Source organism: Electrophorus electricus, chromosome 8, assembly GCF_013358815.1.
Source record: "Electrophorus electricus isolate fEleEle1 chromosome 8, fEleEle1.pri, whole genome shotgun sequence".
In the NCBI taxonomy this organism is placed as follows: domain Eukaryota; kingdom Metazoa; phylum Chordata; class Actinopteri; order Gymnotiformes; family Gymnotidae; genus Electrophorus; species Electrophorus electricus.
Genome location: NC_049542.1, coordinates 9,124,349 through 9,268,527, shown reverse-complemented (window position 1 = coordinate 9,268,527; position 144,179 = coordinate 9,124,349). Strand labels below are relative to the sequence as shown.

At 37.6% G+C, this 144,179-nt stretch overlaps 7 protein-coding genes across 9 annotated transcripts; 3 read left to right on the top strand and 4 right to left on the bottom strand.

The window, feature by feature from the left end:
- The first annotated feature begins 37,535 nt into the window (after positions 1 to 37,535).
- thbd (thrombomodulin) lies at positions 37,536 to 40,627 on the top strand. Its single transcript, XM_027001430.2, has one exon. The coding sequence runs from the start codon at positions 37,869 to 37,871 to the stop codon at positions 39,438 to 39,440; it is 1,572 nt and encodes a 523-aa protein (XP_026857231.2). The 5' UTR covers positions 37,536 to 37,868; the 3' UTR covers positions 39,441 to 40,627.
- A 6,789-nt stretch (positions 40,628 to 47,416) lies between these two features.
- LOC113571833 (toll-like receptor 5) lies at positions 47,417 to 50,969 on the top strand. Its single transcript, XM_027001001.2, has 2 exons — positions 47,417 to 47,585; positions 48,005 to 50,969. The coding sequence occupies exon 2, from the start codon at positions 48,015 to 48,017 to the stop codon at positions 50,652 to 50,654; it is 2,640 nt and encodes an 879-aa protein (XP_026856802.2). The 5' UTR covers positions 47,417 to 47,585; positions 48,005 to 48,014; the 3' UTR covers positions 50,655 to 50,969.
- Positions 50,970 to 56,654: 5,685 nt separating this feature from the next.
- On the bottom strand, positions 56,655 to 98,673 carry disp1 (dispatched homolog 1 (Drosophila)). The gene is made up of 9 exons (XM_027000668.2): positions 98,579 to 98,673; positions 74,530 to 74,891; positions 71,676 to 72,241; positions 63,692 to 63,721; positions 62,871 to 62,994; positions 62,035 to 62,162; positions 61,220 to 61,317; positions 61,030 to 61,127; positions 56,655 to 60,363 (listed from the first exon to the last, which is right to left on the bottom strand). The coding sequence occupies exons 3-9, from the start codon at positions 72,224 to 72,226 to the stop codon at positions 56,767 to 56,769; spliced, it is 4,626 nt and encodes a 1,541-aa protein (XP_026856469.1). The 5' UTR covers positions 72,227 to 72,241; positions 74,530 to 74,891; positions 98,579 to 98,673; the 3' UTR covers positions 56,655 to 56,766.
- A 1,763-nt stretch (positions 98,674 to 100,436) lies between these two features.
- Positions 100,437 to 102,724, bottom strand: LOC113571183 (transcription factor Adf-1). Its single transcript, XM_026999990.2, has 2 exons — positions 102,548 to 102,724; positions 100,437 to 101,984 (listed from the first exon to the last, which is right to left on the bottom strand). Exons 1-2 carry the CDS (start codon positions 102,675 to 102,677, stop codon positions 101,500 to 101,502), a joined length of 615 nt encoding a protein of 204 aa, XP_026855791.1. The 5' UTR covers positions 102,678 to 102,724; the 3' UTR covers positions 100,437 to 101,499.
- An 8,132-nt stretch (positions 102,725 to 110,856) lies between these two features.
- Positions 110,857 to 118,611, bottom strand: brox (BRO1 domain and CAAX motif containing). The gene is given in 14 exon segments (XM_027000895.2): positions 110,857 to 112,859; positions 112,999 to 113,158; positions 113,858 to 113,898; positions 113,900 to 114,009; positions 114,466 to 114,547; positions 115,251 to 115,336; positions 115,530 to 115,619; positions 115,725 to 115,830; positions 115,987 to 116,059; positions 116,179 to 116,274; positions 116,510 to 116,606; positions 117,029 to 117,135; positions 117,309 to 117,432; positions 118,526 to 118,611. Coding segments are annotated over 13 exon segments (1,242 nt in total). The 5' UTR covers positions 117,410 to 117,432; positions 118,526 to 118,611; the 3' UTR covers positions 110,857 to 112,766.
- A 1,209-nt stretch (positions 118,612 to 119,820) lies between these two features.
- aida (axin interactor, dorsalization associated) lies at positions 119,821 to 125,505 on the top strand. Of its 2 annotated transcripts, none has more exons than XM_027001473.2 (10): positions 119,821 to 119,995; positions 120,940 to 121,006; positions 121,211 to 121,264; positions 122,036 to 122,090; positions 122,675 to 122,738; positions 122,866 to 122,969; positions 123,307 to 123,429; positions 123,572 to 123,694; positions 123,933 to 124,050; positions 124,245 to 125,505. In XM_027001473.2, exons 1-10 carry the CDS (start codon positions 119,991 to 119,993, stop codon positions 124,339 to 124,341), a joined length of 810 nt encoding a protein of 269 aa, XP_026857274.1. In that variant the 5' UTR covers positions 119,821 to 119,990; the 3' UTR covers positions 124,342 to 125,505. The 2 variants fall into 2 exon arrangements, with proteins under 2 accessions (XP_026857274.1, XP_026857266.1); XM_027001465.2 differs by lacking the exon at positions 119,821 to 119,995 and adding an exon at positions 120,005 to 120,269.
- A 378-nt stretch (positions 125,506 to 125,883) lies between these two features.
- Positions 125,884 to 143,761, bottom strand: mia3 (MIA SH3 domain ER export factor 3). 2 transcript variants are annotated; one of them, XM_027001443.2, is made up of 28 exons: positions 143,586 to 143,761; positions 142,621 to 142,754; positions 142,135 to 142,221; positions 136,681 to 139,789; positions 135,694 to 135,987; positions 135,485 to 135,621; positions 134,042 to 134,173; positions 133,933 to 133,954; positions 133,730 to 133,818; positions 133,543 to 133,620; positions 132,620 to 132,730; positions 132,445 to 132,516; positions 132,175 to 132,279; positions 131,970 to 132,092; positions 131,767 to 131,866; positions 131,615 to 131,670; positions 131,428 to 131,518; positions 131,210 to 131,348; positions 130,742 to 130,904; positions 130,565 to 130,600; positions 130,400 to 130,467; positions 130,232 to 130,323; positions 129,876 to 129,989; positions 128,571 to 128,636; positions 128,419 to 128,465; positions 128,191 to 128,256; positions 127,436 to 127,721; positions 125,884 to 127,357 (listed from the first exon to the last, which is right to left on the bottom strand). In XM_027001443.2, exons 1-28 carry the CDS (start codon positions 143,704 to 143,706, stop codon positions 127,035 to 127,037), a joined length of 6,261 nt encoding a protein of 2,086 aa, XP_026857244.2. In that variant the 5' UTR covers positions 143,707 to 143,761; the 3' UTR covers positions 125,884 to 127,034. The 2 variants fall into 2 exon arrangements, with proteins under 2 accessions (XP_026857244.2, XP_026857253.2); XM_027001452.2 differs by lacking the exon at positions 128,191 to 128,256.
- Between the last annotated feature and the right edge of the window lie 418 nt (positions 143,762 to 144,179).

The window sequence follows — 144,179 nt, the reverse complement described above, 5'->3', positions numbered from 1 at the left end:
GACTCTTAAGAGTCAGAAAATGAAAAAAAAAATAAATTAAATTTTAAAAAATAAAATAAAATAAAATAAAAAAACCTAAATTGAAAGTCATTTTCACTGGGTTTCGGGAGGATATGTCAAATATTAACTTCCTGGTTCCTTCCCTCTCTTATGGCTGCTCCAGTACAGGCAACTACTGACTGATGCTGACACAAGATACGCACAAAGCAACATAAATTTAGCCAATCAGCGTCATCTGATGCTTAAAGGGTCTTTTATTTAAGTTAAGAGAACCTGGGTAAACAAACAACATGTTGCCGAGGAGCTTGCTAACGTTAACTTAATTCGCTAGCTAGCTAACAGGTTGTTTGTTAATTTGTGCTAAATTCGTGGTTTTTTCTAGCGAATTGAGCTACCTGTTAGCTCGCTTTACAACTACGACGTTTAAGCGCTTGTAATGTGACAAGGAGATTTTCATATTATTCTGTTGATTTTTAATGGCAATTAAATAATGACTGGCTATTTCACAGAGAGTGTTTGTGAGTTTTATTGGGATAGCTGCCGAAACTGATGCCAACAACCTCACGTAGAATATTTTTCACCAGCTGCCACTGTAATTGAAGCTAAGATATTGGGGGTTTTGTATGTGACTTGATGTATTACTTTATAATCACCACACTGTAGGAGCAATGTTTTGACATCCCTGAGGGCAAGGAGTTCACATACCATGCTGATTAAGGAAAAGCATTGAAAAGGTTCTACATTGTTTCCCCACAGAGGCACCAACATCCCATTTTCATAAACAACCATAAATTAATTGCCCCAGGCAACATTCCACTTATGACCTTGCTTGACCCAGTGGACTGGTGCATACAATAGAGAAAATTACTTCCATAAGGACTACAATTTCTTTAACACTGAAATGGACATGTTGCTATATTTTCATGACTTTTGACATGTTATATGTTGCCTGTGTTGTATGAAAATATAATGCATTCCTTTTCCTGAACTTTTCCTGAATTCATTTATCTCGAATTAACTGTGATAACCTGCCTGAAACAGTGAAATGTTTTCAATGATGTGTGATACACTTGCTACATAATGAAACAACAACAACAACAAACAAAAAAGCCTGTCAAATTAACATAGAAAAGGCCTATGAAAAGGTGAGATGGGAGGTGGCTCATAGACCACTGTTACTGAAATTAGAACCAATCAACAAGGAGAAACATGTGACAAGTATATGGACACTGTTCATCCATATACCCCTATAAATCACAACAAATCACATTTTAAAGGTGGAATTAAGAATTATAGGTCTGTTGGACTCTGATCAACAATTCCAGAGTTGACGCTTTGGTTTAAATTCCTTAGCTGATTCCATTTAAACTTAGCTGAATGAATACTCATCACAAGAGTTTGTTTTTGTGATTCCCAGAACATGGACTGGGAACCTGTTACTTCCAGCTGGGTCTCTCAGCCTAACTCAAGGACAATACTGAACATAAATAGATCGTTTTTTCCTGCCCCAGTTTTGGCATGGTGTTCTAGTCTTGATACTGTGACCTTACAGAACAAGAGAAAGTTATTATCATTGCCTGTTAAACTAGTCCTACTCTTTGTATTTTTTTTCCCCCCAAGTAATCTTTTAATTTTCTCAGAAATGCTCTATTTCCGCTTGGTGATTTTATTGGTGTACACTGATGTTTTCTTTTCTTTATAAATCTTATTTTATTCTTGTCTTATATTTTTATTTGTTTTATTATTAAACATCATTATTATTTTACCTGTGCGTGTATCTCTAGTCACAGAAATTCGAACAGCCAAACCCCCCCCAAACCCCCCCCCCCCCAAAAAAAAACAAACCATTAAATTTGATTTCTGAACGTTTCCTTTGGATATTGAGAAAATGTATACTATTGCTTCATTATAAGTGGTGTCCTGTTGGACTGGTGAACCATTTATTAGAATTACTATCAATAATAATTTCTACCATTTGGATTAATAGTAATAGTTCACTCAGAACCTACAAAACATATTCAAATGTATAAAAATCCACATTAAAATCAATTAACTTTATTTTCTTTACCAAGATCTTTACCAAACTGAACCCAAAATCATTGTCTCCTTGCCATGTAAATACCAGACACACTCCTAAACTTCTCAACATATACTAACAGCAGTGTGATAGTTTTTATCTTCTCAAACATGCCTCTTGATTCCCTTCTCAACATTGCTAGAAAATAAATTAATACATTACTGTGTATGCATGTACTGTGGTTATACTTTAAATGTTCAGATGTACATAGATATGTTGATGTTTTGTAAATGTTTTAATAGGTATATACTTGTTAAAATATTATATATGCACTTGTTTAGTGATAGCACTCAAATTGTATCGTATTGCATCTCTCAATCTAGATTTTACTGACACTCGTTTGTAGCAGTATCTTGATATATTTGGACTCTAATCTATTTACACCAGCTTAGGATACTTTTCTGAGTACACTAAAGCAATATTGAAAATTGCTATGGATAACAAGAGCGGGAAGGACACAGGCAGACAAAGGAACTGAAGACAGAGGAGCAGAAGAGACAGAAGACACATAAACTGGAGCCTTAACAGGAGCAGACAAGGGAATAGATGCGAGAACACAGAAACTGGAGGAACAGGAGCAGATAAAGACAAGGGAGTAGGAACAGAACACCGAACAGTAGACTGAGGACAGCGAAAGGGCCAGGAGGGAGGACGAGGAGACACAACAGAAGATGACAAAAAAACAAGAGATGACTGGAGACACAAAAGGATGAGGAAAACAAAAACGCAACACAGACTAGGCCAGGGGCAGTTTTTCAGTAAACCCAAGGTATTAAAAAAGGTGGATGTGTAATTTCATAGAACTTACATTGAAGAAATTTGTCTACAGCAGCCGCCTGTTTAAATGTTTCAGAAATTTATTTTGGGCATCCTCAAGAGCAGGTTTTATGTAGTGTGAACGGCAGAGGGCTTTGTTGAGAAATATAAGGCTAATGCAAATTCACAGCTTATTCGGTTTCTTTACAGTGGTCATTTTTTAAAATTCTCTTTCTTTAAGATGATCAATGAGTAGGGGAGTTTAACATGTGTCACTTCCTAAAGCCCAGTAAAAAATCAAAGACCATTTAAAAGTCCTTAAAAACTAAGAAAACTATATTGAATATAAATTAGAAAATTTCCTGAGTTTGTACTCATTTCTAAAGTTGTTGTTGTTGTTTTTTTAGAAAATATAGGCAGAAATCAAGAGAAAGAGAATGACTGTTTCATTCATGGTAGTTATTTTATTGTGCAATGACGAATATCAGTAATTAAATGAAGTTTTAAAAGTTGTGTGCATATAAGATTCCTTGAAAGAAAAAGGCTCTTATAAAATGAGCTGATGTCACTGAAAAAGATAATGTTATAAAGGACGTGCTCCATGATCATACAGCCAATTCTATAATTATTATAGACAAAATATCAATAATATCACAAGGAAAATATTAACATAAGAATCAATTTAATGCTCTTTTTTGTTTTCTATTGGAATAGCATACTTGCCTGCATACCTGAAGGACTTTCAATTATGAAGGTCTAATTCTAAGATAAATATGTAAAGTATTTCTTTGAGGAAAGGCTACAAAAAGGTGTTGTGACTTAAGACATTTAAAAAAAATAAATCAAAATATTCTGGAATGATCATTTCAAAATTGCGTTGCTAATTACCAAGTATGGTGTAATGACATACTGGCAGTAGAATGCAAATTTGGTAAAAGATTTTATGGATTATCAGTTTAATCAAATCCCATACAGTTGCCACCACATGTAAAGTGAAACCTAAGAGTTGTGTTTGTACAGTGCAATTTCTCAGTGGCCTCCTGCTCTCTCCCGACAAGGCTAATAGCGTAATTGCTCATTTTTATTCAAGCATTATATCTGGATGGCCCACAGCCTATTCAATGAAATTAAAATTATACCAAAATCCAAAGTGTTTTTTTCTTTTCCACTGTCCTGCCCACAGTCAATATTGCTCTGACCATCGATGTTGGCATTCAAACCTACAAACCTCCAAGGACGAACTGAGAGAGTACATTTAATTAAATGAATTTCCAGTTTCAGTTTCCATATGAATTTCCTCATAAAAAGGCCTAAACCTTATTAATAAGTCTATCGATTAAATGGCAAAAAATGATGGTACATACATGATACAAGAGATACAAAAGAACATCTCTGAACTGTAACATGCTATAAGTCTAACATGCTCCATTATATGTCTAAAAGAGTTTAGGAAACTTTAATCATAGGAAGGTTCACATCTAATTTCCTGTTTAGAATATTTCTCATTCAAACTTATGATAATTAGCTATTTGTCAATGTATACTTGGACAAAACATATAGCTGTATATTGGTATGTGAGCCCTCACACTGGAGAGAAAACAGCAGGATCAAAGAGAGGAAAAGCAACAGCTTCAGAGAAAGAAAAAAACAGAGAGATGGAGCTGATAAAAAGAGGAATGAAATGAGAGTATATGGAGCTATACAAGAGAGTTGAGGTCAATAGAAAACATACAAGAGAGCTGAGGTCAAAGGGAACGAAAGAGGAAATTGAAAAATAGCAACAATGAATGCAAGCCAACATTTAAATATAGAAACAGATGGCTAAGATGGATGGATGGACAAGGACAGATTGCCATGGAGATATAGAGACAAATACAGAAGTCAGAGAGCCAAAGAGCTATATGTCAGGAGATAGAGAAACAGAGAAAGGGGGAATGAGAGTAACCAAAGGAAGAAAGATAGTTAGAGCTGGAGAGAATAAAGGAGTCAAGGCAAACACAAGAAAGAAAAGCAATGTAAGAGAGGATATGCAAATGTTCCAACACCATGTTTAGCAAATGGGTGTTCGGAAAATGAACAGTGAGTGCTTAAACATTGGACACCAAATGGGAAGCAGTCCTACTCACCAGATCTTTGCTTACTACTGCAGAATCCCTCAAACCAAGTCCAAGAGCAGTACAAAACAACCACATCTATTTCCAACTGCCCTCAACACACATCCAAACCCAGAGGACTGCAAACAGGATAAAAGGACTGTTCCTGATGAGGCAGGTTTCAGTAGGCCAGAAGCATACAAGAAACAAAACAATGTATTTTAAAAAATCAATATTTATTTATATAACACTTTTTACAACAGATGTTGTCACAAAGCAGCTTTACAAATGTCCGAGTCCAAGCCCCCGGTGAGCAAGCCAAGGGAGACAGTGGCAAGGAAAACTCCCTAGGATGTGGTGCCTTAATTTTTCCCACATTCCAAAAATATTTATTAAGTACACTCAAATAGAAAAACAAAGATGCAGACTCAAGAATTAATTGAAGAGAATAGCAGGTACCATGTTTATTTGCAGTTCAATATAACTTACAAATGAGGCATTGTCTAGAGAATGTATAACAGTCATACAAACAACCCACATTTTTATACAGTTTTCAGAAGTGATTATATATTTGCCCCACCTTCTTTATGTACTAGTGTTTGAAATCTCCACCATTATATCCAAGCATACATTATTCAATATATGTAATCCATCATTGAGATCCATCATTATGCAAGTGTAGATCCATCATTATGCAAGTGTAGATGATGTCAACTCACACCACAAAACACCTGCACGATAAAGTCTTTCTTCTGCGCCACTCTGTCCTTGGTAAGATAACGAACCTTGGTTAGCCACAGAACTCTCAAAGAGGGCTCCAGGTCTTTTATAAAAAATGAGCTTCCCCAACACTAATGAACTTATTTCTCAAGGGAATAGAGTGATCTGCCTTAGACTTGCACAGAGGCCTTAAAACCACTGGCATCAAAGCCTTTGCTCTGCACTTACAGACCCAAAAGGGCCTCTGACCTTAAGATATCCCAGAAACATAATTCATCTTTATGCTTTCAAGCACAGTCCTGCAACACTCCTGTTACTCCTGCACCTGTTACAAAAAGATTCAAAACTTATTATAATTAGATCACAGATGCCTCATGAAAATATAGAGTAATGTTTGGCCTTTCCTTTATCCAAAAACATATGATTACTTTAAAAGCATGAGGAAGAAACCTTGAGAGAACCAAGACTCAAAGGGGTGCCATCCTATTCTTGCCAACAATGGTCACCACAATAATAAAAAAATTAGAGAAAAATAAATAAAAAATTTAAAAATAAGCAATTACTGTCTAGTCTAGTTTAGAGGTCCTAGTCTTGTCCCAATGGTGTGCATGTGTCCAAAACCCATCCCGCAAGAGAACATCCATTAAGGGCAATGAAGAAGTAGTTGGCTGGGGTAGAGGTGTGGTGGGCAACAGCAGGGGAGATCAAGGGTGGGAGTAGCCATGGCAGCTGAGAAGGCTGTAGAGGCTCAGACCTAGACTGAGAAGTGAATATAAGAATCATTGGATGGATCAATAAGCATCTTAAATCAGAAAGCAATAGACATGTGTACTAAGTAAGAAGAGTAAACCTTTCTAGATTGGTAAGTTGTTTTTATATACAAACTGCAGAAGAACAAGCCATTTTAGCTGATTTGGATTTGAGGCAGGTAGCTTTAATTTTAGGCATGCAGAGGAGTTGCAGGTTGCAGCCTTGAGGTCTTTATATACAGTTGGATACAAAGGACATTCTATCAACAGTTGATTGAACAATAGGACAGTTGTCACTCAATTCTTGGCCCCTTTTTTATCTGTTTAAATTATGCAAAAGACAGCAAAACTCCCTGGGCCACTCCTTTCTTAGCAATTACAATAGACAGTAGAATGTAGTTTAATGGCTTGTAACCTTGTACTTGTTAAATGCATTAAAAATATTTCCTAAACTAGTCAATAATATGCTACACAGAGAGGCCTCCTAAACCTTGATACTATCACCAGAACTCTGACTGAAGAAGACATGGGAGTGTGAGGTAGAGTGGGTAAAGGGTGATGAGGCAGTTTTGGAGGGAGAGGAAACTGAAACTTGATGTGTTTATTGAGTTCCCAGAAAACCTTACTTCAGAATCCGCTCCACTTACATAGTCAGGATTAATTTGATTTAAATTATCAGTGATTTTCAAAACAGTGTAAAACTGGAATCTCTATGCACTGCGAGTAAGTGTGACAGTAACATATGAATGTCTATCTTAGAAGGAGAGATCATTTTATTATTATCAGCTTTAAACTTTTTTTCTGTTTAAACAGAAACCACCAGTTTGTGGCTTTCCATGGCAAAGTACAAGCAAGATAAAAGAAACAGACTACAGGGACATGAAAAAACAGGAAGGCCATAGACAGGTGATAAGAAGATGATGAAAGCCTGCAAGGGAGACTAAAAGGCCAAGAAGAAAGCACAATAGAATGCAAGGAAGCAAGAAAAGAGAAAGGCCAGAGGTTGAACTGAACCTCTGGTTTTTACAACGGGAAGCTCAAGCAGACACAGCTGAATTAAACTATATCAGTAAGGCACTATTTGAAGTCAAAATTGAGCTGTAAGAGAAGGTCTTAAACTCTATGCCATCATAAATAAAGGCACATGGTAGTGTTGTATCAGCTACTGACACTAACTTTTCACACTTCAGAAATCTACCACCTCCCCATTTCCTTCCTGGTTCTCTAAACAATGATGTGAACATGAATTCCACTCATCCAAGGTAACCATATCCACAACACTATCTATGGCTTTCTATACCAAAATTTTTAGTATTGATTATATTGCAAGGATGTTATTCTCTGAAGAAAAAAAAAACTCCAATTCCAATCCAATTGCCATGTTTGTACTATCTAGATTACCACAGCTGAAGTTACATGAGAAGCCAGAAGTGTATACATTTAAGTAAAACTTAAAGTTAATTGCTTTTATATACACTTGTCTTATTTCTGCTTAGACAGTTTATTCTAAGAGAGAGATATAAATATTCCTCCTCAGACTAAATTGTGCCCATTTTAGCCATTTATGGTTTTGTTGCTAATCCTTAAGGCACTAGCGTGTCCCTGATCTGATATGTGACCTGGGGGTGGAAGAGAGCCCAACTTTTGACCAGGTCAGAATTTCATAAGAGGAATAATTTTTAATCTATCTTCACTACAGACACACTGATAAGAGTGAATCCCTTGCCACAGTGGTATTGAAGGCTAAAGACTTTTGGAAGGGCTCCCAATTAGAAGGGAACCCAGTCCTGGTCCTGTCTCCAGTCTCTGGTGTTGAATATGCTGGTCAATCTCTCATCTCCAGCATTGCAGATGTTGCCAAGTCTCTCACCTTTGTGTGAAAGATGCTACACCATCTTTGCTCTGTAGTGTTGCAGATGTTACCCGGTGTCTGGTCCCTGGCATTGATGACACCACCCTGTGTCCTGTTTCAACCCTAGTGCAACTGCACTCTGCCCCCTAGAAGGTTCTTAAGACTATGCTGCTACACCCAGCTTCTCTGAGGGTGTCGCTCCTGTGCCCAGCTCCCATGAGTGCACTGCCTCCACTGTGCTTCACTCCCAAGAGGTTACTGTTCCCACACCCTCCTTCCATGAAGGCGCCACTGATTCCAGGAGAACTGTGAGCCTTTAGACTCACCAGTTACCGCTGCTGCACCTCCTTAATTCAAACTAAATGCTTTTTGAGGTTTAACTCTGGAATATTCCTTTAATGCCAGTTTGACTCACCTGGGGATAAGTGTCTTTAAGGATGGTAATGCTTGTTCATGCAGGGTTGGTAGTGTAGCATCACTAGGAAACATGTCAGGCTCTGACAGGTTGCTAGCTGACCACTCACTATCACTCACTATGCCACTTCCTGTCACCATCTTGCCTTTGTCACAATCTCAGCAACACATTGTGTCTTTCCTCTGTCCTCTCTGCTGTTAACTTTACAACATGCTCAAAAGACTAATTGTTTACTTCAAAGAATCATTAACTTGATTTGACCCTTTCTGTGATACCTGATACACTCCAATGCACATAACATTTCTATGTTCTTTCTATGAATACTATACAGCGCAAAACATGATTTCAGTAATGACAATACAGATTACAATGAATCCATTTCAATATTTATGCTGACTAAACTTTTAAGACTTTGAAAATAATTTGTTTTGGGTTTTTTTTTTTTTTTTGGAAAGTGGGAGGAAACAGGAGACTCCAGAGGAAACCCACATTAACAGGGAAAACATGGAAACTCCACCCAAATAGGGACACAAGGACATGAACTCGAGTCTTGAGATGCCAACTTGCTTACCACCACGCCACCATACTACCCAGGAATAATAAAAATTAATTATACATATTTGCCTAATATTGAACAGCTGGGCTGTATTTGAAAAATAAGTAAGTGCTGCAATCATAAAGAATAAAGAAATCTGGCAAAAAGAAACTGACAAATTGGTTCAGATGTACCAAATAAAGCAATGTCAAAAGAATAAAACATAAACATAATAAGCCAAATAAAATCAAATAGAAAAACACAAATATAGTCTCAAAAAAAGAAAAATACTGCTACTGCTGAGGCTCAATGCTTCAGAGGCTCTGATGGAGGTGAAGGTGAGGTAGATTCACAATGCAGGTTCACTGTAGCTTTTTGTCTGACAATTGTGCCACTGAGAACTTCTCATTTTAAAGATACATGAAAGGTACATGAAAAAATCGAAATCTACAGATTTTGGCACACAGTAAACTTTAAATGAGTAAAAACAAATTTGACAGCCAAATGTTATCCACAAATAAGGAATAAATATTTTAGGACTGTCAGAATAAAGGCTATGGCAATAAATGCTTAAAGAATTTTATTCTGATCTGACCCACTTATTTCTTCAATTTTGGGGGTTAGGGTAGAAATATAAATCAACTATCCATAAAATCAGTTTGTCAAGTCCTCATTATTCCCTGAACTATTTAAAAGTATGAACTATGGAATCATATGCACATGGAGCTGACATACTGAAAGGTAGGGTAATTTATGTGTAAATGGAATACAGTAAGCTTTGAATAAACAAACATGAATTTGTCAGCCAAGCGATAACTAGAAAGTTTGAATTGTGGACTTGCTGAGTGGGAGAAGAAAAGCTGTGGCCACGAATGCTTAAAAAACTGCAGTCTAACCCAAACCACGTGGCTCTTTTTCAAGTCTGATTTCTTCAATTCTAGGGTCAGGATTATGGTTGGTTTAAGAAATACTATCAAAGTTTAAAATTAGTTTGCAAATCATGCATTTGATTCCATCTGTGGCATTGTATGCAAGTCTAACAGACATACTTACTGAACTATTTGAAAGTCAAGCATTTTACTTTATTTTTGGGACCATATGAACAAACTGCTTATGTACTCAATATATATGGCACACAGTAAAATCTGAAGGAGCAAAAATATATTGCTCAGCCAAGACATTACATGCAAGTTTAAATTTAAAATAAAACATTTTAGGATTGTTTGAATAAAAGATATGACAATAAATTCTCAAATATTTTTAGTCCGACCTTTACCACACAGCTCTCTTTAAATTCTGATTTCTTCAATTCTAGGATTAGGGTAATGGTTGGTTGAGAGATAATCCTCAACCAATCCTTAAAATAAGGTCTGTCATGTCCTCACATACCCTGAACCATTTGTTGCTTTGTGTGGATTTGAATGCCATATGTAATGAAGTACTTCATTGTAATTGCTTTACACAGTACAGCTGAACACTGTTGCACTGTGAATTTTGTTCAGACCAGTCTTGTGTTAATAATGCTCTGGTTATGCAGAGGAATTCTTTAAAGGTTTTGAATTCTTTAAAGACTAGTCTCATTTATGCGCCAGAATGTCTGAGTAATGGTGATATATCTTCTACTGGATTATAAGAGATTTTCGCAGCATCTAATGCATCTTTCTTAAAAAAAACAAACAAACAAACAAACAAACAAAAAAACCCACCAATTTGTAAAGTATGCATAAAAATCAGTGTGTTGAAACAAAATATGCATATGTTTGTTTTATGCTTAACTTGGAGACAATTTCATCATAAACAAGCATGCTTGTTTTTTTTTGGGGGGGGGGGGGGCAACAATTTCCTTTACATATTCATAAATTATTTTCTTGTGTAGGTACCATGCAGACCAGCAGGTGGCAGCACCAACAGCAATGCACAATGCAAGTTTACATCAAAGAAGAAAAAGGTCAAGCGTTCAATAATAAGTGGCACCCAGGTGTTTAAGTAGTCTTGATCAATAGAACCTCGTTCTCTTTGTTTTTCCCTTCAGTTAAAATTAGATCTCAAAGAGAGTCATCTCTCTGTTCTCGCCTTCAACTAAGTTTAGACCTCAAAGGGAGGTTTCTAATTCTACATCATATGGACATTTGAACAACAAACAGCTGAAAGGCATAGGCCTATATTTCCTAAATGAATTAATCTAATTAATGATAGAATCTGAGTTAGCTGATCAACGCTGCTACGGCAATATATTCACCCAGTTACATAGAACGCTTTAAGAAGTACACAATTCCCTCTTGTTAAACTGAACAAACTCAAGGTTTGTGTACACCGTAAATGTGGATAGCCTATAGCTTTCATATTTACAATGTGATCTCTTTTAATAACACACGTGACATCATAATTATTTCACCTTTACAAAACTAAGTAGGCTACACCGCTAACTTTATCCTTTGTTCTGCTATCGGCTAGAAGAAGCGTAGGTGATGATGATACGTTCAAATGAGGCGCCATTATATTCTCCATAGGAGAGCTATAGGACAGAAAATCTCCGCCTCTTACATCAGGCAGGGACATTTCACTCGAGCGTGCAAACGCTTGCCCTCTTACAACACACATATTCGCGCGCACAAGTAGCTTCCTTCAACTGTAAATATACAGATTGTTTTAGTTTTGTGTTAATTAATGTACGTTATTTTCACCAGGTTGCCTGTCTTGCTGCCATTCAAATTCTGTTTGTTGCTAGTAAGAACACGCTTATTAAGTCCTTCAGAAATCAAATGATTAATGTTACTTTCTTTAGTAAGAAAATAAGGATTATGATCATGTTGATTTGAATAAATTAGACCAGCAAATTAATGACACTGAAATAATTGTGACATGATATTCTTATGTAGTGTAAAGGGATTTTTTTTTACACTTGTTAAGCAAATGATAAAGCACTTCAAAACCTTTATAATGTTTACTATGTATAACTCTAAAATAATATGAGGAGGCTACTCAGGAATAAACAGAAGCATTATCTACTCTACATTTTTTAAGATGAACTATAGAGTCAAATATGTTGATGACACTTAATCTGTAAATGATTCAGGGTAAGTGCCCAGCCTAAATTGCAATTTGATGCATTGTACAACAGTTTAGTATTCATTTACATGATGCTTTTATCCAAAGTGACTAACAATCATAACTGAGTACAACTTGAGCAATTGAGGGTTAAGGGTCTTGCTGAGGAAGTCAACTGTGACAACTTGGCAGTAGTTGGGCTTAAACCAGCAACCTTCCAGTTACAAGTTAAGTACCTTAACCACTGAGCTACCACTGCCCCTAAGTCACAATGCTGTGTGGGAAGTTCACCTTTGGTGATGGGTATATACATTAGCTAATTAATGTCTACATATTATTACAGAAATGCACAAATATCTTCTGGTAATTAAAATGATTAGAAACAACATTTTGATATGTTTGTATAAGGTTTTATTGTAAAAATGCACAGCTGATAGGAATTGCAATAGAAGGTGTTGCAATTACAAATGGCTTTCAAATTTAGGTTTTGTGCATATTTGTATTTCTAATGGTAAATATATATATATGTATATAATGTATAATTAGATGATATATTTCTATTGCACTTGAGAAGCTCGATACAAATATTCTTGAACTCTGAAAAACCTGTTTTCACTTCCACTGTGAATTGCTTTTTACTTTCTGTGGTTTAGCCTTTTCACAATCTGCCTTATTTGTGTAGTGTGCAGTTTACAATTAATTATTTATTTACTTATTTATTTTGCGTATGTGATGAGTGATTCATTAATGTTCTATTTTTAAGAAAATACATTTGTCACCATCTTGCCTATAATCTATTTCTTTGACTGCAACCCAGAAACCATATGCTAAATCTTGTTTCTTCAGAGTACATTGTGATGTCTATTCTTTCTCTACTCAAATAAATGGTATTATGCAACCATGTTAAAGAGTTAGTGGAGAAAGTCCATCTGAAAATAAATGAGGCAATTTTACCCTTTGACTCTTTGACCCCTTCTAGCCTCACAGTTAACACAAAGTTGAAAGGCTGATGGTTGCAGGAAACACACACAAAGAGCCAATCCCAAGTATGACACAATGCTCGGAAAATACAGCCAGCATGGCACAGTGGGTTTCAAAACACAGGAAAACAGACCCCAAAAAGTTTCTAAGTAAATATTTGTTTGCTACGTTTAAAAGAAGCTCTGTCAAGTTTGAGGAACAGGCCATTCAGGAAAACAGGCTCTACTGTTGACAAAGAGGTACTGTGGCCAGTTCTGAGCATGGTTAGTAGACAGCCCAGATGGGGTCACTTATGGTTTACATTTGGAGTTTTTGGAGGATGGAAAATGTCAGATACAATCAAATGGTCCACATTTTATGATCTATATTATCTTTAGTGTTAATTCACTAGTCATGGAAGTCAGACATGCATGCCTGTTGTTTGGATAGCAAAGGAATGTCTGATATTGGCTATCCTTATTGAAGGAGAGTACACAAACTCCCAGGTAGAGCACCTTGGTGAGTGTTGCTTCTTTCATATGTTGTCAAGAGTTGATTTTATAGCTGGTGAAGATGGAATACTTTATAAGTAAAGAATAAATGATAAGGTTTTTTTTGTATACCTGAGTACTCTTCAGAAATTTATTTTACTTTTTGATTTACTTAAAATATTGAATATACCTAGTATGAGCTCGAACACCAGTTTCTTAAAACTTTCAAACCTTTCAATATCTTCAGCAATATGTAAAACACACTGAATAACTATTTAAAATTGTTTCAATACCAATTGAAAATTGATGATAATACACACTTATGAATTCTATATTCGAATTCAAATAAGTATTTGCAGTACAAAAGTAGGATTCCACTTTGTACTGCAGGTGCTTTAGGCTTGTATTGTCACATGAAGGTCAGTATTTAATTTTGATCAGTGTACTGACCTTCATGTCCCATTCACATTACCATCAGGTCACTATAAACCATCCTATTTCTTTGCAATTAAGCCCCTTCTCAGATTCACATTTCCAGCACAGATACAAAATATTTTATTTACTTGTGTTACAAGTGTTATGGACACAGTTTTTGAGAGTATTCTATATATTTTCAGTCTTTTGACTGCCCCATCTACATCTCTACATGGATTCAAACTATTGCAGTTTGCAAGGAATTGGTGAGGAGAAAAAAGGAACAACAGTAAATTGCAGAAATTGCATTCTGTTCTGCTTGGATTGCTAATTTACAAAAATTTGCCAACAAAGTACAACTGTTCACATTAAAAGAAGTTTGTTACTAAAGGACATGGCTCTCAAGATGGCAGATATTTATGAAGATAATTCAAATATTGAGGCAGGAATCTCTCTTTTGAGGCAGGAATCTCTCTTTTTCAAGGTAGTACACTACTGCCCCATACTATGTCACTGCTCAGCAAGCGATTACAGAAGATCAACATGTTCATCAGACCTATGAAATAAGCAAATCATAAAACACTGCTCATGCACACAAGGGAAATATGGTGTGGTATTGAAATTAAAAAGGATATTTCTGAATGACTGTTAAAGGGCATTCAAAGACAAAGTGAATTAACAGCATTTATTTACCACATCTGATTACCACAAAGATATCCAAGCTTCAAACTAGTTTTCAGTATGTGCAGGAGCTGAACATACCACTTACATGAGCACAGTTTTCTGACATTATCTGACATTAGCTTTTCAATTCAGATAATGATGGAAAACAATAGCTTATGGGATAAAGAGGAGGACCTTTTAAAAATTCTTTAAAAATTCTCAGACATAGAGTGTACTGAGTGGCAGATTAGTTTCAAATAGGGAGTTTCACATAGAAAAGGGCAAAGGATTCAAAAACAGCTCCTATTGTTCTGCTGAGGTGAACATGCAATAGAGAAATTCAGTTGGACAGGAAATGCCAGTATGACAAGATAAACAGAATTTACTGTCTCAGTAATGTTTTGGTAAATGTTTCCAGCTATTTTTTTTCATGGAAGATATAGCCTAAAATAAAATATCCTAGATTAGGGGGATAGCTAGGTCAGCTAGCCAGACAATATTAATGCTAATCAATATTAATGTCTGTCTTGACAGTTCACATTTATATTTGCAAATGACCTGTATCTGTGATATAAATAAATAAACAAGTAAATAAATATTACTATTATAATATACAATTATACTAATGGAAGTCAGCAGCAGTCCAAATCTTTCTTCTTGCTACCTGTTGCACACACACAAATGCCACTATAAACAATGAAACAATGGAAACTTATGTCCATTATATAAGTTAACATGGAGCTGTTAGCTGGAAGGTAATCTACAACTATGGTAATGGCCCTGTTTGAGTGGATTAAAGGAGACATTATAGCAAGAACAGCTACTTATTTGCCATAGCAGGATTTCTGTTGGTACACTGGATGAATTACTTATCAAGCAGTATAGTCATGATTTAATTTAAATAACCACTGATGATAAAGACCTCAGGTTCACAGGAAATGCACAGACCGATATTAAGAGTTCTCATGAAGTTCAGACCAGAAATAACATTAATGGTAGAAAAAAATTCCATCAGGTCAAAATATAAAAATATAAAACTGAATTTCTTTTCTTCTTTGTTATGGGTCCTTGTGGTAAAGAAAAAAGAAGCCATAAAGTACAGAATGAACATGTGTGTTTATGTCCTCATTAAACTGTGCTTTATGCAATGAAGGAGATTGAGTAAATGATCGCAAAAAAGACAGAATTATTTCTGATCTACTTCCACTTAATAATGTTAGAGTAGATAACTTGGCCCATTGAGTTAAAAAAAAATGCAGCCTGGTAGTGTTATGGAGTATCATTTGTTTTGAGCAAAGAAGCTCATGGGGAAATAGCTTATTGATTAATTTATTAATGCTTTACATAGATTTCTCTGACAGATTCATCTATCACAGAGGTATCGTCATAAACTACCCCTCCCCCTCCCAAAAAATGCAAGTTTAGTGAAATTCACCTGCTATTTGGTTTTCATTTCATCGATTCAATGAAATAGACAAACTTAAGAAAAAAGTCATGTTAAGGCTCTGATCCACTTATCAAGAATGCATCTCTTTTCTTATGCTCATAGATCTTAGTGCAGCGTTTGCCATAGACCTTACTGGATAGGCTGGAAGCACACATTAGCATTATAGGACAAGCACTCTACTGGTTTAAGTCTTATTTGACAGATCACTATCAATTTGTTCTTGTGCATAATTAATGCTCTGATCTTAGAAATTTTAAAAAAGTGCTATTCCACAAGGACCAGTATTTGGCCCCATATTATTCTCATTATGTATGCTATGGTTAGGCACAATTATTTATAAGCATGGCTTTAGCTTCCATTGTTATGTGGATGATGTTCAGTTATATATGCCTTCGCCAGTCAGAGATTACTAAAAATAATATTGAAGAGGTGTGTCAATTAGGTGATGGTGATGTCTGATGCTGTGGTATGCCCTGGGCCCATCCCAATGCAGTGCGATGATATAACATACAGCCAATCTTCGCTGAACTGCTGGATGTCCAAGTGGTGCTCACAAAACAATCTGGGGTTTATAGATAATTGCAACATATTCTAGGGCAAGCCCGGCCTTTTATGGCAGAATGGTATCCATCCTATCAGGGAGGGCATGGCTCTACTTTCCTGTAACATAAGCCATAATCTTAGGACAGACCTAGTTAACCTATGACAATCCAGAGTAGATGGCAGGCAGCAGACAAAGATGCTAAACCAATAATAAATGCTGGTTGCTACATGATGTCACCCAAGGTTCATCATATTGACACTGTGTCTGTTCCCTGAGCTAAGCAGAAATACAGAAAGCAAACCAAAAAAAGTATTAATAACCTAAATAGTATTAAAGTAAAAGATTCAAAGAACACTGCCTGCACCTTTTATCTAAAGCTGGGTTTACTAAATGTTAGCTCCCTAATAACTAAAGTGCTCATGAAAAATGGAATCCTAACGGATCATAGATTTAATGTACTTTGTCTAACAGACAGTCCTGTATCAAGCCAAATGAGTAAATAGCTTTAAATGAAGCGTGTCCTTTGGACTAGAGCTATGTACACCACCCTTGTCTAACTGGCCATGGAGGTGGCATTGCAATTATTAATACTGACACATTAGGCATAAACCAGAAAGCTGGTTATATTGAGTCCTTTGAAATTATTTTTACTAGCGTAAATGATGTAGCCAGTGATAAGAAGCCCACCCAGCCTCTTTCACTAATTGGCATATAGAGGCCACCAGGACCCTACTCAGAATTTATTAATGAATTTACAGATTTCCTCTCTAATCTATTCACTGTAGTAGAAAGAGCCATTATTGTTGGTGATTTCAATATTCACTTTGATAGTGCCCAAGAACCTCTGAGATCGGCTTTTAATTCTATTTTAGAATCAGTTGGTTTCACCCAATGTATAAGAGAACCCACTCTGGTAGACATACGCTTGACTTTGTACTGACATATGGTGTAGACATAGAGAACGTAGTTATACTGCCCCAGTCGGATGTCATCTCAGACTATTCCTTAATTTGATTTGAACTACATATGAGCCACAATATAGTAACCTTGCCTTGCTATCATACCAGACACACGATCACGTCAACCGCTGCACCTTGGTTTATTGCGAATCTCCTGGATTTATCATTTGCGAATAGGATACCCTCAAACCCCACGGAACTTTATCAAATAACTGAATGCTTAGAATCAGTATTCTGCTGCCTACTCAGTGATGTTGCTCCACATAAGAATAAAAATTTAGGGACAAAAAAATTATCACATTCACAATTTAAAACAAAACACCCAAAAATAGAATGTAATGGCATCACACTATGCTTGTAGTCTTCCAGCTTGCATGGAAGGAGAGCCTTCTCAAGTATAGAAAAGCATTTATTACTGCTTGAACATCTTATCTTTCAACCCCAACCGAAAATAACAAAAATAATCCTAGATTTATTTTTAGTACAATTTCACATTTAACTAGGAATAAATCTGACACCAATGCTCAGATTACATCACATAGTAATAATGAGTCCATGAATTTATGTAATGAGAAAATTAAGCACATTAGCGATAATATTAAGAGTATTAACATGACAATGGGCAGCTACTTAGAGATTAGAAAAACCAAGCTAAAAAGGACTCTAGAATCCTTTACACCTATCCAAGACCAGAATTTACATCTCTGATCTCACACTCAAAATCCTCCACTTGCTTACTAGATTTACTGCCCACACACTTTCTTAAGGAAATCTTACCTAAAGTACTTGAACCTTTATTAAATTTGGTAAACTCCTCCTTGAACCTTGACTACATTGCTAAATCATTCAAATTAGCAGTAATCATACCACTTATAATAAAATCTAACCTCGACCCATGTCATCTGTCAAACTACAGGCTGATCTCAAACCTTCCATTTATTTCCAAGAGCTTAAAAAAAGCTTTAGCTCATACCTGAATCAAAACTAGGTACATGAAGTCTTTCAGTCAGGGTTTAGGCCTAATCATAGTATGGAAACAACACTAATTAAAGTCATTAATGATCTGTTGTTGGCTTCTGTCCAGGGTTATGTTTTTTGCTTATATTGCTTGATCTGCGCACAGCATTTGACACCATAGATCACAACATTTTACTAGATAGACTCAAAAATGCCATTGGCATTAATGGAATAGCCCTTTCCTGGTTTTAATATTATCTAGCTGGTAACTACCATTTTGTTAAATTGGAGACTTCTCAGCTTACAATAACATAAGCTATGGTGTCGCACAAGGATCTGTTCTAGGGTCTTTGCTTTTTTCTTTATATATACTACCTCTAGGTGACATTATATGTAAACACTGTGTCCACTGCTACACTGATGATACTCAGCCATATGTCTTAGACATATGAGGACATAGATAGGACCAGAGGACATATCATCTTAGTATTATTGACAAATGCATAAAGGACGTCAGACACTGAATGTTGAGGAACTTTCTCTCACTTAATCCTGACAAAACAGAGGTGCTTCTATTAGGCCCAGAGACAGCTATGTCCTCACTCTCTAATTACTCAGTGGTCTCCCAATCACATCTTCTCTAACAGTTAAAGATCTCAGAGTTATTACAGATCCCAGTCTCTCATTCAAAGCTCATGCAAATAATATTTCTAAGACTGCCTTTCTCCAAGTTAGGAACATTTCAAAGATTTGGGACATGCTCTCCTCACATGATGCAGAAAAGCTAGTCCATGCATTTATTACTTCAATACTGGACTTGTGAAAGACTCCTCATCGGAGGATGATATAATCCACAGGAATCCCAGGATTTATGTATGGTTTTTGCATCAAGAGCAGAGTACAGAACACCTTCATATAAATTCAGTGTGCTCAATTTATTAGTAAAAAATGTGAAAAAAAAGAAAATAAATGATTTTAAAAGTAAGCTATTCAGCCAGACTCTAATGTTCCTCAAACATCTATTGACAGTCCTATTAATTAACACCGAACTAGGCTTCAGTATCAGGCCAAAATAGAATTTGCTGCTGCTGTTGCTGCAACTGCTGCTGCTGCAAACAATCATTAAATAACCTGACCTCCCATCTCACCAGCAACTACCTTCAGTTCTACACCCCCTTAGCAGAAGTCCTGCCCTTAGCCCCGTATCTTAGAGAACTCCTAGTGTATTATGACACACCATGTCTGCTGGGATCAAAAGGTGCAGGTTCTTTACTAGCACCAAGAATAAGATCTATGGAATAACCTTCCTGTAAATGTTTGAGATTAAGACACAGTTTCAATATTTAAGGATACACTATACAGGCTATCTGTACAGTCAGGCATTTTATTAACAACTTCCCATCTTAGGTAAAGGTGTAGATCTGGGGATCCATGGGCATCTCTTTTGTCACTCAAGTTGGTTGTCTGAGAGTGGTGGAGTGCTGATATTCCAGGGTGCCCTCATACCTATAGTTCCTTCTGAGCGCTATTCTTTTAGCTGTGCTGCCATAGATAGAGTCCATCTTTGCACATTATAATTCCCAAATTTACACACCCTCATACCTGGACATGTCTAATTTTTTCTCTCTTTCTGATGGGGTACGCCTACCCCTGATGTCATGATGTTACTGAGCTTCAACCTGCCTCAGCTGCCATAGCTACTCCCACCACCCTGTGATGTCCCCTGCTGTAGCCCACCAGCACTCCACCCCAGCCAACTACTTCTCTGTTGCTCTTAATGGACGTTCTCTTGCAGGATGGGTTTGCTCAATGGGGGCTTGGATCTGGACATTTGTAAAGCTGCTTTATGACCACATCCATTGTAAAAACCGCTATATAAATACATTAAATAGATTTTGATTTTATATATATATATATATATATATATATATATATATATATATATATATATATATGTGTGTGTGTGTGCTTATACCAGTGATGGATGGCAGCTAACATTCTCCTTCTGAATTTTGATAGGTTTGATGTGCTACTGCTTGGACCCAAGGCTACAAGGGGCAAATTATCTAATATTCTACTAAATCTTGATGGCTTTTCAGTAACACCTAAAACTGTTCTATTAAATAATTAATGATCATGTATTGTTCAACTTTACAGATCTAACAACAGCTTTGTTTTATTTGTGTGTTACTGTGGAAATGATGCCAGCACTGGACTATATCTGTTCATCAGTTGTAGCATCTAAGATGATTCCAGAAACTGTCCCAGTGTTGCCAATAGATTAACTAATGCTGCCTTATCTATCCAGCCACCCAACCTACTCCAATGGATGTAGATATGCCTCTCACCCTAGACCCACCAGAGTAGCTGAAGCTCTCATATATACACTGCAGTGGATATTCAGTGTAAACGTACTAAAGCATGGATCCAAAGCATTTCTTCCTCAATTCTGCCCAGGGAAATTTTGCTCGCCACTGTCACCTCTGGTTTGCTCAGTAAGGTTCTGGACCCATACATGGATAAGCAGCTTTGTGACAATTTGCATTGTGAAATGCAATATAAATAAATTTGACTTGACATTTACCACCTGGAAGATATAGGTTTGAGACTCGGTATAGTTGATTCATTTAGCCTTTCCTACAAATGATATCAGAGGTGGGATGATGTCATGAGGCCACCAGTTAGATGAACTTCCTTTGCTCCGGGAAGATCCAATGTGAACTGTGGGCGAGGGGCATTGCTATGACCTTTGATGGTCATTGTAATGGAGGTCAGTGTAATTGAGACAGCTATCCTGTGAAGGAAAGAACTGTATCTTGGAGACTGTCACTCAGAAGGGAGAAGATGTGTTTTGGCTGCTATGACATAGAGCTGGCACTTTGGACTGATGGACAAAGCACATGTTTGACACCTGGATGATTTGGGTTTGAGTCCGGGAACCCTCTGCCTTTATTACATATTCTAGTTTTGCTTTGATAGTGTGCTTTTTGTCATTGGCCTCTTGAAATATTAGTTTTCTCCCAATTTTGAGCTTTCTGACAAAGTGATTTTTTTAAAAATTTTAAACAGTAATAATGTTTTACTTTTGTTAAAGTTCAGAAATCAATATTAGGCTGAATAACCCAGATTTTCAATCACAGCTTTCCTGCTTCTTGACATGGTCTCCAGCAGTCTTTCACATTGCATGTTAAATAAGATTTTGTTTAGGTGATCACTTTAAGTAGAATGTGTTGGCATTCTTTTTTCTTTTTTTCATAGCGGTATATCTGTGGTTCTATGTTTGTGCTTGGTATGCTGTAACTAGTGATCCAGTCTGCAAGTCGTGGCTTCCTCAGTCTCTTGATTTGCTGAAATTGTAGCACAATGTAACATTAGGTACGGAGCTCGCAGAATGATGGTGGACAGATCAAGTAAGATGCGTACGTAGATGCGGATATTAGCCGTCTTTCAAGTAATCTTTTGATGATTATTAAATCTGGTGTAAAGTAATAAACCTAAATTTAGAAGTATTTGCGAGACAAATTAAAAAATATATGCGTGGGGGAAAAATGTGTTTCATGTTGCCTCGATATTTTAAGTTCTCTCATATTTCAGTTTTACAGTGATACCGTCACAATGCAAACCACGAGAAACGCGCTTGACGTCAGATCATTAATTGCAGGGATACTATTATCCAAAAGCATATCGCACGGTAATACTTGCAATTGACATGCAATAGCGAAGGGCAAAGAGGTTAGAATGTTCCTCCTTCTTATGTAATTAAAATTGTTTGGCCGCAAGGGTGAAGTTTGGATCTCAGTCCTTACCAATTATTGTAATTAAGTTAACCCATAATCGTGGTTATATCTGGGCCCATATTGTAACCGACATTTTTCTGGACACTTTTGTGGCTGCGCCATTAGTCATGAAAATGAGGCAAAGCATAATGTTGAACTTTGAGCTTTAGAGTTCTGAATCCGAACTTTTATTTGTTAAGATTTACAATATATGTGTTTTTCGTCATGATCACCCTTACCACTTCTGGTGTACTGAGAGGTAGGAAAGTGTATGTAAGCTACCTTACAGGTTTTCTTTAAAAGGTTTTATATTTGGTGCATAGATGTGAAATACTTGGGTTTTTCTTTTTTAAAAAACAGCCTATGTAATTTGTTATATCAGATTTAATTAAACATGACACCTTGTTTAACAATTTGTATTACTTGTCATTATTCCCAACTCTGTTCGATCTTTAGTCCTACTTAATATTTTAACCGTGAAGCGAACTACTGAAACCTCTCTACAGCTGTTATGTGCGAATCCTCGGTCAATCCTGGGAACTGGCTACGCGACTCGCTAAAGCCGCACAACTTGCGGCTGGTAGTCAAAATTTACTGATCCCAGTGGGCTTACATGGCAGTACCTCAGTGAGACTTTTATGTGTGAAGTTAACTGAGATTAATATGCCAAATACCTATGCCAAAAATACGAAGGTTAGTGTGAGGATTACCATCTACACATTAGGTAGCTAAAATCGGTGAGAAAATGTCTTATATACACGTATGAGCTATACCTTTTAAGCTCCGTATATGTATCTATAAGCTTTAATCATTGTTAACGTGTTTGAGTAGTACTCAATAACTTACACTGAAAATCGTTGGCGCAAGAAACTAAATAAATTTGAAATTCAGGGTTTGATCATTTTAGATTCCTTCATTGGCTTATGTCAGAAGCCCAGGAATTATATGTAAACATGGTTTTCCTAATAATGCATGCCATAAGTTATAGGTTCATTTTGCTACACTTGTTTATACACTCCTATATTGCTTTCGATAGTAATTCGGTTCCAACCCTTCCTCTATAAGGCGACCATAATCGGTAATTATTTAGAAATAAAGATAACATTTGACGTTAAATACACCTGGATTAAAAACAATGTTTAACAACTTTCCTCCGACACAAGTGTATGCTGATTTAATTTAAACTTATTATTCAGTAAACCTAGTATTCCGAGAGGGCGCGAGCGTTGCTTCTTGCATCATTAGCGCTTCCACTGACAGCAATTGTAATTTACGCACGTTGGCTGCAGCACTGCAAAAAGTCGCTTGTGTGTAAAGAGGTAGACAACATACCTTTCGTTAATACAAGTTCCAAAGTAACCTAGTGTAGCGTTTGGAGTAAAGGTAACTGTAACATGTTTAATACCTTATGAATACTCTGGCCATGATGAAGACTAGGCTATTTATATCATATTAGAAGGATAGCTAACGTTTCACACAATGCCACTGATAAAACGGGTGGAAAAACGTTACGTATCAATAATAGTAGGTCTAAAAATAATTTCAAAGCCAGATATGGAAATGATGATAAATGTATAATGACAAGCTGTTTAAAAATAGCTAGCTAAGGTTACACCTAACCTTAGCTTAATTGTAATCCTTCATTCCATAGACCCATGTATTTTAATACTCTAGGTATTGTTCTTGCGATTTATTATTTATTCAGCAATGCATATTAATATGAAAGCTCCACACATACGTTACACTAAACTATCAAAACAATGATATGTCTAACTTAACAATGCCTAATGTCTCTCTCAACAGAGCACACAATGGTTACAAATACTCCTAGTGCTTCTGACACTCACTAATTCATATTGTCAACTAATTAAAAAGAGATGACAAGTGTCTTATAATAAACCATATAATATACTTATAATAATAATATTTCTTTTTATTTTATGTTTGTCTAATACCACTGGATAAGTGACCTGATAGTTTTGACATAAGCTTGTTATAGACAATTTTATCCATGATTTGCTGTGTAGCATTATTCTCTTTATCAAAACAAAACATTATAGTGTATTACACAGATTCTTAACTGAACTAAAAAGGAACAATTTGAGTACATAGTTTTCTAAATAGAGCCCACTCATAATAGTTATGCTTCATTAGACAATGTATAGCCTTGTAAATAAGATGACATTTGATAACTTTTGAGAGCTACATTAATCATCAGCCAGTAAGCTTACACTGTTTTGTTTTTTGGGGGGGTGGGGGTGGAGGTTGTTTTATTTTGTTTTGGTTGGTTCTCTTGGGTTTTGTATTGTTTTTTAGTTAAAGTAAGAAGACATTGTTTGATAAGGATGTTTCAGATTCAAAAGGAAAATGTCTGAAAAGGGAATATTTAAGGAAGCACCTGTATTTGATGATATTTCAGCTCCAATGCACACACCATCAAGTTTTAATGGAACTAAAAAATGCAACAGCTCAGCTTGAAGTATGTACTGTGTCCTCATGTTGCTATTTACAATGTCCTTAATGTTTTGGTGTATATTAATGTTTGAAGAATATTATACATCCTAAAGAGAACGGTTACACTTACCGAAATTAATCTCATAAAAAACATGTAGCACTTCATGAAAGGATACAAGGTGAAAATATATTTTATAAATCATATAATTCCCATAACTAAAAGATGTTTGCAAAAACATCCAGATATACATAAAAGCCATGTTGCAAAGTCAACCAAAATACTTTAACAACCTTTCCAAATAAAAGCATAAACAAAAAGCTGGAATAAACTTTTCAATGTTTTAAAGGTTCATTCTAACTTTTGCTTCCACCAATGTCCAGCATTTTCTGAAGGAACATGTGAGGTATGCATGTATGGGATGCAAGTTCAACATCTGCAGTTGTTTAACACCACTAGATTATGATGACAATATTCACAACATTCACAACATTGCAAGATTCCCAAAACATGTGCTGTTGTTTAACACCAACAGATTATGATGACATCATTCACAACAGTGCAAGATTCCCAAAACATTTGTTATCAATCACCATTTTAGTTTAAAACTTGTTTCAGTAAGCAAGAACCCATAAAATGCAAATTCCTGAACAAATTGCCTGAATATGCACCATGAAATATGTGTATGCAGAACTGAAATGTTTGGATTGAATATGCATAAAAACGACTTAGTTTAGGGAATGTTTTCATAAAATTCTACATAAACCGCAAAAGCACAGAAGTGTCAGGGACTCAGAGCTGGGAAGTAGCTTACACCACCCTTAAACCTCCACCATATCAGAGGGTGGGAAGGGGATGTCATGCTCGGCAGTCAAGGACTTTGGACTCTTTTCATCAGCTTAACAATAGAAATGTTAATGAACTCAATGTACCATTTTGACATTTGATGTCTCTAAAGGGTTTTTGCAATCACGCACAATAGTTTGGCTAAGCAAAGTGTACGGATGCTGTACAATAAACCTACTAAATGGCAAACAATGTCCAAAACAATGGCTATCATTACATGTCTCTGGAGAGGCACAGAATAGGAACCTTTGAATTCAATGGACAAGTCTCTCAGTCTCTCTCTCTCTCTCTCTCTCTCTCTCTCTCTCTCTATATATATATATATATATATATATACACACACACACACACACACACACACACACACACACACACACACACACACACACACACACACACTTGGGAAGGTGAATGAATGAATGATTGAATGAATCAATGAATGAATGAATAACATATGTTTTATAAATCATTTTATTATTAGATCTTAGCTGCTAAGTTAGCCATTATGTTCTCCATATTTTATAGTATATGTGCTTTTGCTATTATAAGGTTTTAGAAATAAGGAGGTCTTTTACTGCAAAATGCCCAATCCCTACACTCCTATCAAATTGGTAAGATCCACCAATGGGAACACAGATAGTTATGGTTAATTCTGGCATGAATGATATCAAATCGTAGGTGTTTCATGAAATGCCTAAAAAAACTTTTGTTGTGATAGGAGATATTGGAGGTTTTGTAAAGTTTAAAAAAGATAGCATTTACTGGTAATTGCTTGGTGATTTGAGAACAGAGAGTATCTTGAAAAGATGATGGTAATACTGTTTGTTTGAAATTCAGTAATCTGATCTTTTCTGTTTCTTCAGTAACCCCATGGTGATTTGAACTGTGAGAAAAAAACTTTCATCTTTGCTTTAACTGGCATCTATTTCCATCTTTGGTAATAGGCAAGCAGTGTAGTAGACTATTCCACCCAGACACACACGCACATACATTAGATAAACAACACCCACTAAAATAATGTTTTCACTCATTGCTTTATTTCGTATGCCCCAAAAATTGTATTTGTAATGGACACAAAAATAGAGAGGTTGCTACTGGAATTCTTTCAAGTAAATTTGCCCCTTGGCACTCTTTAAATGTTCATAATTTGGTCGACTTAAATTGACAACAACACCAAGTGAGTGAGTTAAGAGGTTAAATTAAAGGTAACAGTCAATTACTGCTGATTGACTCTATAATCCTGTAAATTAAATAACTTGAATAAGACATGAAATAAGTGTTTTACAATGGATTATGATGGGTTACTCATAATCCATTTACTTCTGTCTTTAACAGACAGCAGGGAGTACTTGAAACTGTGCAGGCACAAACTGATCATTTGTAGACCCTCTGTACAAATGCCATTCATGTTTGTGCTGCAATGGACACCAAATGGTCCCACCAAAGGCTACCTTCATTTGATTTAAGGGTAAATCTGTTTTTGGAGATTTTGTTCATGTTTTCTCCACCGTCACCTCCTTTTAAAAAAATAATTTAATGGACTACATGTAACATTTAAATAAGATGAATATGTACATGGGTGAATATGAAGCAGGATCATTTCTGAATATTTTGAGGCTCCAAGTGATGTTCTCCTATCATATTAATATGTGGCAAGAATAATTAATGATGATTACAATAAAATGTAATAAGGACTAAGATAAGCACAATAAAAATAATAAATACTACATAGTTAATTGTATAATAAATATAAATAGTAGTATCTTTTCATATATTCTAGCTAATTGACCACTAGTATTTTCTATTTAGCTACAGCAAGCCCTTTTCTGCCTTTGTATACATTTATCATTTCCAGATGTGTAGGTGCATGTCATGTTTTTTTAAGCTGCTATAAGAGATATTTTTAAGAACACTAGTTAAAGTATCATTGCGTAATGACACATTACATAATGATACATTTAATTATAATAGCTACCCTAAGAATCTAATGTCGAAGCTAATGTTAGGATAGCTAGCATAACATTTTTAAACTATATCTTCACGTATTAATGTTAAGATAAATGTACAATTCTCTTTCTGTGTTTCAGTAAAATCACATTGAGAATATTTGTTACTCCACCCGTTTCCTTGGATCACTACAATTCCCAGCATTTTGATGACGAAGTACATCCAGCCAATCACCAACCATATACGCGTTCATCATCACCGGACTATTCAGATCGCCTACTCATTTACACTACCTATTTATACCTGCCATTGACTGACACACTGCGACGTATTGAACTGTCAGTGCATGCCGAGCGTTATTTTCGAATGTCTTACGGTATTTCTGATATTTGTCCGTTTACTCACGTCTGTTTTTGCCTGCCCCATTTGTATTCGTCTGCCATATAATATTGTCTTTAGGATTTCTACCTAGGACTGTTTATACCCTGTTTGTGATGCACTCTGGCTTTGTTACCACTAAGATTCTGGTTCTCACCCTTGCTTATATTTTGATTACCGAGTTGGATTATCCTTTACTGATGAAAACATTTTATCTGCGAGCGTCTTGCTTTATCTGAGTCATTACAAAATTATGAATATTGAGAATAAATTGCATGGTACACTAGTATGTACTTTGCAGTTGGTGTTTTTGTGTTGCCAGTATGTTAATCTGATGGAAACAAAGCATGATAAAATAGGAGCCATAATATATTCTATACTCTGTCTATCAGAGCTCTCACTATATAGTTCAAGCATTCAGGCTTTTCCTTAAATTTGTTACCTATCTGTGGTTGGCATAAGACATGATTTTCTGACTGAACATGTGCAAGTATGGACATATAGTGAAATTTCTCTATTCAGTTTTGCATATTGGGTATGCCTATTTTCCAGTCCATACAATTTACATGAACTTAAAATATGTTTCCAATCGTTTGATGCAGTACTAGAATTCCAGCCAAAGACCTTTAAGATGTGATACAGGTACTGCTGGTCAGATAAATTGTTTTTATGATTATGCAATAGTTGGCATTAAAAAATATCTTCATTTTGTTTCTGTGGGAAAATTACAATAAAATAACTGTGGTTCTTAGCATATGATGCTTACAGGAATAAGAATAGTAACAGGGAAAATTTAATAACCTCAAATTCACACAGATTTTTCCCCAAACATTCATCCAAATTGGCCAGTGTGGTTTAGACACAATATTACTTGAAACACTTTATTTCTTAAATTTGCAAATATAAACTACATTGCCTGGCCAAAAAAAAGGTCACACACTTGAATATTTCGTTGGACTACCTTTAGCTTTGATTATGGCACTCATTCGCTGTGGCATTGTTTCCACAAGCTTCTGCAAGGTCACAAAATGTATTTCTGTCCAGATTTGCATTAATCTTTCCACAAGATATTGTATTGGTGATTTGGACCACTGCGCAAAGTCTTCTCCAGCACATCCCAAATATTCTCAATGGGGTTCAGGTCTGGACTCTGTGGTGGCCAATCCATGTGCGAAAGTGATGTCTCATGCTCCCTGAATCACTCTTTCACAATTTGAGTCCGATGAATCCTGGCATTGTCATCTTGGAATCTGCCCGTGCCATCAGGGAAGAAAAAGTCCATTGATGGAATAACCTGGTCATTCAGGTAGTCAGCTGACCTCATTCTTTGGGCACATAACGTTGCTGAACCTAGACCTGACCAACTGCAACAACCCGAGATCATAGCATGGCTTTTACAGTAGGCACTAGGCATGATGTGTGCATCACTTCAGCTGCCTCTCTTCTTACCCTGATGCACCCATCATGCTGGAACAGGGTAAATCTGGACTCATCAGACCACATGACCTTCTTCCATTGCTCCAGAGTCCAATCTTTATGCTCCCTAGCAAATTCAAACCATTTTTGCCAGTTAGCCTCACTGACAAGTGGTTTCATTAAGGCTACACAGCTGTTTAGTCCCAATCCCTTGAGTTCCCTTCACATTGTGCATGTGAAAATGCTCTTACTTTCACTATTAAACATATCCCTGAGTTCTACAGTTGTTTTTCTACGATTTGATTTCACTACACCTTTAAGTGATCGCTGATCACGATAATTCAAGATTTTTTTTCAACCGCATTCCTTCCTCAAAGATAATGTTTCTCCATTGTCCTTCCAGTTTTTAATAATGCGTTGGACAGTTCTTGACCCGATTTTAGTAGTTTCAGCCATCTCTTTAGATGTTTCCTCTGCTTGATGCATGCCAATAATTTAACCCTTCTGAAACAGATTAACATCTTTTCCACAACCACAGGATGTGTCTTTTGACATAGTTGTTTAACAAATGAGAAGCTACTCACTGCATCAGTTAGGGTTAAATAACTTGTTGCCATCTGAAACATAATCACCAATGCCGTAATTATCCAATGGGAGTTTCTTACTTATTTGCTTCGTTAAATCCAGATGGTGACCTTTTTTTGGCCAGGCAGTGTATCTGTAATAATCTATTTTACATTTACATTTACAGCATTTAGCAGACGCTCTTATCCAGAGCGACTTACAAAAGTGCTTTGTCATTTACTCATAGAATATATCCAAGTACAGTATAGTAGGTTAGAATTAAACATACCAATGAACTAGAATACTATAGAATACAGGGATGAATGCTGATACCTAGAAGTGCAAAATACATAAGGTCTATCTTAAACAATGATAAATGTTATAAACAATTTTAAAAGTAGGATTAATTATGTAATTTTTGGCAAGTGTATGAACTTTTTTGGGGGAGCTGTGATTTACACACCCTTTGTCAGTGAGTCATACTCTGTTTATTTTAGAATGAATGCTTCATAATTAATATATTTTAGAAGTTTGTGGTTTAATGTGGCACAGCATATATAAAGGAACTCACTTGCGACATCACTACTAGCGTACATACAACTTACTCACTATTGCTCAGTCTTAACCAGACAGTGACGAGAGCCAGACAAAAGTCACTGGTCTATGATGTTTCTCTTACTCCCAGGGAAATCCTTCAGTAAAACCAGAATTTCCAGCCTATGCTAATCTAATTAGAAAACCTTTGGGGACTTTCCATGACATTCCTGGCTCTGGGCAGATTCAGTCTCAATCACTTATTTTCCCATATCATAACAATGTTTAAAAATAATTACATCAAATATATCCTATGGAAATATATACATGTGACAGAGGAACATGTTCCTGGTCATCTAAACCTGCGGATTGACTTGCTCATATCTTGTTGCTCAGTCTCGACACTTTCCCTCTTGATGCTGCTCATAAAGGCAACACATTATCATTACAAATCCAGTAAATAGAACAGAGACTTCCTACTTCTGCTTTGTTTTTTCTTCTTCTATATATTTGACTTTTTAGTAGATATTTAGCTAAATAAAGCATAATTTTGTGTGCCTGTAGCTCACATTGTAGAGCTGGTAGAACAGATAGAGTAAGGCCATGGGAGTGATTCACAGTGAGCACACATATTAATATATGTACAGTTATGTGCAAAATAATATCAGTGTGTTTAAAACAACTGAGAAAAAGCTCAATCCTCATAACAGCATTTATTTCCATATACACAAAGGCACTGGGAGCACTGCACATTCAATTCCAAATGAAAACATGAACGAAATATCAATTTTTAAAGTGAAAATGAAGAAAAAAGAATAATGGGCTGTTAAAAAAATAGCAGTGTCTTCATTTTCATTTACAAACTGGAATATTTACAGCATAAACTGAAAGTTGTTTACAGATTTAGCTTTTCTGTTGATCACTCAACTAATATTTAGTTGTATAACCTTTATTTCTGATAACTGCTTTACATCTGTGAACTAAACCTCTGACACCTGCGAACAGATATTTAAACCCAAGCTGACTGTACTACATTCCACAGTTCTTACTCATTCGTAGGTTTTGCATCAAAAACAGCATTTTTGATGTCACTCCACAAATTCTCAGTTGGATTGAAGTCTGGGGATTAGGCTGGCCACTTCATAACATCAATCTTGTTGGTCTGGAACAAGGATGTTGCCTGCTTTCTGGTATGTTTGGGGTAATTGTCCTGCTGAAACATCCATTTCAAGGGCATTTCGTCTTCAGCATATGGCAACATGACCTCTTCCAGTATTTTGATATATTCAAATTTGTCCATGGTGCCTGGTATGCGATAAATGGGGCCAATTCCAAAGTATGAGAAACATCCCCAAACCATTATGCTTGCACCTCCATGTTTTACCTTCTTCACAGTATACTGTGGCTTGAATTCAGTGTTTATGGGTAGCCTCACAAACTGTCTGTGGCCTTTAGACCCAATAAGAACAATCTTGGCTTCATCTGTCCACACAATGCTGCGCCACTTCGCTTTAGGCGCTCTTTAGGCGCAATGTGCTCTTTGGCAAACTGTAACCTTTTCAACATGTCTTTTTTTTTGGGGCAATGGTACTTTACAAGGGTTTCTTGCAAATAGTTTGGCTTCACATAGGTGTCTTCTGATTGCAGTACTCACAGGTTACTGAAGATCTTCTTTGATTTCCCTGGAGCTGATCATTGGATGCTTCTTAGCCATTCTTGTTATTCCATGATCTACGTGGATGCTAGTATTTCTTTTCCTACCACATGTTTTGGGTTTTGTTTGCCATTTTAAAGCATTTGAGATCATTTTAGCTGAGCAGCCAATTATTTTCTGCACTTCCTTATGTTTTCCCCTCTCCAATCAACTTCTTGATCAAAGTTTTTTCTCCTTTGGTACAATGTCTGGATGACCCATTTTACTCAATGAGCAAGGGTTAAAACCAGCAGGTACATGTGCTGCCCTCCTTCTTTAAATGAAGGCCATAATTGACACCTGTTTCTTCATAGACTGAATGACCTCACTAATTGAACTCCACACTGCTATTAATTTGAATGTGCCCCTTTCATTAAATAAGTCAATTACACCCAATTAGCAGCGTGCATGTCATGACTGTTGATTCTGTTGGTAGTTTTAGTAAGGTTTCTAGGTTTGACTTTGTGTATATGGCCATATTGGTGCTGTCAGTTGGTTCTCAATTTGAAATACATTACATAGGCTACAAATCTGAATAAGTATAATGAGAAAATTTCTCAGCTGGTAAACATGTCAAATGACAATAAATATAAACTGAAGGTAACTAAAGCTGTAGATACTGCCAAGGAATTCATTCATTAGTACTGGCAGGGCAGGAAAGAAACTTCTCAAATTTTGTTATTTTGACTATATTGAAACTTTTATACATAAAGTATAATGTATATTTATTTACCAGTTTGCTGTAGTTTATATTAAAATCTCATTCATCCCTTGTGTATTTATTTCTTTACATCAACAAAGAAACACATCATACTTTAATTCAAGGCCCCTTGTGAACTTTAGTGAACTAAATTACAATTGATTTTCAGGGAAAAAAAAATGACCTTAAGTGGGGAGGAATGGGGCACAGAGGAAAAATTATGTCAGAGTCTAACCACTGACTTATAATGAACGGAAACAACACACACTAGACAAATATGCACGATCCAAAAGGAAGGGTCTAACTGGATATATAGTATTTTCCCTGACCCATGACAGACGAGTGAGACAGAGACTCACTGATCTTTAACATGGCACATATGACATTAGATTGGTCTTTATAAAGACTGCAGAACTGGTAGAACCCCAAAAGAACTATCCAGGACAACCTGGCTATATAATATAACATGAGCTAACTCATGTGCTACATATAATGTACACTGGTAAGCTTTCCAAGAAAATGTGTTAATTGCATGAAAAGTACCCTATAGAACCTTATGATCTTGTCAGAATATACAGAGTTGTGTTCTCTTGGCAAGAGTCCTATGTCTTGTGAAGAGAGGATTAGGGTTTTAGGAATAAGACCATCTTTTCATGTACCTGAACCAGATATTTAAGGGCTGTGGATCTCTTTTATTACCTAACCAAAGTATGTTGGGAGCAATTATATAGACTTACTGGGAGTCTCCAAGGGCTGCATTAAGAATCTGGTAGTGTGGAGTAATTTGGATTCTCCACTTATAAGATCATGGGATTGTGTCTGTCTTCCAAAAGAGTTTTTGTTGCCACAGGGGTTATCCTAGTTAACACCAAGCTTACATCAGAAATGTCACGGGACGCCCCCCCCCCCCCCCCCCCCACGAGTCACGTGGTATGGCCTGCCGCGTGCAGGGGGGTTCACCCTTATTTGTAGCCACGCCCTCCGTGGTAGCACGCACCTGCACAGAGCTTAAAGTCTTGATTTTGTATGTCTATTGAAACCTCTGCTAGTGTGTGCATCGTGTTGGTCATTGTTTGTTTGCTGCTGTATATAAAACGTGTGTGTGGCCATTGTTAAATGTTACTGTAGCCTGTGTTTAGTTAAATGTATAAGTCATGTCTGTCGTTAATCTTGTGTGTGAGTGCCACCGTTGTCGTTCGTGTTTTATGTTAATAAATGTTTCCTTTTTGAGGGAGTCTGTGCGTCCTGCTCCACGCCCATTGGCACTTGGGCCAGCGGCAACGTTACAAGAAATAACACTTTCCATTGAGATAAAAGTTTACTATTTTAAAAACCAAGGAATTATGGGGAAAAAATGGGAGAAAATATTCAAACAAAAATCACAAACTCAGATCAACACAGGATGGGAATCATTTAAACAAGATGTTTTTTTTTAAATAGTCCCTGAATTATATGTGCTACATTTTATTACTATGTCTTAATAGGTGGGGAGGGGTAAGCACAGAGGAAAATAAGTCAGAATTCAGAATTCAACCATTAATATAATCATTATGAAGGAGGGAAGTACTGAATCAAACAGTGAAGTATTTTCACTCATAGTCAGGATTCTGAGATTTCCCAGCTCATAAAAAAGATTACATACCAGGGGCTGAAGACAGTGTGTAACACGTTTTGATAATATAATGATGGGTGTTCACCAAGTTCTTTTTACAATATTTTTCTATTAATAGTTTGCTTTCATAGTCATACAGACTCATAACAGAAGGAAGAAGTGTAGCTTGTGGGGCAGCATATGACTTGCCAATAAAACATGTTAAACTTGGGGGATAGATTTATATTACACCTACAAAGAACAATGGGAACTACATCCTTGTGGAGGTTTTGACACTGACACAATACAATTACAAAGTTATTCCATAGTCATTAGGTTATACAAACACAGTTCAGATAATAAGCTTGCAAGTCTGAGTCAAGTGAGGGTTGAGTTTATTTATTTAAAATGCACTGTGTAGCTGCTGGAGAGGAAACTTATTTTTAGTGAGTTTTTATTTTTTAATAAATTTTACAATTTTTAAAAACTTTTTGTTTGTAGTTTTTTTTTTGTTCTAGTCATTCTCTCTGGGATGACAAAATAACTATCTATTAGTATTCAATCCATCTGCATAGAAATGCTTCAATGATTCATTTCTGTATGTCACTAAAATTTGCAAATTTGTTTTTTAAATAAACGAGGTATCTTCTTCAGCTAGATAAAAGATACTCGGTCCATGATGCCAAGCCTAACTCAGTTTAAGAATTAAATAAATGCATTACTGTGTGCCATAAAATGGTTGAGTGTTTTAAAACTGTTGAGAGCTTTCTTTTCATACAGACTGAAACACTTAGTAAAGTTTAAACTTCTGGATGGTCCTGAGTGTTATAATCAATTCCTCTTCATTTTTAAACATTGCTTGTTAGTTCTCATTAGTTCTTCCCCTTCTCTGTCACTTTAAAATTCTGCAGACTGAGCACTGGGAATAATAAGGGTCTGTCAGTAATGTTCCGTTCGAGCAGTAGAACACATTCCTACACTGTTTTTCTCCCTTCCAATATGCTCAGCTAGCCATGCCAAACCTCAAGACAGCAACAGAAATCTATCTTTATTCAGCTGGTTCAGTGCAATAAATCACGGAAATTCCACAATGCAATTCCAGTTTAAAACAACACAGAGAGACATACCTATCTGTTGTAACTAGTTGTACGTTTCTAGTTTGTCTTTGTGAGGTTAATAAATCTTATGCCTAGGAAAACAGTCTACAGAACAGGTAGTGATGGAAGCCAGTTTACAATTTCTCTGCCATCTCTGCCTCTGAAAAGAAAAAGTGATTTTCTTGTCACAAAAAAACCCCCAATACCAGAGACTGCATGAAATGCTGCAAACTTGGATTTCTCTTTCTAAAAGGCATTTTGTAAACTGTCTGTATATAGCACAAAAATTAATTATGAACAACCAGAATACATGAGCCTTGCTTAGAGACTTGTATAAATGTGGCAGTCTACAAGTCCTCTTCATGGGAATAGTCATACCACTTTGTACTCATCTAATTTGAAGTGAGGGATGTTTAATAAGTGTTACTCATATCATGGAGCATTGTTTTAACCCAATCTCTTGCACAAGATATTATTTTAACAACAGTGCTCTAACTGTTTCCAGGCTGCAAAGAACAATATCCTCCCTGTGCTTTTTCTTTGATGTCAGGATGGAGTGAGGGAAGAAAGTTATGACCTAAGCACTAGTATTCATGTGTCTAGGGTTGTTCTAAAACTGATAACATTTGTTAACATTACATTAAAAAAATTAAGCAAGAAAAATAAGCAAGCTACCAGCACTAACAATAAAAATTAGAAGATAACTGGGCACATGTAGGCACAGTTAACTTATCCTCAGACATAGGCATTTCCCAAAAGAAACTGTACCCAGAAAACGTGAGCACAGCATTCTTCCTGCCTTTTTCATCACATCAGTGGCATCACCACATGAATACTTGACCACTTCTCTCACAGCTTCTGGATCAATCAACAATGGAACATATTATTTCTTTTTTTCATTGAGGATACCCGTCACAATGTAATAATAGAAAGTCTAATAAAATGTGGCACCATGCAATGACCAATAACATTCTACAGTGGTCCACCCTGTTTCCTCCCACTGTCTGGTGCCAGTATCTGCTCTTATTTTCCAGAGTTCAAGTGATTCCATGAAACTTTCCTGTTCCTTTCCTCACAATCTAATTCACAAAAAAATTGCATAACTTCCACCCATATGACCACCTTAATTCCAAGTAACCTAAGAACATTCTCCAGTCAGCTAGCCATTTCTGTTTGCTAGAATAAAACTATTGCACTAAAATACAACGTTGTATGTTCTAACCAAAAGGCCTTAGATTTTAATGGAATAGCTTTTGAAATCTGCATTAACTTCAGTACATTCTGTGATGATATTATTATTATTTTTATTTTATTTAAATAAATTGGTTTTGTAACATCTTCTTTTCCAAAACTCTTCCTGGGGTGATAGATTCCAGGATGTAATAAGGTTTTTTTAAATGTATTATTATTTCATTCAATGTCTGTGTAATGCAATTCGAATTGCCATTCGTATGTAAAGTGCTATACAAGTAAACTTGCCTTGCTTTATTACATTCATGGCTGTGGTCGTTTGATAGAAGGCCTTCAATCATTTCCTCTTCGATGGAAAAAATACATTTTAAGCCTGGTAATATGTTTTTTGTGTATACCCAAATGGAATTCAGCCATTGTTTACAGTATTTCTGTGCTTTGTAGTATTCATATGTGAGATTCTTTCTCTAATATCCGTTTCATATTCATGTTTCATGTGCCTATTTCTGGAATTAAGTAGCTCGGCAGATGGTCTGACACATGAACTCGCTATGGCCTGAGGACTTATGCCAAGAATCTGACTCTCAGCCCATGTTTCCTATGTCACTTTTTTTCTTCTTTTCTGTTTATCTATCTTTTCTGCTACTATGTCATGCACTTTCGATGGAAGAAAAACATGCACGACAGCTCTTACGAAATATCTCAAGACAGAGGTTTAAAACAAGCAGTGCCATCTATTTGTGGAAAAAGAAGCAGAATCAATCCTGTAGGCTGTTATGTAGCCTGTGAACTGCCCGACATGGAGAAAGTTGCCTGACGCCCCGGGATCTGTGCCAGTTCAACCGAACTTCCTCTTAGTTTTCCAGACTTGGCAATCGCTATAAAAGCAGCAATAGAAACACAAGAGTCGTGAGTACGAGTAGACAAGACATTGCACGAAAACGTAGCGTTGTAAAACGTAAGCCTATATTATATAACTAGACAACGACATTCCCACACAGATATGAAGAATTTTATAGGAGTAGTCATGGCGCTTGCACTTCTGAGAATTCAGGGGAAAAAGCCAAGTAACGGTTATTGCGTTGGTGCGAAATGCTTTACTGTCTATACAGACAATGTGGACTTTAATTCGGCACGAAAATCTTGTCGGGAGAAGGAGGGACATTTAATGACCGTACGAACGACTGTGGCAGACAATGTAATTTCAGATCTATTGACTGGAGTTCAGGGAAGCTTTTGGATTGGTTTACGATACACGGATGAGAGCTGCTCTGACTCGTCGCTTGATCTGAAAGGATACTCATGGATAACGGGAGATAAAAGAACTAACTTTACAAACTGGAAAAGTACTGAGAAAGTATGCTCCCAGCGCTGCGTGTCACTATCCAAAGATGATCTAAAATGGACGGAAAGACATTGTAATGATGCAATTGAAGGATATTTGTGTGAACACAATAATGCTATTAAGTGCGAACGGCTTACGTCCGCATCAACGGTTCTGTATGAAACCCCTTTAGGATTTTCAAGAGAGGATCTCATTGAAGTTCCCCAAAGAACCAATGCAACGCGAAAGGATTTGGGAACAAAACACACGTGTGTAGAAGGTCAATGGTATGCTGCACCTTGGAACTGTGAAATTTATAAGGGTGGGTGTAATCATAGCTGCATCAAGAAGAATGATGCATACATTTGCACCTGCCCACCTGGCTACAGACTTCAAAGTAATGCAGTCAGTTGTTCCAAAGCACATGATGATCCATGTCTACATGCAAGTTGTTCACATGAATGTTCAGCAATGGGAGATGACTATGAATGTCATTGTAAACCTGGATTTCAACTCAGTGGAGACAGAAAGACTTGTAAGGACATCAACGAGTGTGATGATGATAGACTGTGCCCAGGAGAAAATTCCCACTGTGTCAACACTGACGGAGGCTTTGATTGTCGTTGTAAAGATGGCTTTAAGAAAGGAAAGGACACTTGTGAAGATTATGATGAATGTGTATCTGGACCATGTGAACACATATGCATTAACACTGAAGGCAGTTATTACTGTGAATGTGGTGAGGGATACAAAGTATCATCAGAGGACAAAGATAAATGTGCACTTTACTGTCAAGACTGGGAATGTCCAGCTGTGTCCTGTGACCCTAACAACCCATTTCAGTGTGATTGCCCACGTGGGTTCATTATAGAAGAGAGGTCAACAGAATATTTTTGTATTGACATAGATGAATGTGAAATGTTTTATTGTGATCAGATTTGCAATAACACTGCTGGGGGTTATATTTGCTCTTGCACTCAAGGTTTTAATCTTATTGATAATACTCAATGTGTGCAAAAGGAAATTGTAGATGGATCAAGTACCACAACAACCTTTGACATCTTTTCACCTACAAGCAGGTCTCCAACTGAGATACCAGCCATCTCAGCTGGATGTCTACTTGGAATAACTCTGTGCATCATTGTGGTGATTATAGTGATGGTCTGTCTCATTCTTTGCATTTTGAAGCATCAAGGAAAAATAGATAGGTACAAATTCCACAATGAAGTTTGCATAGTTTGCAACAAGTGACCACAGAAACATACTCCAAAAAATTTGTCTCAAGTAAAACATCTGACACTAAGCATCAGGGGAAAGATTAGGTATGGAGTTTGATATTGACTGCATGAATAGTTCTCTTGAATTAGACACAGTTGGGATTATTGAAAAACAGTGCAACATCTCTGGTACAGAGAATTCTTAAACACTGGAAGGAGATGGGGCCTGTTGTTCTAGAATTCATTAACACCTGGATAAAAAACCTGGTTTAGTCATTGGCTCAAGTAAATTTAAAAGTATTTAATTTTTTCTCCCCAATAGAAATGAAAAGTTTTACTACTTTGATTTGCATCCTGAATGTTTAAATGTTTTTGGCATTTGGTGTAATCTTATATTAAGTAAATGTATTTATTCCAATTGCTGCAAAACATTTCCAATTACGGCTGCTGTGAAGTGTTGTGAAGCATATATATAGTCTATGTACAAGATATATGATTTTACTGAAACTAGAGAGCTACATGACAGACCAAATTGTTGTAAGTATATTATTTTAAAGAAACCAAAAACATTAAATAATGGTTTGTTTAATATGTGCATCATGGGACACCTGTTGGTTTAGTTGTATGTTTTAAGCATTGCCTTTTAGGGTTTTCTACACACCTCAGATTTGTGTCTCATCATTACAGAATAAGCAGTTTTATTGAATGAGACCACTGACCAATCTTAGTAACAAGGTTAGCAAGAAAACGTTTTAAAATGTTTAAATGTTGTTAATGAGGTGAGTTTTTATACACCAGTAATGGCCAACAGGTATGGGGTGCCACACTGCTGCATAACCCATTTTTTCTACTTTAACCCATTTCATCTTATGAAGAGTTTTATTAAATAAGCCAGGTAAAGCAGAGCAGATACAATATTAAACTGCATGGCGCTGTCATGAACAAAGATTTGGCCTGAGTATTATGGCTATACACCATTTCTTTTAAAGTTAACTCAATATCCTTTACCCAACCCACTAAGGTTAGGGTTAGGGTTTAAGTAAGACTCCACTTTACCACTGGAAAACCAAATCCACAAAGTCAGAAAGATGAGTTTCACTGGTATTATCAGCAGACTACATGTTTTACATGTTATTAGACTAATGTAATAATGTATGTAATTGAATAGTGTCATATGTATTAAGTGCTATTAAACATTACAGTTATTACCTTTTATTTTAACAGGTTTTTAGCTTTAATGTAAGGCTATGTATGTCTACATTAGATGAACTGTGTAGTACTTACAGCTGGTTTTTAGGAGACCAAAAGTAATAAGACAGTTGGATATGTAGTCTGTAGTCTAATTGCACAATTAGTTCATGCACAAGAGATCTAAAAAAGATTCAGAGTTAATTCTTGGTTATGATCTTTATATCTGGATTTTCCAGGGTTGTCTCTCAACATGACTACCAAGATGTGTCAATGGCAGTAAATCAGGATATAGAAGGCTGAAAATCAGAATAAATAAATGAGAGGTGTTGTGACAAAATGAACTGTATGTTACACTGTTGAAAAATTGACAGATATTGATGAACCTATCAATAGCAAAGGCCTGGGAAAACCAATGAATATAACAGTAGTGAATGACCAAAGAACACTTTCAATTATGATAAAAAAAAAGGGAGCAGTACACCTCAGGAGGTTCATCACAAAATACAAATCACTGGTAAGCCTCAAATCAAAAAGGACCTGCTAAGAGTTTGGTTAAAGGCCTACAGATGTCTGGCTTGAAAATGATTTATATAAATTTACAGTGATGGAAGGTCTGGAGAAAAAAATGCTCATGAGCCAAACAATTGCTCATGACCCAACCCATACTATTGTACCTATGAATCAAGGCGGCATGGTCATCTAGGCCAGTGGAACTTACTCATTTGTCCTTATTCATGACGTTGCTGCTGACTACAACAGCTGCAGGCATGAAGTCTGAAGTGAACAGACACATATTCTTTTTTACCTCTTAGACCAACTCTAACATATTACTAAAGCAACAGTCTAGCCATTTTATGATGGAAATTTGGAATAACCAGGTCAGTCATTCAATCTAAATCCTACTCAATAAAGAATGAAAAGAGTCTTTCTTATAAAAGGAATGACTGAAAATGCTTACAATACAGGGATGATTTGGGACATTTTGTGATGTCTCTGGGTCTCTTCATGCAGACTTCAGGATGTCATAAACTGTAAAGGAGTTATAGCCACATTCTACACAACAGTTTTATCATATTTAATTTGTACAGTTAATTTTTTTGTTACCTTAAATATTGAACTACTTTACTATATAAGTACTGGGGGTCAAATATGGTTCACCTGATATAAACATAAATGCACTCAGATTAATGTAGACATACTACAGCTTACATAGTCATTATTTATAATCCAATGTGATGAGGTATATCAAAAAGCACACCCTGAATAAGAAACTTATTAGGGATTCTTCTCCTTGCTTCAGATCTTATGGTCTTGTTTTCGTCAAATATTTAATTTGATGTCAAAGGTGATAAAAGTTTAAAAACATCTATTTAATAAGACTTTTGTTAATTTTTCTAATGGTCAAATATCCTCCTCTGGTGGTGTAGAATAGAATCCGCAGTGTGTTTTAGAGAACACTTTATTAACTTGTGTTTATTAAAGTTTATTGTTTCCTTCATACAGTTAGTATGACATGTAATTAATGTAATGAGGGTATTGTTTTGAAAATATAGAATCGGGGTGAGGGGTGGGGGTTGTTCAAAAATAAAATTATAGACATATTAGATGGTAAATATACAAGATTTTACCAAACTGTGTGTTAACAGGGACAATGCACATTAATTAACCTTAACCCAGTGTGCTAGAGTTTACCAAATGGCTAATTTTTCACTCATCTTCACTGGAAATGTGTCTGGTGAAATGTCTTTAGCTAGAAGCAAAGGTTAAAAAACACTTAAAGCAGCACACAGAAAATGAATACAGAGCAGCAGTTTACATGCAGGCAAGATACATAGATACATACTACTTAAATAGACTAACACAGAACAGCTAATATGCAAGCTGTCTCACAAGGAATAAAATGGTGTGTGATTAGTTAAATGGCACTTTGCCAAATACATCAAAACAAAATGAGACTTATTGCACCTTGATTCATGTTCACACACCTGAGCAAAAAACAATAAACAATTCCTGTAGAATTCTGCTTCTGATTTTGACCATTCGACAGATACAACTAATTTAGAATGTTGCTGCAAGAATTTTGACCAGGTCAAAGAAAACAGAGCACATTGCTACAGTTCTAAAATCTCTACACTGGCTTCCAGTTAATTATAGAATTGACCTTTAAAAAATACAATTATTTTACAAATCCCTAAATAGATTAGGACCAGGTTTCATATTTATATATGGCTTTATAAAAGTGGATTCCTTGCATCAAAAACTAAAATGTCCAGGAGATGGTGATGTTGCTACCTGTTCTATAGGAGCACTGACATCACATTTCCATTGGGATATGCCCCATTAGTTGGAGTGAGTGGCAAAATGTTCTACAAAATAGCTTAGTTTATTAGGGGGAACATCACAACAAAGAATGAAAGAAGTGATTATCTGCTTAATTTAAAGATTGGAATTGACAGTGATCCAAATTACCAAAGAAGCTGTGCTTCTTGGACTGATTTGACACCAGGAAAATGCACTATGCAATGCACAGAAAAGCCTTAATTGACACAAGGTTATACTACAAGGAAGGATTTGTTGGTGAAATTAAAGTGATAAGGACACAACTGGATAATCTGGTTGTCTGTGGACAAATTTCTACAAAAGTTTATATTTCATTACTTTTACTTGGAAAACTTTTTGGAAGGCCTACTTTGTTTGAAGCACTGCCACTCAGTAATGTTATATCTTTGTGCAAGTTAAACAACTTATCCTCCTTTGTTACCATTAAATCTGACTTATAAAATATAAATTTTTGCTGTAATCAGAATATTTCATTTTTCCATTCCAAGTATAGCTTCCAAATCTATAAAGATAGTTATCTGGCTAGATGACTAAACTGGGTTTGTCTTGATAGAGATCTCTGTCTTTTCTTTTCTTTAGCTTTCTGCGGTCTGTAAAAATATAGGTCAGAATTCTTGCATAACAATGCTTTCTTATTTTAGTTGTTTTTGTGTTTCTGCACCCTTTTTCTGCCACCCAGTGAGCATAACAGCAGTGACGCTTGTCAATAATGACATCATAATACAGCTGTTTAGATCCATTTTGTGATAATATAGTGCCAGCCTGTTGGGAGTTTGAAACACACACAATAATTATACTCTCCTGGTCACATTTATACTTTACCAGACACAGAAATAGTCACACACTCACCTCTACTCACACCATTTACTCTAGAAATCCTTTCCCTTGCTGACTCGAGCAGAATCTCACTCTGTACCCCACAAACCTACAACGTGGTCAGCCACATGGAAACACGCCACATGTGAAGTGCTCTATACATTTTTCCATCAGTCATATTTTTCATCAATATACCATATATACAAATATACACATACAAGTGCATCTCAATAAATTAGAATATCATTGAAAAGTTCATTTATGTCAGTAATTCAATTCAAAACTCATATATTATATAGATTAATTACACAGAGACTGATCTATTTCAACCATTTATTTCTTTTAATGTTAATAAATATGGCCTACAGCCAATGAAAACCCAAAAGTCAGTATCTCAGAAAATTTGAATATTGTGAAAAAGTTCAATATTGTAGACTCATGGTGTCAGACTCTAATCAGCTAATCAACACAAAACACCTGCAAAGCTTTCCTAAGCCTTTAAATGGTCCTTCAGTCTGGTTCAGTAGGCTACACAATCATGGGGAAGACTGCTGACTTGACAGTTGTCCATAAGAAGGCAGACATTGCAACCCTCCACAAGGAGGGTAAGCCACAAAAGGTCATTGCTAAAGAAGCTGGCTGTTCACAGAGTGCTGTATCCAAGCATATAAATGGAAAGTTGAGTGGAAGGAAAAAATGTGGTAGAAAAAATTGCACAACCAACAGGGATAACCGCAGCCTTGAAAGGATTGTCAAATAAAGGCGATTCAAGAATTTGGGGGAGATTCACAAGGAGTGGACTGCTGCTGGAGTCAGTGCTTCAAGAGCCACCACACACAGACGTATCCAGGACGTGGCCTACAACGCATTCCTTGTGTCAAGCCACTCCTGACCCAGAGACAATGTCAGAAGCATCTTACCTGGGCCAAGGAGAAAAAGGACTGGACTGTAGCTCAGTGGCCTAAAGTCCTGTTTTCAGATGAAAGTAAATTTTGCATTTCATTTGGAAATCAAGGTCCCACAGTCTGGAGGAAAAGTGGAGAGGCACACAATCCAAGCTGCTTGAGGTCTAGTGAGAAGTTTCCACAATCAGTGATGGTTTGGGGAGCCATGTCGTCTGCTGGTGTTGGTCCACTGTGTTATATCAAGTCCAAAGTCACCGCAGCCATCTACCAGGACATTTTAGAGCACTTCATGCTTCCCTCTGCTGACAAGCTATATGGAGATGCGGATTTCATTTTCCAGCAGGACTTTGCACCTGCCCACACTGCCAAAAGTACCAATACCTGGTTTAATAACCACAGTATCACTGTATTTGATTGGCCAGCAAACTCACCTGACCTAAACCCCATAGAGAATCTATGGGGTATTGTCAGGAGGAAGACACCTGACCCAATAATGCAGACGAGCTGAAGGCCGCTATCAAAGCAACCTGGGCTTCCATAACAACTCAACAGTGCCACAAGCTGATCGCCTCCATGCCTCACCAGATTGATGCAGTAATTCATGCAAAAGGAGCCCAGACCAAGTATTGAGTGCATATACTGTACATACGTTTCAGTAGGCCAATATTTATGTATTAAAAATAATTTTTTAAATTGGTATTATATAATATTCTAATTTTCTGAGATACTGACATTTGGGTTTTCATTGGCTGTAGGCCATAATCATACGAGTTTCACTTTTTGAATTGAATTACTGACATAAATTAACTTTTCAATGATATTCTAATTTATTGAGATGCACCTGTATACTGAGGTTCATTACCCATTTAAATACATATAATCCAAATTTTATTACCTCTTTCTATCAACATATAACCAGGATAACTTCTGATAACACTTCTAGTGCAGCCATCACTTCTGTTTGTCCACCTTCTATGAGGCTTCCAATGTCACAAGGAATGACAACTTCACATATTTGCGTTCTCAACATCTATTGCCACACCTATGTTCTGGATCACTCATACTTTGTATTTATCACCTGGTTACAATTGTTTTTCAGTCCCAGTTGTCTGTTCTTGTACGTACCTACATGTATGTTGTCTATGTTTGCTATGTACTCATTGTTAGTCCCCCGTATGTTCAGTTGTGTTTACTGTCAGCAGTTTCTATTTGTTCAGTTTGTGTTCTTGTTATTCTCCTTTTTCAACTACTGGCTCACACTTGCATCCTGCTCTGTAGCTCACCTTCCTGTATTACAAATATTTAGTACAGAGGAAATGAGGAAACATGTTCAATCACAGTCTCAAAACCTTTTCATTTGCAGTGGGTCAAACCTATAACCAGAAATGGACTAACACTGTATTTTCAAGTTAGTTGTTGGGCTGGCTAACTTTATTTAGTATGACAGCAATAACAGTGTTAAATTAATTGTTTAAAAAATACTTGCTTCCCTGAAAGAAATTCCTTGTTCTTTTGATAAATGTGCTCTTAGCCTAATTGCTAGATAGGTATCTTACATTACTACAACATATTTATTGTTTGGCACAGTTCAGGCTCACCTGTTTTCTAAAAGAAATACCTCTAAAGTTTCCTGCCCTCTGTATGCTTTCTCTCCCTTTCTACTAATTTAATTTCTGAAATCCTGATTTTTGTTTCAATTTAACCAGGTCTGAATTGCTTCTGCTCTCTAGACAACAACATGGAAATTACACATAGATCTGTGTTCAGGGGGTTCAAACCACTTTACTTTTGAGGCAGGGAGGTGGAGGTCAGGAAATTAAAGGAAACAACTTGCAGATAAACAGAACTTAATTGACAAATTACTAGTGACCCACAGGACATTTCTACAGTATTTACACTGTAAGAGTCTCAGCAGCAGAACATGTTTACAACTTTATTATAGTGTAGTTGCATACAATGCAAGCATACTGAGTAGGAATGTTATTGATTTGCAACAATTGTGTGTAGAATTGCATGCATTCTACACTTTTTTCTTTTTTTACAATTTAGGATTTGTGAGATCATAGGAATGTGACATTAGTTCCTATTGAGCTGGAAACTGCAGTGTGATAAGACATTTTGTTCAAATTTTGATGAGAGTTTGTAACAACCCATAAGAGTTGTTAAATGGTATGAAACATGTCAAGAATTGCCTTTTTTTTTGCTGGTCCACCGATTTAGCCACTTTAGACCATGCTTATTGCTTTATTCTGACATATTCTGCAGCTCTAACTAATCTCACAGACCATATTTCATAAGTAAATATTTTGTAGTTTGCTTTGTACATTATGTTGCTATTTTCCAGAGACATGCAAGGAGATTTGCATGTAGCCTAGTAGGAAAAAAGGTTTACTTCCCAATGTGAATCATGTTTCTTATGTAACCCAGTGGTTGTCACTAAGTAAAAAATGACAATAGGCTATATGGGTTTTAATATTGACTGATCAGCTCAACAGTTGATCAAATAGACATCATATTAGACACCATAAAGTAGCTTATATTTTGCAGATATCAACCACAAACGCATAAGTTAACAAAGCATTTTAAAAACCCATGAAGGTATTTCATCAGCCCTGACACAAAACTGGTCTACTAGCCCTACTTTGTCCTTCAAAGCAAGCTAGATGTAATTTGGAAAATGTCCTCTTGTGAAACCCCTTGAATGTGGTGAGGAGAAAACATTTCACAATGTTGGGAGCACACAGAAATTTCTCTGACATAAGCACCTGCGTAGGTCCAAAAGGAATTGAAACCTACCTCCGGAAGCCTTGCTTATGTATCTCTTATTGTTGTCAGTTATAATTTTTTAAGAACAACTCGCAGTGTTTTTTATTCACTCAGTAAAAGCAAAGCTTACCAGACTGTTGAAAAGAAGAGTAACGTGCTTGGTAAGAAACGTATTTAGTCTACCTCAACTTCAAAACAGCTATGTAATAAATTAAAATTTGTATGAAGAATTTATTGCAACCTGTTAAAGTATAATGTTGGGACATTACAGAATAAGCACCTAATCCTAATTTGAGGTTGTATCAATGCTGGTTGGTATATACAGGTTTTTAGACAATTAAGGAAAACCTGTATGTCTGGAATTAAGTTGGTCATTTTAGACAAATCAATATCTATACTAACAAATGCAAATAGTGAAATATAAATACAGGCTGCTATTAGCTACTATTTTAGCTGCTATTCAAAGGTTCCAAATGGTTCCAAACCTTTTTTTTTTTTTTGCAATTGTATCTGTATCTGACATTCACAAGTAATTCACAAGGCAATTAGGCTATTCTGTGATTTTTCTGTTTCTTTCCAGGGATCTCAGCATGTCAAACCAATCCAATTTCACCTTGTGCCTTTATCAACTTTGGATCTGTCTGCTGCTGGCAAAATGTTCTTCACTGTGCATTATAAGACGTGATGGAGCCTATTGTAGCATGAGTAAACTTGACCAAGTGCCAGATTTACCACATCATATAACTTATGTGGATCTAAGTCTAAATTATATAAGTGAAATTAGTGAGAAATCCTTCTTTGGTTTAGAAGCTCTCCAAGTCATTATCATGCAGCAACAAGAAATAAGACTTTTGTTAAAGAGCAATGCCTTCAGTGGATTGTACAATCTGACAAAGCTTGATCTAAGCTACAACCACTTCCTACAACTGGATATGGGAACATTCAATGGCTTGTTGAACCTTCAGACACTTATACTCACACAGTGTAATTTAAATGGTTCTATTCTCTCAGGTGACTACCTGAGACCTCTGGTTTCTCTGGAGAAACTTATACTATACGATAATGCTATAAACAAAATCCAGCCTGGTCTTTTCTTTGTCAACATGAGCAAATTTCATTTGCTGGATGTCTCCCGTAATTGGATTAACAGTATATGTGAGGCAGATTTATTTGGTTTTCAAGGCAGACATTTTACTCTTCTTAAATTAACTGACATTAAAATGCATGATATGGATGTGTTTTGGTCTAAATGGGATGAGTGTGGAAACCCATTCAAGAATATGTCTATGACTGTGCTTGATTTGTCTCAGAATACTTTCAGTGTTGACATGGCAGTACTGTTCTTTAGAGCAATCAGCGGAACCAAAATTCACAGTCTCATTCTCAATAAAAGTTCTAGCATGGGCAAATCAGTATGGTACCAAAATCTAAAAGACCCAGAAAAAAATACATTCAAGGGCCTAGCAGACAGTGGCGTTAAGACTTTGGATCTGAGTGGAGCTCGTATTTTTGCTTTAAAATATTCATTGTTTAGTTATATGCGAGATTTGGAACAAATCTCAGTGGCTTCTAATTCAATCAACTATATTGAAACTAACACATTTTTAGGAGTGCCACATTTAAAAATGCTTAACCTATCATACAACCTCCTGGATAAAATTTATTCTACAACATTTGACAATTTACCAAACCTTGAGATCCTTGATTTATCTTACAATAATATAAGATCACTTATGCCAGGTTCATTTAAAGGTCTTCCAAATCTGTTTTGCTTGAACCTAACAGAAAATTCCTTACAGCATGTATATGAAATGGCAATACTCCCAAACCTTAAAGTGCTTCTCTTGGCAAACAACAAAATTATTTCATTGTATCATCTTTCAAGCATTGCAAGAAATGTCACAGAAATTCATCTGGAGTTTAACAGATTACAGAATGCTGAGCATCTGTACATTATTATAGTGAATTTTCCTAGAATTGAAAAGATCTACATTGCATGCAATGTTTTTTTATTGTGTGAACATAATAAGAACTATGTAGTGTCACCCTCAAACAGTTTACAAGTCCTTGATCTGTCTGTGACTGGCTTGCATAACAACTGGTCAAAAAGAAAGTGTCTTGGTGTGTTTGACAACCTTCACCAGTTACACACTCTCTATCTTCAGCATAACTATATGTCTTCACTCCCAATAAATATTTTTAAGGGACTCACTTCTTTAGTTTTATTAGATTTATCTTTCAACTTCTTGACACATTTACCAAATGGAATATTTCCTCAAAGTCTGAGAATACTTAACCTGGCCTACAATCGTCTTGGTTCCGTTGACCCACATGCCTTTAGTACTCTAACCGTAATCAATATGTACGGGAACCATTTCTTTTGCGACTGCGACCTCAGAGGCTTACAAACATGGATAAATCAGACAAATGTAATGTTTTTTACCCCTATTGAGAATTTGACATGTGAGTTTCCTAAGCAGCAGTATGGCATTCCTCTTGTGCAATCTGTACTGTGTGATGATGAGAAGGATGAAGAGATAGCTGAGAATTTAAGGTTCATATTCTTCATCTGCTGCACAGCACTTATTGTGTTTAGCACCACTGGTGCTATCCTTTTTGTGTGTATGCGTGGCTACTGCTTCAAGCTTTACAGAAATGCGATGACATTTGTGGGTGGAAAGAAAACATTACCTGGTAATGATGGCTTCTTGTATGATGCCTATCTGTGCTTCAGTTCAAAAGACATCAGATGGGTGGAGAAGGCACTATTGAGGAACCTAGACACACAGTTCTCAGATCAGAATATTTTCCACTGCTGTGTTGAGGCACGAGACTTCATGCCAGGGGAAGACCATTTATCCAACATGCATAACGCAGTCTGGAAGAGTAGGAAAACATTGTGTGTGGTGTCCAGAGAGTTCCTGACCGATGGCTGGTGCTTAGAGGCCTTCACTCTGGCCCAGACTAAAATGCTACAGGAGGTCAGAGATGTCTTGGTAGTGCTTCTTGTGGAAGACATACCACAATACAAGCTGATGAAGCATGAAGCAATCAGAACCTACATTCAGACCAGGAAATATCTCAAATGGCCAGAGGACAACCAAGACATGGAATGGTTCTTCAGCCATCTCACACAGAGTCTACTAAAAGACACAAAAGTTAAACACAAGAAACAAAATGTTGAAACAACCCACAATGTGCCAGGTCATGAAACAGTTACCACGGTTTAATACAGGGGTACTTGCATCAATGAAAGTGTTTGCTGAAAAATTTTACATCAGCAGAAATCATTTACAAATATATGTGAAACATATTTTCTATGTTAGTAATGTTTTTTAACTATATTGTGCTAGTAATATACATCTTTGGTGAGGTCTTTATTTCTGTTTAAATAATTTGTATTTGTCTTTTGAATGATTAAACTAAAAGTGTTAATTTGCAAAAAGCAGTCAAAACCTAAAACATTTTGTTAAATTTGACATGTATACTGTTTACATTTCCCAAGAACCCCATGGAAATCCTAATGTACAGATACCAACAATAAAACCATGTAAATCACTAAAGTGCATCTGTCTTGGTTTTACCGTTTGAAATCAAAAACATCTTTTCACATGCTTTTGACATGTTATGTATTTTTCCCCTGCATGCGAACCAATCTGATTAACAATATAAAATACTGCTTTTCAGATTGGAGTCTAAATAAATGAGTCATACACTCAGGAACAGCTTAATCAAGGGCTTTAATTCTTCCATCCCTATCAGTGTAAAAGTTTGAAGATATGTGACTACATTTAAGCAAATGTCCTCAGTAGAGATAGAGCATGCAAAAACCAGATACTATTAGCCAGATGAAACTGGCTAAAGAGGTAAAAAGTAGTCTGCAATGTGTTAAGATGATACCAATGAAGTAATTTCCCCTGAAATGCCATGAAGAAAAAGGGAAGCCGTTACACTATATGGCAATACAAAAAAACACACAGACAATCACTATCATTCAAAACACTGCTGCAAGAGTACTGACATACACAAAAAGATGCTCATATTTCTTCTGGTTATCAGCTACACTGGTTAGCTGTCTCATGTATTATATAATATCCTCTTTCTCACATTTAAAGCTCTGCATTGTCTTGCTCCTGATTATCTTTCTGAACTCCTATATCTTTACAAGCCTTCTCACACTCTTAGATCTTCTGGCAGTAATCTCTTCAGTGTACCTCATACTCATCTTTCCTCTATGGGTGCTGGGGCATTTAGTGCTGCAGCATTGAAACTCTTCCAGTCTCTACAGGACTGTTCTTCTGTTTCAGCTTTTAAATCTCAATTAAAGACCTTTTTTATTCAAAATTTATTTTATTTTATTTTATTTTATTCTACTTTCTCCTTTTTTTATTCAACTCTATTCTATTTTGTCTATTTTATACAACACGTCTATTTTCTCCTTGTCTTTTTTCCTTTTTTCACTCATCTCAATGTGTTACTGGTAAACCATACAATCTGTAGCAATTAATGTGCCCTTGGTTCACAAATGATGTAAAGTGCATTTCAAAACCCATTCTTGGTTGGAAACATTTCATTGTCAAGATGTGCAAAGGGTTTTCCGGTTATGAAATTAAAACTGTAGCAACATTTTCCCCAGATAAATGAGAACACAATACATATTACACTATGTGCAATACAACAATGTGCAATATTGAACTTGACTAAAAAAACCTCTCATCTCACTATACGCAAATGAGAACTAAGCAATGACATCCATATGTAATTAGCTATACTCAAGTAGTAAGTTTGAAAACTATTGGTAAATTAGAACAGTTACCTGTTTTTATATATTTGCATATATAATTACAATTAATATGAAAGTCTTAACGGTTATCTTAGATCTTTAATAGGTGGCACTTGTAAGTTGCTTGTTAGCTGTAATTACTCACTACCGGTGTAGTTTCGCCCTGGCCTTAGGTGTGAATTGAGGGGCGGGCTCAGCACTTATTGAACTGAGTTAAATTAGGACAACTCCACATATGTTTGTAGCGATAATCAATATCTGGAGAAGGTTTGGTGGTGCTCTCAATCAGTTCATCTACATTTCACCTACAGGACTTCACAAACTCTAGCTAAGTATCTTCTCATATGATCTCAATGTTTTATCTCATACATCCACAAATCAAGTGTCTGAAATGTGTTTCAAAATTCCTGTCCACATATCCTACAGATCTCCTTGATGCTATCATAGACATTGCAATCTCAGCAACTTCACTTACTCACAACACTCGGCACCATCACATATCGTGGTGGCAGGAGGGCTCTGGAACTGCCAATCTGCTGACCAGAAGGCTGACTTCATCTCAGCATTAGCGTCCCTCCACTTCCTCCACTTCCTGGCTCTAACAGAAACATGGATCACCCCTGAGAACTCGGCGACTCCGGCTGCCCTTTCCTCACTTTATTTCCCCATTCTCTGAGGCGTCTCGGCAGAGGTGGTGGCATAGGTTTACTAACGTCTCGAGAGTGGCATTTCACTCCACTTTGCTTCTCTACTCTTTCCATCTCCTCTTTTGAATTTTTTCCCCACCAAACCTTTTATCATTGACATCCACCATCCTCCAGGTTCCCTAGATCACTTCATTGATGTGCTTGACATCCTCCTGAGTCAATTCCCCATACAAGTCTCTCCTTTCCAAGTTCTCACTGGAAGTAACATCTGCAAAGTCATCCTACTACAGAGAGAAATTTGAATCATCAGCATCTAATGCATGCAAGCTCGTCACTATTTTTCTTCTCTCCTTAATCCTCCCCCTCCCCCTCCTGTGTATTCCCTAACATCCAATTCTCTGACTTCCTTTTCTCCTCTCTCTTCAGATGAAATTCTTCAACTCCTGACTTCCAGCAATCCGACTACATGTCCGCTGGATCCAATTCCTTCCTCTGTTCCAGATTCCTTCCTCTGTTCCAGACAATCGCAAGAGATCTGCTTCCTTTCATCTGTCATCAACAACTCCTTATCTTCTGGATACGTGCCTACTGCATTCAAAACTGCCAGGGTGGTGCCAATCCTCAAGAAAGCCACACTTGACAGCTCTGTGTTACCAACTACAGACCAGTATCACTTTCCTTTCTTTCCTCTCAAAAGCCCTTGAACGAGCAGTTTATAATCAATTGTCTTTTTCTCACCCAGAACCAACTACATGATCCCAATCAGTCTGGCTACAAACAGGCACATTCTACAGAAACGGCTCTCATAGCAGTGACTGAGAAACTTCATGCTGCTAAAGCTGCCAAACTGTCATCTGTTTTGATTCTTCTAGACATTTCAGCAGCTTTTGACACAGTGAACCACATTCTTCTCTCTGTTCTCTCCAGGCTTGGTGTGACTGGCTCTGCTTGGAGATGGTTTCAGTCCTATCTGGAGGGACGATCCTATCAGGTGACATGGAGGATCCACATCCAAACTATGTAGCCTCTCCACTGGTGTTCCACAAGGCTCAGTATTAGCCCCCCCCCCTTCTCTTCTCTTTTGTATACTCGTTCTCTTGGTGATGTAATATCTTCTCATGCAACAGCACGACTGATCTTTCTTCTTCCAAAGTTCACACATTACTCCAATGCGGCGCTCCCTTCATTGGCTCCCTGTAGCTGCATGCATCAGATTTAAAACCTTGATGCTTGCCTATAAATCCAAAAATGGACGAGCCCCTTCATACATGAGGTCAATGGTCAAAGCCCGATCTGTACCTTGAGTACTTCGAACCTCAAGTATGGCTCGACTTGAAATACCTTGCTTCAGGTCTCATGGACGATAAGCATCGAGACTATTTTCTGTCCTGGCTTCAAGATGGTGGAATTAACTCCCACTTGCTGTCCGGTCAACAGAGTCCCTTGCAGTCTTCAAATGCAGACTTAAGATCCATCTATTTGCAGAATATTTAAAGGACAACTGACACTGCTCCCATATTGACTGACTAAATTAGTACTTATTGTAGGGTATTGTTTATGTTGTTTAACAAACTCTAGCACTTATTGTTTATAGCACTTATCATTGTTTAAGATAAACCTTATGTATTTTTACTTCTAGGTATCAGCATTCATCCCTGTATTCTAGTTTGTTGGTATTTTTGATTCTACCCTACTGTACTAGGATATATTCTATGCTGATAAAATGTCCTGTTTTAGAAAACACCAGAAAACATACTGACTCATACTAAACATGTTTCACATAGCTATGGCCTTTGGTCAGGCCCAAGCAGTAGGCCTCCACATCAAAGGCGTTTACTGGCATGTACCCTACATTCTTTGGCTCTGTGCAGTTAGAGCAGCTGGGATAGGCAAACAAGAGCAAGTCGACACATGAGACCCCCCCCAACACACACCCAAGTCAACACAGGAGACCCCCCCAACACACATCCAAGCCCTTCTACAGATCACATTCCTTGTTCATCCATAAGAAACAAAGCATTCTTTGTCTCACGGTCACACAATGTTTACCAGCAATAAACCTTTTCATTGGTCTTGTTTAAGCTTGGAAAGACAACACTTTTTCAATGACACCAACTTGGACACTAAAATCGAACCTAACTGTAGGTCAGAACTGCAGATCTGATTATGAAGTTTCACTTGTCTGGAGTGCCAGGGCTAACATACGAATTTGTAGGTGTGTTTAACTTGTCATCTGACCAACCAAAATTTATTTTCTCCTTAAAATAGTCAGAGCCTGATTGGGAATATAATTTCATGCCATACATCAGAGAATAAAATCAGCACCAATCAGAAATTTCCACCGAAAAGTTCATAACTCTAATATGACTGTCAGGATCAAATCTTATAAGACCTACCATAAAACAAGGTTCCATTACATGAGGCCAAAAATGGAATTTCCCCAGTTAGCAGCTGTATGAGATCATTATCTCCTACCAAGCCATTTTATTTTTATATTATTTTTAAAGGATTAATGGTTTCATGGTTTCTTACAATGCCATGAAAAAATAATTTGATGGTTATTTCTGCAATGCTCAAGTACAGTTAAGATGATAAGGACTATCAATTTTATCAATTTGAAATACATGCATTTTTGGCCAGTCTCTATTCAAAGAACCATAAGAGTTAGGTCAAAGGTTAGTATTAGCTCATCTCTGGCGCAAGCCTTACCCATTACATCAAGCATCTGCATAGGACAGACAAATATATTAAGTCTGGATTGAAAAGCACCTATGGACACCTATGGAGATTGTATTCCTATTCCAGAGTTTAGGAGCTACATGAGACAAATATCATCCATCATCTGAGCAAGGTGGACAAAGTGGCCATGCTTCCAAGACATCAATAAATATGGCGGAGCTTTAACCATCACCAGCCAGGCTTTGTACTCAATGTGGTAATTAAAATGCAAAATTGGAAAAATGCAAAGTGAAAAAGACTCAGGTAATTTGCTCAGACTTTCTTTGTTGCTGTGGATGCTACTGCATTCTAAGACAATTAAAACTTATTTGCAGGGCAGACAGAAAAAAGCTGAAGTCATCTTATCTAGAAGTTAGGTACTAGTTTCTAAGTGTCATGTAAGGTTAGCATGTTTTATTTTGGATATGTCTATTAAACAATCCTATGCCTTTTTGGGGATGTTATTTATGTGGAACTCAAATAATAACCCAATATCAAGGCTCATGCCAAAGTCCTTATTTCTATCTTTTGGTTTCATAGAATAGCCATCAACTATAAAAATCAAAAACTGTATTCCAAGCAACTAACATCTGTACTTTTATCAGAATTAACATGGACGTTCCTGGCCAGCAAGGCCTTTATGCCCACGCCAGTCTTTAATTTTACCTTAATTCTGGCCAAACCAATGCATAATCAGTGTAAAAAGGAAAAGCAATATCAATGCCTAATCTAGTCTCTCTTTCTCCCAAGGTACACCTAGCCCTGAGTCTCATCCCGTTTCAGCTGCCATGGCTACTCGTACACCTACCCTGCTGTAGCTCACTACATCTCCACCATAGGCAACTACTCTCTGTTGCTCTTAATGGATGTTTTTTTGCAGGATGTCATGATGTTGTGATGTTACTGAGCCTCTTACCCATCTCAACAGCCATGGCTACTCCCATCGCTGCTTTATCATAACTAAATTTATACAAAGTCTCTGCCCTTGAGAGCAAAATGTTAACAAATGGTCACAGGGGACCTATAAAACACAGTGACTGGAATACAACACATTTTTACAGAAATGACAAAAGACAACGATAATGTAATTTTGTGGATTTTATTGTAGAGGAACACCACACATGGCTTTATAAAATAATTACTGTATGCTCTCATAAAATCTATTGTTTCTCAAGTTCCCTTTCATTCAGACCTTCAACATAAACTTTCAGATGACTGGTGTGAATTAATAGCAAGGGCTGGCACATTTACTTCAGTTTTTTGCTTATGAAATTCCCCAGAATTGCACTTCACTTTCATTGTCCTATTGAAATATCCGGATTTTTTGGAAGAGTCAGTCTTCTCATTTGTGTCTCTGTGATGTTGTTTGCATTGGATACTTCTTTCCAATGGTACAGGAACAGTCAAAAGCTTCTCATGGTTGCACTGCATTGAAAATGAAGTGTCATTTGTCATGTTTGTTTTTATGTGGTTACATGCCATGTTTTGAAAGAATTGGGGATTGTTTGTTTTTAATTCCCCTGGATTCAGCATTTCATTACTAGTTATGCAGTCTCTGGCTCTTTGAGATATTGTGCAGCACTGAACTGTGGGGAACTGAATGCAAGATGTTTTGCCTTTAGAAGGACTGGGGTTACATAGACTAGGTAAGTGGGACATATCTCCCGCAGCATCAGGTGGTCGTGGCTGTGACTGCAAATGCAAGGTGTGCATATTGTATCCCCCAAGATAGCAGCCATGGGATTTAAGGGGAGCTGGCATTGGGCTTTGAGGCTGAGAACATTGATGGAAATGGGCAGGGGCACACTGGACATAGTTCATGCGACAGTTGTTCATATGTACTGAATCAAGGGTAGATAAGATGCTCTGACCTTTGGCTACATAATTGCCTCTTAAAGCAAATTGTGAAGCAGAGCATGGAGACTCTCTAGCCTGAATACAGGGATGGTGAAGGGTCCACTGTGCGCTCATTATGTGACGTGGTAAAGAATCCCCACAGGTGCAGGTAGCATTAGAAGAGTACTGATTCAAATGTGCAGGATCTGTGCTTAGTGTGCCATTGTCAGTCCCAAAGTCTTCACTTTCAGGTTCACTTTGGTTTTTCAGTGGAACGCAGAGTGCATGATGACCAGCACCACCATTAGGTAGCTGAGCACAAGCTTCTTGGTCCTCTGTCTTTTCAATATTTCTAACATTTGTAGACAAAGGCTCAAGTTCATACTCAATCTCCTGTCCCCTGGTATCTGACTGGTACTTGCTTGACTGACAGTGTTTTCCTTGGCTGTGGCTGGAAGTAGAGTCAGAGGTATCTTCTTCAAAAGCATGACACTGAAGGGATTTAGGCATAGGGATCTGTCCACACGTTCCCTGAGGACCCAGACACCGGCACATGCACTGGAAGAAAAATGTAGCAAAGGCCCAACTGATGCACATGATTAACATCAAAAATGTGCCTAGCTGAGTGTATGCCAATACTGTGGATGGCATCATCATTGCTCCAGCAACAAAGGTGGTAAGTGCAGCCATTGCAATGGCTGAGCCCATCCTGCTCAAGGAGAAAATGACTTTTCCCTCCCTATCAGGTTCTGGAGCAAGGCGATACGCTACACCATAATGCACTGCAAAGTCCACAGAAAGTCCTACAGCCACTGAGATGGTTACAGACTCCAATACGTTCAATTCCCAACCAAGAAGCACCAATGACCCCACAGTGACAAAAATGGTCCCAGCAATTGAGATGATGGCATAAACACTAATGATTATGTTCCAGGTAGTCAGAAGCATAACACTGAAAGCAACCACCACTGATAGTGCCATAGCAATAAGAGTGCCATCTGACAGGCTGTCCTGAAGGTCATAGAACTCCAAGTTGCTTACAAACCAACCATAGCTCAAACCCTCTGGGGCATTTTTCAACTCCTCTTGGATCCAGGCATCCACCTCACGGTAAAACTGGTGCATTTTCTCATATGCTAGAGTGAAGTGATAAGTACTCTGAAATTCAAGCACAATGGCACGAATTGTATCATTAATATCAAATCTTGGCCCTGGTGTCTTGCTGTCTAGATGGTAGATTGTGCTGCGATCCAGCTCCATAATGGCCCTCTTAATGCACAACTCAAATACATCCTGTTTGTAGGGGAATGTTGACTGACTGCAACATGGGTAGACTCGTGCCTCATCACAGTCCTGGTTCTCCATCCATTGCTTAAAAGTCTCCATGAAGCAGCTGGTGAAGTCTTGCTCATCAGATTGGAATACAAAGCTTTGGTTCCGCAGCTTCTGACAGAAGTTGAGAATCCATACTTGGCTTTCAGGGCTGGCAATGTTAAAGCTAGTGTCAAGTGTCAGCTTGCCTTTATTTTTGGGGTTCAGTGGATCCCCATTGTCTACTGGAGTAACACCCCATATAATAGTGATTGGCATGTGGAGATCTTCCCCATGGTGCACACGCTCAAACATGAAGAGTTTTTTGTATTCTGCATCATAACGTTCAAAGGGATGTGTGGAGCGAAACACCTGAAATTCTGATAGCTCCAAGGAAGGCAATTTCATTTTAGGATTCACACAGACAATATATGCCCCACCAACTGTGATGGCCAGGAACCAAAAGAGCCAAAGGTATCGGAGCTTGATTACAATGCATGGCAGTACTTTTTCAAAAAAAATGCGAGAGGTCTCTGAAATGGCAAACAGGCACTTGTTGCCCTTCTGATACAGGACTGAAAGAAAGCCTGCAGAGCTAGAGGTTTGTCGATGTGGTGACCTAAAGCATATGAAGAGATTTAGAAGATATCGTTCGTGAAGTACTACTACAGCAGGCAACCAGGTTACCATTAGTACATAATTGACCAAAATAGCAGTGCCAGCATAGACACCAAAGCAACGGATGGCTGTAATGTTGCTGACATAATTAGCATAAAATGCAGCAGCAGTGGTGAAGCTGGTAACAAACATTGACAAAGCTGCATGCTGAAGTGTGATGTTAACAGTTTCAGAGAGCTCGGAGTTTGGTTTGTCAATTTTTGTGTAGTTCCAGACATCACATAACACAAAGGCATCATCAGCACCAATTCCAACAAGTATAATGAGTGCTGTAAGATTCATGAAAGGGAAGAATTCAAAGTTAAAAACCACCCGATAAAGGACATAGGAGACAATTAGAGAGCTGATGATGGCAAACATGGTCATTATGGTGATAAAAACTGATTTAGTATATATACACATAACCACTAGCACAATCACAATTGCTATTGCAGGATACACAGTATCTGTAAGAAGGTAGTCCTGAAACAAATTATGTTTGATGCCAAACTCTATGCCAGCGACAGTAGTGACACCATCTGAAGAGTTCCAATTTTCAAAGTTGTCCAAGTAAATATTCATCATACTTTCACCTTTCTCCGTGGGAGAAAATAACATGCTGTACTTGAGAACAGGTGGGAGGAAATCCATAATCTTTGGGTTAAGAAAATCCTTGTCTACTAAGAAGTGAAGAATCTGATATACAGCATTGTATTTGGTGCACTTTCTGGGGACATTGCCACACTTGAGCTGGTCCTTCCTGCGTGCTGTCATATCCCAACATTCAGGACCTAAAGTGCCATTGTAATAGTACTTGGCACAGGAACGCAGGACCTTCAAGGTATGAGACACATCTCGTTCTGTGATCTTTTGGCAGGATGACTTGTTGGTGAGCACAGCTATGTAGTTCCCCAGAGTCCAGCTAGGACAACAGGAGGCAGCTGTAGTGCGCTGACACAAACTCCAGTACTGGGGATGGGAGCGAACCTGAGAACATGACGAGGTGATTTTTAAATTTTCATTGAACTAGGCACAATTTTATAAGTCACAAGCACAATTATGCCACAAATTAAACATCCAATTTTTGTTTACACAAGGAGGTAGAGGTGTAAATAAAATGACTCAAAACCTTAAAGTATTTTAGACTGCAAGAAATAAATTAATTATTTTAACATTTATAACTGACCTCAAACAGTTAAATACAGTTTGAATACATAGGATAAAATACCAAACTTCTGAATATACAGTTGCATATGTTTTAGAACCACTGCTCAATTTTGAGCTAGTTTTTGAGAGAATGGAATATGACCAAATATGAGTCTATATCCATTTTATTGTCCTGAGTGTGCATAAAAAAACTAAAGAGAAATATGTTAAAGTCATCAGGGATCTAAGGCAGTAAAGTTCTGTGCAGTTCACTTGGAAATAAACTTGAAAATATACACTTCACCCAAACCAAATCATGATGGCACTGATTCACATTACAATGCTTTAAAAAAAAAGTTTCATAAAAATAGAACAAACATCTAAATCATGGACAATTGAGATTTAGAATTTGAACCAAACCTATTCAGACAATATTTAAATTACATTTCTAACTGAATAAAGCATAAATTACCAAAAATTCATAATTTACCAAAAAATGCTACATACCCTGGTATTGTCAAAATTACACATAGATTTTATAGCTTGTATATTCCACAAGTTCTTCCCATCAGCAGAGGCAAATACAATTCTAGAGTAGCTGTCCCCTGTGAACAAAGTTTGGCATCATTAGAAAAAAGCACATGCATTGTATTTAATATATGTTATTACCATAATAAATGGTTTTAAAAGGTCCAACCTGGCACATCACAGAAGAAACTGTCTTTACTAAAGTCCCATTCTGCTTGTCTTTTATCTCTCTCATAATGATCCTCTGACCACCTATCTTCTTGGTGACTAAAAACGCAATAAGCAAAACACAAAAATAAGTCAAAGTATTTGAGCATCAACATTTAAGCATTAGTGAGAAAAGGCAAACAAACCAGATCTTTCAGATCAATATTTTTTTGGGGGTACAAAGACACTTGCTTCACTGGGCATATCCAAAAAGATCCTGCGATTTTCATTAGTAGCATTTCATTATGCTTAGTAACAATATGTGGGCGTGTAACATGAGGGAGTGGTTAGCAGACTGTTTCAGAGCATTGTGTTGTACTGCCATCTGCAGCAGCACACTATTTCAGCAAGGAATAAAAAAAAAAAAGTTTGGTGCAAGTAGCCAACATTGTAGCTACTTTTTTGCATGGACCTTGTTCGCAATTAACTTTAGCTATTTTACAGAGAGGAAGTCTCTTTAATCAGGGGCTCCACCAGGGAGGTTGTCTCCTGGGAGAGCAAGAGCTGAATCGCAGAGACCCAACATCTTTTTTCCCCTCCAGTCAGATTCTTTCATGATCTAATCCAACTCTGAGTGAGTGGAGTCAGCTGGGAAGATGAGAGGGGTGGGGGTTCACCACACCACTCCTTTTTGAACTCAGATGATGAAAGCCATTCTCCATAAATGACTCGACCCATGTCATTATCTTAATTGGGATTTTGCTTGATTATTTCTCATCAGGCAGTAGGATTAACCAGAGAACAAACATACCATCAGATAAGGAAAGGACTTTGTACCTTTTGGCCTGTTCATCTGCATATTTAAAGGGGTAGTTGGCCAAGGTTGCTTTGTAACCTGTGTTTTTCACCATGTTGTTCCAGGTTACAAGTCGCTGACCTATTGTAGTGCCCCTTGGTTCAAAGCCCTAAGAAAAAAAATAAAATGAAGAAATGCTACAGTTAAAAAAAGTTTTGCCGTTGTCTTTCACTGCATGCTGTCAAAATGTATTTTCAAAAGATGAGGTATAATTTAGAAATTTCCTCCAACTACAAGGCTCAAATACAGCTTTGGTAATAAACTTTAAAGGTTCTAAATAGGCCTCTTTTCATACTGCCATTTGTATGAAACTCATCTCTTTCATGAAAAACCCCCAAGACGTGTATATGTAAGGAAGTAATTTTAGTGCCAAAAGATGGCACCTCTTACATCACGTATTTTATCTTGAAGCAAAAATATTTCCAGTTTCTAAGTTAACAGCAGGGCATAGAAGCTACAGGGCTTGTCAAAAGTCATGGCAAAAACAAGTTTCTATATGTTAACTGTTTACTAATAGGAAATACTTATCTATAGGTTGTATAGACATATATTTCCTGTAAGTGAAAGAAAAAAGAAAAAAATGGAAATGGTGATGCAGTAGATGTGAAATTGTCAAAACGTTCATCCTGGAGCTTTTTAAAATCCATATAAATTAGTGGCTGTTGTATCCGACAGTAGGCCATTACAACAAAAAATAGCTCAGAACTGAGGATAAAAGGTGGATAGAACTACTGGCATCCTCTCAGGTATTTAAAGAAATAAAAGTCTTCACAAATACAGTTGTCTTATTAGGGAAATATTAATGCTCATGTCTTACCAGTAAAGGATCAGAGAAGTCTGGCAGATCTGGCACTAGGATGCCTACTAAAGTACATACCACAATGAGCACTGTACATACACCAAGCACAACCACAGGCCAGTCTGCAATCAGCTCTGCATAACTGCAAATCACAAAAAGAGGTGCACAATCATATCTCTCATATCTCCATGACTTCATACAATGATGAATTTAGGAAATTCAAAGGAAAAATGAATGCATACATTTAATTTATATTTTTAATGGATTTATTATATATATCGATAGATATATCTATCTATCTATCTTATGTCATCTCTCTCTCATATTTTATATATATATATATAAAAACAGTTACATCCCTTGCATCCTTTATTTATTATCTCAAAAACATTTAACTGTAGGCTATATGCAGAAGTCAAATAGCTTCATTACTACTCCCTATTTATATACATATGCTAAGTCAGGTAGAGAGATTATATTTGTAATATTATGCCATTGTCATTTGCACATCTATTTGAAGGAAATGAGAGGAGCAGTATGACATTCTGAGAAAGTACTAATAAAATTCACTACAACCTCCATTTACATTCCACTTCACTAAACGCTTTACTGCATAGTGTGCAATGTATTGCTATTAAATAGGTCATTGTGAATGCCTGATGAAGATGGGGCCCCTAATGACAACAGCCAAGACGATGGCAAAGAACAGCTAAAAGAAGGAGAATTTGACATATTAATCAATCAGCACAAAGAGTGATTGAGTGGATATAGTCTGGTTGTGACAAGGAAGAGTTACACTATGTACAGGGAAAAGAGAAGAAACAATAGAAAGAGATTACCTTTTAGGGAATCGAAACGGTCTCGCAGGGCTGCAGGACAAGAGAGAGAGCTGTTAAGTTTTATTTCACCAACAGCCAATCATCTCTGGCATATAGCTGACGCTTTTATCCAAAGTGACTTACAATTATGACTGAGTACAACTTGAGTAATTGAGGGTTAAGGGCTTTGCTCAGGGGCCCAACAGTAGTGGGGCCTGAACCAGCAACCTTCCAAGTACAAGTCAACTCGCTTAACCACTGAACCACTGCCCCCCGACATTTGAGGGTTTTTTTTTTTTTTTTTTTTACATGTTTTTTCCTGTAAAATATATTTTTACAGTACTGTGCAAAACTTATGTACCTGAGTAAAATGGATTTAAAAAGTCTGTCTGGACAGCAAGCATTTATTTGCTCAGAAAATGCATGAAATTTGAAAAGGGACCTAGCAAGATAAGTTGAAGCATTCACGTTACAAAATGTACCAATATTACACAGCCCCAAACATTGCGCTGGGAGCGGATAGCTTCCACACTTGCTGCAGCCTGCACTAGAGCTTGCTAGAAGTGATCCCTAGACCACAGATATCAGCAGGACCAGACATCAGTACCCTGAAAAACAGCTGGGTCCAGAAAAAAGCACTAGTATGAAAACGCCCTTAATCTCTTCAGTCTGACATTCTCAAGAGACACCAAAGATGCCTCATTGCATTTCTATATAAACTATAATGACTAATAGAGATTGACACACATATGTGCAACACTTTTTTACCATCAGCTTTTTAAAAGCATTTTTGAAGCAAGGTCTTCCATGATCATGCAGTAACTGCACAAGCATACGAGCTAGTAGGAACAGAACCAAAGCAGAAACAACAAATAGCAGTAGGTTATCGCAACATGTTATCGCATTTAAATACCATTAAAGATAGAAATTCCCACATGCGTGTCTGGGCTAGATGGAGTAAAGAAATCATACTCATTTCTCAGTCAGCTGAATGCAGCCATGTTAAGATTGATTTAATAGTAGGGCTGAATATTTCCAGTAATTTCATGATATTGTATTGTGATGCCCATATTGTAAGATGCCTGAACAGTCCATTATACAATTGTTTTAAAGACAGATAATCAACCGATAGAGAGTAAATTTAAAGTATTAATACAGAGAAAATAAAATAAAGGTTTATAAAACAAAACGAACACAAAAACTAAATTCCTGAATAACTTCTGTTAACAGGATAAGCATTTAACTCTGAATATTATTAGAACTCGCAAATGTTGAAATACCTGCAATTATAACATAAATAGACATTTTTTGCACCCATGTTTACCAAAACATAAGCTTTAAACTGAAGGGGCTGACCGCAGCTGCTTTTCTATGGGTTGGCCAGGATGAATTCAATGAGTATTCCTAAAGCCACCAGTTATTTTTCTTTGAGGTGCCATCCGCTGGACGTTCTAAATAACACACTTTAAATACCAAACTTCAGTGCATCACTTTCACGCGGAATAGATGTATATAAATAACAATAACACCAGGACTGTATTGATTCACATATCAGTAAGAGTGTATTCACAATATACAATATCCGTATGGATATTTTGTACACACCCCATTCAATAGCATCACTGTTTACAAAACATGACATTTAATATAAAATCTAAATCTTTACCAACAGGTACACAGCAGGACCTGTGGCATGTACTATTATTATTATTACTGAAACTTTCATTTTCTTCAAGCCAGGGTAAATTTCTAAAAATGCACACACACACACACACACACGAGTAAACTTGTGAAACAGCGATTAGGTTTCATTGTATCATCATATGTATTATGTGTCATGCAAGCATTTTTAAAGCCCTTTAACAAGAACTTAAAATGTTGTCAAAATGGAATTCACAAAGTGCATTAGTTGTAAGTGATGAGACATCCAGAGAGACAGTAGTCCACTCCTGTAAAATGGTTTCCTGTAAAGAGCAGTGAAAGACCAAGCTTTTCGCTACGTCACACAAAACTCTCAGCTGTTGTACGATAGTCTGGACTTTCCATCAGTGTGTCTCTGAGCTACAGAAACCTCAAATTCACCGGGTGTGAGTGTTAGTTTCGGAGAATCAGATATGCCATCCGGGATGCAGACAGATGTAAACAGATGGCGAGAAAGAAGGAGAGTTAATGTTTCCTCATATGCTTTCATTATACTTAGTTAGTGGAATGTTTAACATTTGCTACAAGGACAGCCACTCTTTCAGACACAGACACAGACACCATTTTGACAACTAGGCACATCACTCCTGGTAGAATATTCCAAAGTTATGGGAGCAATATAGGCCAAGGGCCAAAGAGGTGCCTGTAATTTCCATCCTTCTCATCTTTAAAGGGAATCCATGGAATGCCATAATTAGTGGTTGCCATGGTATTGGGAGGCACAGATGAACAAAAGCCATTGGCAGGAATTTTTCACCACAGGGTAACTGCTGGGGAGGCTGTAAATCCCTTTTAAAGTGCAGCGGACACGTTAATACAACGACCAGATGTTGTTACAACATCTGCATATTCTGCACAAGGTAAGTCTTACTAGGAGTGCAAAAGAAAGGAGTACAAGTTCCTTTTGGTGTAATCAGGACAAAAGTACATGCTGCCAGTGATTAACCTTCTAAAAACACAAGCTCCCCTTATTCTAACCAATAACAAATAACGAGAACCAGATTCGCCTTATCGGCTGAATCAGCATTGCTAGAAGGGAAATTTATCAGATGATTTATAGCTTGTCTGTGTTGTCAGTTGCACACCATGTATGGGCTTTGGATTCAGAGCTGGAAAAGAACAAGATACAAAAGAACCATAGGGCTTTCAGGAGAAAGCATGTTCTTGAAAAGCTGTCAAAAGGTGCATCAACTTGACTGAATACTCCAGTTGGACTCTTTTGAACAGTTTTTGCACACACCATTTGCTGTTCAGCATAATAAATCTAAAATGGAGGCTACAATATGACCAAAACATATGCTATGATATTCTGCAAAGGTGCACTTCTCAGAACATGCTGACGCACCAATGTTTTTTTTTCCATTGTTCTCAACCAACATGGAGAGCTAAGAAATGGGAAATGAGAAGTGTTTTCATATTGGACCATCTAATGCATGCAGGATTAAAGAGATGCATCCTTAGCTGCTCTCAAGTTTAAAAGTTGGGTGTGCGTCCACACAAGACAACGCCCTACCCATTAGTCATGTAACCTTTAACTACAGTACAGGACAATACTAAACACTCATCGGCCCTTTTCTCACCTAAGCGACATTTAAATTTTTCCCATCCGTTGGGAAAGACATGTTACTCTTCAAAGGAGATATAAAGGAGATTGGTCAAAGGACCAATTACTGTAAGTGACTTATTACAGACTTAGCTGGTGAAGCTTTCGGGGGAATTCAATATGCTGGGATTTTTCTTCTTGCTTATTTTTTTTCCCCCCAAAGAAAACAGTATTATACTAATATTCAATTCAGCCTAATACTCAATTCAGACTCTTAAACCAACCTTAATTTTTAACAATAACAACAATGTGTCTCTAAGTAATAAACTTCAGGGACTTTATGCTGAAATTAGCTAATGACATGTACAAAAAAAGGCTTAACTTTTAAATCAGACCAGAGAAATAGTTTTCAAATCGTCAGGCACAAATTACCTGGTGCATGAACTACAAGTAGATGGGAAGCGAAGGCTAAATCCACAAGTGCACAGTGGTCTAGAGGCCACCTGACATCTCCAAATTCTTTGGCATGAAATATGGGAGTATATGGATTCCAGGCATGCAGACTAGATTTCAACACTCTTAGCAAATAGTTACAAGCTGTCCAAGAGATGTCTTTATTACCTCCTGGCCCCACCATTTTATGTAGTGACCAAAATTAAGCCAAAGCATTTTTTTTACACCAGGGATTTGAGTTTTCTCCAATTACTTTTCTGTACCAAAAGCAGATACATGCGCCAAAGCCTGAATGCATCATAATGCTTGATGAATTAAATCTGGTCAAGAATGATCCAGTTCACATGTAGTGAAGGGAGTAGGCAGTTGCTACAGTCAAACAGGCTTTTTTTCTTGGATTTATGGCTTACATCATATTGCTAGGCACCCACAGAATGTTGATTGCATCCCAGGTCCACCACTGCTGGAGCCACTACACTATTCTCACTGATCACAAGTGCACAACAGTTATTTTATTAAAAAAAATAATAATAAAATAAAATAAAATAAAAAAATAAAAGAAGATCATTCCTTTTGAGCTTTCACCCCACTCACAGCTGATGAACTGTCACCTGCCTTCCCAGGAAAAACACTCTTTGCAATGAATGATGACAAATATGGGTCATGTATAGAAGGAAAAAAGTCTGATTCGGACAGAAGGAGAAAGAAGGAAGAAAGTAAGAGTGAACCTTAGTTACAGGGAATTGTAGAGTGAACCTTAATTATAGTTAAACCATGCCTGTTTAGACAGGCAAAACACACTTAATACACCCAGGGTGGGTCAGGAACTTTGTTTGCATACATAACTTGATAGCTGCTTCAGAATACTCCACTTAACTTTGGTAGAAATTTCAGGTCGATCCCATCAAGCTTGAATTTGTTCTTGGCCTGATTTAGTAGATATTTGTATATATCATGTGGATGGTTTGCACACATGCATGTGCACTGACACACCCTCACACAAACACTAGCTCACACTTCATCTCTTTCACAACTCTTTGGGTTATGTTAGGTCACAGAATCTCATTTTGGCGTTCTTGACCACAGACACAGACACAAAGCGCTCTGCCAGACAGCATTGTTACATTTCCCAGGTGTCTCTGAGACACGTGGCTTATGAAGTGCTGAAAGCGACTAAGTTCACATCTGCTCCCCAGAGAAGGGGGGTGGGGGATGAGGATTTAAGAGGCTTGACAAGGTGAAACAGGATGTGCATATGAGAGAAAGAACATGGAAAAAAAACAAGAAAGCAAGGAAATGAATGCGCAAGATGGGAAGCAAGAGGCGACAGGTGAGAGCAAGAGGGGGTGACATGGGAAACAAAGGAGTGGCTTCCACAGGGGAAAAAACACCAACTGCTGACATGTTCCACTCAGGAAGAAATCAGGGAAGCCCAAAGCCACAGAAAATGCAGCTACATTAGTACCTAGTGCTGCCATTGCATCACATTTGATCATATCACTCCTATCTTAGCTACATTACATTGGCTCCGAGTAAAATTTCGTATTGATTATAAAATACTTAAAAAAAATTTTTTTTTAATATTTTAAAAATTATTTAAAATTCTTATTTTTTCAATGTATTATTTATTTACTCATTCATTTATTTATTTTTCTCTTTCACTATTTATTCTGCTCCTTATTGTCTATATTGTTGTGACCGTTGTTGGCAAGAGGACGATGGGATTTCTTCCTCGTGCGCTAAGGCAATTTTCTTGCCTCTGTCACCCCTGGCTTGCTCACTGGGGGTTTGGTATCAGATGTTTGTAAAGCTGTTTTGTGACATCTATTGTAAATAAATATGAATTGACATTTAAATCACAAAACTGTTCTATGTGGAAGAACTTGTCTAAAATTTTAAATCGGTTACACTGTAACATAATAGATGCTTGCAAAGCAAGTATACTTATTTACCATATCAGATCATTTAAATTTCAAAAGGGTATACAGTGCACAGACCTTTATACAAATGTGCAAGTGAGTGTGACTGACATGCTTTGACAACTTTAGGTGTACCAAGTAGGCAGACGAATTCAATCCACCTACAGAATGAAAGGACGTTTTATTATGAAAACCATCGCTAAAACAATTTAGATGCAAATGCAAGAATACTGAGGCAATACTGCTATTAAAACAAACAAAACTAAATTTAAGGAGATTGATACAAGATCAATGCAGTCGCTCAGTTTTTCAATGCAGTCCCCCCCCCCCAAAAAAAAACCCCATACAGACACACACACACACACACACACACACACACAGACAGACACAGACAGTGAGAGAGAGAGAGAGAGAGACCCACACCACAAGCTTTGTGAGGTTTGAAGTAATGCCAGAGTGATGTTCAGACTGAGTCTTTGATCCAGCTTTTATAGAATAAGGTTGTCTTTGATCTTCAGTGGGCACCTCCTCGGAATGTGCCCCATCCTCTCAGACCACACTACCTGATAAACTAGGGCAGGTTATCATCAACACACTGTGGTCTACAGTACACTGCTTAAACACACCTTTTGTCATTTATGGCTAATCCCTTAACCACCCAAGGCAAAGAGCTCAAAGCTAACACCACCATGGAGCTTGCTTTCCTCAAAACACAGCTTCACCCTAAAAGCCCATATCTCACTCCAAGAGAGATGGGTTTAAACATGAACAAGGAATGGTGCAACTGAAAATCGCTGATGCATTAATTAACCATTAATGGGGAATTCCACCAGAGTTATGTATCTATTTTAGGGGCAAATGTAGTGTACTATAGTTAAAGATGTAGAGATCATAATTTCAGTAACATATGCAGTATTTCCAGAAAAACGGGACGTTTTGCCACATGCATGCATACGTGTCTAACCACTAAATCTTTTAGTGGTCAAATGGACCATGATGCACATGACAGTGGGAAGCTTTAATAAATAATTGTGATGTGACATATCACACTGAAGGGAGTAATGAAAGCACTCCACAGAGGAAAAGCCTATAGATAATACAAATAATAAGATTAATCAAAATATCTACACAGATTACTAGGACGAACCAAGCATGGGGATTACTCTGCAACTGACCAAGGGTTAGGGCGAAGGAGTCCAGCTCCGAAGCCTGAGAAAGGAACAGCAGTTGCTACTGATAACGCACAAAAACTATCAACCCGACACCCTGAAACCAGCGGCTTGGCGGGTCAAGGCTTGCAGCTGTCACAGAGACATCTCTGAAGGCTTGTTGCATGTTCTCATTACCTTTACTTAACAGAATAAAAATTCGAATTTTTTTCTCCCCTTTTCTACAATGGACTAAATTGTTTGTAAATTTAAAAATGCACCAAAAAGAGAGGTCACAAAAGGGCAAGAAGAAACCACAGGTGGCACATGGAGACCACCTTGCTCAATGAAGCAGGACAGGGAATGTTACAGACCTCTTATCCTTATAGAACATTATCCTAGTCTGGATGGTGTCAATCATGTCCTACTGGGATAATCAGTGTGTGCTAGTAAAGCTCTGAACAAATACGTGTGTGTCACATATCTCCAATTCTTGAAAACATCCATAAATAACAAAAGAATTAAAATAAATGAAAGGACAACCTATCTATTAATTGACATCTAAAACCTAGGCCATAATGGGTGTTCTCTTTCCTCATCCTGCATAATAAGACTAATTTCCAGGCACATGGGCAAGTATACGCATGCCATATCAACTAAAAAGAGTAGTGGATGACTGAGTAAGAGGGAGATGAACATGTGACATGACCATCAGCACAATCCTCCGGTAAAATCAAGCCAAACAGCATCTCCTTGAGACAAAACTGACACAGGCACATTTTTTTCAATTATTAAGATAAAGTGCCCAGAAATGGTCCAAACTCACACCAAAAGGAGTTACAGCAAATCAGATTTGATTCATAAATCTGCCAATAATACATTGTGCCTCTTGAGAGGCCACATGGGGTGACAAGCATCAGCAGCAGCAATAGAACTGCCTACATGGCATGTGCCTGCATGGAAGATACACAAAGAGAAGTCTTATTATAACATGACTTTGCTATGCCTTTGGGCATGTGTTTTTCATATCCCAAAGAGTGAAGGCAAGATTTCTGCCATGTCAGTAGAGAATACTATTTGGCACAACATTTTTTAAACCACTTTTGTTTAGTATTTTCTTATTTAGTAGCTTCTTTCATCATAATCATGCTGAGCATTAAAATGGCATCATTTTGTACTTTCACCATCTTTTTTTATTTAATGACCACCAGGGTGGTTTCTCTGAATCAGAGGTCCATTACCTTAGTGTGGCCATGTTGGGTTGGTTCTGAAAGTGCTCCTGCCAGCGATGTTGCATGCAGAAACTGGTGGTGCCTTGCACACAGCAGGAGCCCATATGGTGGGCCCTCGAGGACAGGGGCCCCTGGAAAAGGCCCCCGTCCTGCTGGTTCCCACTGCAGCACACGGGCTCATGAAAAGGGCAGCGGGCACAGCATGGTGCCTGGACAGAGCTGGCCAGCAGCTTGGCAAGCCTCGGAGAGTCTGAGATGTGTGACGAAGACACCAAGGATGAAGAGGAGGAGGAGGAAGACGGTGGGTGGAGGGAGCCGTTCTGCTTGACACCACCGTTGTTTCCAACCAGCACCTTCGACAGAGGCACTTTGGGATGCAGAGATGCAGTAGTGGGGAGCGTGGTTCCCTGTTCCCCCTCCACATCTGCATCCAAAGCGGCGTCCGCAGCAGAGCTAGCAAAATCATAGGCAGTGGAGAACAGAGGGGCAGCCATGGTGCCTGGTGGGCATCCACCATTGCTGAGTGGCAGAAGGTCGGTAGGAGCTTCACTCAGTGCCATGATGTTTGTGCCACTCTGAACAGAGAGGAGAGGAGAAATCTTAACCATGCATAACTTCTAATAGACAGGAGACAACCTGAAGTTGAAGCAGTTCATAAGTTAATACAAACAAAAAGGGTCTGTGGTGGAAGGGACTGGGAGCAGTTTCAGACTGAGCTAACAGAAAGGTCTCTGTATAGTGCATGACATGGTTGAATTGTAGCCCCTTGCTGGCGTTGAAACTGATACTGACAACTGATCTGACAAGGAAAAATGACATTGCTCATGATAAATGTTTTGGTGGGTATTACATTTTTTTTTTTTTTATCTGAAGAAAAACTAGTTTTGGTAAATTAGTTATTAGGGATGTATGGGTATTTAAAAAACCCACACCAAACTGACATTCATATACATTTAGAACATCTAAAATTGGTCAGAATGTTCATAGCATAGATCAAATCTTATTATATATAGAAGAGCGATAGACAGACAGATATGCATATTACAGTTAATGATTAACAAATGTTATGTTAGGCAGCAATACTTTTGATTTTAAAAATATGTAAATGTAAATCTAAATGTCAAGATATGCTTTACATGTTAGAATGTTTTTGTTTTTAAGGTTGGACATTCGTTCTGTCTACGGAGGTTGAAATATTTAAACATTTCATAGTGTAGCACACACCCAGGAAAATCTTATATTTATTCTTGTCTGACAGATCAATTCCCAGACTAACAGAAATTGCAACAGGCTTGTCAATGTAGTAGTCCCAGTAGAGCTGACTAGATCATTAAAACTCCCAAACTTTTCCACATCTTTGCAAAGCAGCACTCAAGCACTTATGCATGACTCCATCTAAAAGAAGAACCAAGTTTATGAAAGCTTTTATTTGATAAAGAGGTTACCAGACCTCCCCTGCTGACCATCTTGCGTGCATGCGGTATACCTAGCATCCAAAATACCTCCTTATACAAACAAAACTGGATGTGTTCACAGCTGAACTGCCATAAGGAACCTTTGTTTTTTTAAATGTTGGGGGTTACATATGCCATACTGTGAATATGACCATGCTATAATGTGATGCCTCATCCCTCAAAAACTGAAACCTGAGATTGACAGCTGCTGCATTGCTATTGAGACAAATGGGGCTGAAGGATAGCAAGTGCCTCTAAAAAACACTTTAACCCAGCAGTTGTGGCTAAGAAAGTGTCCTTAAAGTGCAAGAAATACTTGGATCAGAACAAAAACAATGTGCCAAGAATGTAACCTGTGAAGTAATATCCCAAACTGATAAGAGCTTGCAAAGCAAAAGCAGTAAGAAAGGTTGTAAATCAAAAAAAAAAAAAAGCACCTTTAAAAAAATAGTTTTTGGGAAAAAGAAGCATTAAGACAACAGAGCAGGAATATATAGAGAACACCTCTCCAAAATGGCAGCTAGGTAAAGAAGGGTGCATAGGAAAAATTTAAATACACTTAATAGATAAAAACAGATTATGACAGAACATAAACAGGCCTGCTGAAACACAAATGCTGGATAAACCAATATTCATTTTAATTTCACTATATTGAAAGGATTAGTGGGGTAGCCATCTCCTTGGCAAAAGTTATAACCACATCCCTTTAATTAAAACTAGACAGTAATTTTGGAAACCCAGGCATACAAAATAAGTACCCCATGGGAGGCCTAGGTTCACGGCAAAACGAACTCAAGTAACGGACGTCAGAACATTCTTGTGTACAGCCCATTTGGTTCTCTTATGAGAGGTCATCACTTTGACACTCCGAATAAAATGCCATGCCAAGAAATATAGCTAACCCGGCTCGCACAACTTGCCACCATATTATGACCAACATGTGGAACTTCATTCATACTACACAGAGCTACTAATTCAACAACGAAAAGTGAGATATAGATAGCTTGTGAAAAGACAAACAGCCCGACGATGGGTTAGTATGCGTTTTAAGAATAATAAAAGTATTTTAACAAAAGAGTGTTTTGCTAGGTTAGGGGGTGCGTTTCTCTCAAACTCTGTTGCCCAGAGCGGGAGCAAGTATTCAAAACAGCGTAAATCTCCAACAGCCCCCTCTTCGAGTTGTACCAGCATATTTACTCTCCAGGAGCAAACTTGCGCCACAAACATCTCCCCTAAAGCAAAGACCCTCCGAATACTCTCCTTCCGCCAGTCTCGTTTCCACAGCGGTTTTCTGAGCGACTATCGCGGTTAAGTGTCTAGCTAGAAAACAAAGATTATATAAAATGTTTGTCCACATTTATTGGAAATAACGAAGACCATGAAGAGTCAAACCGCTTGGTAATCTCTACCTGGATCTGTGCTGCCGAGAAGTTGACAACGTTTTCGTCAGTTGGAATGTTTGTCCTTATTTTCTCCGCCTGTATCTATATCCGCCACTTTCGCGATAAGATCCACATCCGCAATAGTCGAAAAAGGAAAAAACTGCAGCACGAAGCGTAGCCCCGACTTTCATTAGGAAGCCCACTATCCGACTGACGATGGTACGGAGTCTTCCAGCGTCAACGTGAAGAGATCCAGCCAAATACTACTGGAGAGAAATTCGCCGCTGCAGTTTGATTGGATGACAACAGTAGCTATATTTCCATGGTGGTCAGAAACTTCCGTTCATGAATAGAGCGGCACCAGCTGGTCCAGAGCCAAGGAGGATTATCTGTACGACACACACACACAGACAGACAGACAAGACAGTATAGCTGTTGTCATAAAAAGGGACAATACGAAAAACGTTACATGTTCAGAAACTTCATTGGACACGTTTGTCCAAATCTGATTATAACATTTTACTAACTGTTGGTTTCTTGCCTTTATAGTTACTTTTAATAATGGGTTGTACAAAAATGCCACAGAACCAAGTAGTGCCTGTAAAGAGGGTAATAATAAATATGCACTGAAAAAGGCTGCCAGTGATCAATAGCTGCAACATTTTCTTCTCAAAACCTTATGTACTGGGTAAAATAAAAAGTGCATTATTATAGGTTGAGATGATATATTTTAGCAACATTGTGATATGAAATTTATTATCTCTCTGTTTACTTTCTCCACTCTAACAGCCCTGCATACTAAGTAACAACATGTACTGTGGTCAATACTGTGGTCTCATTGGGCTCTCATATTTCAATAATTGCCATCAATGTAAATATGGCTTTCAGGACACATGGATGTTGCACTGTGTAAGTTCCAGTTTGGCATGTTGCACTGCATCTTATGGAAACTACAACAGCTTTATTTAAAAATAAAGAATTTTCAAGCATTAATAAATGGCCTGAGAGTAGGCCATACGTCAACAGCCACAAACTTGAATCCAACATGGCACTGCAAAATGGCCATTAGGGTGGAGGAAGGATGCCCTCTCTAAATTAACAAGCAGCTCCTAGGGCTCATGGGCTGCACTTCAAAGCTTCAGTGGATGAAGGCCCTAATCAAAGCACTCCATGCCAAGCAGTGATCGCCTGCAGTTCATCATCTGACAGGGTCAGCCAGCAGCACCAAAGGAAAGTTTCAAAGGGGTGAGAACTACAGAAGAATGGTGATGTGGTTCTCCTTCAGAGATCTGCAGAGCAGTGATGTGGAATAAGTGTCTGTTAAGGAAAATGATTTCCATATTGCCAAAGGTCTGTAGATGCTGAAAGTCGATTTCTAGAATGTAAACCAATGAACAATGTGAGTAGCAAGCATAAGTTTTGTTACTAAAAGGGGAGAAAGGGGATTTCATAATCTGCTGATTCATATTAGAGCCAAAAAGAAGCAGGTTACTCATGTTCCCAAAGAGTCTTGAAGGAAACCAGCAATATGTAAAAGGGGAGAGAGGGGAAAAATAATCTTTCCATATGATGTTGCTCTGTAGCTTCCATCTGCATTTTCAGAATCTCTGGGTAACCAAATCACTGCAATACCTCTCTGGGCTGAAGTCAGACAGCTCCCGGCTGATTCATGCTATCCATGCTAATTCCACAAATCTCTGTGCAGAGAGATTCAGCAGTGATAGTGGTCCAGTTAACTACAAAGCCTAACACACAGTAATCAAGTGCACTACAGAGGCAATTTAATTGGCAATTAAGTTAAAGAATAAGACATACAAGGAAAGAAAGATGCCAATGGCATTCTGTGTCATTAAAAGAGGTTTCTCTTTTCATTCACTCGGCCTCACAAGTACCTCTGATTACTAGTTTCCTTGCTATAAAGTAGAGCCCCATTTTTAGACAGAACATCAGGCTCAACAGGCTTCAAAACTACTTTATTACAATATTTGCAGGATTAAGAAACAAATGCAGGACATGGTTCCTGTTATACCATATGCTGCTGGTATATGCTTCATAGTTAATAATTAATCATTCTAGTAAGAGAAATCTATAAAAATGCAGAGGTAAAGGTAATATTTCTGGTGCAAAATCATATATGTCAGTTGGTCCAGCACAAGATGTGCAACTATTGTCAGCTTTCCTAATGAAGAAACATTCTTCTTGCAGGTGTTGCCCAACAGCTTGTAGGTCTGGGAGGCGTAAACAATTATGCATCACTCCACTGATAACATGGAGTTAGCACCGTATTTATCATCTGATAACTCTGGTAAAACCTGTAGTGTTGATTCATTCACAAAATGGAAATATCCAATACAGCACAAATACTTTGAGGTGCACCAGTGCATGTTAATAATTCCCACCATGAAAAAAAAGAATCCCTGTTCAGTAATATTCGGAAAAGTTCCTCCAACCAGTGGCAGCCAGCAGACATAAGCACATCCTTTTTGATCTTGGACTCGCCTAAGTGGTAGAAAGAGGGTTCAGACAGAGAGTCAGACAGACGGACCAGTTAGGGAGGGCTGGAAAAGAGGGAGATATGGGCGAGGCTATCTTTCAGCCCAGTTTTAGCGTTTGTTCAACAGTTCAGCTCAGCCTTTGAGGAACTGCCCAAATACTACGCTAGCCATCCAGAGTCAATCTTAGGCCTGGCTGGAGTTCAGCAAACAGCAAGGGGGCCCAGGAATTTCAGCCTCTTCCCGTCTTGTGCGTGGCAGTCGGGGGGGGGGGGGGGGGGGGGGGGTGTGGGGGGGGGGGGGGGGAAAGGGGGTGTGGCTGGGAGCAGACTGGGAATACATGCGACAGAGCAGGATTGAGAAAGGGAACGTGTCCCTCATACACAGACCTATAGACTTTTGTAGAGTGCATGCTACATTTTTCATGGTGCCTCTGGCTCCATGGAGTTTACAAGGCAGGATGGACAGGCAGGGGAAACAAAAATTGTTCCAAATCAAGGCTACAGTGTACAAGATGGCAAGAATAAACATCAGTAGGATAATGTGAAAACATTTCGTTCATCTGCTCACAGTCCATAGGCCTACATAACAGTTTTTAAAACTTAATATTCCCCAAGTAACGATTAGGAAATCTTACAGGATTAAAAATACAAATATTTACCTTCATAAATTCAATTAAATGTTTAAGAAACACTGTTTAATATAATCTGCCAATTATAGCATTTTTGTTAAATTTGGTATTATCAGCATATAACTTCTTAAAATGGATTAACCTACAAACTAACCTTCATGTCAAAAAGAAAACTATACGTCTGAATTGTGGACATACTTCAACAATTTCTTTAACATTTGTTTGTTTTTTTAAAGATGAATCAATACAAACTGCTAAACAGTAAAAAGAAAATAATAACCTTCAAGATATTATATTCTTGTCACGTTAGATCATGAGAGGACCATGAAAACTCCATAAAACAATTAGAATAAGTGAAATTAAATATTAAAAATTTACAGCACCATTTACCCCAAAAGACCCCAAGGGGTGCTGTGTTTTTCCTTGTACTCTTTCTTCATGTCAGCACAAACTAAACCCCATCACCCTGTGCCTTCTCACTCAGCAGCTCCAGGAAACAGACTTTTGTGTGTATGCATGTGCATTTGGCTGAGGGGCAAAAGGGCCAATTTTAATGAACAGACCTTCACTAATAGGACCACGATTGGGGATAGAGGGCCTGGCATCTCGCCCATGTCATGTCCCCTATGGAGCACAGTATGCCAACAGCTGTTCTCCATGCTTAAAACTGAACAAGAATACAGCCGGGGGGGATATCCTACAGACGTAGTCTAATAACGTGCGATTCGCTTGCCACTTTCATTAGCTTAACTCGGTTTGGCTACAGGATCTGTTAGCGTATAAGCAATAATATATAAACATACATCTTAAGTCATGTAGAGCACAATGTATTTGCTTCTCAGACTGAGAAAGACTGACTGCCATAAAAAAAGCAATTTTAGGTCACTTTAAGATACCCTTTTATGTTGGCAGTTAACCAATGCCATATCGTAAAGGGGTACTTTAATGAAACACAATTAATGTCTAAGACTTGTGTAATTAAAGTTTTACAACAACTTTTAAGAACACTTTGCTGATGGCCAGAACCCAGAGGGGTACTTGGCATTCCATCAACAATAACAAGCCACTCAGCACAGGTGAATACGTTAGACACAGCAATCCCAGCACAATTTAAACCCCAAACAAGCAAATGTTTTACACAATCCTATTTAAGGTCTACTAACTATTACCAGCAGTTTACATGCTGGTAATATTATAAATAAGATAATATTATAAATTTCCCTTTACACAGTTGTGAAACAGTTTGTAGAATTATCTAAATTATCTAAATTTCATTATGAATTGTAAAGCAACTTCATGCAAGTTATAATAATGACAAAAAACACACAGTTAATGGACTGCATTACATTGTAAATTGTAAAAGCTGTTTAAACAATGAAAGTCACAGATAGGGAAAAGTATAGCGAACTTCTAGGATAATGACCTTTTGACAAGTGTAAAATTGCAATCTGGTATTCCAAATCATGAATGAAGTTGCCTAGAAAATGTAGATGTTTTTGTTCATTCTTTAAAAAACATGCCATTTTTGTTACCTGCTAAAATGTCATTTTGCTCAAAATATTCCAGTCAGAAGAGACTTCAGAGAATGTCTGAATAAAAGTTGAAGCACACAAGACTGAAAGGGTAACAAAAAAGTATATCTAAGACTTGGACCACCATCAGTCCACAGTTAATTTAAGACATTATTTGCAATGAATACTCTCCCTTTTACTTTTAGAGGGCAAGAGCACCACCACACAATCTTCAAAGAAATGATAAAGTACCCGAACATCTGAATGACCACTGGAAAATATTCTATGGACTGATAAGAAAAGGTTGAACATTGTGAATGTCCAACATGTTACAAAACAGAAGTTACAGAAACATCAACATCAAAACCTAATTCCGTTTGTAAAACAGAGCAAAGGGAGCATTATCATTTCCAAGTTATATTAAGAAATCCTACAACAAAATATCATGTCATCTGACAATGTGTAAGAGGCTGAGAGAATGATCTAAAACACAGGAGTAAATGCATAACAGAGATTTTCCAAACATAAAAATAACAAGTACTTCAGCATGATTTAAAGGCTATTCAAAAATAAATAAATAAATTTTATAAATAGATTTTTGTTAAAAATAAATTATAAATGTGCAATATGAACATAAAGATAACTATAATATTGTTTGCATTTTTTACAGTTCATTGTCATTATTATCATAACTATGCAGATCAGCCATAAATGGCAGATGAGCCATTTATGCAGAAATCTTAACAGTTCCAAAGGATGGAATATAAAACTTTTAAACAAAAATCATAATAGTTTTATTAAGTAGTCAATATGTTCAGATTTGATGGTCACCATCTTTTATGGTTTAAACCCAGTTATAACCTAGTCATAGGTTAGTCATAGGTGTATACAGTACAACTGAAGTTGGAGAAAGCAGGAAGCAAGAGTGCAGTGGGGAGTCACGAATGTTAGCAGGAACTGTCTGAGCAAACGGGGAAAAGCTGGGATGGGAAAGCTGGCATTTCCCATCTAATGCCAAGAGAAACAAGGAGGGTTTGAACTGACAGGGTGGCACTGCAGGGAATGACAGGATCTATGCCCAAGACAATGAACCACAGAAAACACAACCACACACAAGAATGCTGAGTAAAAAAGAAATAATAACCAGTGGGTGTTTGTACATTACTTAAAACACTATACTTGTTCGAATAGAACTGATATAGCTAGTAAGAGTTCAGGCTCTATCCAATAACAGACACATATAGATATATTTACCCATCAAATGACACTGAATTGGTAATCTGTAACAAAACTGTATGAATTCTATATATGAATGTAAATAGTATACACTCCTAATGGGTGTACATTTTGAAATTCTAAAACCTTGTAACACATCTGATGCAATGTACATGTGCCATGTGCATATGCCATATGCAATAGTGTTTAGCCATATTTAGTGTTTAGCCATGTTTAGCCGCAGCTTTTTTTTTTTTTTACAGTTTGTTTGTGACCACAGAACCACTGCTAGCTGAAGGCTTTTGGACAGCAGATCCCTCTGAGCCCGACCATGACACTGAAATATAAACAACACTGCTGCTCCTGATCCACACATACCACAGCAACTCCATGTGTCACTGCTGTGTCAAGAACTGACCACCATCATGTTGACAACTGTCTGCCAGAAATTGACCAGTGAAAATGGGTTAGAGGATGGATGACCCACTATGCAAGGCAACAAATGGGGTACTCTTTACATTTAAAAAAGGATTTAGAATATTGGTGTACCTAATAAAGTGTCCAGGGAGTTTAGAAGCAAAGTAGACATTTCTAATGAAAGCGGTTGGTAATGGTACATATGCAACTTAAACTCTCCTTGCAAAGAGAGGGATGGAATTTTCAACCTTTCCATGTTTTTTTTAGCACGCAAATACAAACCAAAAAGGATGAGTCTGGTCAGGGCGTGTGTTATACCAGTGATGGTACCAGCAGATGGATGAGACATTAGAACGAAAGCACCCTCCTATACTGGGCAGAATGATAAACGTGTGCTTTGACAAATGCGATCTATAAATAAGAGGATGTGTGCATTCCTGTCTGTCACATTAATAAATGTCTCTGAGGCGGTGGGAAGGTTGTGTGTGTGTGTGTGTGTGTGTGTGTGTGTGTGTGTGTGTGTGTGTGTGTGTGTGTGTGTGTGTGTGTGTGTGTGTGTTTAGATGTGAGCATTATATGTTGGGGGATAGAATTTAAAAGTGAAGAGGTTTTCTTTCAAGGGCGCTGACGTCAATATGTCTTACTCAATATTTTAAGAGCTTACAACAATAAATATCAGAAGGAAAGTGATACTGATCCAGGAGCAAATGAGACATAGGTAACAATACAGAGAAGGAAATTCAGATGTCCCAAAACATCCACCTTCATTTGTGTGCTCACCATTTCACTGTTTCTTTCTCAGAAATTATATTAGAGTACAAGACCAGCCAGACTCATAGGACTTGTTTATATGCACTACAAAATTACTGTACATCGTAGCAGCAAGCTATCATATCATAGAGAACCTCACTTTTTTCACACACTCAAGTATATCACAAAAATATACTGGTGCTGTATGTGACACAGTGATAAACACTATTGCCTACACATAAGGACTTGAACATAACCAAGTACAGTAGGAATTACACAACACTAACAAATCTTGACATACAAAATTAACAGGGTGTGTGCAGTTTTTTGGCAATAACTTTTCCAGTATTTAGTACTCAAATCAATAAATCAATATCTAACTTAAATTCTGAGATTGCTGCTTAGACACTCAGCAGACACAGATACTGTATATTAGCTCCATATGAGTCTTAGCATCTCTAAACATTCAAACTTGGCTGTAAAAGTTTCAAATATATGCCTCACCCAGAAACTGAATCGGGACTGACTTATCAATTAATCATTAAAAGGATGAGGCATTATTAATGTCAGCCCTGCTGAATGACAACAGCCTAATTCCAGCAGACTTTATGATGATACATATAAATGTATAATGTTTATACTTATAAACATCAAAAAGAAGTAAATATCTTAAAGGAAATGCAGAAAAATTCACATTTCATTTATATCAATGATATGGTCTAGAATGTGAAAGGACCAACATTAACTGGAGACCAACTCCAGTGTCAGGCAGGGCACACTCAATGTCCCACTCAGCTTTCAGTCAGCTATTCAGCAAAGAGGACTGAAGGGGTCAGTAGTGGACATCCATTCATCCCACCTCAATAAATATTAATGTGGAAACACTTTAGATATTTAAATGAGTAATTATGGTAGTGAATTATGAAGATTTTTATAGAGGTTTAATAAAACCTCTATAAAATTCCTTTGTTTGAGCTGTCTAATTACATTCATTAGTTGATTAGGAATAACATAGCAGACATATGCTCAAGTATCCATGCAGTTTTTAAACAATGCGTGTCTGTCATTTGACCCCATTGCTAAAAAGGACTTCTAGAGAGACATACAAACAAAGCAAGAAAGAAACAATTAAAGAAAACTGATGCATTTCTTGTTACGTCCAGAAAGTACTATTCATAAAGGCACAAACATTGCTCCAGACAACTGAGTGAGAGTTATACCATGTGAAGGGAGCAGGGAAAGTAAATAATCTGTACTATAAAGATATTTAGTTGGTTTTCAAACAGTAATGAAGTCTAAAGAAAATCTGCTTAATGGGTTTGAGTGCAGCCTCCAACACACATCTTATGAAAAATCCTGTCACAACAGACAGGACACAAAGTCCAGCTACAACAGACAAATCTGAACTCAAGACAGGAAATCTCAAATATGCATCTTTGTAAGTATGCAATTTTGAATGTTTGGGATGCTTCTCCTTTTGAAGCATTCATGAATGAAATGCACTTAGTGTTCCATTCAACCCTCAGTCAGTCTTTGTTATGAGGCCTGCTAAATATTTGTTCTTCCCAGCTTTAGACTGGAAGGATGAGGGAACCCTTTTTGTAATGAGAGGTCAGGGACACATTTCTCCTTCCTGGCACCAAACTCTAGGATGTAGAATTCTCCCAATAAGAAATTCACTCATAAAAATACACCCATTTGTTCAGACACCTCTCCTCATAGTAGTAGACCTACACTTTTTTTAAGTGCTTGCGCTAGAATTAGGCTAAAGTGCAACTTACCCTTGGACACCGAACTGCTCCTTCTCTAGTTAGTGCCTGGTCATAAACCTTTTTAAGACAGCAGTGTTTCAAAGAGTAGATGTGGCTATTTCTCTTCACATGAAACTAATTTTGGGGGTTGGCAACCCTCCAATATCACAGGGTGTCTCTGCACATGTGTAAAACCTTTTAAGCATAAGTCTTAAATATATTAACAACACCAGCACCTGTATCATAGAGTAGATAAATGTCTCAGACCTCTCATTAAGCCTATAACTGAGGGCTGTATATTGTTCCTGAGGCGATCATCAAGTTTAACACCTGAAACTGATCAAAGGGTATCCACTCTGGATATGTGGGCCTTCCATAATGTCGCTGTTTATAATCAACTGCTTGTGACTAGATGGTCAACACAGCTGTTTGGTTCCCTTGTAGCAATATTTCGACACCAGGATATTAGACCCACCATTCATTCTGCAGGCTAATTCCTCTAGCCTAGTTCTGGTACATGAATTCAATTAAAAGATAGGAAAAGGAGTGTGACCTTGTAAGAAAGGAGTGTGACCTTCAATCAAACTCAGACCTCTGACATGAACAAAGCATCCAATAACCAAGTTACTTAAGCTTTTTGTTACTGAATGGGAATTTGACTGTGTCAGTAGCTGAGTATGTGTTGAATCTAATATATAAGAGAGAGATAATTAATTTTGTAAAACTTGTCAAAATATGTGAAAATTAAAAGCTCCTTTGGATTAAATTTCAACCTTTGGTTTAAACATTTTTCTTAAAAACACCAAGAACAAAAAATGCTCATGAAAATGCTCCTTTTGAAAAAAAAAAAAAAAAAAAAAAAAGTGTCATGAACTCTAACTGAGAGAGAAGGGAAGGGCTAGTGTGACATGCCCCCTGGGATTTTCAAATGGTGCCCTCAGTCTTATGGTCGCCCCTGTCTGAGCCACCTCAGCTCCTGCAGCATGAGTGTCTCACAGGTCTACCCAGCATTGGTAATGTTGCAAAGGGAAAAATTTGAAGGCTCTTCACTAAAAGTGAAGATTATTACAGTTTCTTCAAATCCAAGAAACTGGAATGTTTCTTCACAAGATTAAATTGTAGTCAGAACTTGATCAAACATGTAATTAATAATGTTAAAGCTTGGTCTCACATTGAAATTTGAGAGAAATCTAACCTAAATCTAACTTTTTTTTGTAAGGTATAGTTATTCAAAGAAAAACAAACCCTCATCTTTTTCTCACCCCCACAGGGTGTTCAGTGGTGTTTAGGTTATGGATGGCCACTGCAAAAGCTTGACTGTGTGTTCAATGAAATATTTTGTGTAAATTCAACTGTAAGATTTGGATTTTTGTCCTCCAGGGAAAATCCAGCCATTTTAGCCTACTAACTCAGAGGTTTTTAGATACAAAAGTTTTGTATCTAAAATGTCCTGGATGTACAACAGAGTCAATGATGCCATGCATCTTAACTAGATTCCTAGTACACCTGGAAGAATCACAGCCTCATAACATTACAGATCCACTTCAACGTATGAGCTAGTATCTGACTAAAGAATAATTTTGATCAAAGTTCGTGATGTTAAGCAAAGTCCAGATGCCTCCCAAATAGTTAGTTGGCATCTAATTGTGGTTTTGGAGACCTGTTGACCCCAAGTGCAACTAACTACTCCACTTCTCCAGCCCTGACCATTAGAATAAGATTACATCTTGAACCATGACCTTCACTTTTTGTGGGGGAAAAAATAAATTTTGGTTGTTTTCCAACAGGCAGGATACAAACACATCTCCTATGGAAACTTCATCACTGATATAATAGTGGAGGTTTTTGTGTAACATTGTATGAAGGTATATTTCTTACAACAATTTATGAAGGATGGCAAATTTTTTAGCTCATTTGTGTACATGTTCTGTACAAAACATGTGCACAAGTGTTTCATCTTCATGTTGCTTCACAGTTACACTTAGCTACAGCAGGAAATGATGGATAACAAGAGTTCATAAACACACAAATGTGCTTACAAAAAGGTAGGATATTAAGGGAAATATATCAATAAGATTTGTTAGAAGTTTCTTTTGGCACAAATAATAATAAAAAACTGAATTTTACCCAAACTAAACAAGTTTTGAAATCTCCGGAATCACTATACTGCTCACACTACACAACATTTATCACCAATGTTGTGACCCGTTTTGTAGACGTATAGGTTTGCACATTACATGAGGGATCACTGCAGATTAAGTTTACAATATACAAGATTTTTCAACTGAGGATATCCCAGATTAAGAACGTCACATCCATAAATTCCCATTTTACGAAAATACTAGATGGTACGTCTGAATGGATGGACGCGCATTGTGAATTTTGGAGGCCACCAATGTGTGCAATATGTAATAATTGGAGTCAGGGCATGCGCAATAGAGACCTTAGGATGGATAGTATCTCTGCCCAAACCCAGAACATATTTCTAAGGGCACACCCTTCGCCATTTATGCCTAGTGAACACAGCTCAGGAAAAGAACATGTTCTCTTAGACATAAATCAATACACGTGCCTTCATTTTCATCAGCTATGTGTTGGAATGTATCTCATTTCTCTATCACAAAAATATCTTAGCAACTTAGCAAAGCAGCTTAACTATAGCTTCTATTTTCAGTCCTTCAAGATGAGATGTTTAATAATAGACTTCTTTCTCTTTTAGCTAAGTACAGGATAATGTTCATATTATATAATTTCATTTGACATTATAAACTTAATACTCAACCTGGATTAAGGTTTGATGTGAAGTACTCCAGCACCATTTCGACAAACAAGCCAACTAATTTGCTAATGTTAGGAAAGTTAACGCTAACAGCTAGCCACTTAGCTTAGCTAGCGTTACCGAAACAACTGCAAAGAATTTTTCCCCGAGGGTCTATTGGAACAAATTATGGCTGAACAAGGCATTGCTTTATTTTAAAAATGTCAACGCAAACAGTCAATTATTAACACAGTCAAAATTACTGGGTCAAATGAATCTTAATACACCTGCTGTCAAGTCAGCTGCACATGAATAGATAGATTAATAGACTTTTGTCTAGTACTAGTTGTCAATCAACACACTCAACTGCTGTCAGTCATCACATTGCCACACCCGTTTATGCATCAACCAAATAACATCTCATCATCACAAAGAAAAATAACATGAGTGGAGCTTATAGAATTGAGAGAATGCCATTGCCAAGAAATATATGTGTACCTTGACGGTCGAGAGCAGAATTGGGGCATACTTCAATTCACAACCCTTCAGCTGTACACATAATTTGCACATGGAGGTTTTCTATGTTTTTTTTTTTCTTGTTTTTTTTTTAGCTATCTTTGGTTGGTTTACGTGAGGAACATCATGGGATCACAACGGAACATGGGAAACTGCCTTCATAAAGTGTGGTATGATGCAAACTTACAAGAGGGGTGCAACAAGTGCTCAAAGGAAGTGCTCGTGAGCACTTTGTTGGGGAAAATTAAAGAAATGGGAAGGCCTACAACCTTGCACACCTAAGCAGGCACGTGCAAACAAGGGCTGCAAGGGTACAAGTGTAAGTGATGGGACAGGGCCAAAGTCTATGGAAAATACACATGAGAACTATACATCATCACGTGGCATACCTATCTCCTCAAGGTGGACTCTGAACAACCAGCTATAATGGTTGTTTCTGCACTAGTTTGAACAAAAACAAGAACAGCTATTTGCTTGTTTGTGCAATTGGTTATCGGTTTTACATTAACTTTTACATTAGAATTACACTAAAACACTAAATATGCTTTATTTATTATTATTTTACTTAATTCATGTTGGCATTTACAAATACAATTTTTATGCTTTATATTGTTGTTTTTATTTGGCAGAAGATGGAAAACCAGAAAATAGACATGTATGGTTTTTCCTTGCAAGGACTCAGTGGAGACATCACCAAAGACTTTCTATTCAAAGACAGCTGGAGGTAAGCATCACAACAAAATGCAATTAAACATCTGAACCATTCAAGTAAAAAAGAATCAATTGCTCCAATCTGATTCCAAGTTTCGAAACCTTTGTATCCTGATTGATGAAGTATATTTATACAGTTTGTGCAAACCGAAAGCTGTTCATTTTCACTCATGGACAAATACAGTGCACAAAACCATTCAAAATTTTAGCAATAGTTTAATAGTTTAATAAAAAATAAAAAATATTCTGTATAATCTTTTCTACTAAAATAAGTCTATTTATTCACATCATTCTGTTGAGAACTGTTGAGAATTAATCTTGAAATCAGAAACCCAGGGAAATTGGTGGGCTGAGGTAAAGAAGTAAATAATATCCCCCCCAAGTTAATGCATAGAAAACAAACACCAACACTGGGTACTTTCTATGTGGTGTTTACGAGGTTGTATCATCTTCGTATTTTTCTAAGTCGTCTTTGGTCTTTCTTTTTTTTTGTATGATGTAAGGTAAGGTTTCATTGGCTTCCCATGCTTCGACCTTCGTTTGCGTGCTTATTTATATACTACAGCCTTCTGTGGAACCTACACTGTAGAGATCAATACTGGGATAACTATTAATAAACCATATACTGTGCAGCCTCATAGGAATTTAGATCTGATGCTTAACACAAAGGCCGCAAAAACTAAAAAGAAAAAGAAATAAAAACATTCAGTCAACCCTTACTCAGTTCAACCCTACACTCATGGGCTTTGTTCGAAATATCCTACTACATGCCACATACAGCACTGAGTATATACTATATACTGCATAATGGTTCCAATAGTAGTAGTATAGTATTCAGTATGCAGCAAACTCAAACCACACTACACGGTCATGTGAACATATGAAGGTTTTAGCCACTTGTGAAAGATTTTCCACCACCATTGCATAATGGGATGCAGTACAGGAAACATTTATTTTGATTGCATACTGTATACTGATTTGGGGCCCAATCAGTAGGCAAGTAATGTATGCTAGACCATTTGGAACACAGCCACATACTGTCAAACTATATGTTCTGTGTGATGATGCATTGCATGCATGTTTACAATTTTCACACTTTAATTGCACACTTAGTTATGATATTAATTAATGAATTAACTAATTGAATTTATTGGGGGGGGGGGGGGGGTTTTACTGGCTTATCCTTAAACACTGAGTATTACATCACACATGCTCCAAAAAAAATCCAAGAAGTATTCCTTGGAAAGTTTGGACAGTAAAAAAAAAAAGCACTGTATATCAAAGGGTTTAATACCATAGTGACAGTGTAATCTGCTCATAGGAGTTCTATCTTGAGGGAGAAGTCAGCATCTGGTTTTTGTAGTCCTCCAGCCTGGCAGTTTGACTTAATTAGTCAGAGAAGCCATTTGGCCAACTCTGCTGGCCTCAAAGAGAGTCCCCCTTTTCCTCATGTCCAACTGCCATCTGAAAAATTAAAATCCAAATTAAAGTTAACTTAACCTAGGGTGCGACAACTACCACGAATGCAGAACACATCCTGATGGTTGGCTAACAAAATCCAAGTCTGAGATAAAATTAATATAAATTTATGTTGACATCTTAGCTGAATGAATAAAGATAGTAGAGGTTTGGGCCAAACTTTTAAAAAAGAGAAACTTCTCTTCACAGTGAGGCCAAAAAGTAGGGGAAAATTAGAATTAATAAAAAGTTCTAAAATAAACATTTTAAAAAAATAAAATAAAAAGGTTTAATACCTAGATGTGTGTTTGTGCTCAACAAATGTTTTTTATCCAAATGCAACCTCTTGCACTTCACAAATCTCTTTGATTAGTTAGTTGCTAAGTGACATTTTAGGGTACCAAGCCAGAAAGTTGCAATGACCTGGAGCAAAATGCAATTTAAAAATGCAATTTAAATTCATTTAAAAATGCAATTTAAATTATCCTTACAAAAACAAAGCAGGTTCTGTTTTTTTGACCAGGAATGAAAATAAATTGAAAACATGCTCACTAAAATAGCACAGCTATTGTTTGTAGCTACACTAAAATGCAAAGTGTATGCAACATGCTTCATTTGTGCAATGAATAAAAAGCCCATTATTTAAATGACTGGCAATCCATCACTAGTCATTCTCAGTTAACTAAAAAATAAACTTGATCACTTCAGAAAAAAAGTCATTTTACACACACACACACACACACACACACACACACACACACACACACACCCCAACTCAATCCTGGGAGACAGGAACTCTAAATGACACTGACAGTAAATTAGCCAGGCCTCCTAGTGTGAGAAGGTCCATATGTTTACAGTGCAGGGACATTGACATAATTTGAGAACTTGACTGACAAAGACCAGGTTCAATATATATCTGAGGCAATGCCGGTTGTCTTACTAAACCAACATTGTAACTGTAACCATGTTATAACATTCATTAATATGTTGAGGTTTTTCTGTAAGACATATGGATTTTGTTTTGATACATCTTTTTATTCAAATCTTTGAACAGCTCTATGCTAAAGTCTACAAAAATGAACTTTTCCTCCTACATGCTTTTTACTTATACTGTGATATATTAATGAATGGAAACCACTTTTAACTTGGTTACTTAAGTTACATTCATTCATATTTATTTACAAAGCATAAGGCTTTTATGTTGTGTTAGTAACAACAGATGAATTTCATTGCTGTTGGCTCTCAGTTTTGAACATGATCATTTTATACCAAAATAATCCTTCAAAATAAGAGAAAAGAACCAAAAAATTCATCTTGTGTGTCAATAGGTGTTGTTTATACAGGCTCTCTACAGTCAATTTACAGTTAACTCTGAACTTGTGACCCCCCACCCCACCCCATGATAATTTGGAATAATTTGGAAGGAAAAAGTATTTTCAATAGACTCATTTTCCTTCACTGAATGAATAGTACTTGTTTAAATGTGCTTTGTGCTCTACACACCACTCTAAATAAATGTTCACATTAAAAAAGAAGATTATGACAGGAATATGGTCAAAATGTCAATTCTTTGGACTACACCCACCCTCTAGAGTATTTTAGGATGTCATGAGGACTCACAAATGCCCTGACACCATTGGATGACAAGAGGTTGCGTCAGAGGGAGTGAGGTACGACTGCTATCTGCCTGCCAAGTATGAGGGAATGCCAAAGTGTGCAGAATCAGTAAGGAGCTGGCTAGAATCACTTTGTTTCAACATAGAGGGAGAAAAACACATGGAAGTTAAAACCATAGTCAGGGGGTTTTAACACAAATGGATCTCAACCACTTCCCCAATCCCATTTTCTATTTTGGATTGTAAATGTATTATAGTTATTGGAGCACTACACATAGCTGGTACTATGTGAGCATAATTTTAAACTATATAAACATTGTTACCAAGAGCTAAATAACATGTCATTTTTGTCAATTCTTGTTTTAGGTCAGGTTTTATATTATTGAACCTTGTTACTTAGTCCTTAAAACCCAAATGGTCTTGGGTGGTGGAAATGTTTACAAAAGTTTCTTTACAAAAAAGCTTTAAAGCTAAAGGCCTGAATTGTATGCAATTACAAAAATAATACATTAAACACACAGCCAGAACTGCCTGCTATTTGAAGACCTGACAGATCTACAAAAAAAACAAACATTAGCATAGAATTGTATGTAAAACCTCTTTTACTTTATAGTATTACTGTAACATAAGCTTATATGCGCAAAGTTTGGCTGATGTTAGAGTCGGTAATTACTGAATTGAGCAATTTCTAGTTTTGATATTTCATCAAGCTGTACAAGTTTTGGGTTGCCACATCTGTAACAGAATTGTAAAACTAAATATCCTTTTTAGATAAAATAACAAACCCTCCAAAATCATCAGTGAACACTGGGCATCAAAAGAAACCCAAATTCAAAGCTCTGCAAAGGAAACTTCATCATGGCACAACTTGAAAATTCCAGAGTCTTACACTGACCTTTCCAAAATGATGGTAACCATTTTTCAATACAGTGACCAAATCAACAGTTCCTTAGATGCTGCATGTTTTGTCTGTATCTAGACTTAGCATACAAGGCTATTTTCCTAGCCATCCCATCTTCCCTGGTTTATGTCAGGCTTATGAAGGCTCTTTTAGCTGTTCTAAAGCCCAACAGCTGGAACCCAGGAAAGATTTACAGCACCACACAAAAGCCCAAAAGGCTCTGGCCAGCAAATATGGCTTACGTTTGCATATTTTCTCAATTTATCTCTTATTGAATTAAGGGTTTAGCCTCTTGGATGATGCAATAACGAAAAATGTATAGACCTTGATTTGAGCTATATTTCTTGGAGCCATTATTTAAAAACATGATAAACTCTAAAAGCTGAAGTGAGGAAAGATAGGTTTCAGATGGTGAAATCAAAGGCTGGGAGAGCACGCTATGAAGCAGTCGAACCATTTTAGGGAGTTCTGCAGAGTTGTAAAAGGAGAATTCACCCAACTAGATTACCAGTCACCAAGTTCTGTTTTTAACACCACTTGTAATACATCTCAACATACTTGGCCAGCATGGTGTTGATTTTTTCACACTGCATGCACATTTGTCCAATGTTAGTTTTGAAAAAGATAAAGTTCTGGGGTTATGCCACCATTTGCCTGGATGTGTTTGCCCATGTCTTCAGAAAAAAAAAAAAAAAAGATCAGTTCTTTTTGGAGAAAAGGTCGTTTTAGTGCTAATTTAAACAAGACATTTATTAATAGGTTAGTTTCCTCAAAACACTGAACAACTGACATTTATAGACAGCACTGAATTTGACTTCTAGAAGAGTCTATGTTGTGTGCCTGCGTATCAGCATGTTAGGTGTGGTTCTCTGGAATCCTTCACTTACCTAAAGAGAAAGCGAGTAATGCTATTTCAAATATGTATCCTTGACCGTGTCACCTGTTCATGGTTGGAAGGGAACTGAATGATATAAATATGAGCCACCATGCTGGCTTTGTAAAACAGCAATGAGCTTCTCAAGGTTTTTTTAAGTGTCCTTGTTTTAAGTCTAATAGCATTAGAAAAAAATCTGCACTCCTATTTCTCTGCGCCAAAGTAGATAAACTGTACATTGTTTCAGGATGTACAGTTGTATTATAACCTAGAATGAAACCACAAATCACTTTTGCTATATCTATTCAGGGATGGCACCAACTGAAATTTACCTGTAAACATTTAGCCATTGATGCCAAAGCTCAGAATAATGAGAATCCATCACAGGTATTTTAAAACTCCAGATGCAAGGATTGTATTGTACTCTTACTCTGCACACACAGAGGACAATGGAGTTAGTGTTTAAAATTTGGAAGGTGGGGCATGAATGGGCAAAATTAACATACAGCAGGAGAACAAAGACTTTTTGAACATTATTTCTACCTGGCTTAGGGATGAAAGGTTGTGAAAAATCATCCCTTAAAACAATTGCAATACACAACAATGTGGTCTGACGACTATCAACTCCAGTCCACTTTTTTTTTTTTTGGGGGGGGGGGGGGGGGGGGATAAAATGGTGGAACTAATACACAACACCTGTTTCTTTTAAGCATCCCCATATATCAAATATACAAACAGTGACAGCTGGACTGCAAGGCTGAGACAGAGAGGAGCAGGGCGAGGCAAAAGACCAAACCTTGTATTGTTCCTCACTGTCTGACAGACCAGGTCAAATAGCTGAGAGCAAAGTGAAATGGTTAGGTCTGTAATATTTCACATATGACTCCTGAAAAGCACCACACGCTATTGATTTCTTTCATCTAAGGCTGCAGTCCCAGGGAAGCTCTATTGGGACACTGCATACAATTACCGGACCAATAAAGGCAGCAACAGGACTGATGTGATATACAGCCCATGACATGAACAGGACTGATGTGATATACAGCCCATGACATGAACAGGACTGATGTGATATATAGCCCATGACATGAACAGGACTGATGTGATATACAGCCCATGACATGAACAGGACTGATGTGATATATAGCCCATGACATGAACAGGACTGATGTGATATACAGCCCATGACATGAACAGGACTGATGTGATATACAGCCCATGACATGAACACGACTGATGTGATATACAGCCCATGACATGAACAGGACTGATGTGATATACAGCCCATGACATGAACACGACTGATGTGATATACAGCCCATGACATGAACAGGAGGCCAAAGATGGCACAGTGGGTCACAAGTAATCAGATCCAGTGAAATCACTTCAAAAACATCAGAAATGTTTTCCATTAGAAAACAGGCTCTCGAATAAGATATTTCATTATAGATGCGAGTGTAGAAGCAATCTGAATGGATATCTGACAGAACATAAATTTAGAGTACATTTACTGTACAGTTGTACAAAGATGTTTTCAAAGCCTTTGGAATTACCTGGATTTCTGCATGAACTACAATAAAAAAGTGATCAGATCTTGTCTTTAATAAATTGTGATTAATTAAACATTACTTAAATTAAGATTAATGCATAACTTTTACCTGCCATAACTTTAAAAGAGCCATTTATTTACAGTCAAGGTCACTGATATAAAAACATGAACTGAATTCTGAAAATATTAATTTTACTAATTAATTTTTACCTCAAGTAACACCAAATCAAATGCTTTCTGTAGCCAAACATTTTTTTGCATTGCAGTTTGCCATATTCTTCCACTTCATTTTAGATATAATTGATTTTACTATATTGCTGACTTGCCGTTGCCAACCTCTTTGGACAGACACTTTGACATGCTGTACACATTTCTCCTACAGCTTGTAGTTCTTTGGCCTCTCAAAGCAATTCAAGCCCTGAGGGCACAACAATCAGACACACACCATTACGTTCCCTACATCGTGCTTCACAGATGGGATGTGGTTTTAATATTCAGTGATTCACAATGTTTCATATGTGGCATCTCCAAATATAATGCTATGCACATTTACAAAAGAGTTCAACTTTTGTCTCATTCTCTCCACAGAATATTTGCTCAAGTAGTGATGTGGAACAGCAGACCTGGAATGAGCAGCAATCATTTCTGGGAAGCAGAGGGTTTGTTTGCAAAGCATCTGCCTGATAGTGGGATGAATATGTTAAGGGCAAAGTCCAGAAATCACTATGTAACTTTTCACCTGAATTGATTGGGAAGTTCCTGACTCCAATTACTGTCTTTTACAGAGATAATTTTCCTAGATGTTGACATATTTTTTCCATTAATGATGCTGACATTTTCAACTGTATTTTTAGCAAAAAAAATTGCATTGTAGAATTCTCTGTATGGGTTATTTAATGGTCTGCATTTTATTTATTTATTATTCATTATTATTATTTTGGTTAGTAAAATCAAAATCATAGTTTAAGGGGTCAGTCACACAAAAATAAAAAAGAGAAGCTCTTTGTCTAGCCTTTATAGAAAAAACATTTTGGGAACTTATTTTGTACTGTTTGACAAAAAAAAAAAAAAGCTACGCTAGAGATGGTGATCTATGTGAGTGGACTTCCACTTTTTTAAAAATTTGGAATGCTTTACTTGATGTCAATACACTAGAGAAGATTTCTCTGTCAACATACTGGGAAGCCACTACATAGCGAATCATTAAAAGTCATTCATGCAGAAATCCAGATAATTCAAAAGGGTTCACAAACGTTTTTTGCAACTGAAAGCCTCTCAAAAAAAGACTGACTAAACAAATAATGTTTTAAAACTAATTTCCTCTAGGCCTTTACCATCTCAGCAATATTTTGGTTGCATCTGTTATGCAGCAAAGCCTTACATGCAGCTATTACAGGCTCAGATCAAAGTATGAGGAAACAACTTGACCCACTGAGCTCTCACAGAATGTGGGATCACAAATTAGTTCCAGTATGGATTCAATGACATGTTAGGTTTTAATTTTTCAATTATTCCAAAATAGACACATTTGACAGAATGCAGTCATCATCTGTTCCATCAATTTATCCCACTTATACAAAGCTATTTGGATTTTATTTCTTAGTCCACAATACACAGATGGCAAGACAGGAATATGCAGATCACATATGGCTAGATATATGCATTATGAATACAATACATTAAGACTAGTTTATAAGATATGCACATAGGTGTTTATGAATGAATTTACATCCCAAAAAACGCTAACCATGCCGTCTAGTTACTTGTAAAATGACTATTAATATTGCTGTTGGTATTCGCTAGCCAACAAAAACAATACATCAACAATGTGCGCTCACAACATTTTCCCTACAAGCACATGCACATAATTTTAGGGAGCCTCCATTCACTCTGTGAAGCTACACTAAATGGTAAACCCAGTGTTTAAAACCCTTTGAAATAATTAGGCACAAATACTCTGTCATATGGGTCTGCTCCTACTTATGGTTACTTTTAGAACACAAAAGGTTCATGGATTGTAAATGTGTGCATGCCATTGGACATCTTCCTTGTTCCATGTTAAATCTGGAAGCAAGAATGACAAGATAATACAAGGGCAAAACAAAAGCCATTACAGACACAAAGAACTGAATCAAACTGAATCGAACAGAAACACTGTTTAAAAGTCCAATTAGAGTTAATTAATCTTTTGACAGAAAATCCACTATTGATGGCCATTTAAAGTCAAGTTCAGTTAATCCTATTTGAAACATTGAAACACTGTAAGATGCGAAAATATTGCTTACTCTAATACAGCAGACAGTAGAACCTTTCCTATGTGTGTCCCTAATACAATAAAACTTGATTGACTAGACTGCACTGAAAGTGAAACATATCAATATTCATGCTTTACATCTCTCTCAAACAAGCTACAACTGTCTCCTCCAGGAACAAAATAAATAACTTTTGACTTATTATGCAGTCTCTTCTCATGAGAAAAGTCTCAGAGCACAAAGCTATGTAGGAAGCATTTTCCTTATCATGTTTATTCTTTACAGTTCCACTAAGAATGGGAATAAAAATATAAATTTCAGACATATTGTGAAACTACATATATGAAAAGGCAGGCAAAAACCAAGAATAAAAATATTTTGTTATGTAGAGACTACGGTTCAGAATTTCAGTGTGAACTGTCCACTTCCTGTCAAAATGAGTAAAGCCCAAGGATCACCATGCTGACATATTTTGTCTGGATGCCACTGCAGCCTAAAACATCTCAAGTTCACGCTCATGCTTTAAGCAAAACATAAACGCAAGTGCATTTTAGCAAGTTGCTACCCTCTTGTGGATGACCAGAAGATAGCAGGAGTTATGGTCACTGGTTTTCATCACTTAAAAGATGTTTTTGTGAAAGACTTTGTGAAACTCTTTTTTTTTATCTTTTAAAATGATCCCCACTAATAAATTTACATAACTAATACTTGTAATTAATACATTAACAGCATAAACTAAAATGATATGTCCATGTTTCATTTCATTTTACCTGGTTGGGCTACCTTTACAAAATTGGGTTAATAAGTGTCTGTGAGAATACAGTCCCCTCCACATTTAATTGAATTTCAGCATCTTTAATACTACTGGGATGTGTGAAGCAGTGTCAAAAAAATTGTTAGCCTGGGGGGAAAAAAAGTCTTAGGAAAGTCAAAGTGTTGTTGCACGGAAATCTGTGAGCATGGAGAACATGCCTAGACATGTTGCTGAAGGCCAACCAAGCTATACTGCTTGATCTCATTCTGTCCTGAAATTGCTGATAAGACACATAACAGATGAAATAAGCTAATTAATCAACAAGGCAGTAAGGCACCAGAGAGCAATGACGAGTTAAACCAGAACAATGGCAAAATTCTTTTCCAGAGCTATAAATCCAACTGATTGGATGGCTGTGAAAATTCAAGAGGATTAACCTTTCACAATTTTCATAATCACACTGCTAAAAGTACTGTACCATGACTCACAAAGAGTACTTCTTCCAAAAATGAAGACAGCAGCCCAAAACAAAATAATGGTCTCTGCCTTAGTCAAAAAGAGAGGCTATCTCTGCCTTTGACAAAAAATAATTATTAATTTCTTAAATGTACTGTATGTGGACATGTTGTCAGAGTAGATACTGTGACGATATGTCATACATTTCCAAGGGGTTCATACCCAACACTATGTGAATGTATTTTTTTAATTATTAATTTTACACACACACACACACACACACACAGACAGACACACACACTAGAATAACAATGCACCATGATGTTTCTTTAATTTGCTTATTGATCAGGTTCACCTGAACACATTTAGGGTTGTTACCTAGACATGGATTAAGTCTGGTTTTGGATTAAACTGCAGTGTCAATAGTACCAACAGCACCACTCTGTATTAGAGTAGTGTGAGAGCAATAGAACAGGGAATCCCTTAGTCAGATTTTTGCTTCAAAATGATGGTGGCCTGAGTTCCCAGATGGGCCATTACTGTACAGTACATACTGCCAAATGCTTGGCATATCAGAACATTTTCACCTTGGAGAGTGGATGCATATGAGAGCACAGAAGGACAAGGAAAGCAAGTCTGTATGCCAACCTTAACTTTCACATTACTTAAAATATATGCTGTGTGTGCATTTGAGGCTGAAAAAAATTCAACTTAACTAAAATGTCTGAAATGAAATTGTATTTGGCATATAGAAGACAGTTGTACACACAATGTACATCAGTGACATAATAATAATAATAATAATAATAATAATAATAATAATATCCTTGAATAATAATAATAATAATAGTAATAATAAATAAATCATATTATTATCCTTGAATTATTACTATCCATGAATTATTATTAGTCAAGGATTGTTCCTTAACACCGTGGTCAGGGAAATGGGCTATAGACTGGCAGGCTGACAACTATCCAACGTATTTGTGGATAACAATGATGGTAAAGTCCCTCTCAACAATAGCAAGCTAACAATCACTCTGGGCTCAAACAAGACATTGCATTCGCGTCTCACTGAAACGGAGATAGCCAGCTAGCTGGCTGAATACGTGTGGAGCCAAATGCAATATAGCTGCGTAACCTGGATGCAAAAAAATGGCTCAGTATTGAATAGGCAGTTAATTGCATGATACACTAAATCACAGACAGCCTAAATCACAGACACCCAATTAACTAGCTAGTGACTGACAAGTTCATAACTAGCTCTGCGCAACAGATTATTGGGAATTCATTATTATTCGTTTTTAGCAGTGTCTGCTGGTAGCTATAGTATTTTGGAACAAGCTGTGAAGGATATATTGCATGGACAGAAATCAATGTTCCGCTTACTGGTTAAAGGAGTTATTTAGTCACATGTGTTTAAATAATCCAAATAACCATGGAAACGCTACAGTACCTTACCTCAGTTAGTCTGCGAAAAGATCCTGCGAATTGGTCTTGTCCAGTTGTGGTCGAGCGTTTGCAGTCCAGCCGACCACCAAGCTGTGCTGCTGCTGCTGTACATTACAGGAAGTGAGAGGCGGTTCATATGACTCACATTCTCGGGATCTGCGCAGATTATTTGAGTGTCATTAACAGCACTTAGCCTGTGATAGTTATACCTAATGATTGAATCACATGTGAAAACTCTCCGTAGCCTGCCCTGAACGTTTTCTAATATTGGACCCGTAAAATAGTCCTACTCGCACACACAGTATAACTGGAAATAACCCCCATACACACAGTGAGAGCTACCGAAAAACGGAAGACAGTAAATTCGACAAATGTATGTAAAATGTATTTATATGTAAAATTATCTGCTCCGTGGTTGTTATAATTCCTATATTTGATGTGTCGATAAGAAAAGTTGCCTGACAGCTTTATCAGTGGATCAGTGGATTCTGATTTACGATGCCTGTTAGGACACTAGGTTGTGCTGGAAAGCGCCGTAAACTGTTCGGATAGCGCAGAAGATTCAACGTTCTCCCCGCAACGAAAAAATCACAGGCATATCTGAGAACGGCGCAAAGGGAGGTCATCGGAGATGACGCATTCACTGGGCACAGGCGCAAAGGGAGGTCATCAGCGATGAGGCATTGACTGGGCGGACGCAGTGTATGGTTTACAAACGAGTTTAATCAGAATCAGTAGGAACTATAGGCCCTGTGATCACTAGAACGGCTTTACAAATCCTTCACTGTTTATTCATTTTAAAGTAAGTCGAACATGCACCTCATTAGCTCCCCTCAGCATCTTCTGTTTAGTCTAGAGGAAACCATATGAATCCACTATACTTTATTTTCAGTTTTCCATTTGATCACTGTCATGGTACAAAATGTGTCCTTTTCTTAAATATTATAGGACAACTATCAGTTTTGAAAAACAACTTCATTATTCACTTTTCACATACAGTAAATGTTTCCAGACATGTTTACATTTACATTTATGGCATTTTAGATAGATATGGAGCAAGTGGTGAGGACCTTACACAAGTGGTTTTTTTTCTAAATGAGATTTTTAATATAATCTTCAAAAAGAAGTTCATTTAACCCTTCAAACTTTTGCCAGAACTATATAGCCGGGAGGTGGGGGGTGGGATTGCAAAGTGTAGTCCAGAAAATTGCTCTGCTTTTACCATAACTCTCTCCATTCAAGTTCCTAAGGGATACATTTGTCTACTCAGTGAGAAAAGTATATCCTAGTATCAAAAAGGCCTCTAGAACAGCACGTCTGAACCTTGTTCAAGTCTCTAAAAAACACCCGGTACAGGTATACTGGGAGCTCAGACTGAACAAAACCATGGGCTGCCTGTTATATCCTGAGGACCAAGTTCACGAAGAGTGCGGTTCTAGATTAATTTATAAAGATTTGGAATGCCAAGCCAGCAATTTCCATACCTGCTGAAACTTCATGATAAGATGCTTATTATATGTTAGGATGTCATCAAAGCTAAAGTAGGATCATTTGATAAATATATAAGCCAAAAGTTAATAACTAGTTACCTGAAACAATTTTGTTTTAATAAATGTCCATTATCTTTTGAAAAAAAAGAGAATTTATGTTTATTTAAACAAAGGAGTTTCCATACTTTTGCCCTGTATATTCTATACAATTTTCTGCTTAGCAAAAAAGTGCCTATGGTGCCCTTTACACACAAATTAAAAACTGTGCCAAACAAAACTGAACATAGATTAGCACCAATATCCAACATTAGCACCGTCTCTTTTTGATCCATAACACAGATTATACAATGATTATTGTTAGAGATAGGGGAAAAGTCTCCATTTTGACATGTTTGTTTTAATAAACCTCTGATGAAACAAACATCGACAAGCATAGATACATGTGAGACTCATTCCGTGTCACTGTGGTTCACTAGCACCCACTGCAGATCATTGAGCCACTACATTAGAAGATACAGTCAAAGACACTGTAAAAGCACTTGTTGAATGCAAAGAAAAGTGTAGCAACATTTGTAACAGTTTTTTGTTCAAAGATGTTCATTACAGAAACAATCCCAGAAACATTTTGTGTTAACAATGTTCTTTGACTATCCCACAGATGTGCTGACTTGGACCACACTTATTTCTAGAAGTGTTAGACAAACGCAGGGCAGCAACTGCAACGGCTTAAAATATATTTAACTGAATAGCACAATATATTTTTTATTCCTGAAATATTTCACTTGTGTAGTCAATTTACAAACATGACAGATGGCTGTTTAAAAACAGAGTTCTTTATTCCCATTAAGATACTTCTGTTTTTAGGCATTACTATTTCTCTACCTTTTTAACTAATTAAAACAATTTGATAACTTGAATCAACATAGTATCACAACTTCAATTAATTCTATGAGAAACTGAATGCAAAATAAAAGGAGCAGATAGATAACCACCTTAGCTATCAACATAAACCATCCATCATGTCTGTATATACCAATTTGAAAAGATAAGGCCTATAAAACATTTACTAGCAAGATTATGTCATGTTATGGATTGCAAAACTACAAAGATTTGGTGGTTGTTTTGGTTTCCTCTGTCCAACAGAACTAAGTCTGGTCACACAAATTACTGAGACAGGATTTCCTAAGGAAAGTAGATATCTAAAAGTCCAAGTAGCCGCTTTTGTCTGCTGCAAGTTTACATTTTTCTTTGCTTCCAATGAATATTTTTCACAAATATCCAAATGATGCCTTTACACATTCCTGTGGCTTTGAGGTTTATGATGGGTGGTGCCAAAAACCTCATCTTCAGGTTTGACATGGAATATCCCCATAATAAAAATGCAGCGAATTCTACTTAAATATCAATAAAAGATATAAAAATACTGAACTATTATAGAAATTATTGAAATTCTGCTTCATACAACAGCTGGTGAATTTTCAATTTGACAGCACTCTTCTTGGCATATGGTAGCCTCCTCAAATAAGGGAGCAAGCTGAAGAGGAACATTTCATCCTCCAAGTCCTCTGGCCCTTCCATCTGCCATTTCCTCTTGCGACCGGGTCCTTGAGAGCCAGATGGAGGATAATGCGTAGACCCATCCAGCATGCTGTGCTCTCCTTCAATCTCATGGACAACAAAGGAAGAGTTTCCATCCACTGTTCGCTCCTCTTCCTTGTCCTCTTCATCCCTCTCATCTTCTTGGTCCTCAACAGACAAACTGGGCTGTGAGGAGCGGGACTGGATGAATGGTGTGAGGAAGGACATCTGCCAACTATACTTCCAGCTCCGGTGAGTGGTCCCCGATGCTCTCCTGCGCTGTTCCGACCGTTTGTCTTTGATGAACATATCCCGCAAACTTTTCCATTTCCGGCGACAGTCCTCTTCTACACATTAAAAAAATCAAATAGAGGAATGGGGGACAAATTAATTGACAATGCTAAAAACTGTCGACTGAGTCTGTTACCAAGCTGTAAGAATTAAACAGAAAAGTAGCGAATGCCAATCAAACAAAGTCAATAACTAATAGAAGATAAGGGTTTCATCATTGATGAGCATAAATCAATATTGCCTCTACCATTAAACGGACTTGTGATTGCAGACTAGCTAGTTTCAAAACCGGTAAAAACTTGTTAGCATAACTAAGACGACTAGCCAGCTAACGCTAAGATAGCTATTTAGCTAACTAATTAATTCTATACAAATAGCCTAAAGTTAGAAAGATTTGCATAATGTGAAGGTTTACCAACGATAACAGTTAAAACTATTCATCCATATTATGACAGCACCTACATATGAACGCTGTTAATTTGAAATATTACTCCTTAATAATTACCTTAATTTGGTAGCTTAGCTAGTTAGCTAACTAGCTACCTTGCAAGCGAACTAACGTTAGCCAGTGTATTAACCTACAAGCTGTAATGGAACTGAACATTGCCTTCACACTTACCAGGTATTTCAACTTGTAAACTCACAGCTCTCCATGCCTTCGCTTTTCTATCAGCGTCCTTGTACGAGTTTAGAGTAGAATTGTACAACTCAGGATAATCAGCTACCGCTGCAATTAATCTTTCCTCCATTGTTATTATTTGTCGACTAGCCTGAAACAACCCAGCCCGCTAGCTTGTTTGCTAGCTAGCTAATATACTACGCATGCGTGCGCTTTATTTTTACGCACATTTGAGACTGGGTAGATACACAATTTATGACAAGGGGTGGATTATGTTTCATAATAATATTTGAACAGGGACTGCAGTTTTAAACGAACTAAAATTAAACGATAATATTAAAAAACGAAATTCGTGCATTTGGAATGTAGTTAATCTTAGTAGTGAATAAATATTCATTTGTGTATTATTTAATATGGAATATTTAAAGGCCTGTTTTTGATCAGCATTTACTAACAGTTAGTGGATAAGTGATTTTAGAAGGAAAATGAAAAACTGATCACTCATCATGCACAGTACTGTTTGCCTCCATGTCACAAGACTAGACTACACTACCAGTGTGTTGTAAAGTGGATCAAACATAGAAGCCCACAGGAGTGTTTGTAAGAACAAGAAGAAAATGGTTGGAAAATGGTTACATTCTCCTTTTTAATTTCTAGAAGAAAATTGCAGAATTGCCCTCATAAAATACAACGTGCAGTGTCTTAGAAAATTTGTCCTTTATTTTATGAGTCAGGTGGTCATGCATTTCTGTCATGCTCCTGTACCTAACAAGTTCAGCATTTTATACCCATATTCCGAGAAGACTTTAAGTGTAAACATCTTCCTGCACTTTAGAAGACTTCTATCTAGCATCATATTCCTCAGAGACAGCCTTTGCCAATTTTTAAATGGCTCTATTTCTCTTTGCAATGTACCTATGCAACAACCTAACTTAATCACAACATGAATTTATCATACACTATTTTTTATTACTGAATACTTATTATTAGTTTGACTAATTTAGTTGTTGCAGCCTAATAGTCATATTTTAAAAATGATAAAATAGCAGGAGATGAAAATGTTGTATCGCAGAACTTTGCAGTGGCTAAAACATAATCAGTGCCTTTAGTTATAAACTACTTTTTTACAAGGTAAAATAGGACTGTTAAAGGAACATTGTTACTAACAACTGTGTTCATTTCAGCAGATCCAGCCAATAGAAAGCAGAGATAGGAGCGGTCATATCATGCTTAAACCTTAAATTGCACACCAGATATGTAACCCTCTTCCCTTCATAGTCTGGGGGTGGTGGAATCCTGAGCCGTCTAGTGGTGATCTGACAACTGCTCTTTAGAGTAATCTCTTCAAGCTGGCTTATGCACAGAGAAGCTGCATGTGCACCAAACACACGTTCATCGGCCATGACAACCCATCTGGCACATCGATATCTGGCACATCGATTGCAAACTGGTTGTCAGAATTTTCTAATAACACCTTCCCAAAGCACTAGGAACCACCCTAACAGGCATACTACACTTTTAGTGAACATGAACAGTCATGCTAACAGGTAGTCAGTGATCAGTCAGTTCTTGAACTAGAGTTGGAACTTTTGGAAACAAGAAAAAAGGTTGTAAATGTAAGCACCTAAGCAACTTTTACAAGGGCCACATTGATGTGAATAGACTAGTGGGACAGAGCATAGACTAATGTTCTTGTGGGGTGTTCCTTGTATGCAGTGGTTAGTACCTACCAGAAGTGAAGAGAAGACATGTCTCCTTAGTATGTCTGTGTTAGACATAATAAGTTTTTACTTAGCTGCTTGTTAACTTTCAGTGAAGAGTTACACTTCTGGACACCATAAATGTACATTATGTAACTTCACTGAGTCCGTTTTTAACACATACCACAATATGATGACAAAATTTGAAACATTATCACAGACTCTAAGAATACTTCTAGAACCTTTCTGAAAGCTTAAATAACTAGAAGAGAACCACCCTCTCCGTACTTTTAATACTCACAAAAAATGTAGCACAAGGGGGTCCTACACAATATTAGGCAGGTGGTTTTCATGTTATGGCTGCTCTAGGGGGTTGGGTGCATCCCATAATTGCAAAACATTTGGGTGACTAAACCTCATTTAAACTGGCATCCCTAAATGCTTTGGTATCTAAGGGTGTGAGTAACTTCCTTGCCCTCACCGTCAATACCTCATGCATCTTAATGTGTGACTGTGGTAGTCTCTGCAAGTCAAGTTTGTCTGATGTAACACAACACACCTATGTATAACTATTTTAAAGAAAAAAAGATAAAATAATAGTGTTCTTGCATTGTATACATATACAGACTTATTGAATAAATATTTATGTCCTTTTTGAACTAATTCTTCTTCGGTGTTTGTATTTTATAAACCAGAGTGACTTGCAAGACCCAGGTTCCAGGTCACTAAGCCTGGATGTGTGAATATGACACTGAAGCACATTAAAGTACAGTGACTGTGCTACTGCTCTGGCAGCTAAAGAAACACATGGCTAAAATACCGGGAAAGAGTATCTGCGTAATAACACATCTTTTTGGGTGTTTCTCGCATGCATTGATTAGTACCTTCCAAAATTGGTTCAACGAAGGACAACTGGTGAACTGGCAACAGGATCATGGGTACTCTGAGCTCACTGATGTGCATAGGGAGTGAAGGCTAGTCAGTCTGGTCTGATACAACAGAAGAGTTATTGTGGCACAAATTGCTGAAAAGGTTAATGCTGGCTATGGTAAAATGGGTTCAGGACACACAGTGCACCACAGCTTGCTGCATGTGATGCTGCCTTGCTGCAGACTGATTAGAGTGCCCGTGCTGATCCTTGTCCTTTCCTGAATAGTACCGACAATGGGCACTTTCAGATTAGGACTGTGGAGAAATAGAAAAAGGTGGCCTGGTCTAGTCAATTATATTTTCTTTTGCATTATGTGGATGGCCAGGTGTGTGTGCATTACTTCCCTGGAGAAGAGATGGTGTCAGAATGCACTCTGTGGAGAAGATATGCCAGTGGAGGCAGTGTGATGCTTTGAGCAATGCAGGGAAACCTTGGGACCTGGCATTCATATGGATGTTATTTTGACTTGAACCACCTACCTAACATTGTTACAGACCCTTAAAGAGACCCTATAAAGACCCTTAAAGATAAAAACACCCTTAAAGATATCTTCAAAAAACTTTCTGAAAGCTTAAATAACAAGAAGAGATACCATATACATATTATTATTAGTTCCATTTGTATAGCACCTTTCTCAGGCTCAATGACACTTTACAGACAGCTGTCAGCTTTTTCATACATTCACCCACCAATGAGAAGCAGCAGCCAATTTGCACACAGCATACTCTCTAACAGAAACCACAACCACCCAGGGAACTGCACCAGGTGCAGGGGAGGAGGTTAAGACCAGGACAGAGCACCACCCATCACTGGACCTACACATACAAGGTTACATTCATACAGGACAATTTAGAATATCCAATCAACCTAACCTCCATGTTTATGGACCATAAGAGGAAACTGGGAAACTCCACCCAGACAAGGATTCAAACCCAAGACCCTACCACTGAGAGGTAGATATGCTAGCCATCAAGCCACCATGCTGCCCAATCACTAGTGATCCACACCTGCTCCCCATCTTCACTCTCTTTATGACGTATTCTTTGGCTTTTATCAACAAAAGTGTTTCCTTCAGTTTATTCCTTGCCTTTTTTTGCCTTCTGATTTTGTACCACTGCCTGTTCTGATCTCCTGTTTTTTGTTTTTTTTTACTTTTGCCTGTTCTCTGCCTTCATTTTTTGGAATGCAATTTTCTGTGCCTCAGTTACATAATAAAATGATGTATGTGGATCCTCTCCTGTCCTCGTAAGTCATGACAGAATACTTCACCCTGGCATCACCCACACCAACAACCTGCTTAGGCTGTGGCCCTCACTGATTGATGATGTGCGTGACTTGTTCTTGCATGCCCTCCCTTCACACAAGTGTGCCCAAACTAGCCCAAGCCAGACAGTTACACCCACTGTTGGTTCCTCATAGGCCTTGGTTGCATATCACAATCAATTTTCTCTTGGATCCCCCCCATTCAAAGGCAATAGAGCCATAACCACAGTCTTGGCCCCTTTTTTGCAAGATGTGCTGCCTGTTACCCCTTCCTAAAATCCCACTCCCGCTTTCATATTAGCAGAGCTGCTATTCACCTACATGTTCTGATTTTTCAGCCTGATGTCATGTCTGACAGCAGTCCTCAGTTCATCTCTTGCATGTGGAGAGCATTCTGTGAGAAGCTGTATGTTAACATCCTCTCCTCAGGACATCATCCGGAGACTGATGGGCAAACTGAGAGGGTTAACCAGGAACTCGCTGCTTTCTGAAACAATTCTCTCCCAGGTACATCGATCCATTCAAAATTCTGAGAAGCATTAACCCAGATTCTTACCGCCTCCAGATCCTGCTTACCATGCATGTCTCTCCAGTCTTCCATGTGTCCCTGCTAAAACTAGTTCACTATAGTCCATTCTCCTTGGCCCCAGTGATAGAGTCACCTCTTCATCCTTTGGACATCAACAGTGAACCTGTTTATGTAGTTTGGGCATTCTTGGATTCTCAAAGGCTTCAAGGCACTCTACAATAAATCTTGGAGGGCTATGGTCTGGAGGAATGGATCCTGGGTCCCTGCAGGGAATATACTCAACCTGTTGCTCATATGAGAAATTCATGCTACGCATGCTTGGATGCGGAGGCGACCACATTGCCACCCTGTTGGGACACCTGATGGCACCCAGGTGTACTGATACATCCCAGGAGATCTAAATGCACGACACAGTTTAATACACAGAAAAATAAGGTCCAAAAAATGGAGACAGAAAATAGAAAAAAAAAAACAGAAGAACATAACAGAGAATGAAACAAAGGCAAAAGGCATTGATAGGTAAAAATGGTTACCTGCCAAAAAAAAAGGAAACCATTTCAGAGACAAAAAGCCAGAGTATTAACTAAAGGAAACACTGTGTTGACAAAGGAGTAAGGACAGAACCTGGATATGTACAGAAGTCCTAGATGGGGAGCAGATGTGGATTGTTAATACTCAGGCGATGGTGCTCTAGGTGGGCATGGTTGGCCTGTCAGAGAGGATGATCTGGAATGGTCTGGGGATGTGACACTTTCTAAAAATGTTTATTTCCATTGCATAGTCCACATGCACCCTATATCCTGTGTAGAAAACAAATGATGCCAAAGTTCTACTTGTGAATATAGCACTTCAGAAGGTTAAGTGTCTACCACAACTTTGTATTGTATATGAACAATCTCTGGTATAAGGCCTGGGTTCATATAGTTTGTGTGGACTTTAAGCAAACCATCTGATAAGGATGGGAGCTGAACTCCTGCATGCAGAGCACAATGGATTAGCAGTCCATCGCCTAAACCACTTGGCTACCTCATCTTACATGCAGAGTGCAACATGGAAGTTTGGAGAGGGTGGTCTGTATCTTCTCTTGTTATTTACCAGAGGTCTATTTGAGTCCTTGACTCAACAGGTCAGTCCTACAGGTCAGGGGGTACCTACACAATATTAGGTAGATGGTTTTAATGTGGCTGCTCTGTGGGTTAAGTCTGGGGCATCTCTTTTATTTAATTGTAAAACTTTTGGGTGACTAAACCTCATTTAAACTGGCATCCCTAAATGCTTTGGTATCTAAGGGTGGTGTTTGACTTCCATGCCCACACCCTCAATATCTCATGCATCTTGATATATGTCTGTGGTGAGAGATATAAGAGATATAACCTTTACTTTCCATTTAATGGGACCAATCCCATATTTACATCTGGGGCGGTTGACCTTCTCACATTTCTGAGGAGCAGAGTATTAATGGTCTGGATGCAAAACAATGTCTACTGAAGATTATTCAAAGTTTTAGCTTATTACAATTAACATACTATTTTTATTTTTTAAAAAGTACTTGCTTTCTTAGTATTTTAGTATTTTAGGAAGGCTCTTAAAGATAAGCTTTCTAAAAGCATAAATAAGAAGTACAGCTACCAAGCTCTCATGCAGACATGTGATTCACTTGATTTACACTTAAGATGACCTGGCTCAGTGGCTAAGGTGACAGAAATCATTGTGCTTCCCAGGCATGGGATGGAGTCCTATCCTTGTCATGTAGTTTTGTAAAGTTAAAATTCACTCAAAATATACTAAACTAGGCCTTATTACAGAGATCATTCATGTACAATGCAAAGTTGATTTGCATGCTTAAGGGACAGGAGTGGCGGCAACATTTAAAAAAATTCTTTTATTTGATTTTTTTTTAAAATCATTTCAGTATTCTACATATATTGTCCAAGGATGACAAAAATGCTCATGCATTTATGCGATCAATCAGAAATACTAATACAGTTGTTGCAGTTATGTATATTTGTATTAATGCAAATCTAGTTGTGTTTGTGTAGTAATCATAAGCCTTACTAGGGTGTAGTTATCATATATTCTTCAATATATTATATTCATTTGTTAGATAAATATGCAGTTCCAACATGGCCTACATGTTTAATTACTCATCATGGGTAAAGCCCTTATTCTGTAAACCTGCTTGTAGCTTCTCAGGAGAAGCTTGAGGGACCATGGTATGCACTGTGGCTCCATATCCAGTGGTCGCTGTGTCAGTGAGAAGTGTTTCCTCTTTCTCCATTTTAAGCTGCATAGATGGACATATTGATTTGAAACATAATGTTAATGTAACATTTTAAAGTCTTGGTTTTCAACACTTAGCAGTAGAACATTAAATGTCATACCTTGTGATTACGGTCATGCTCGTCAATAGCATACTGGTATTTTGCAAGACTAAGTCCAAGTAACGCAGCTAATTTCCCTCCAAGGAAATCACAAGCTGTTGGTAAATGTAAATCAGACATTCATATAACAGTACTTTAAGCTGATTAAATATGACCTCATTAAGCAACAATTTCAGCATCTTAAAACACAAAGGTCATTAATTAGTTAGAATGTTGTTACACCTCTGGGGATAGCCTAATCACAAAATATGGACAGGAGCTTGACTTACTCTGAAAGACAACTTGTCTTGCCCAAAACCAAGAATGCTCTCTCCAAGTCAAGTTAGTCTGATGTAACACAACACACCTAAGTATAATTACTTACTACTAATATATTAAAGAAACAAATGTTTGAGAAAAGAATAAAGAAAAAAAGATAAAATAATAATGTTCTTGCATTGTTATACTGACCATGCCAGACCTATTGAATGTATGTGTGTGTGCTTGTTCAACTAGTTCTTCTTCCGTGTCATCCTCCTCTAGCATTTCTCCACTGGTAAAATGGATGACTTTCTTCTGTCGAGATTCAACCTCAGTACCTAATTCCATTTCCTGAAAAACAACAAGAGAGCAAGTGTAAGATGAGTCATTAAGCTCTTCATAGATATACTACATATCCTCCCAAAAATTTGTATGTTGTGTAATAAAATTTTGCTCCTAAAGTTCTGGAAGTATTTCACAAGAAAGTTATCAAGGAATACGTTGTAACGCTACCTTGCTCTCCACCAAGTCTTGACAGTGAGCATGTCTATTTACGAAAGGTTGGTCTTTACACACAAATGTGCGATAATGTAAATTGAGTAACACATTGTAAAAGTATAAACAAAAAATCGGTTATTTTTTTCTTTACTTATAGCATATATAAAGTGAAAGTAAAGATATATAAAATGAATAAGGTGCAACTTGATTAGCAAAGCACTTACCTTACAAAGGTTGTTCATTTTTATTGTTGTGCCATTCTCTTCAGCAGTAATTCATTAGTGTCTCTTTCCAGTGTACTTTAATTTATTTATAAACCAGAGTGACTTGCGAGACCCATGTTCCAGGTCACTAAGCCTGACTGATGGCACTGAAGCACACTAAAGTACAGTGACTGTGTGCTACTGCTCTGTGTCAGCAAAAGCAACAGTCATTTGGTGAACAGGGTATCAACGCCAACCTTCCGTATTACATGGGGCGGTGCCTGTGCATTGTATAATGCAGACTTTTCATGTTCAAGTTAATATACAACATCTTTAGACATTTAAAATCAAGTATGATTATTCTGCAGTTGTTTATTAGCCCATTCATCAAGAGTAATTGCATTAAAGCAAAATGATTCCTGTAGGTAACAATTATAGCAGTGAAAAATGTTCCCATTTGAACATTAATTATTTCTATGTTGAATATGCATTCTAGAATTCAAGTACCTTTAATACTACAGAATATGCCGATACAGTAAAACAGGACACGACAAAATTTCAAAATACTCTTTTGACACACATTTTAATGGAGGAAGACATTAAATGCTTGACTGAGTCACAGGCAGTACATTCTGGAAGTATATATTATGAATAACACCATATTTATATGTTGACTAGATGTAAAACTCTGCAGTGTAAATTAAACTATGACCATCTAAAAAATACATGCTACCCACAAAACAAAATTTTCAAAAATAAGCAAAAGGGAAAAAAAAAGAAGTGCTTACATTTCTCAGCCTCTGCATTTAAGAGAAATGCATGTACTGAAATCACTGAACTACCTAAAACAAGTGTATTAGTATGTGTCCATAATTTCAGAGTGATGTTTGTCATAGTTGGTAATACAGGCCAACTTGTTAGGATGTACAAACTTTATAGTGTGGGGAAATATGGTTAATAGCTGTAACATTTATTAGCATGTGTGCATAACTGTATATGAAACATCAAATCAATTTTTTTTTATTACTGAGCAATGCAATATAGTCTCTGTACTTAAAATTATATCATACTTCCTGCAGTAATTTACTCTTCTAAACTAGTCCTACTGGTTCCTTGGAATGCCAACCTTATTCTCAAACTGAACCTTCACCCCAGAGTTTGAAAACAGACAAAGAGAAAACACATCAAATAAAAGGAAACTTAAAACACCGAAAATGCCACCAAGACCGATACTGAAACTTCATATAATATACAGTGTCATTTTACTTTATTAGGTTGTTTGTGTTAAATATATAGACCCAAAAAATTTCCTCAAAAGGTTGACATCTAGCACAGATATAATTGAACTTTACACATTTGCTGTGAAGATTACAATCAACCAAAATTATGACATGTGAAGAAACATGTGACCAGGAGCTATCTTAAAGAGCATCTTTGTGCATAACAAATTTGTGCTGGTTAGTACAACTTTGCATGTGAGCCAGCTAAGGACGTTCCAATAATAACCCAATAAGCAGCAAGTATTAAGTATCATCCTGAAATCAAGAGCAAATATTTGAAAATGTTTACCAGATTAAATGAAAATTACTATCCTCTTTACCATTATTTTTCCAGTACTACATGCTGTACAAACAGTACCCGTTTTGTTCAATAAACTGCCAATGTTAAATATTACAAGCTTTTTCATTTGTAATATGATAGTTGGGAAACCCAGTGGTCATTTACATGGATTATTTCACTTATAAATTAAAAACAGAACAATTAACCAGACGATTCAGTCAACATGACCATTAAAAACACTGTATATGTGTTTTATTGAGATGTTGCCCCAAAGATCAGCAAGACGAATGCCCATTTCCATCCCATTTCTCTATAGCCTTTAAAAAAAAAAAAAAAACACACAAATCTTTAGAGCCACAAAATAATCCCTTACAAGACCAGTTGGATTTTCAGCGGAAGAGCGGTGAAATCGATTCAAGTACTGTTACTTGAGCCAAATAGTAAGCTAAATTACTTGTATATTAAACTATTCAAGAATAACATAGTTCAACTGTAAAGTAGTGATGAACAAAAATAAATTAATGACTTAACAAAAAGAAAATATTAGCACTGCCTGGTCTTCCAGCATTCTACAGCACCTCACGGCACCAAATTCAATCCTCTAAAGTCCTGCTCTACTGTCCAATAAAACATTTCAAAGTCAGAAGACTATTTTGTTTAACTAAACGTGTACTGAAAATAAAAGTGTATGCTGTTTCAAGTAAAATTAGTAGCTGCAAATCTAGAAAAACAAATAAAGAATAGCAAAAGAAAAGTAGTACAAAAAGCTACATCTGCATGATTGGAAACATTGGGTCTGGGGCAAGAAAAATTATTCATATTGAGCTTTAATGAGAATGGAAAAGGATTTGCACTCCCTTACTAAATACTATAGGAAGAGACCCACTACTTGGTTCCTTGGTTCCAGCAAGGGCTTAAGAAATTACACATCCTGTGTCTTTCTGAGGTTTGAGATCAGGTTCCTTCATGGGCTTGATCTCCTCCTCTGGCTTGGGATTCATCTTCGCCTACGAGAAATCAAAACATTTGACATTCGATATGTAAACAAATCTACGATACACCACAACAGAAACATGTCTGAGGTATAGTTCCATAGAATTTCCATAGAATTGGGAAGAATTGGGCTTAAAGCTGCTCGAGTCCTACCTTGTCATCTTTCGGTCCTCTAGTGAGATCAAATGTGGCATAGACCTCAGCAGAGCACTGGCTGTTCAGAGCAGGGAGCTCGAAGGCAACGGGCTCCGCCAAACCATAACTCGCCTTCAGCTCCAAAATGGGGGCTTCTGCTGGCACCTTATGGAAGTATCTGTCAAACAAGTATTACAGCAACTTTCTGAAACTTTACAAACCATGTAATTAGACCAAGATATTCACTAAGTTTAAGAATATTAGGGAAGCCTGCTTACTTGGGTCTAGTTGATTCTATGTTAGAATTTTAATAAAAGAATCAATGATTTTCTCTGGTTAAATAACTTTGAATTAACCATACCTAATTCACAGTATTTAGCAATCTCTTACTTAGTTCTCAAACTTGGTAGGTTAAGGGATTTGTTATCATTCTAAGTATGTGATATTTGGAACTCTGGTCTTAAGCCATATATGAAAATATACTGATTTTGGGCATATGCTAACCCTCATCCTGCATTGAGCCTAAACTAAAGAATGTATTGCAAGAGAGCATTTATGATTGCCCAAGAATAATAGAGCACAAGTATACAGTATGGAAAACTGCTGTTGCTAAGACAATGGCAAAGTTAACCATTATGTCTGAACAGAATGTGCTATATATCTGGCACAAAAGGTGCACTGCAATACTGGAACAGTCTCCCTAATGTTGTGTTCATGAAGGAGCTGTTACACTAACTGAACATTGCTTGAAAACACAAAACACTTTAATCATGATAGTCATTTTAAAAAGTGGCTTTGTTTACCCAAGGTGCACTAATACAATGTTGAGAGCAATATAAATACTACGTCTCTTACCATGGTGTATATACACACTTACATGAATCCATTTTCCCTCTCACACTTCTCCAGGGTGTTTTTTGATCAAGCCTCCAAGCTTTGTGAAGAAGAGCTGCTCCGAAGGCTTAGCAGTGCTGCCTGGGCCTTTGGTCTGACGGTACTCTTTACACAGTGCCTCTGCACGTGAATAGCCTGCAGCAGGGAGAAGAAAGCTCAAAGGCAGCTGTGTTATCCCTGATGCAACAGTGGGCCTCACAGGGCTAGACATAACACCACAAATCAGAAGTGTTACGCCCCACACTGTGTATGCAGGTAAGAAGTACATTTAAACTAAAAGTAAGCTCTTACAGTTTAGGCTAATAATTATGGCATAGAGTTTGCCCAAAAGTGTTTTCCAAATGAATTTTAAAAACAAGCAAAAAAGAACATTGATTTTGTTTGTTTTACATTTTTTACATTACATTTATGGCATTTAGCTGACTCTTTTATCCAAAGTGACTTACAATTATGACTGAGTAAACTTGAGCAATTGAAGGTTAGGGGTCTTGCTCAGGGGCCCAACAGGTACAACTTTTAGTCTGACGGCCATGAACAGAACGATCAAGTCTTAAACTGCTTGACTCATCCTCTGCTTAGCTGTACACTCACATTTCTCAGCCTCCTGTAGTGATCGGATGGCTTCTCCACACTTGTCACTAGTAAGGAGAGTCTGTCCATGGTAACAGTGAGCCTGTGAAAATTAGTGGTCACAGTGATGCATGTTCCACTCTCAACTACCATATTAAAGACCAGCTAATTTTATTTTTAAGTATTTTTCTGCTCAAATGAAATCTAATAAATAATGGATCTCTAAAAAGTGCTCTATAAAAGTGTATATATTTTCCTTATGTCCATCATAACCCACCGTTTTACTCAGCAACCACTAAACATTCAATTAATCTTTGGCCTTATGATTTACTTGTATACTATCTGATTAACTGCTTAACAGATGTCATCTATGAAATCTGTCATTTCATTTTCACACGTCATTATTATCTGTAACTTGCTAAGTATGTCTTATTTCTGACAATTCAGGTCCACTTAGTCGATTAATAAAACTAAAACAGCAGTAGAAAGAGTAGCAATCACTTTTAGGCTAAACAAAGACTCGGTGCAGGCCAATGCAAAGATGCATTTCTCCACACCTCTTTTATTCCTGTAATTTGAACTAGTCAGTGCCTATGGGTTCTGAATACACATCCAACTTTTCAATATTAATGGATACTCCTGTAGTCATGTTTATTTTCATAAAAAATGTGTGTTTAATGTTTATGTGCATCATGTGCTAAAATGAAATTTGAAAAACTCTGAATACTTCTGTGCCTGTGCATTTGGTTCCACAACCACCACACTTTCTTTTCACCCATATGCCAATCAATACTGTTAAAACTTACATAAGCCATGTAAAAGTGCTGCTTCAGCTGCAGGTACTTTCTCCACTTGCTGCTGTACTCTGGGTCCAGTGTATTCAGAGTGTGATCTGGAACATGTGGAGAGACTTTGTTCACTGTAACCAGTTAATATGGATGCAGTGCATCAATGATGTTCAATCAGGGTTGATTTTTCAGAGTCAGTCAAAAGTGTAGTAGAGGAAGGAGTGAGTACAGGATACAATGCTTATAAATAGGCCAGAGTAATGTGCTTTTATACTGGCATATTTGAGCCAAACCCACCGGCCTTTTGGTAAAAGTTTGCCGTCTCAAATGACAAAGCTGCTATGAGGCCAGCATTATGCTTCAGTTCAATTGCACGGGCGATGGTCACTAAAGACAAAGAGAAGAATATGATATGAGACTTCAAGGAAGCTTGTTTGACTGTCATCCAAAACTGATAGTAAGGTGAAGGTAAATGTTGAGAATGTCCCACACCTTCTTGAGCCTCTGCTTGACTCTGGACAATGTAGGTGTCTATGACTCTGGTCTCTAGGTCTCTGCCTTTCTCAGCTGGAGTGATGAGGCGAGGTATTTGAGCCTCCTGGAACAAAGAAATGCTGTTAAACAGACTTTTGTCCCAGCTCATACTGTATCCCTTAAACCAGGATATACACTACAGGAGGCACAATACATCCAATGCGCAAAAGGTATCAACTTTAAAGTCAGTAACATGGATATTGTCTGTAGTGACATTTACCTTTAGATATTTGAAAATGCCAGCAGCAATTTTCAAACTCTTATGAACATCTTTTGCCTCATCTTCAGTGACACTACAATAAAAATTACATTTTTTCCCCCTCACACAGGGACCTTGTAACGGTTCAAACATTAAAGTCAGTCAACACTGTTTTCACACGTAGTTTAAAGAGAACAAAATAAATGTACCCACTTTTCCTTCCCAGCAAGCCTTGATGCAAATTTGGTATGCCAAAGGGCAATGTTAAATCCAATGGACACCAGTTCAAACACAGCATCTTGCTGAGAACTGATTAAGAAGAAAAATGGCAAAAATAATTTATATACACAATTGACATCAAATTTACGTACACAACTGACCCAAAGGTATCATGGATTCTTCTGTGTGCTACATTTATTCCCTGGCTGACAAATTCATTTAATGCACACACATGCTTAATGTTAGTATGGAAAAAGATTTTTAGTTTGGCACTACCCCCTGTTTCTGACTGTGAGCAATAATGTTCCTATGTATGTTTCATTACCTTGGTGTGTTTCCTTGCAAAGTGTCAGTCCACTTAAAGTTCTGAATGAACCGCAGCTTGTTTTCTTGTGTGGTACCATCCAGAGACACAATGAACCCTATGCATACCAAGCAGTTGGAGAGCAGCAAGAGCTTGTTATCAGCAACACAAAAACACTTTTACTCACATCGTTGAATAAACAACATGTATTCAGCAGTACTGGCACACAAGCTACATCAGACCAGGTCCCACTTTGAAAGTAATACATACACTACAACAATTGCACTTTGGCCTTCATTACAATCATAACATATGCAGAAGGCAGGAAATGTACAATGTTCCAGTAAGTTGGAGCATGGTCTACTTTTTTTTAAAGTCATCAGCTTGAAGCTTGTGTTTTCAGAATCAGAATCTTTATCTGCCAAATATCATATGTACAAGGAAATCAGTTGCTGCAGGTGTTCATTTGGTGCAAAGAATTAGATCAGATTAGGTTTGACACACAGTTGGTAACAGGCATAAAAAGGAATCTAGACGAACCCTGTAAAAGGGAGAAATATTCATCAGTGGCTTTCTTCATGATCTCTGGAGTGCAGGTGGCATCTGTGAACATATCCAAAAGCCTAGCCCTTGTTGTTCTAAGGTCGCTGTAACACAGGCAGAATCAGTATTATGCCATTATGGGTTCTACGTATATATGCAGTAGAATGAAGAATGAAGCAGTAAACAATCATGTCCAAAAGCAAATACACGTTTTACTTGTTATATTATTTACATAGTGTGCCATTCAAACTCACATCAACTCTTAGGGAAAGCTTACTTGCAAATTTTACTGGCAGCGGGACTGGATGCGACTCCATACAGATTGAATGACACGGGTGCTGTTGCCTTCAAAGGATTACGATGGAACCAGTGCGTCATTATGCGGCTGGTTAGGCAGACACCTGGTTACAACGTTTAGTTAGGATGAGAATGTTTTCTATTAGCAGTCCTGAAAAAAAAACACAATTCCTGAAAAAACACAATTAGCTAGGTTAGCTAACACTTCTAACTAAACATCTCTTTGACGCCGCCATAACTTGCGTAATGGTGTTTGAAACGATTTCAACTAGCTGTGGGATGAGCAGAACGTTTTAATATACATTTATTGCCCAAATAGCTATACAAGCTAGTTATGTGTATATCACAAATTAATAAATGTTTTCATAAGTAAATACGTCTGCTCGTTTTGCCAAGTAATTATCCTAGCTAGTCTAGCTACGTTGAAGAAAATACAATATAATCGTAGCCTATTCTGCCGGTACACATAAATCAACTAGCTACGTGTTCGTTCGGGATCGCTAACATATTCCACCAGAGAAATATTAGATTGCATTTTTTTGACGATTGTGGGGTTGCATAAAATTAAATGAATGCTAAGATTACACTAATAGAGAATAATGCGCAGAAAAATAATAGGACTAATGCTTGAATTAATAAAATAATTACTGTATGTCCAGACATAACAGGAAATACCCTAGATGTGCATATGTGTGATTGTGCAAGAAGACATGTGTAAGCGACAGTCAGACAGAGGTGACGGCTGAGATGGTAAAGTACACAAGCAGAAGTGGCGAGAGGCGAGAAAACTATAAGTCTGTCTGTTGCAAAGTTATACTTTAGATCTCACTCGCACTGCGTTGTGAAGTGACATCTCCAGAGCTCTGTATTAATAAAAGGCCACAAGGTAACGCACTGGTTCCTGTCTCTTCTTTCCTGCATCAACGGACATGACACGATCTAATCATTTTTAAAAAGTGTTATGTTCTATACGCTTCGTATTAGTTAGCAAGCTAGCTACATGTTAGCGATGCTCAATCTTATGTCAAACCATAAACTCTAGCCTGCTATGATAGCTAGCTAATGGCTAGCTTCTTGCTAACTAGCTAGCTACGCAACATAAACAACACTGTAAGCAAAATACGTAAGAAAGTCTGTAGCTAACAAGTTACCGATAATCACACGGAATAAGCACTCCCTTAAACAAAATCCTCCTACCAGAAAAAGTAGACAGTACAACTGTCAAATCTTGTAGGTAATTGGCAAACCTCACAAATAATCCAAACCAGGAAATAAACACAATGTTTTACCCACGTCATCGCTGACGTTAAAACGACACGTAATGTTCAAATCCTTTGATATAAAAGGCTCTACTAAAATAGCAAAATCTACATCATGTTCTTCCAATCTATCTATATTTCAGATGATATTTCATTGTATTCAATATAAGTGTTTTTTAACTTTGGATGTTTAATACTGGTTTCAACCTGGTATGATAGCCAGTCATCCGTGAAAATTAACAAAAGTTGACGCCTCCTAGTGGTGAAATCCAAATGTACTGTGCCATCTTGTGTCTGAGTAGGTGTTCAATACGTACGCAGCTGACAAAATATTGAGTGGGGAAAAACACCCACTGCTGACTTCAGACCACAGCCAGGCATCTGCATGTTTACTTCATATACTATTGTACTCATAGCTATTCCAAATTAAGTGCTTAAGAAGTAAATCATGGCACATATGAAGAACACGCTGAATGGGACCATGCTAATACAGAATGCACTCTCCATGATCTGGTAGCAGTCCAGTGTGTGTGTGTAGCAGGGTGTCGTTGTCTCATTGTTACTATTGTTGCTACAGGTCCTTCAAAAACAGTCCTTAAAAAATAACATATAAAATACTCCGTATTGACTTCAATTGATAATCAGTACAATTTTTGTTGCTGTTTGATATTTGCTGATAATACCACAGTGAAGGACCTGTAGTAACAATAGTAACAATGAGACAACGACACCCTGCAGGAAACGATAAGGAAGATCTGAAAGTGCTATATCACAAACCAGTCAATGTTTCAACACCTTTCTCTTGACAGCAGTTTACTTCAGAAGAGGGGGTGGGGTGTGGCTCAGTATGCACTAATGAGATGCAATGGGAAAAGTTAGGCGCTTTAATTACATAGAATGCTGAGGAACTATAACGATTTCATCACCTCCTACCTTTAAAAAACACCTAATTTTATGAGAAGGCTGATAAGTCTTTGCTCCATAGATCTTCAGAAACTTCACTGTTATACTATAACTTATCCATTATTTTTGCATGTTCACTGTCTAGTGCCTGATATCACAATTTGTTGGAAACGAACACACACACACACACACACACACACACACACACACATATATATGCCTCTCTCCTACACTTGTGAAAGATAAACTAAAAACAGACCACTCCTTTTTGCATGTCACTGAGGGCTTTTATTTTGAAATGGCAAGCCATGTCAGCCATGCAGTAATTTCTTTTAACCCAAAAAAGACTAAGTACCTTGAGAATTAGCGGATTAAACTTGAATATTATAGTTCACAGCACGGAAGAAACTATCCACATGAACCAAGACGGAGCACATGCTGTCTGAGACTCTTCAATTGTACATTACTTTACAAAAAGCAACGAGACTTCCGATTATGTCATGCAGTAAGTTAGGTTGCACTTGCACAAGGGCTTGGTCAGTGCGTAGCGGTATCACCGGTTCATCTGTATCTTGTGGACAGCTAGTTCATGCACAACAATGCAGGGTGGGGAATAGGATTCTTACTAGCAATGTTAACTTGAAACGTCTCCTGCAAGTTTAACTTGAAAAGATGTCAGATGTCACCAAGACCGTTCAGAAATGGCACGCAAGTTTTAAAAAGGGCACGGACTTTGATTCGTGGGGACAGTTGGTGGAAGCAATAGATGAGTACCAAATGTAAGTTGGCTACGTTAGGCTTTAAATCATAATCTTTTACGTTGTTGTGGATCCGAAGGCTACTAATGAATACACAGAATATTATCTTATCCAGCGTGTCTTGCTGAAATAAACACTGTCTTGTAAACTCGTGGAACTGTTCTACTTAAATTTTGCATGAAGTAAATTAACTTGTAGCTGCACAGTGATAACGAAGTTACGATTTTCACCAGTAGCACTTACGTAGTTGTATTTTTATGCATTAAAAGCCGCAGGTCGTATTGCGATACTTTTACAAACAAGAAATTTAATCCTACTCGACACAGCAAACGCAGCCCGCAAAGAATCCCCCAGTCCTGCGTTAGATATTGCAGAATTGCCGCCACACCCTCTTTTTCCTGTGGGTGGAGCTTTTCCCTCCCTAATCGTATTTGTATTGTGGCGCTTTGCACAATCAGATGTTTTCGATTACTTAAGAAAGTGTAATTAAACATTTTCCTCGAATGAGTTTAGTTTAAGAATATATTTTAAATTGGGAAAATTAGTTCAATTTATATTACATCTCTCAAATACTCTTCGTTCTACATCTTTAACAGTCAGTATCTTTTAAAGACAATGATGGCGTTTTGGAACCTTTGCAATTGTACGAAACCATCCGTAAGTGTTTATTTACTTATTTGTATTTTAACAGACTTGCAAGACAATTGCAGAAAGAGGTCCAGTCATCAAATTCACATGATTTCACAGAGGATCAAAAGGTAAATATTTCAGTCATATATTCTTAGAGTCTGAATGAAATGTAAAAAATTTAATTATAAAGCGTAACTGACTAATTAATAGTCAGATTCTTCAGTCAAATGCATAATGATTCACGATGTAAATCACAAAAAATGAAGCAAAAATGTTAGTTGTGATATCAAAATTTATTTTTAAACTGATCAGTCATTTTTCCTTATTCCCAGAAAACTCTGGGAAAGATTGCAACATGTCTTGAAATGCGAAGTGCATCTTTACAGGTCTGTAGTGCTGTTTCTATAACAAAAATACAAGGTTTCCAAAAGTCAAGATCACAATGCAAAACACATAAAAGAGGAAGAGAAGGATTGGAAGATGGAGAAGTTGGAGTGCTGCAACACATTATGTGTGTAGTTAAAGAGTTTAGGTAGATAAGGTGGGAGAATATCCCAGAGTTCTTTGGGCCATATCAGATGGACTAATGTAAGAGTTCTCAACTCATTAGAAAGTTTTTACTTGAATATTAAGTATCTTTACTTTTTTCTGGATTTTAGTTTATTTTGGCTACAAACTATTCAGAAACACGTTATCCCATAGTGCATGTCTTAATTAAAGCACAAGGGCTAGATTGAGTGAAATGCATTCATAAAATTCTAGATGTTTTTGTAGTAGGATGTGTGAGTATCCTGCAGGTTGTAAGCTTTATCTTGCTATAGACTTTGCAACAATTTTTTCACGTTATTAGAAACTGTAGTTTTGTGACTTCAAGAACAATATACAGTGCCCATGCTAAAGAAACACCGAGGACACTAGCAGAGCTGCATACGTGTTAAAAAGTTAGTGCTCTGTTTAATGCATGTAGTTCTAATGAAAGCCGTTTCCAATTAACCTATGGACGACACATCATCTGCTTCAAATGTTCCTAAGCAACAGGCTTACAAAAATCTGCACTATGCAAATGCATGTTGTGGTGGCTAGGTGACACAGCCAACATTTCAATCCAGAAGTGTACAGAATTTATTTATCATCTTTCTCCTGTTTCACTTTGCTAGAGCACACAGTGCCAAGAAGAATTTAAGTTAGAGGACCTGAAGAAACTGGAACCAAGTATGTATACTATATTCAACAATAGCAAGAAACAAAACAAACTTCATTTGAGCTTATACTGTTATCCAAAGAGATTTCTATAGAAGACCCTTCTTTTTTTATGATTTACTGACTTTATGTTCAGTAATTAACTAATTACTTTTTATACAACTATGATAAATCAAAATGCTTTGTGTTGCTGTGTTTATTTCTAACAGTTTCTAGAACATTTATGTATTATGAACATTCAGCACTTGACTGTTCATCTGTGATACATGCATCTTTCAAGGTGGACTTGTCCAGTATTATAATAAAAGTATAATAGTATAATAATAGTATATTAATCGCTGTTAAATTTATGTATAATTTGATCTGCTATATTGGTGAATTTACATTGTGATGAAACAGATCAAATGAAGGTGCTGATGTAAATAATGTGTGTGGAGCCTGGATTAAACTTGATCTGTTTTGGGGTATTTTGTTTACTCAGATGAATAGGGCTGACTGTGCTATGGCATCTAGTTATGGAAAAAAAAAACATGATTTTTCTGTTATGTATTTTTGTTTCTTATTCTGCGTTCCTGTCTTTTAATGACTTTAAACAGTCATCAAGAATATTCTCACTTACAACAAAGATTTCCCTTTTGATGTCCAACCAGTGCCTATGAGGTAAATGGAAGATTCCCTCATGCTCTACATCAGGGCCTGGGGCATTTCATTCTTTACTCTAGGTATTCTGGAGAGCTGAGAGTGGGGGTATTACTGCTATTGCTGTTTCTGGACTTCCCACTCTTAGGAAAATCCTTGCACCAGGGGAGGAGGAGAACCTAGATGTTGATGAGGAGTTGGACACAGCCACTGGGGTTGGCTCGACACAGTCCTTCACCACAAGAGTGCCAGGTAGCTTGTTTCTCTTGTCAGTGTCTGTTATCTATCACAAGGCCTACTTAGTCAAACCATGTTTTTTAAAGCAGTTATTATGAAGAGGTATATACTGTAAGTAAATACACACTCATTCATTTGATTTACAGTGAAAGAAAGTTTGCCAGAGAGCAATTAATCATTGTGTTACACCATTTAGTGTTTTGCACAAAGTAACATGTAAACACTGTGTTCCGTTCCTTAATTACACTTAGAATTTGGTAATGTATAGCTCTTCAGCTGTCATCTACAATAGTCTTCTGTCAGTCAAACCTAGCAAACTGGGAATTATGAAAATATTAATGTTTCACAACAGGTACCTTATTACCACGGCTTCCCTCAGAGCCAGGAATGACACTACTCACCTTGAAAATTGAGAAGATTGGTCTGAAAGATGCAGGACAATGCATCGACCCTTACATGACAATTAGTGTGAAAGGTAGATTTGGCATTTTAGTTTTTAATTTGGATGACAAACGTGCAAATTTTTTTCTTCATACTTTATGAAATGACAGCTACTGAAACAGCTGATTAAATTTACTTCCCATGTTTCAGAATGTGAATATTTCTTTCTACCACAGACATGAATGGTGTTGATTTGAACCCTGTTCAAGACACTCCAGTGGCAACACGTAAGGAAGACACGTACATTCATTTCAGTGTTGATGTGGAAATCCAGAAACATCTTGAGAAACTACCAAAAGGTCAGAATAATATTTAACACTGATAATATTTAACATTGATTGATTGTCTTATATGTATTGCCTATATACAGTTCAGCGTTAATAATATATCATTCGTCATAACATGTAAAAGTGCTGTCTAATCAGTTATCTATTTCTCAGGTCTACAAGGCCTTTTGAAAAATAACTTCTGTTACCTGACCTTCTTTCCTCTATGGCTGCTTTGACAGAATATGTTTATGTTTACTTCTTGCTGTAGGTGCAGCTATTTTCTTTGAATTTAAACACTACAAGCCCAAGAAGAGGTTCACCAGCACTAAGTGTTTTGCCTTCATGGAGATGGATGAGATCAAACCTGGTCCCATTGTCATAGAGCTGTGAGTACTGATAAAACTCAAACAACTGTACATGTAAAAGACTGCTTTTGTTCCCCAGAACAATAACTATATATTAGACAGTTGTGTATGCCCAGGGTGAAATGCTAGTTCATGATAATATCTGAACAGTTGTCTTCATGATTCCAATTCTTTTAATAGCTTTTGTTGAAATAGAACATGTTTTGTAATCTAAGGTACAAGAAGCCAACTGACTTCAAGAGGAAGAAACTCAACCTTCTCACAAAGAAACCACTCTATCTTCACCTGCATCAGACTTTGCACAAAGACTGAGGAAGCACATGGGACAACATGAAACAAAAGAACACTTTTTTCCCACTTATCAGCATTTTTATGTGATTAAAGTTGGTGCATCACCCCCTACATTCCCAGCAATATCTAAGTATGGATCCTAGACCTCAGCTTTGAAAGTTCTGATGTGGGGTTCATATTGGTGCAACACTTCATCTGAGTGAACATCTAATAAATGAGTGAGCCAGACTGCTGGCAAAGTGGAGTATGTATTCTTCTGAAAATTTCTTCTGCATGTTCTCTGACCAGCACACTCCTGGTCCTCCAAAGCAACAACCAAATAACCAAAGAGGACATTGACATTGGCGTTTTATTATTTGGCCGGTTTCCAAGCCTAGCACTGGCAGTGTGTCATTACCTAGTGTTTATGGCCCATTGTCAGCTACCACTATGGAAGAGATAGGATGGATTGAGCCATACTCTGGGGTTAAAACAAAAACACTGTTGTAAGAAAGTGCTTTTCTGCTTGATATTAAGACAAACCCTAAATCACTAAACATTTCCTTCTGAACTTCCCAGTAGAAGGCTACATTGCAAATATGAATGTATAGGTAAATAACTCCATACCCGCAATCTAATATTAGGCTGGAAATTGCATTAAAATACATTACTACTTTATGACTGCTAAATAATACATGTAATAGACCATGCAATGAAACTGGGTATGAGCTCATTTATTTGGAGCTAGAAGGTGCATTTTAACTAAAATGAAGTTGACCATTTGATCATTTTATATTGTACGAGCCATTGAAGTTAGTGTTTCCGTTTCCTTGATTTTTTGTTTATTCATACATAATTTTCATGAGACCTGTTAATTAGAAATATACACCTTTAATAGAAGGTATAACGAATAGCACTGCTCAGAAATGGCCAGATTTTATTTAGTAATCAAGAAGCTATTACAGAACTAACAAACATATTTTGGTGAAATTTTTGTTGATAACATTTTACTTTTTCCTACTTCAGTACTTTTCAATTTTCTAGAACATAAGTCATAGAAAAATTAGGTTAAAAAACATTATTGTGAGCACAGTGTGCATGTATTGCTTTTCTGTAAGTATTTCATACAAGTTTTAATACAAATCATGCCTGGCATGGCATGTTCAGATTGCTTTAATTTCCAATAAATGATGCTGCTGTTTAACACCTATGTATTCACCTGAATAGTCCTGTGGAAATATATCGCTGAGTGCTACACAGCAAGTAACTGAATATGTGTTTGTATATGTACTGCACCCACCTGTGGACATAATGCCATGGGAAGAAAATTGAGTTCAACAAGAATAGCATGAAAAGTTTATAGCAGAGGGATCAAACTAATTTAGCAATGTTTATATTCTGCAGTACAAAGGCAAAGCCTCATATTATAAATTCATGTATGTAACTCTTTGGAATCAAACTAAGTAGAATGTAATTTCAGCTAAATTTATGACTTACAGCAGAAAGTTGCAGGGCAAATACGGCATCAAAAACACCTTCTGTTCAGCACTTCAGTTTCATTAGGATTGCACACATTCTACATAATCACAACAAATCATTTTTATTTGATCATTTGATACTATTTCACTACAAGTAGTTGTTCTGAACAACAGACACTTCTAATTCCCTGAATACATTTACTTTAATGTTTTGGACAAGAAAAACAATGCTCTCAGTAAGTGAAATTTGAAAGTTCAACCCAGAAATTTTTCCATATATAATCCATGAGTTCTGCAGTTCTGGTACAGGAAATATTCTGTGATGTCACTGCTATGCAAGTACTGTATAAGAATATGTTTGAAAGATAAACTAGCATAACAGCATCAAATGCAGACACATTCAGTTCAATCCTACAGCACACTGCACTGCATTTGTTTTCTGATTCATATGAATTTTACTGTACACACAGAAATGGGAGGGAAATGTACTAATACTTTGTCAATATGACAGCAAGTATGTGTCTTTTCACTAGGAAAAGAAATCATAAGAACAATACGCTAAATTAAACATTACAAAAATAGATGACCTGATGAATAATTCCTTGTTGACATTTTGGCGATTTAACTTTTCAATGCATTGTCCAATTTACACCATTTCTGATCAACAAAGGCAACAAATCAATGGAGCATTTGTTCATTAATAGAGAAAAACAGGCAGAGGTCTTTTTCAGATATTTCTTCGAGTCAGGGACGTCACATAACTGCAATAGTTGGTTAAATCAGGAAGTGTGTTAAAATAAGTTATTCGGTTTCTAAAATTTCACACAATTACCCTAAACAATTCACTGAAGCAACAGCACTGGATATGTAGTGGATATTACCTGCATAAGAATATGGCCGAATTTTGTTTTTTCATCCAAAAAATTTTAAAACATTTCCATAGGAAAGTTTATTTTCCTTTTCACAACCTAATCAAAGAAAAGCATAAGAAAAAAACTAATAAAAATCATAAACACCACCACCTAAAAAAAAATAGAAAATGTTATTGCACAGTAACCTGGACCAAGAGTGGCAAAACTTTGTCCCCTTGACCAAGATGTGGTTGAAATACTATGACGTAGAGCATGATTTGACTTTTTTGATGCATCAATGTGGAAATTATTTTTAAGGGTTTTCAAATGCTGTTCAACATAGAAAAATAATGAAGTCCAGTAGTGGGCATGTGGCCTTTTTTACTGGTTTGTGATCGCTACTAGCTTAAGGCTCAGCCACTACAGAGGTGGTTGTGTCCTGGGCAGCCCCCTGCTGCGATGGGCCTTCTGTGGCATGACCAGTAGCCTGTATGATGTCCTCATTGCCCCTTGGGGGGTGAGACATCAATGGAACGGGTCCACGCAGCTCACGGCTACCAAATGGTGGTGGGACCATGGCTCCAGGGGGTGGCAGAGAACCAGGAGCGAAGGGCAGACGTGGGAATGGCAGATCACGAGGTCTGGTAAAGTCTGGCGGGAAGTCATGCATACCGAACGGTGGTGGAGGTGGTCCCATAGGAGGGAGCTCTCTCAGTGGCAGCCCTCGGGCTAAAAAGAGTGGAAGGGGTGAGTTTCTGCAATGTGCTTATTCAGGCGCTCAGAGTGCAGTGGGTGAACATTTCTTACCAAAAGCTGGAGCGATAGGTCCAAATGGGCGCAAAGGTGGAGACCCATAGGAGTCTGTGTGAGGTGGTCTGAACCTTGCATCAGGTGGCCCAGAAGAAATTATGGGTGGATGGCCATTGGGCGGGCGGCTCATTGGAGGAAGTGGTCCATTAGATGGAGGCGGAAGCGGTCCAGCAATGTGTTGGGAGCCATAAGCCTTTGATGGGGGATTTGAAGCAGGGCCAGGAGAATCCCTGATAGGTGATGGTAGAAATAATCCTTGGTTCTGGGACTTCGAGAGTTGAAACTAAAAAAATAATTGAATAAATAAAGAAATAGTAAAAATTAGGATTCTTCATGAGACTGCTCACTTTATTCCTTTCCACAAACTGAACTGAGCTCAGGGAAACAACTTCAGCCATGCACATATGCACCTAAGCTGTTTGGAGTTTGGTTAGGAATCCCACACGTATCAGTGATTGAAGATGCACCGCGAACAGAAAGAAATGAAGGATTGTTCGGACAGAGGGAACAGGAACAACCAGTACACAATGTTTGTTAGGTGTGCTGCAGAAAGAATCCAGGCAAAACAATACCACTTCTTTCAGGTGTACAATTGTATGTTAACAGCTATGTGAGTTCACCCGGGCATCCACAAAAAGTAGTGCAAAACCAGCAACCTCCTATAGGGCTTTTTTTTAATTTTATTGTGCAGAAGCATAGACTATACATCCATACACCCTTTTCATATTCCAGCACCCTAATGCTATACTCACTGCCTCTGTAGTATCAGCGCAGGCCTGCTCTGAGGCCTCAGTCTTTGCTTCTACTTGGGCTGTCAACTTTTGTTAGCAAACACACCCACGAGAATAAAGGGGAAGAAATATACATTTAATGACTAAGGGGAAAGCCCATTTCCCTGTACATACTGAAACTGAGATGAATGGCAATATGGGCAAATACACAAAGACCTAAAAAAAATCTGGTGCTATCAGTACACTTACCGTGCTGTCCTGCGCGCAAGGAGACGATGTGCGAGGGGCAAACATTTCTAAAAGGACAACAAAATGGATTCAAGTGAGCTCTTTTTGAAACCAAATATTTCCTAATATGTGACTGATCTGATAAGGGGACACTTGAATAAGTTGCTGTATACCTGGTCGAGGTTGTAGCGGGTGGCCAAGGTCAGAGAAGCGTCCAGTGTCAGGAGTAGATCGTGGACCTGACAGAGAAAAGGTTGAACCAGTGGTCAACTGACAGCCAGGACCTGTATTTCAATCTCAATACCGGACAAGCTTGGGATAGGATTTCTCTCAAATTCATATTAAAGATGTATATTGAAGGCTGAAGGCCTACCCAGGCCTCGAACCCGGTTCCGACAGGAAGTGACCACAGGACCAAAGAGCCAGCTCCCTGGCGTAGCAGCCAGAGCACCCATTTAACCTTCCAAAGTGACAGTCTCCATTATACCATCCTCCACTTTGGAGAATGACGGTCTCCATCACAGTGCCTTCACCTCTGGGGAATGCCCCTCTGCGTAACACTGTCCATATGTCCCTCTGTGCACAACTTCCATTTGCAACAGGGCCACACCCATGCCCCTCATCAGGGGTCCTCACACTGGGCTACACCCTCCCCTTACAGCAGGGTTGGGATCATCAACCTGGGGCATGCTCCTGATGGCCTCACTGTAATCCCACTTCAGACACAATGTATAAAAGGCTGAAGGCAGCCACCATACCAAGCACTCGCACCTGAGTCCATCAGGAGGTAAATATGAGCTCTGACCATGGGAACAAAAAGCCAGCTCCCTGGTATAGCAACCAGAGCACCCAATTAAGCTTCCTAAGTGATGGTCTATATCACAAGAAGCAACTGCAAGCATAATTTACAATTCTCACAGGACCTTAAGTGAAGTTATAAAATCTTACATTACTTAACTGTCTTGTCTAAACCATGCAATTAAACCATGAGATTTGTTATAGTTAGACAGCCAACTTAAAAATGGTAAAATGACATGGAAATCCTTTAAGCCAATGAAATGGAAGAATAATCAATTGTTGATGATTAAACATTTAATTTAGCAAATTTTCATCTATAAGATTAGGAAGGAACTGATGCCAGTAAGCCTAAATGGTGATATAAAAATGTGCAGAAATACTATAATTCTTGCATTAGGAACAAGAAAAGACAACGTGGAGAAGAGAGGATGTCAAGCAAAAAGAATCGGGGTGATGTGTGGGAAAGATCTGAGATTTTATGATGCTCATTAGAAAAAGAAAATAAAGAAAACGCTATAAGTGCATAAAAGCAAAAACATGAAACAAAGACCAATTAGAGAATATGTATAATCCAGCAAGGCAGCATGTGCAGGACGAATAAGAAAGAGGGACATGACCGGGATCAGAGTGAACTGGAATGAGGTAAGAAGAAAGGATGGGACACTGACAAGCCAACTCACCAAATGGCTCATTTCTTCGCCCCACAGGAGCAGAAGGGGGACGTCCAGGAGCTTCTATCATTAAAGGTGGAGATGGAGCACCCCCACTCACAGGGGATGGCCCATATGAATCACCTGTTTTAGATCATACCAGCACAATGTTGCCAACAAACATATCAATCATACCAGATTAAAAACAATTACTAGAATACAGCAAGTGAATTAGAACAAAACAAAACTGCTTCAAGGAGCAGGTTTCAGAAAGCAACAACAAACAGCATACAGCTCTCAAGAAGAAGTGTAACAAAAGTAACGTCCAAAACAATAATGAGACGAAGAACTAAAAAGCAGACAGGAATTTGGGGGGGGTGGCCTACCTATCCGCAGGGGATTTATGTGGCGATCTGAAGGTCCGGATTTATACAGTGCATGCTCTAAATCAGCCATTTTATCACTGCATTCCACAATCCTGAGGAAGAAATGCAGCTCATGAGATCAGACCAACCAAGACTGCACAAGACTCTGACAAACCTAAATTCACTTACTTCTGACGAAGGTTGGCACTCTCTCTCCTCTCTTCTATCAGAGCTCGTTCAGAAGTACGAGCTTTTAACTGCGGAGGGTGTATGTACACACACACACACACACACATTATACACTGATAATGTAATACAGCCTTCTGTAATTTACCATTAATCTATACACCTTACCCAGTTCTCATGAGCTTTCTTTTCCTGGACGGCAATCTATTAAAATATATATATAAATTGGACAAATATTAGTACATCACATTTGTATAACATTCCATGGCAAAGAATGGGATGGGCCAACATCTTAACCACATGGAAGAAGATAGCAGAAGACCCAAAACCAAACAGGTGCCTCACCTCCGCCTTTAGGGTTCGCTCATTTTGCTGCATTTCTTCCTGCATGTCCTTCACTTTCTGTCTGAGGCTGCTCAGCTCCTCTTCAGCCTGCAAGGCCCGGCCATCCACCTCAGAGAGCTTGGTCTCCTTCTCACGCCTCTCCAGCTCCTCCTGGGTCAGCTTCCTGTGAGGTGAGTGTAAACACTGAGCAGTGCTGACACCACTACCATACAAAGTTACATGGTATATGCTGAAATGACTTGCACAACAAAATCTTTCCCAGTCCAGCTCATTTTTGCATATTTGGTGACTCACTGTTATTTCAGCTCATTGTAATTCTTTCCTTTAGTCCTCATTATTAAAAGCCCATAAATGTACACCAATACGGAATGAAAATGTACCGCAGCTGGTAACCTGCAGTGCTGCTACTTTATTTATATTCTTCACAAGTAGCACACCAAACTTTAGAAATCTGCAGATGGCACTTACTGCTGTAATGCATTTTCTTTCTGTTGGTACAATTCAGTTGTAATTTCAAGTCTCTGTTGGAGGTTCTTGTATTGGCTTTCCAGGTGGGTCTTCTCATTTTTGAGATTTGTTTGGTCATGTACGACCTTCTGAAATTGACCTGGAAAAGTGCAGTGTGTTAGTTACAGAATCCTAGGACCAAACACGACATTCACCCAAGTAAAAAATAATGAACATACCTTCGAGTTCTTGTCTAGCTTTCTGTTCTGCCAAAAAGTTCTCCAAGTAGTGATTCCGTTCATCCTCAATAACAGAAAGAGTGGTCTTGATCTGAGGAGGGGAAAAAAGAAACAATCAACCTTTAAAAAAAAATTCAATATATACAAAAGTCAGTTTTGTATAAATGTGAGCCCTACACAGGCTCACCCTTGAGACGTCCATCATCTGTTTGAGACGCAATTTAATGGGGTCACCCTTCTTGTCTGAAAGGAATAGAGGGTACACATCAGTGTAGGACAGATCCCCACCCCCAAAAAAGATAATTCAGTTTTCCAAGTGCAAAATCACAGACCACTCACCACCTGTTTCCCCATTGGCTAACTTAGCATCGCCCTTCTGTAGCTCTACAGCATCACACACCTCAAAGCCCTTCAGCTCAGCAATGCAGCTGGACAGAACCTACAATATTTAGACATGGTGCATTTTAAATTACAGAGGCTAGAACAGCCCATCATGGCTTTCTAAAGACACGTAGGATGGAATTTATGGAAACTGAACTCACATCAATTTCATTCTCTTTGTGCACAAGGGAGTCCTCTAAATCTTTCCGTGTTTTATGGTACACTCTGATCTCCTCACTGAGCTTGTCGTGTTTCTCTTGCCAATTGTTGGCATCACGCAACAGCTGCATGGATAAAGTACATAAAAGGACATGACATGTATGCAATTAAACTTGCATGGAAATCTGACCAGGTCTCATTACTTACAGATTTCTTCTGTTCCTTCAAGGCACTATTGTCCTTTTCAAAGGAGAACACCTGAGCTTTTAGGGCATCTTCCCTGAGTTTAGCCTCATCCATAAGGACCTGAACCTAAACCATTGATAAGAGACCAGAAGAAAATGATTCCTTTTCATATATATCTGTAATATCAAAGTTAAGAGAACCATGATTCAAATGCCGGTGTCATATACCCAGCTTCAATGTGGAGACACTGGTCAAAACTACTGAATACAAGATTTTATTTGTGAAGCGTACCTTTGAACGCTCCTCATCATAGAGTTTTAGTGTATTCTGGTACTTCTCAATTCTCTGCCGCATTATGATCACCTTTATTAAAAATGAACAAACAATTTTCACAATTCTAAATTACAAAAATTATTTCCAAAAGCAGAGAAATGTTTTTCAAAAGCAGAGGGAAAACAAAAAATACCTTTTCGTTCAGAGTTTTCTTCTCTTCCTGTGTATCTGAAATTTTCTGGCCAAGATGAGAAATAGTAACTGACAGCTCCTCCCTCTGTCTACTGAGCTCTTCATAATGTACCTGCAGAGCAGAAGAAGTGTGGGTAGGAAGTTAAATGACTAAATATGACACTGACTACATTTACATCACATTTGTGGTAGTACAGGATATGCTGCAAAAATAACATGCACGTTTGTCGATTGAGAGCGGCAGTGCTGATGTTTCAAGGTGCCCTAATGCCTCTGGTTCCTTCTGGCTCTATCCTTTTAGCTGTGCTGCCATAATAAAACCTTTGCACATTACAGTTCCCTAAATTACACAACTTCGTACCTGGACATGCCTAATAAACTATTCTCTCTTTCTGCCAAGGTACACCTACCACTGATGTCAATGTCACTGACCCTCAACCTGTCTCAGCTGCCATAGCTACTCCCACATCCCCCTGATGACCCCTGTCTCCAGCCCACCACACCTCCACTCCAGCCAACTACTTCTCCATTGCCCCTTATGAACGTTCTTGTGTGGGATGGGTTTCAGACACACGCACACCATTGGGACCAGACTAAGACATTAATCGCTTTTTCCATTTTATTACTATTTATTTTTCTCTTAAAATTGTTACTATTGTGGTAACTATTACTGTTCAGAGGAGGATGCCCCCCTTTGAGTCTTGGTTCCTCTCAAGGTTTCTTCCTCATGCTCTAGGGAGTTTTTCCTTGCCACTGTCACCCTTGGCTTGTTCACTGTGGGCTTGGACTTGGACATTTGTCCACAAAGCTACTTTGTGACATCTGTTGTAAAAAGCGCTATATAACTAAATTTGATTGGATTTAATTGGACCAAGTTTAGGCTGACTCACTGCCACATCCAACAAGAATTATTTGAGGATTAACCTTAAGGTCTTCATATTGCTCCTGCATAGAAGACTGGGATTTTTCTGAATCCTTCAGCTTTTCCTCATGTTGCTTGATCTAAAAATGACAAAAAAGCAAAATTGATAAAATCTCAATTTACTAAATCTCTATTGACCCTCAGTAGCCAAAACTCTTGATTTGAAAGAAAAGGTCACCATAATTTTACCGTATTGTTCAGTTCAGTTATTTCGAGGAGGACATCGGATTTCTCACGAACAAGCTGTCGGATCCTCTCTGAAAGCTGCTTTTCAGTTACTAGCAAACAAGAAAAAAAAAGATCTGGCATAAGACAATAGGCAAGAAGTTGGGATATAATGGCAAAAGTATGATGCAAGAACTACTACATACAGAAGATGAGGAGACACTTACATAGGTATGTTCTGCTTTTGACCTAGGGTTAAGAGAGAGCAAGTAGGTTAGGGGTCATCATCTGTCAGAATAGAACGAGAATAATAATGACATTAAAAGAACATCTCACAGCAAGAACAGTCCTCCAGATCAACATTAGAGCAGTGAGGATTCCAACAATAGCCGTTACAACCACAGGCTTCCAGGGAAGTCCGTGGAACGTGGGTCCTGGCTGCCATTCCTCTGGCAGGGCAGCAATCAGCTAGAAGAAGACCCACAAAGATAAAGTAACCTTTAAAAACATTAACTTCTAAAGAAGGTGAATATTAATGTTAGGCAACATATAAAATTCAACTAATTACAATACTCTTTACTATAACATTGATTTATTTTTAGACTGTGTATTTGTTTTTTACTTTTAACCAAAAAGGCTAGACTAGCTATCAAATTCTAAAATCACCAAAATCATAAAATAATTTAAAAAGAACACAAGGGAATACTGTAAGATTGCAATATTTATAAAAGATTTTTGATCCTTTGGCAAGGGTCCTTTGCAACTGCAAATGTATAAACTGGTTATCCAAAGATTAGCTAGAGTTCCCAATGTTTTTAACCCCGGTGCACTCAAATCTAATTCCATTGTGTGGTCGTGGATTACTTATTTTAGCCATTTTACATCAGTGCAACAAGTATTGGTAAATTACGCCTAAATATACATATTAGACGAGACTCAATCGTAATGCGGAAACACATTTGCCATGGACATTCTGAAGCTAAACATAACGCCAGACAGATGGCTAGCTGAATGGTTGTTTTATTCATCGGGAAACTATTCCAGCTACAAATATGTGTTTCCTCAAGCAGGGTTGAATTATTGCTAATAGCGGTGTTATGTTTAACTAGCTGTCCGAGATAGGTAGCTAACCTAGCTAGCTTGCTAGCTAACTAGAAAACATGCCACCTTACTTCCTGAAAACCCGACAGAAAAACGACGTCTATATTAGTCCACTGGTTAAGTACTCCGGACGGGTTAGAAGTATGGATCACTTCCGAATCCATGCCACTTCTGTCGCTTGAAACTGATTTAGACGCTCATATACACTGACACTGGCTAAATGGCGGACTGCTAGCTAGCTAAGTCCCGTCATATCAAACGCTGAAACTAAACAGTTAGGCTATCTAGCCAAATAGGAAGCTGGCTAGTTTAGCTGCTAAAGGTTATCCTGTCACAGACCATTAAAACGTAACTTAATCGCAAGTTATTCTTCACTAACACTAATCAAGACAATCTAAATAGTTCATATAATACGTCTACGCCAACTGTTAAAAACAAACAAACAAACAAAACACGTTGGCCTGCCAAACGAAAGCCTGTACTTCAACCTGCACTTTATAACACGTCAACATTGGAACAAAATTTTGACATCACAACATACGTCACAGCTGCGACCTAACAATAGCCAATAGCCAAACGTCTCACATTTCCTCTTACTTACAATTCCAAACAATTCTTAAAGTACAGAAATGCCTGGCCATGTAAAAATAAACAGAGTACCATAACATTTTTACTCACAGTTTCTGAATACAATCCAAGAAATCCAAAGCCAAGAACAACCAACTCCCAAAGGCGTTCTGAGATTGATGCACTTGCTTGGTCATAGTTGGCATTATTGTCACAGAAATCAGAGGCCCTTGGAGACCCCAATGAACCTGAAAATTACAAATACAAAATATTAGATTAAAAAAGTCAGTTATAACATGATTATAAATAAACAAACAAACCTGAAGATGGCTCCATCTCAAAGCCAAATGCTACGTCCACAGGATTCTCCAAAATAGCTTGTGGTCCTCTCTGAATCTCCTCTCTCTCTTTAAAGTCTAATTGAATGTCTTTATTTTTATTGAAATGGCCGCCATCCTCCTCAAGACTCATGTCTTGGCTATAGTTGTTGTCCTCCTGAACATTTACACTGGAAATCTTGTTAGATTGTTCATGGACCTTGGGAGTTTCAGTAACCTCAGAAATATGGATATTTTTGGCTGCATCCTCCTCCTCTTCAGATGCAAGCAGATTCTCTGAAACACAACATGCTGCTATGATCATCTATGCCTTATTTTTCTATGATGCATATGCTAACAAAACTTGTAGTTATGATTTAGTTCAAGCATCTGCTCAGGATTAGTTTTCTAATGCACTGGAAAACATGAAACACACACCCACCCACCCACGTATATCTGCTACGTTCCCCAAATCTTTAAAAAGGTTGCTCAGTCGATCAACAAATTCACAGCTTCCAATTCAGACTGTGCTCCCTTTTCCTATCAATGTGGAAAGCAGTTTTTATGCAACATGCAGGACTCAAATAAGAGATGTCTGGCCCTAACAATATGCCCCAAGTTAACATGAGAGTTTATATATGCTATTATGCATGCTGTTTGTTAAAACAAAACACAAAGGGTATGTAAATTCCACAAATAGATCAATTGTGCATTTCACTTTTGGCAACAGAGTTCTCTAAACCTGAAGATGGCAGGCTCCAGTAACATGATGTATGCTGCCTGCAGCTTATTATGCTATGAAAAAGACCGGCAGCCACAAAAAAATAGAGCAATGCGAGAGGGGGTGTTACACATACCTATTTCTAGGCTAGTTTACATGATGTTGGCAGGACTAGTCTTTGCTCTCCTATATCAGAGCAGTCATGATACAAAATTACCTTGTAATTCAAGTGTAATTAAAGCTAAGTCAACTCTGAGGACATGCCTTACCCATTTCAGAGTGAGCATGGCCCTCCTCAACCAATGGGACACTGTCACTGACTGCAGAATGTTTCTGGTACAAATAGAAAATAAACTCCTGAAAATCATCCAAGATGGCAGCTTCATCATCAGACATGTTTAGGCTGATCTGTTGACCACGGTCCTGAGCCTTCTGCTTCCGGGCATCCAGCATTATCTCTATGTTATCAAGTATGGTGGTGTCAGAAGCCTCAAAGATGCTCTCCAGTTTCTTTTCCCTGTCATCACCAGTCTCTGAGTCAGACTCTAAGGTCGACCTTAGCTTCTGATCCAACTCAGTGAACATAGCTTCAATTTTGAAGAGGTCTTTCAGGTCCAGGTACCGCTGAAGACGTTCCATATCATCATCCTTAAAGTGGTCTCTTAACAGTGTGAGTCTCAGCACACTGTCTCGGTACTCAGGTTCTTCACTGGGAGTAGTATCCTGTTTAATTTTATCTGCATCATCAACCTCAGTAGACTGTGTATCAGCTTCTTCATCATATGCTGGCACTGACATGTCCAAAGATGTTACCACACTTGCATTCATATGTTCACTAGTTTGTTTTTGTGTGCTTTCATTTGTTTTTTGGGGTACAGCAGGTTGTTTAGGATGGGCCAATTTTGTGTCTTCTAGTTCAGTTTCAACTTTGCTGTTTTCCATAGATTCTTCTACCTCATTTGTGAACTCAGTTTTGGTGGAGTATAAAGCATTTTCATCCTCTAGTAACTCGTCAATATCTTCATTCTCTTCATAAGCATCAAGATCGTCTTCGGGTTCAGGTTTACTTTCTGTTTTCAGTGTGTCTTCAAATAAATGGTCGTCATTTTCCACTCTGTCAATCTGTTCATCTCTCTTTGCATCAAACTGTGGTGAATTTCGAGCATGTGCTTTGGAGAGATCCTCAGGTTTGTGTAACTCCATGTTGTTTGTTACTGCCTCTTCTGTAACTGGTTTGTCCAGCATTGGTTTCTTATCTTCTAAATTATATGGTTGAGTGTCAAGTTCAGATTCAGCATCAGCAGGTACCTCATCCATTTCTAATGTCTTTTTTGAAAGTTCAGATTTCTCCTTGTTCTCAATCTCTCTTTCATTTAAATCTAAATTATTTTTTAAGAGCTCAGATTTTTCATTTCTCTCATTCTCTATCTCATCTAAATCTAAAGTATTTTCTGAGAGTCTATATTTGTCATTGTTCTCAATCTCTGCGTTATCCAAATGTAAAGACTTTTTTGAAAGCTCAGATTTTTTGTTCTCATTCTCTGTCTCATCCAAATCTAAAGTATTTTCTGAGAATTCTGATTTTTCATTGCTCTCAATCTCTGCGTTATCCAAATTTATATTCTTTTTTGAAAGCTCAGATTTTTCATTCTCATTCTCTGTTTCATCAAAATTTAAAGTATTTTCTGAGAGTTCTGATTTTTCATTGTTTTCAACCTCTGCCTTATCCAAATTTATATTCTTTTTTGAGAGCTCAGATTTTTCATTGTTTTCATTCTCTGTCTCATCCAAGTCTAAAGTATTTTCTGAGAGTTCTGATTTTTCATTGTTCTCAACCTCAGCCTTATCCAAATTTATATTCTTTTTTGAGAGCTCAGATTTTTCATTGTTTTCATTCTCTGTCTCATGCAAGTCTAAAGTATTTTCTGAGAGTTCTGATTTTTCATTGTTCTCAATCTCTGCCTTATCCAAATTTATATTCTTTTTTGAGAGCTCAGATTTTTCATTGTTTTCATTCTCTGTTTCATCCAAATCTAACCTATTTTCTGAGAGTTCTGATTTTTCATCGTTCTCACTCTTTGTCTTATCCAAATCTAAAGTATTTTCTGAGAGTTCTGATTTTTCATTGTTCTCAATCTCTGCCTTATCCAAATTTATATTCTTTTTTGAGAGCTCAGATTTTTCATTGTTTTCATTCTCTGTTTCTTCCAAATATAAGGTATTTTCTGATAGTTCTGATTTTTCATTATTCTCACTCTCTGTCTTATCCAAATCTAAAGTATTTTCTGAGAGTTCTGATTTGTCATTGCTTTCAATCTCTTCTGCTTCATTGTCATATTTTAATATTTTGGAGTCCTGCTCAGGCATTTCAATATATTGAGTGGCATTTGATGTAATAGAGTCCTCCTTCCCAAAATCACTGTTGGAGTCTTTTATTTCATCTGTTTCTTCGGTTGTTTCTGAGTCCTGAACCTGAAGTGCCTTATTCTCAGTTTTGTCTGTCTCAGTATCCTCCTCATCCTCTTCCTCCTCCTCCTCCTCCTCATCATCATTGTCATCAGGTAGATCAGTTCTCTCACCTCCACTTACAATTTTAAAAACAGTGTCTCCTAAAGATGACCACATGTCCTTGGTTGCCTTTGTGGCTTCTATCTGTAACGCTGCTGTTGGCTGAAATGAAATATCTTCACCCTTTGACTCAGCCGGATCAGCCAAAGAAAGCAGGGCTGGCTCCTTCTGACCTTCTTCTAGTTGTTCACTGGGTTGGTCAACTAATTTGTTGCTTTCCTCTTCATTGTAAGAGGGGGTTACTTTCCATGTGTCTTCATTATCAGAAACAACAGCATCAAATGTTGTGCCTAGAGTCGTTTTTAATTCAGGCATGGCTTCCACCTGTGTGACAGGGTCACTTTTCTGTAAAACACCAGCATCTTTAGGTAAAAGCTCATCTGCAATGTCTTTGGTTAAAGTTTCCTCCAGATCTGCACCTTGAACACTCTGCTCTTGGCTTTCAGCAGTGTCTTTTATGAGAGACATTTTATCCTTTGTATCTGAAGCTGCCGTTTCTAATGGCAGTTGAGGTCCAGCAGGTTCCAAATCATTGACATCTTCTGTATAATCTGCCTGCACATCTTTACTTTCTTTATACAATGGTTCAGAATCTTTAAAGTTCATGGCATCTGTATCAATAAGAGACTCATCCAGGAATGTCTCCACATCTTTAGCAGTAATCCCAGCATTTTTATTTGTAGCCATTTCTTCTCGCTCCTCATTTTGTTCATCACTTTTATTTAATAACAATGAGCTGTTTAATAACAAATCAATATTATAGCTTTCAAATTTGTCTTGTCCAGTGTCAAAGCAGACAAAGTCCGTTTCCTGAAAAACATTGAAAGAAAAATATTACTACCAAAATGCTTAAATAAGACTAGTGTCCTTGATATGAAGCCTCACTCCGATAAAGTACCCACATTGGATACCCCCCCACCACCACCCTGCAAGATAAAAATATAGAAGCTATTTTGTTCAAATATTTATGATCTTAGTAGGCTTGAAAGTCTTAGAAGTCACATCTTGCAAATCCACAAGTCTATTCCGTGGACTCACATTTTAATTTAATTTTATTTTAATGACTTAATTTCATTGTACTCTTGCAATGACAAAGGAATCTACCCATCTTTCCATTTCAAACAAGTTTGCAAATTAGCTCAACATACAGATGCCGCACTCTTTGGTATCAGGTTAATGAGCATACTAAATCATTGTTACTTATTGTGTCAGATATACACTGTCTGGCCAAAAAAAGGTCACACACTATTTCATTGGACCGCCTTTAGCTTTGATTACGGCATGCATTCGCTGTTGCATATTTCCACAAGCTTCTGCAATGTTACATTTATTTCTGTCCAGAGTTGCATTAATTCCCCCCCCCCCCCCAAGATCTTGTACTGATGATGACAGATTTGGACCACTGTGCAAAGTCTACTCCAGCACATCCCAAAGATTCTCAATGGGGTTCAGGTCTGGACTCTGTGGTGGCCAATCCATGTGTGAAAATGATGTCTCATGCTCCCCGAATCACTCTTTCACAATTTGAGCCTGATGAATCCTGGCATGGAATTGGCATCTTGGAATATGCCTATACCATCAGTGAAGAAAAAAATCCATTGATGAAATAACCTGGTCATTCAGTATATTCAGGTAGTCAGCTGGCCTCATTCTTTGGGCACATAACATTGCTGAACCTAGACCTGACCAATTGCAGCAACCCAAGATCATAGCGCTGCCCCCACAGGCTTGTACAGTAGGCACTAGGCATGATGGGTGCATCACTTCAGCTGCCTCTCTTCTTACCATGATGCGCCCATCACTCCAGAAAAGGGTAAATCTGTACTCATCAGACCTTCTTCCATTGCTCCAGAGTCCAATCTTTATGCTCCCTAGCAAATTGAAGCCGTTTTTTCAAGTTAGCCTCACTGCCAAGTGGTTTTCTTAAGGCTACACAGCTGTTTATTCCCAATCCCTTGAGTTCCCTTCGCACTGTGCGCGTGGAAATGCCCTTACTTTCACTATTAAACATATCCGAGTTCTACTGTTGTTTTTCTACAATTTGATTTCACCACACCTTTAAGTGATCACCGATCACGAGCATTCAAGATTTTTTCCCACCAGATTCCTTCCTCGAAGATGATGTTTCCCCACTGTCTTTCCACTTTTTAATAATGCGTTGGACAGTTCTTAACCCCATTTTAGTAGTTTCAGCAATCTCTTTAGATATTTCCTCTGCTTGATGGATGCCAATAATTTAACCCTTCTGAAACAGATTAACATCTTTTCCACAACCACAGGATATGTCTTTCGACATGGCTGTTCAACAAATGAGAAGCTACTCACTGCATCAGTTAGGGTTAAATAACTTGTTGCCAGCTGAAACAATCACCCATTCAGTAATTATCCAATGGGAGGCTCTTACCTATTTGCTTAGTTGAATCCAGGTGGTGACCTTTTTTTTTGGCCAGGCAGTGTATTATACTTATGCAAATATTGAATTTAGGACCAACAAGCCCTACCTAAGTAGCCATTCTAAATGGCAACTTTATATCATTATGATGGTCTTCTCAAGTTAGTATTTTAGAATGAATTTAGATAACAGTTGTTTTTGGTACTGAAAGCAGCATCATCAAAAAAAAAAAGTCTGTACTTGTGAACATGGTTTGATTAGGCCCTTTTGCTGAATAGAATTATGAATAGAATTAAGTAAATACTGATTAGGACTGCAAAAAGACATCCTGTTGTATCCAAAGCAAATATAAAAGTTACTTGAGTACCAGTAGTGCTGCTTTGTGGACAATATCAGCTAAACATGAGTGAGTATATGAGTTGCAATTCAGGTCCATGAGGAGATTCACATCTAAAAAATGTACAGTTGTCAGCAATTGTTAAAATTAGTGGTCAGGGATTTATGTAACTTAATTTGATAAAATACATTAGAGGTAAAACATATTGACCTGTGCGACTTCTGAACATTTTAAAGCAGATTTTTTTTTTTAATTGAGCAAATGACAAAATAAATCAAACAACCAAGCCCAACCCTATTGTTACCATACTGGCCATTGGGCATTAAGAATTTCATAAAACATTTGAAACTAACAGGTTATCGCATGTAAAACAGACCTAGTCACACCCAAGTATATGAATGGATGTCACCAAAACAATACACTTACCGCTGCAGGTACTTCTATTTCTTCTTCAGTATATATATGATTGATGTTAAGAAAGTCCTTTGGGAAATAGCCAAAGTAACTACCAACCTACAGAAAAAGGGTGAAGGGGGAGATATTCTCAAGCAATATTGATCTTGTACATTTATGTATGGTTTCATCTTCTCATATGTATAACACTGACTTCATCAGAATATAAAATATATCTTTGAGCTTCAGGCTTATCCTAGGCCCAGTTATCATACAGTTCATTTGATCTTTACTATCAGAGGTCAGGCTAAACATTATACAACCATTGCACAATGACCAGAGCTTTTCAGAAACATTATTTTCTGCATTTAATATTTTGTCATCTTTAGACAAATCCAACTTATTTACAAGAGAACCCCAATATGTAATTCAGAGTTATCTGCACAATTTCATGATGGTCGGATTCTGTTAGATATTGATCTCCAGCAACTACAGGTAATCATTAACATTCATACTCACACTTCCCGCCCACATGTCCGACCTCTGCCCTGAGAGTTTATAGTACACATATATAGTTTCTCCTTTTTTAAAAGACAGAAATCGACAGTCTGGTCCAGAGAAATCCCTGGCTGCTTTCCCCCGACAAAGAAGCACTAAAAGAAGAATGAAAACACTTTAGGATGAAAATGTTTTTCTACTCATTTATATGGTAAGTTACTTTATTACTGGTAGGCCTGGGAAGCTTTGTAGAAAATCTAATAAATCAGATATCAGATTAAGAGAGTGAAAAGTGATGACCGCACATTTTGGATTACCAATTTTTTAATTATCAGCACGGAAAATCACATTTTATATTGGTGCTTCATAAACGATTATTAATTCGTAAGACAGCTAGCTAACATAAGGCACAACTCAATTGCAGAGCTGTAACGAGTGTTAGCTCAAGGACTTGCCAAATCAGGCAATAATAAAGCTAGTGGTTATATAGCGGGTTAGCTAGCGAGTCAGAATCCCGATCAGCTGTCTGTCGCAGGTTACGACAGCAAGATAACAGTATCAGGTCTTCGTCCCCAGCTACAACGTTTAAACGCTAAACTAAGCTATAAAGAGAAATCTGTATTTTCTTCTCAGGAACAAATTCAGAACCGGATAATGTAGTCAACAACTCCCTAGTCTGAGCAGGGAGCTTCTTTAATAGCCTAAGATAAGATAGATGCTCCAACGGTGTTAGGTTAGTTGTTGCTAGGTAAATCTTTAACTACTCCTTATAAAACGAGATACCCGAAACAACTACCACTAATATACAATTTTATAGACTAACAATTCGCTTGGAAGATAAACTGCTGTACTTCGACAAAATGCGATAGCAGCTGTCACTGAGCCAGTTCAATAGACGCCTTTTCAGCATCAGCGCTAGCTATGCTAGCTAACAAGCTAGCACGCTAGCTAAAAGTTAACCCGACATCTGTTAACTAGCTACTTACTACTACATTCCACGTCAGCACATCTTTTTAAGTTGGAAAACCGCCGGTCCAACGACGTTTCTGATAAACATACATGGAAAAACGCAATAAAAAGATAAAAATGTGAAATGATTCCAGCCATGCTGGCAAGTTATTCCAGGGCAGCAGGCTGCCTAAGCATAGGAACAACAAGCCAAGCCGACACGTCAGCAGTTCTGCTAGGGAGGCCCCCGTAACGAAGAGGCACAAGCCTAGGAGGCGAAAAAAAACGGAGAGTCATGTTACAGAAAATCCGGAAAATTTTAAAGAGACATAGTCACATTAGACTTTTGTTTGATTATTATCTGTCTCGTGACTAGTTAATGGCAAATGAAGCTCATTTCGGAATATTTCCCAAGTGGCAATTAACGTACGTTGTAATGGTTAAAACATCCCCTACCACCTACATTATAAAGAATGAGCTGCATTTGGAACTCACGTATTTTTATAAATTGCAGGACCAGATAACTGCAAATTCAAAGTAGGAGTTAGGATGCATTGGGAAGATTGCCTGGGGATGAAGACCTGATACTGCTTCTTGCAAACTCCCCCTTATCAACATTTTGAGGTGTTTAC

Bases quoted from the DNA above. Each gene is read 5' to 3' on its own strand.
- thbd (XM_027001430.2), top strand. From the start codon at position 37,869: ATGAAGAATTTTATAGGAGTAGTCATGGCGCTTGCACTTCTGAGAATT.
- LOC113571833 (XM_027001001.2), top strand. From the start codon at position 48,015: ATGTCAAACCAATCCAATTTCACCTTGTGCCTTTATCAACTTTGGATC.
- disp1 (XM_027000668.2), bottom strand. From the start codon at position 72,226: ATGGCACTGAGTGAAGCTCCTACCGACCTTCTGCCACTCAGCAATGGT. The intron at 63,722-71,675 runs GTAATGGACCTC...CTTGTCCTGCAG, and splicing joins CCCAACATGGCCACACTAAG to CCCTGCGAGACCGTTTCGAT. The intron at 61,128-61,219 runs GTTGGACCTTTT...CTTTGTTCACAG, and splicing joins TTTCTTCTGTGATGTGCCAG to GGGACAGCTACTCTAGAATT.
- LOC113571183 (XM_026999990.2), bottom strand. From the start codon at position 102,677: ATGGAGGAAAGATTAATTGCAGCGGTAGCTGATTATCCTGAGTTGTAC. The intron at 101,985-102,547 runs GTAAGTGTGAAG...TTTAATGTGTAG, and splicing joins TTTACAAGTTGAAATACCTG to AAGAGGACTGTCGCCGGAAA.
- aida (XM_027001465.2), top strand. From the start codon at position 120,163: ATGTCAGATGTCACCAAGACCGTTCAGAAATGGCACGCAAGTTTTAAA. The intron at 122,091-122,674 runs GTATGTATACTA...GACTTTAAACAG, and splicing joins CCTGAAGAAACTGGAACCAA to TCATCAAGAATATTCTCACT. The intron at 123,430-123,571 runs GTAGATTTGGCA...TTTCTACCACAG, and splicing joins CATGACAATTAGTGTGAAAG to ACATGAATGGTGTTGATTTG.
- mia3 (XM_027001443.2), bottom strand. From the start codon at position 143,706: ATGGCTGGAATCATTTCACATTTTTATCTTTTTATTGCGTTTTTCCAT. The intron at 135,622-135,693 runs GTTTGTTTGTTT...TGTAATTTTCAG, and splicing joins TGAGATGGAGCCATCTTCAG to GTTCATTGGGGTCTCCAAGG. The intron at 128,466-128,570 runs GTATACAGCAAC...TTGTCCTTTTAG, and splicing joins CCCGCTACAACCTCGACCAG to AAATGTTTGCCCCTCGCACA.